Source organism: Thermobia domestica, chromosome 2, assembly GCF_964235325.1.
Source record: "Thermobia domestica chromosome 2, izTheDome1.hap1.1, whole genome shotgun sequence".
Taxonomy (NCBI): domain Eukaryota; kingdom Metazoa; phylum Arthropoda; class Insecta; order Zygentoma; family Lepismatidae; genus Thermobia; species Thermobia domestica.
The window spans coordinates 51,193,989-51,294,968 of record NC_137455.1 but is presented as its reverse complement, the minus strand read 5'-3'; the positions used below and the strand labels follow the sequence as shown (position 1 = coordinate 51,294,968).

Sequence of the window (100,980 nt, the reverse complement as noted above, 5' to 3'; positions counted from 1 at the left end):
GCTCTCTCGCTTAGCAACAGCTGAACCCTTATTGGCCCAACGCGTGGGTGTGTTGAGGGTGTGAGTTTAGTTCGCATTTTTGCCACGGCTCAAGACATTTTGGCAACACTATAGTGATTGATGGTGGAATTGATTCATCGTTTTTCTCCGTCGAGGCCAAACCATCACTGCGGGCCATTACAATGATGAACTACATGGAATACACTGCTAACTTTGCCCCAAGCTTGTAACAAATCCGAAACACATGGTTTCCTGAAAATGCACAACAATACATACACAAATGTTATTTAAAGGACGGTGCAGAATCAGCATGAACTGTAATATAGTATGCACCTTCCTCATCCACCATATTCTCCTGGCGTTTTCCCACCAACTACCATTTTCCGACATCTCGAGCATCTCTTGGGAGAGAAAATTTTCTCATGATTGGGCCATGCAACGAGCAGGTGAGGAATTCTTCGTATCACAGTCTTCTTCTCTCACGAAATTCAATCGTTGTGTTCGCAATGGTGGACTGTATAGTTGGAGATGGCGACTTCTCTTGGTCTTTGGACATTACGCACTTGGAGCGAACATTTCATTAGTATCTACCAACCTAATAAAACAGCTATTGTTTTCTGCTACTTCTCTGGATTTTTAGTGCTTCATTTGGTAACAAGGAGCGAATATATTTTTAGCAGTGGGCAATACGAGTGTCAAAAAAATGGAATTTACTTATTTTATTATTAATTATCTCGAAAATTTAAGTCTATTATTTCGAAAATTAATTATGTTGAAAAAATGTCTATAAACAGTCTGTATAACTTAGTGAGATACAGATCAATTATTTGATATATGTGCAGGGTCCACTGCTCCTAGCTGGAATACGTTTTAGAGCGTAATAAAATCTCGACTAATCAAATACAAAGAAGCAACACATTACAAGTTGGCCACGAGTCTTTGACCAACCAAAATTGTTTTGCAATTGGATTCTGCAAATCCTGAGTGAGACCTGTATACCGATTACTTCAAGTTTAAAAGTTCAGGGCTCGTCCGGGATTTGAACCCGGGACCTCTCGCACCCTAAGCGAGAATCATACCCCTAGACCAACGAGCCAGTTGCAAGAGCTTTTACAGTTTTCTGTTCTGAACGATGTAAATTGTGTCACGTACTACTACAATATCTTCATCTTGGATAACGCTGGTTATCTTTCACTCTGACAATGCCCTCTATTAGACGGTTCATGAACAACATTTTCATGCTTTGAACAAATCACCGGAGCGTTTATTTTCAGAATTTAATATGTAAATCCAGAAAATGACACAATATATAAGATTTACTCTTTTTGTTCTTTCTTTCAAGACTAGGTGATTATTTTTAAATTTCTTGATATCAAAATCTAGCATGAATTATGATCTCTGAGGTGACAGGTGAAGGAAAATGCCTCGAGATTTAAGAAGACAGGTCATATTGGATATACGACGAGATACTGAAAAGTTTGTAATACTGATATTAGGGAATAAGTTGAGGGTATTTTGATTTGGAAACATGTTCAACTAGTATAAGACATGGACGATCGAAGAAAATTTTCTAGGGGGCCTATCTCACTGGTTGCTATATTAAGTTTGGTATTTTTTATTTGTATACAGAAAATCTTAAGGAATTTATTACATTTTATTGAGCCAGGATGGGCCCGGCCCTCCCCCTTCCCCAAGGGCGTCCATGTTGTGGTTTCCAAGGGGGAGCAAGTATAAGCGACATTTCAAATATAGTTTCAAATTTTGCTGTAACTAATATAAAAATTCTATTGGGTTTTCGATATTCCGAAGTATAATTTCCTCTTAGGGGGGCGAGCGCCCCACCTTGCCCCCTGATGGGCGCCCTTGCCCTTCCCCCTCCTTCGGGCGCTCATGGTCTCAGAGGAAATATGTTGAGTAACAGTAATTTTTTTTCCTATACTTCTACTCTTTTTAATCAAAGCCAGGAACTTTTCAACATCACCTGGTATATTCAGTATACGCTGTCTTCTTAAATCTCGAGCCAGTTTACGTCACACATCTTACCTAGTTCAGAATAGAAAACTATAAGGACGCTAGCAATTGGCTCGTTGGTTTAGGGGTATGTTGGTTGCCTAGGGTGCGAAAAGTCCCGGGTTCAAATCCCTCATGAGCCCTGAAATTTAAAACTTGCAGTAATCGGTATACAGATGTCACTTAGTATTTGCAGAACCTAATTGGAAACAATTTTGGTTGGCCAAAAACTACAACCTGTAATATGTTGCTTCCTGGCCAACCTGTAATATGTTGCTTCTTTGTATTTTACTAGTCGTGAGTATACTACACTGTAGTGCGTGTTTCAGCTGGGAGCAGTCGGCCCTGCACATGTTTCAAATAACAATTGATCTCCGTCACACGAAAAAATTAAATGAAATGGAATCTTTGAGTTTTACGTCCCACGGTTATGTCGGCTAGGCTAAAGGAGACGGTGATTATGAGAAATGAATGAAATGGTGGAATGAAGAAAGTGGAAGGAAACGGAAAAACCCCGAGAAAACCCACGCACACGGTGTTCGTCCACCACAAAGTTCACTTGGCTGGGATCGAACCCGGAACCCCAAGCACCAGAGGTGAACGCTCTACCACTGAGCCACCGCGGCCCCCACCGTCACAGGAAGTTACAGAGACAGTTTATAGACATTTTTTCAACATAATTAATTTTCAATATAATAAACATCAATTTTCGAGATAATTAATGAGAAAATAAGTACCTTCCATTCTTTTTAGATTAGTATTGCCCACCCTTAAATTAAAACATATTCGCTCCTTGTTACCAAATGAAGCACCAAAACTCCAGAGAGGTAGAGGAAATAATGGTCGCTTTATTTGGTTGGTGCTAATGAAATGTCCGCTCCAAGTGCCCATTCAAAGCCCAAGAAAAATCGCCATCTCCAACTATACACTTCCGCCATCGCTTAGACGATTGGATTCCGTGGCTGAAGAAGCTTGTAATGTGAAGAAAAACTCAGCCGCGCATTGCATCGCCCTATCATGTAAAAGTCTTGTCTTCCAAGAGATGTTCGAAATGCCTGAAAAATGCAGAAATGCCATCTGTCTGTAACTGTCTGTTACTGAGAGAGATATCAGAAGAATATGGTGCATGAGGAAGTATCATACTACAACTCATGGAGGTTCTAAACCATTGATTAAACGATTTGCGCATCCATTGTCGTCCATTATGAGAACATCATGTGTTTTGAATATTTCAAGAACCTTGCGGCAAAGTAAGCAATGCATTCCATGGAGTTCAGCATTGTAATGACCCGCAGTGATGGTTTGGCCTCGACGGAGAAAGACGATAAAACAATCCCACTATCAATCACTAGCAACAACATTTAAGGAATTAGTAAACATTGTTAGACTTTGACCAAGATCGAACCAATGTTCTGACCATTAACAATTGTCGTATGAGATTCATTTTTATCAAATGTGACAATCTGATGCAATAAATTTTCCCTGTTTATTCCCTACACTCACAGAATTGCACTTCAGACAACAATTCTTGTTGGTCAGTTTCAACTTATGTTGCACTCATGACAATGGTATGGTATATTCCTCATTCGTTTGCAATGGCACGAACACTCTTCCGAGGATTCTCTTCCACCGTGTTCCTAAGGAGTTCATCCAAACATATCAATTTGTAATACTGTGTCACCGAAATGAAATTTGACGAACCAACGGGAAATTCGGTTTTCCTGCCGCAAATACATTGTTTGCTTTTTTGTGAATTGCTGTGCAAAATGTCCCAGTTTAACTTCATAAACACAAATCGCTCACAATTCTGTGTGTATTTCACTCGCAACATTCATACTACCCTATTCAGCAACACACTACCATCTGTCTGTCTGTAACTGTATACCCCAACCTGTTGCGTGTACAGTGTGACGTTAGATGCGTGACTTTAATCCATCTCTGTGTTGTGTTGCTAAGGTGAGTTTCCCAAGAGGCTAAATACTATGCATACAATGAGTATTTTACAAATTATTCGTCAACTGCTGTACTTCGTAAGGGAATTTAACTATATTTTTTTAAAATATTTTTCATGCAGAACATTGATAATTTGAAGAGAAAAAAATACATTGAAATTTTTCAGGCTGAATGGCCTTATTTTATTTAAACATATAGGGTGAAGTACTTATATTGAAACGCCTTTGCAACTTTTAAATTAATAGACAAAAATGCTTATATTTTGTACGATGTAAATATCGACAAGGGAAATCGTTTGACGTACTCTGGAAATCACCAGATTAATAGTGTTGCCAAACAAACTAAATTCAGTTTTTCAAATATTGTATTATGCATCAGATTATTACATATTCTAAACAGGGACGGCTTTAGGATTTTAATTTTGGGTAGCCTCGCTCCCTTGCTTACAGATAGGCCTATATATATACACATTTGATTGATTAATGAGAGTAGGAAATTACATTTACAGCAGTGGTTGATACTATTTGTTAAATAATTGTCTGCCATTTATGTAAATAGTTGAAATATATTTACGCTTTATTGTGTCTTTTAGAGTTTATATATTTGTCAAAATTTTTGAGTAGGCCCGTGCCTATCCAGCCTACTTGCTAAAGCCGACACTGATTTTAAATTTACATGTTTTATAAACCAGGACATTTTAATGTCGCAAACATTCAAATTTTGGAGGCCTTTTCAACCGTAATAACGCAACTGTGACCTACAAAGCTATAGGCCTACGTATTCAAAGTACTTTAGTGTTTGATACTATGATCATAGTGTGGCGTATTTCGAATAAATAGGAACAAAATGACAAGAGATTGAAAATTTGACTATTTCATAAGTCATTATTTCGCGAAAGTGCTTAAATAAGAATCATAGCCAATCACATTGATAGTGTTCAACAATCGAAAAGGTTGTAACCTTTTTTTCAGCAATATTATATCTCCAATCTTTCCAAAGATATGAAAGACTTAGATAGAAATGGACATACTGCTTAAAATGACGTACTTGTGAAAAATTTTTAAGGCGATTGTTGCTTTCTAACGTAGTAGAACTGAAACACGTGTTTGATTATTTTAAATAGTAAGTACGTTATCAAATTTCATATATCTAATCGTAAGGGATTAGAGATTTGCACATCTTAATGTAATAATTCAAACTCCTGTTTCAGTCCCTTCTTCATCGAATTTCTTTTCTTATGGTATCTTACACCACAAAATCCTAAATACTTTCCAAATTTCTAGCTTAAACAGCTTTGCCTACGCGCGGATAACCAGCTAATCAAGATTTCTGCTTTTATACGTAAAAGTTGTCCTACCCAGTATAAGTTACTGAAGGTTTTGGATCCCAACAGTTTAAGTATTAGTTCCGTTCTAAATACATAAAAAAAACTTGTTGTCAGTAGTGGGATTCGAACCCACGCCCTCATAAGAGGACCAGAATTCCTCACTACCATTAAACAGGCAAGTTTTCACTTGATTCTGGCGCCTTAGACCGCTCGGCCATCCTGACACACAATGACTCACCTATTCATTCTTTCATATTCAGTAGACCTAGGCCGTGTCCAAAAGATACAAGTGCACATTTGAAGTACGCTTATTTCCGGAAGTGACGTCACCTAGTGTGCGTCAAAAGGTCCAAGTTCACAAGTGTGCGAGTGCATAGTGCGTAGTGTGCGAGGATGTACACTACGTTAGTATACTTGTGTGCTTAATATGGCGATTTCTCGTAGAATGACCTAATAAAATTTTAATAGGCATATTCTTAATATTTTTGTTTAAGTAAATATATTTGTGGACTGATTTTATAATAATTTACTTGATAAACATACAAGTTAGTGATTTTACAAGTCGAATATAAAAATATTACGCAAATAACAAATGTATTTACGTTATGTTCTTTGAGTATGCAATAGAATTTAAAATAGTATAGGGAAAACAAACAAATAATTTCTTTATTAATGCTATAAAGACATTTGTGCTTAAATATTACATGGTTTATGTAGCTTAATTGAAATAGTTGCACTATCGGTAATGCGGCTATTTGCACGTAAATGACAAATTTTAATGGTGTATGAATATATTAAGTTCTAGCATAGTATACATAGATTATTCATTTCTCTATAGCTACAGCTACAGCCGCAGCCGCAAAGGTTAATTCATAGACACATAAGCCTAATTTTATAGTTTTGATTCTAAACGAATTCCTTTCAACGATACCATATTTCCTTGCACTTGAGAGAGACTGTAATATACCAATTACCATACATTGTGTATTTTTGACAGGTACCGAAAAGTGAAATACAGATCAAAAATTCCTTTCTCCACATTTATCAAAGATTTCACAAATTACTCCTGGTAAGTCTTTACTATGGCCATTTCATTTTTTTTATTCTTCGATTTAGCGATTTGATCTCTTGGTTCCGGTTTTAACAACTTGCCTCTTCACCCATATACTGTATATAAGATAGTAGGTAGGTTGGTTCCTTTTTGTACCAAAGTATAATATTTAATTCACATAATATTGACGAGCGAGTGTTAGCGAGTGAAGCCTGGTTGGAACCCCGCAGAGCACTTTCTTTTCCGTCTTCGTTACGAATCGGTTCATTGAACGATTCATTGAAAGAAATGTCCAAAGTAAAGACTCGCCTTCCTCTTAATTCATATAATCCCATTACTGTACCCAGTATTAAAAGATTATGAACAATAATTTCTTCCGTATAGTTGAACAATGAGAGCCATTACATTACATACTGTATTTTTTCATAAAACCGTCTCCTAATTTTCATAAAATTCTTATTATATTTTTAGTAGTTTATTTTACGTTTATATTTGGACGAGAGGATTTGTTTCGTTACTGAATAACCATTTTCGCAGTGGGAAGCATGTAGGAGAGTATATTTCAAGAGAGATGTAGGGCGCCGAAAGCGTAGTAAAATGCACGTAAATGTTGAAGTGTATACAATATACAGAACTCCATTCAAGCAGGCTTATAAGATAGTAATCTCACTTTTTTTTGTTGTTATTTTTACCATACTACTTTCATTAGGGTTATTCGCCTTGAGTATGCATTATCCTTATAAATTGGTATTTCATAGCGACATAATAGCTTTTTTTCTGTAATTTTGGTCCTCATGTTGTTCAACTTTACCATTTCTTTCCTTGTCATCCTTCTATGCGTTAACTTTTGCTGTAGATTAAGAATACGGAGACACAATTTCGATGATTTCCAGGTAAAATCAATAAATTCACAGTGAAAGAATAACATCTAAGGAACTTCAATATTAGCGCAATATGGTAGAAAGAGTTCAATCAGTATGCCTGAACTGAAAGAATACAGTAGAACTACAACAATTATACTGTCATTGTTGTGAAATCTACCGTACAGGAAGCAATTATAATCAGTATCAACCCTCTCCCAAAGTAGTTTTGTGCCACATTATTGTAAATACCGCTCCCCTCGGTGTCCTAACGCTCTTGCACGTTGCCTACTTTCAGTTGCAATAAAATTCCTAAACTAATTCGCAAAAGTGTCTTCAGCGCCCTAATCACCAGTGCTACTCTTCTTTCGGGAGATTATTAAATATTCCCTCCGCAAGCATGCCTAATAAAGTAGAATATCGCCAATAGTTTAGTGTTTTTTATGCTGTTACGAGTTTATTGTGCACATAAGACAACGCACACATATATTATATATGTATTGCATTTATGCTCCGCTCTTGTTAATCTGCGCGTGAAATACCCAAAATGACAAATATTTGCAGGCACGGCAAAGCTGAAGCTGTTGGCATACATGAAAAAAACTCTTAAATCATTTTATGGTTATCCCATATAGTCAATCTGTACGGTTTATTTATCTTTAATATAACTGGAAAGTCATTCTTCTGAAGAAAAAAAAAGCATGCTAATTTTTTCTAGTACGCGAAATTCTCCCTTCTTTTGTCATCAATGTTCCATATTCCACCACAACGAGGCGCTGTAAGCAAGTGCTGATCAAAAGCTAATTTTACGAAGTGTACACTATTTAGTGTGCACTCGATTTGTAGACTTCGAGTGTGCATCCTCGAAGTGTGCACTATGCACTTTTGGACACGGCCCTAGTTATCATTGAAGTAGATAGATAACCACTAGAGATGGAACCTGTTCTTTGAATCCTGAATCCATATCAGAAAGAGTTCCTCCCTATCTCTTGCAATTAGATTACTACTTAGAAACCAATATTTTTAAAAAAATTATTCGTTCGTTAAACGACATTGCAGCACAATTTGTTAAAGAAAATCTCACAATTGATGTTCATAGTTTACCTAAATGAGCATTAACAGTATAATATAGTCGTCCTTCATGGTAGAAAGGTTCTGTTTTGCTCACATACAGTATAATTGTAGTAAATTTCCCCTCGAAAACTTGGATAGAATTCACCACAAAGACACTGTTCATTTCGATATTTTATAACTTATAGAAATAAAGCGCCTCAATAGGCTTTCGAACTGCAAGGCCTCAGCTAACTGCTTAGATATCTAGCATAAGCACGGGACTTTAGCAGTAGACCTTTTTTTTTTTTTTTGACCTGATATTTAATGCTGTGGCGTAAAAGGTTCATACATACGTACACATGACACAAAGGAGCATAGTTATTTCATAGCATTGACCCAGAAAACATTCTTTCTGCTACCTCCTCAATGGCGAAAGAAAATTAGCGTCCAATTTACAACTTCTAAAAAGTAGAAAAGCGAGCTTGATTCGCGCATTACTTGGCTACAAAATTTAATAAATTACAGGGTGTGTAAAATTAAGTCAGAATAGCCGCGCGGTCTAGAGTCTAGGGCGCCAGACTCAAATAAAAACTTTCCTTCTTGAAGGTAGTGTTGTTACGAATTCCAGTCCTCTTTATGCGGGTGTAGATTTGAATCTCCCTCCTGATAAACAGTAATTCTTCTTTGTTGTATACAGAATGAATCAACATCTAAACTGTTGGAGATCAGAAACGTTCAATAATTTTGATCTTCAAATTGCATAGAGTAATTTTTTAAGAAATTCAACTATACTAATCTCTGTTGAAGTAAAAAATCTGTATATGATAATTTTCATGACGTTAATATTTGCAAGATCAAATTAAGTATGAGGGTGTTAAAAGTAATAAGTTCCATACGCATAGAAATGTGACTCTTGACTGCAGCACATTCATCATCACCATCCTCATAGGTATTCTACCCTTATTGACAGGTCAGTTGCCACCCCTGAGGGTTTCCATGCTCCACGGTCCTCCGGTAACATTTTAATCTTTACGTATGATCCTTCTATTTTTATATCATCCATTAATTGTAGTCTTCTGCCACCATACCCTCTAGCACATCCCTCATGATACAATTTCTTCTTAGGCAATGTCCCAACCAGTTTCTTTTCCTTTTCTCAATAATACCTAAAAGTGTTCTTTTTTCCTCCACCATTTCTAACATCCTCTCATTCGTTTTCCGCTCGACCCAACTAACTATCTATTATTTTCCACACCCACATTTCGAAGGCTTCCACTCGTTTTTCATCACTTTTATGTAATGTCCTTTTACGTAAAACAGTACATTAATTCTATTTAATTGAAAACCTTCCGTTGTTTGATAAACACCATTTTCTTTCAATCAGTTTAATAATTTGTCGAAACCGTTACACTGTAATTTAGTTTTTAATAAACAAGTGTGTATACTCTGGTCAGAAGTGTTTATTATTTCTTTAGTGAGTTCCAAAGTCGTGATGGATAGAATTAATAATTTTCTTTTAATGTTGAGAGTAACGAGTCTATTCCATTTCAGAAAATCAACACCGCCTTCCATGTAAAAAACTTCTGTCGACTTATCCCTAAAGGACCTTTTTGAAAACCGAAAACTAGTTAAATCGCACACCATAAAAATAATATTTTCATTCAATTTCTGGAAAATCATCAGGGCCTTCCCCCTCCCCAAAAATTAAAATACAGAATTCTGAAATAAACTTTTCTAAAGTAGAGGTCTAGAAAAATGTCAAAAACGCTTATTTTTATTTTTTTTTAACGAAAATCATCAATGCTTTCGTAAGGTAACTCGAGAATCAAACGTCTGAACTTTATGTTATACATCTATTATTGTTATGACTAGCTTTCGAGAAAATCGATGAAAAACTATTTATTTTGTAAAACTTTCTGCTGTGCTTTTCCGGCCGGGATTTTTCTCTAAATCTATATTAACTAAGAATACAATACACAAGAATAATAAACAAGGTAATAAATACAAATATTAATAGCAGCTCCCTAAGAGGGGACTGCAGTCGAGAACTCGTTCTGATACAATTCTCACCAACTCAATAGCATTTTTGATATCTTTTCCTCTCCGGAATTCAAATTAATCTTCCTCCAACGTATCTTCTATCTTACTTTCCAGCCGCCTGTTCAGTATGCGCACAATAATCTTTCCAGTGTGGGAAATAAGTCTATTAGTTCTGTGATCATTAGGGATGCGCTCGAGTCGAGACATGTCTCGAATCTCGACTCGACTCGACTCGAATTCGAGTCGAGACACACTTTGTAAAATTCGAGACGAGTCGAGACAAACGTATTTCTCGACTCGACTCGACTCGAATGTCTCGAAAATCTTTCTATAATTTTTAATATTATTTTGAAGAAAGTATTCACTCAGAAACAGCCTTGAAACCAATTCCAGCTTTTATTCCTTCAGAAAGGTACAGAACGCATAAAATTAATAGTTAATCTTTAAAGATCAAGATTTAATTTTCAGCTCAATTCAGTTAATTAGAACTAATAGTTAATGTCGTATTTGGCTGTACTGCAAATACAATGATAATAATAATAATAATAATTGATTATCTAGTTTGTATAAAACTATTATCCGTAGTCTAAATCTAGTTTGTATAAAACTATTGCGATAAAGTGAACTTCATAAATTCTCTGAATGAGCAGTTGGTAGTCTATAGTAATTTAGCATAGTTATAATTATTGTGTTTTCGTTCCCATGAACGCAATAGGGTTACGTAACTCCTGGATTATTCGCTTGCCCAACTATTCTGAGGCTTTAATATGTTGCAGCATATCACGAGCTACGGATAATATATAATGCCGAGACTATTTTACATAGTATATCTTATCTAATATAAATAAAATAAAGAGTTTGTTTGTGTGTTTGTCTGTCTGTTTGTGTGTGACCTGGGGACCAGACGAGTGGACCGAGAGTTCCCAAAATTTGGTCACGGGTACCTTAGTCCAGGCCCCAGATCAAGACGAAGCGTTTTTTTTTTAAATTTCGAACCAGGGGGGTCTCGGGGGGGGGGACGTTTACTGGGACCGACCTGGGGACCAGACAAGTTGACCGAGAGTTGCCAAATTTTGGTCACGGATACCTTGGTCCAGGTCCCAGTCTAAGGCGAAGCGTTTTTGTCAAAATTGGAACCAGGGGGTCTCAGGGTGGCGTTTAGGGAGACATGTAGTAAAAGTAATCCAAATTGATCGACATTAGTGTCAAATCCATAGTTTTCACGGTCGCTGAGATCAATGGTGACACTTACATCAGCGATGGCTTCCAAATTCAGCTACTACTGTATGCGGGCCGGGTGTCAGCGGGTGAGGAATACCGAGACATGTATAAATAGCCCATATTGATTGATACTAGTGTCAAATCCATAGTTTTCGCGGTCACTGAAATGAATGGTGATACTTCCACAGGTGTTGACTTCCAAATACAGCCCCCATGCGAAGAATGGGTATATTAAGCTAGTATTACAATAAATGGACTGCTTGGATGCCAAGAACTAGTACAGATAAGTACCATTCACTTCTATGAATAGGTATTTTTTAAAAGGATTTTTGTAAACACTAAGTTATAAAACAATGAACTACATACAGTAGTTATGGTTTTGGTTCCCAACATAAAAGAAATATGGATTGTTCATGAGATATTGAACTTCAACTTTCACTCCTGGAAAATTTCAATTTTGGAGTTAGGCCACTTGGCATCAAAGCAGTTCACTGTAAGATAAATACATTCCGCACATTAGTAACATAGTTGTTCAGGGGCCTTCGATTTCCATCCTCTCAAATGAAAGCTGAACGATTGCTTCATACATGCTGACTATATAGGAGAAATAGTGTATTAAGTTTTCGAGCTTTGGTGCGTATCCGTATTTACACTCTGATATAACTTTAAGTTCACACTCAAATCGAGCTAATTGTTTAATGCATTTCGAAAGCTTTTGTTTTTATGCAGCTCATTAAGGAAAATCTATTACATAATCGTAACATTTATGTATGATCTGTCAGGAAAGTAAATGTACACCTATTTTTCGAGTCTGGCATTCCTGCGCTCCATCCGTGGAGAGTATGAGAATTAAATCAATCAAATGTTTACTGAGGGGCAAAAAGAAAAGCTTAATCTGAATAAGACATTGCAGAGGGGCACAAGCTGTGAATACGAATAGTGCATTGTGTAAATAAAGGACGACACCGAAAGAGAAAGCCAGAAACAGCTGTTAAACTTACAAAAAAAGAGTAAAAATTGTCGAAGTGGGAACATAAAACACAAATACAACAAATACGCCGACAACTAAACGGTTACCATGCCATGATCCTGGTGTAGTGGTTAAGGTGCTGGCTTACAAATGCAAAGGACGCAAGTTCGAATCCTCGGCAAGGACATTTTTAAAAGTTTTTGTTAATAATACATACAACTCATGAGAGATGGTAAAAGAGGTCGTATTTAGTTTTTCGTAGCAATTATTATTGGTAATGTTTAGTACTGATAATACTTTTTGTCTTTGCGTATTGCTTTTATTCTTGTCTTCATTTCGAAAGAGAAGAATATCCGAACAAATGCCACCAAAATTCCTCATATTTTGAATGTAAACGCCATTTGCAATTAGTGAAGAATAAAAATTGAACGTTCCGATGTAGCTGCAAAAGGTAGAAACAAAAACATGGAAGTGGACCATACTCATGGTTATCAAAAATACAATTTCTACATGCCTTACACCTCCCGACCACGTTTCTACGTTAACAAGTAAGAGGTTTGTGTTTAGGTTAGGTTGGTCAATACGTTTTGCAAAGGGGCCCGGTTTAGCTCTGACGCACCACAGGTGCGAGAAGGGAGAAAAACACTTTTTCTCTCTCCCTCTGTGTATCTACTTATCTATCTATTTGTATATATATAACGCTATTTGTGAATGCCATAACCACCCTAATTTTCAGCGGATTGAGACGAAACTTGGCACAAATATTAATTGTTGAAATATCTTGATGAGTTCGTTAACCAGAATAATCAGATGAAAATGTTCAAAATGGTGGCCCTTCAAACTCTTAAAAAGTTCCAAGGGAACCAAATTTCGCCCATAAATAGGTATTCAGAAAGTTTGGACCCGATTAATCGCCTAAAGAAGGTTCACGCCCTTTCGCTACGGTCAGTTTTCTTTTCAGGAGGGGGTTATCTTCCTATTGGAACAAGATGATTGTTACTGATGATATGAAATTACACATTGAAAGTGAAGTAACTTGTATAACGTGTTATTTGAAAGAATAATATAATAAATGTGCATTCCTCTAACACAGAGAACTCATGTATTTCGAGTTCGGGAGCCTGAATGGCGAGGAGTGTTATTTGATTTGCTTTTTAGTAACACATTGCATTGCAAATAAAGGTAGGTTGTTTGTGGCAAGGTAATATCTTAATCAATTCTTCTTCAAACGTAATGATTGTAACGCCATATCTCCCTTACAAACAAAATATTAGCAATTTATATCGAGAGACTGAGAAACTGTAGAGCGATGGGAGCAACGTTGGACAGTATGCACTCATAGTACTCAGAAAAGTAAGCGATTTCAATGCAAAAGGAACGAAGAGTCATTGTCATGGGTAGTCATGGGGCCACGGCAGAGCCCTCTTTAGGCAAAGAGTCAATAACTTATATCGAGAGGTGATACTGGGATGGGACCAACTTTGGACACCGTGGACCCATAAAGCGCATCGAAAAAAATAGGGGGGGGCGCCAGCCAGCCTTACTTATTTCCACATAATAATATAAAATTATGTTGTCGAAATACACATACGAGTTAGCTACTAATATTTCATATTATTATTATTATTATTATCGACAGCGTCTTTTCATTACGTGTGCGTGTTTGACATGAAGCCAAAGAGAAGATCCATCATTCGTAGAAAGAATAATAGTCAGTTACTTTAACTGTGAACGACAGCGAAAAATACGAAAAGAGTGGACTACCTGAAGGCGTAAAGAAGCAATATTTTCTCTCAAATGGATAAAAAATCAAGCCGAGATTAATTCGAACTCGCATGGACGGCGCGAAAAGCCAGTGCTTTGTCCACTTTTTTTTTTAACTGACTCACTGAACGTGTTTCAGTAACTTACTTATTGCTAATTTTACTTGCTTCACTCGTTTAACTTGCTTTTTCTAATAACCTACAACGACAGAGACACGAACACAGAAACATCGAGAACAGTTAAAAATCTTAGATGCTCTCCCGCCGGGAATCGAACCCGGAACTCCATACACCAAAGGCGCACGTGCTAGCGACTAGACCAGCGGGAAGGGCACCGCTCTCTCCCTGTGTCGTTAGGGATTACGACCACTGTCTTGCCAGCTATCACTTCTGTGGGTTGTATACTATGATCACATGTTTCTTCTCTGCTGCAAGAGTAAAACCTAGATTATATGTAATACATGAGGTATTTAGACGTACATGCTCTTCATATAATGTAATAAAAGGGTCATGCTGGGAATAAGAAAAAGAACATTCCTTGGACAAAACGGAAACTATTGGCATCAGAAATATTTATCTACGAGCCATGCGCAGTAGTATATTTCAGAATAGTTACTGTTTTGTTCAGTAAACGAAGAAAGGGATATAAAAAAGCAAATATGTCGCGTCAACGAGATCGACCAGATTTGACAGGGGCGGAAGCAGATGTATAGTGATACAACAACTTCGCTCAGTTGATACGAGCCGAGCCGGTTGATATCACTACCCGAGTTGGTCTTCTGCTTGGGCTCAAGAATTCGACCGTGCAGGTCTCAGCCTTAATTTTAAGAACTACAGTATAGTTTTAAGTACTACAAGAAAAATACTTTTGACTCGACTCGGATTGAACTCGAGTCGAGTCGAATTTTGGCTCGACTCCTGCTCATCCCTATTCGTATTTGTATTTTGTTTCCACTTCAACAATTTCTACTCTTTTTTTTTCTTCGTTTACCCATTGTTTCTGGATTTCTCTGTCGGTGTCGTCCTTTATTAACACCATGCACTATTCTTATTCCCAGCTTGTGACCCGCTTCAATGTCTTATTCAGTTTAGGCTTTTCTCCTTACATTGACTTGACATGTGATTGATTTAATTCTCACTTTCCGCGCACGACCGATGAAAATGTTTTATTATTATTATTATTGCTATTATTATTATTATTATTATTATTATTATTATTATTATTATTATTATTATTATTATTATTATTATTATTATTATTATACTATTGAACTTGCACGGCGAAATTACTGTATAATACGATATCATTTCAGTAATTTTATTTCATTGTATGTTATTTAATTTATTAATGGGCACTAAATTGTCTCCAAATCAACGAATAAATTAACTACGGCATGCACTTTGGTGGAAATATCATTACATGAACATGTTTGGAACGAACCAATAATCTTATTGCAATGATATTTCCACCAAAGTGCATGCCGTAGTTAATTTATTCGTTGATTTGGAGACAATTTAGTGCCCATTAATAAACTAAATAACATACAATCGAGTAAAATTACAGAAATGATATCGTGTTATACAGTAATTTCGCCGTGCAAGTTCAATAGTATAATAATAATAATAATAATAATAATAATAATAATAATAATAATAATAATAATAATAATAATAATAATAATAATAATAATAATAATAAAACATTTTCATCTGTCGTGCGCGGAAAGTGAGAATTAAATCAATCTCATGTGAAGTCAATGTAAGAAGAAAAGCCTAAACTGAATAAGACATTGAAGCGGGTCACAAGCTGGGAATAAGAATAGTGCACGGTGTAAATAAAGGACGACACCGAAAGAGAAATCCAAAAACAGCAGGTAAAAGGAGAAAAAGAGTGGACATTGTTGAAGTGGAAACATAAAATACAAACACGAATAGGGATGAGCACAAGTCGAGCCAAAATTCAATTCAACTCGAGTACAATTTGAGTCGAGTCAAAGGTAATTTTCTTGAATTGAGTTCCGAGCCAAGTCGCTGTTTTCGAGGTCTAGTTTCGAGTTTAGTTGAGTTTGATAATGGCTCTCTCGCTCGTTCAGCTCGTTTTAACTCGTTTTGAAATATTGGCCTGATCAGACTGGAAAGCAAAAGCCATGAGAAATGTAAGCAGTAATGTGGAATACTTTTAGTGTTGCTCACGACAGAAGTGCGTCTCATCTCGTAATTTTAGTGCATCTCGTGGGGCAATTTTAGTGTATCTCGTCTCGTCTAGATAACGAGAAGACAAGAGTTTATTATCATTATTATTATTATTATTACGAGACAGCCTCAAATGTCGTAATCACCAATGTAAGTATATACTGTAGTTCTTAAAATCAAGGCTGAGGTCTGCACGGTCGAATTCTTGAGCCCAAGCAGAAGACCAACTCGGGTAGTGATATCAACCGGCTCGGCTCGTATCAACTGTGCAAACAGCTCGAGTCGGCTCGGTTGGGATGAGCTGATGACCCGAGCCGGCTTAGTTGGAACAAGCCATCGACTCAGCTCAATTGAGCCGATGGCTCGAGCTTTCTCGGTTGGGATGGGTCACCTACTCGGCTCATGTGAACCGGTTCGAGCCAGCTAAGTTGAAACTAGTTCATCAGCACGTTTCGACTCAGCTCAACTAAGCCGATGGCTCAAATCGGCTCGGTCGCGGTGTGGTGAGCTGTTGGCTCGGATCACTTCTCGATTCGATTCGATATTGAATGAGCTGTAAGCCGAGCCGCTCGAGCCGTTGAGGAGCCCAAACCCGGTCCCAGCTGTTTTGCATATGTTTGGATGAAGCCTATAACTTTTAACAATTTGTTGCTCGAGCCCGAATACTTGCCCCTTCGGAACTCAAACCCAGAACGTGACCGATGTCCTTGCCTTCTGAAGACTTCCAGACGACCGAGATCGACAGTCAATTAGCTTTTACTATTCAGATTCAAACCGTATATCTTTTAAAGATTATACATGGAGTTGATATAATAATAATAATAATAATAATAATAATAATAATAATAATAATAATAATAATAATAATAATAATAATAATAATAATAATAATAATAATAATAATAGTTTTAAACGTGCCCTGAAATTTGGCAAAACTTACTTAAAAGTAGAGATTTCGGGGAAAGGGTTCCGTACCTTCAAGACACACCTCTGCAACTACCAACATTTTAAACTAGAACCTTTTATTGAAGTTTCATGTAGAAAGTATGTTTTGAGGAAAATAACTGTAATAAATATAACTGAATATCAGGCGACAGTAAGGCATATAATAAACTAATTTTTAGAATATGCAGAGGTAAATATAAAAGCTTTGCTACAAAAATACCTACACAGAGCATAATTCAATGAGCTCTGAAACACAATGTAACGAAATAGCCTATGAGATTCAGTCTACAGAGCAATTGTTACTTAAAGAATGGACATACACTATTTCGAGAATCGAGACAAGACGGGAAATGTTTACGATACTTTTCGTCTCGTCTCGATTCTCATCTCCAAAGAGAGACGAAAATTTTGATTTAGCCCTGACCCGTCTCGAATGTAAAATGTTAATTCTCATGTTATTTTATTTGTTTTAGAAACGAGATGAGAAACTCCTCTTCTCGTGAGCAACATTAAACCAAACCGAAATATTCTTTCAAAATGTCACGTTTCTGCTTGTAATGGTATGACCTGAGCGATAATTTAGCTTCTAGCTTTTAATCTTCTACGAGATAATAATAATTATTATTATTACTATTATTATTCCTGAATATTTGATAGTTCAAGTATTGAAACATCCGAGTATTCAAATATCTGATTATAATAAAACGTATGTTATCGCTGATCAATCGCCATCAAAAATTCTAAAGTAAGAAAAAAAAAATTGCAACGTGCATTCGCAGAAGCACCTTGACCACTGAACCGCGATCGCTACGCGGTAAACGATCCGTCTTTAGTCTGGTTACGTTAGGTTTCTTTGTCTCCGCTTGCAAACTTGTATGTTATATTTTTCGATTCAAAATGTCTTTCGTATTTCTTTTATGAAGTCGGCAAAGTTTATATTAATAACTTGAGTTTTTCTTAAACCACTGGTTCACAAATTCGTTCTTTCTCCACACGAAACTACAAATATGACAGATTGAATTCTCATACTCCCCATTTCTTTCAAAGCAGTCGCCATTACCTGGTCAAAGACTTATTTCCGTCACGATTCATATTAACCAAAATAAATTCATTTTTCGGAAGCGGAACTTTCACTTTCCGGATTTCGCAAAATTATGGAATTCAGTTATACTCCGGAATTCAGAAGAATTTCGGAACTCGGAAAGAATCCGGAATTTAGAAAATTCCGGAATTGAGAAAAACTCCGACTTTCAAAAAAACCGGATTTTCCGAATTCCGGAATGTTAACGAAATCAGAAATTTCTAAATTACGGATTTTTCCGAATTCCGAAATTATTACAAAATTGGAATTTTCCGAATTCCGGAATTTGTCCGGCTTTACTTTCGGGAGTCCGAAAACTAATAATTCCGGAACGGGCTATCCCTAGTTTATACACAACCTTTCAGAACACTAAGCTAGTAGCTGTCTACAAACAAACAAGTAATGCAAAGCATGTTGTATACTGCAATACGTCATGTATTAAAATCCGACACCATGACCCTTTTATTACATTATATGAAGAGCATGTAGGTCTAAATACCTCATGTATTACATATAATGTAGGTTTTACTCTTCCAGCAAAGAAGAAACATGTGATCATAGTATACAACCCACAGAAGTGATAGCTGGCAATACAGTGGTAGTAATCCCTAACGACACAGGAAATGAGCGTTGCCATCGCCGCTGGTCTAGAGGCTAGCACGTGAGCCTTGGGTGTATGGAGTCTCGGGTTCGATTCTCGGCGGGAGAGCATCTATCATTTTTAACTGTTCTCGATGTTTCTGTGTTCGTGTTTCTTTCGTTGTAGGTTATTAGAAAAAGCAAGTTAAACGAGTGAAGCAAGTAAAATTAGCAATAAGTAAGTTACTGAAACGCGTTCGGTGAGTCAGTTAAAAAAATAGTGGACAAAGCACTGGCTTTTCGCGCCTTCCATGCGAGTTCGAATCAATCTCGGCTTGATATTTTATCCATTTGAAAGAAGGTATTGTTTCTTTTCGCTACAGGATGGATTTTCTCTTTGGTTTCATGTCAAACATGCTCACGTAATGAAAAGACGCTGTAGATGATAATAACAATAACAATAATAATAATAATAATAATAATAATAATAATAATAATAATAATAATAATAACATAATAATAATAATAATAATAATAATAATAATAATAATAATAATAATAATAATAATAATAATAATAATAATAATAATAATAATAATATGAAATATTAGTAGCTAACTCGTGTGTGTATTTCGACAATATAATTTTATATTATTATGTGGAAATAAGTAAGGCTGGCTGGCGCCCGCCTCCCTAATTTTTTCGATGCGCCTTTTGGGTCCACGGTGTTCAACGTTGGTCCCATCCCAGTATCACCTTTTGTTTTCTAGATATAAGCTATCGACATTTTGCGTAAAGAGGGCTCTGCCGTGGCCCCATGAGTACCCATGACAATGACTCTTCGTTCATTTTGCATTGAAATCGCTTACTTTTCTGAGTACTATGAGTGCATACTGTCCAACGTTGGTCCCATCGCTCTACAGTTTCCCGTTCTCTCGACATAAATTGCTAATATTTTGTTTGAAAGGGAGATATGGCGTTACAATCATTACGTTTGAAGAAGAATTGAGGAAGATATTGTTTTGCCACAAACAACACCTATTATTATTATTATTATTATTATTATTATTATTATTATTATTATTATTATTATTATTATTATTATTATTATTATTATTATTATTATTATACTTACCACAAATGGTGCCTACCTTTATTTGCAATGCAATGTGTTACTAAAAAGCAAATCAAATAACACTCCTCGCCATTCAGGCTCCCGAACTCGAAATACATGATTTACAGTTCTCTGTGTTAGAGGAATGCACATTTATTATATTATTCTTTCAAATAACACGTTACACAAGTTACTTCACTTTCAATGCGTAATTTCATATCATCAGTAACAATCATCTTGTTCCAATAGAAAGATAACCCCCTCCTGCAAAAAAAAAAAAAAAAACTGACCGTAGCGAAAGGGTGTGAACCTTCTTTAGGCGATTAATCGGGTCCAATATTTCAATAAGTTTCTGCACACAAATATTTCAGTAAAAGAGGAAAATTTATTCAAACTTTCTGAATACCTATTTATGGGCGAAATTTGGTTCCCTTGGAACTTTTTAAGAGTTTGAAGGGCCACCATTTTGAACATTTTCATCTGATTATTCTGGTTAACGAACTCATCAAGATATTTCAACAATTAATATTTGTGCCAAGTTTCGTCTCAATCCGCTGAAAATTAGGGTGGTTATGGCATTCACAAATAGCGTTATATATATACAAATAGATAGATAAGTAGACACACAGAGGGAGAGAGAAAAAGTGTTTTTCTCCTTTCTCGCACCTGTGGTGCGTCAGAGCTAAACCGGGCCCCTTTGCAAAACGTATTGACCAACCTAACCTAAACACAAACCTCTTACTTGCTAACGTAGAAACGTGGTCGGGAGGTGTAAGGCATGTAGAAATTGTATTTTTGATAACCATGAGTATGGTCCACTTCCATGTTTTTCTTTCTGCTTTTTGCAGCTACATGTGATCATAGTATACAACCCACAGAAGTGATAGCTGGCAAGACAGTGGTCGTAATCCCTAACGACACAGGGAGAGAGCGGTGCCCTTCCCGCTGGTCTAGTCGCTAGCACGTGCGCCTTTGGTGTATGGAGTTCCGGGTTCGATTCCCGGCGGGAGAGCATCTAAGATTTTTAACTGTTCTCGATGTTTCTGTGTTCGTGTCTCTGTCGTTGTAGGTTATTAGAAAAAGCAAGTTAAACGAGTGAAGCAAGTAAAATTAGCAATAAGTAAGTTACTGAAACACGTTCAGTGAGTCAGTTAAAAAAAAAAAAGTGGACAAAGCACTGGCTTTTCGCGCCGTCCATGCGAGTTCGAATTAATCTCGGCTTGATTTTTTATCCATTTGAGAGAAAATATTGCTTCTTTACGCCTTCAGGTAGTCCACTCTTTTCGTATTTTTCGCTGTCGTTCACAGTTAAAGTAACTGACTATTATTCTTTCTACGAATGATGGATCTTCTCTTTGGCTTCATGTCAAACACGCACACGTAATGAAAAGACGCTGTCGATAATAATAATAATAGTAATATGAAATATTAGTAGCTAACTCGTGTGTGTATTTCGACAACATAATTTTATATTATTATGTGGAAATAAGTAAGGCTGGCTGGCGCCCCCCCCTATTTTTTTCGATGCGCTTTATGGGTCCACGGTGTCCAAAGTTGGTCCCATCCCAGTATCACCTCTCGATATAAGTTATTGACTCTTTGCCTAAAGAGGGCTCTGCCGTGGCCCCATTACTACCCATGACAATGACTCTTCGTTCCTTTTGCATTGAAATCGCTTACTTTTCTGAGTACTATGAGTGCATACTGTCCAACGTTGCTCCCATCGCTCTACAGTTTCTCAGTCTCTCGATATAAATTGCTAATATTTTGTTTGTAAGGGAGATATGGCGTTACAATCATTAGGTTTGAAGAAGAATTGATTAAGATATTACCTTGCCACAAACAACCTACCTTTATTTGCAATGCAATGTGTTACTAAAAAGCAAATCAAATAACACTCCTCGCCATTCAGGCTCCCGAACTCGAAATACATGAGTTCTCTGTGTTAGAGGAATGCACATTTATTATATTATTCTTTCAAATAACACGTTACACAAGTTACTTCACTTTCAATGTGTAATTTCATATCATCAGTAACAATCATCTTGTTCCAATAGGAAGATAACCCCCTCCTGAAAAAAAAAAAAAACTGACCGTAGCGAAAGGGCGTGAACCTTCTTTAGGCGATTAATCGGGTCCAAACTTTCTGAATACCTATTTATGGGCGAAATTTGGTTCCCTTGGAACTTTTTAAGAGTTTGAAGGGCCACCATTTTGAACATTTTCATCTGATTATTCTGGTTAACGAACTCATCAAGATATTTCAACAATTAATATTTGTGCCAAGTTTCGTCTCAATCCGCTGAAAAGTAGGGTGGTTATGGCATTCACAAATAGCGTTATATATATACAAATAGATAGATAAGTAGACACACAGAGGGAGAGAGAAAAAGTGTTTTTCTCCCTTCTCGCACCTGTGGTGCGTCAGAGCTAAACCGGGCCCCTTTGCAAAACGTATTGACCAACCTAACCTAAACACAAACCTCTTACTTGCTAACGTAGAAACGTGGTCGGGAGGTGTAAGGCATGTAGAAATTGTATTTTTGATAACCATGAGTATGGTCCACTTCCATGTTTTTCTTTCTACTTTTTGCAGCTACATCGGAACGTTCAATTTTTATTCTTCACTAATTGCAAATGGCGTTTACATTCAAAATATGAGGAATTTTGGTGGCATGTGTTCGGATATTCTTCTCTTTCGAAATGAAGACAAGAATAAAAGCAATACGCAAAGACAAAAAGTATTATCAGTACTAAACATTACCAATAATAATTGCTACGAAAAACTAAATACGACCTCTTTTACCATCTCTCATGAGTTGTATGTATTATTAACAAAAACTTTTAAAAATGTCCTTGCCGAGGATTCGAACTTGCGTCCTTTGCATTTGTAAGCCAGCACCTTAACCACTACACCAAGATCATGGCATGGTGACCGTTTAGTTGTCGGCGTATTTGTTGTATTTGTGTTTTATGTTCCCACTTCGACAAATTTTACTCTTTTTTTGTAAGTTTAACAGCTGTTTCTGGCTTTCTCTTTCGGTGTCGTCATTTATTTACACAATGCACTATTCGTATTCACAGCTTGTGCCCCTCTGCAATGTCTTATTCAGATTAAGCTTTTCTTTTTGCCCCTCAGTAAACATTTGATTGATTTAATTCTCATACTCTCCACGGATGGAGCGCAGGAATGCCAGACTCGAAAAATAGGTGTACATTTACTTTCCTGACAGATCATACTAGGAAACTATCAACGTAAAGTGGACTCGACCTAGCCTCGTGGCCGCTGTGACTCAGTGGCACAGCTCTCACCCTTGGTGTGAGGACTCTGATTCTGTGTGTGTGTGTGTGTGAACTCCGCGGCTAGTGTACGCGTCTTTGCCGTGGAAGACTCGGTTTCAATTCCCGGCGCGAGCTCATGTAGTTCGGATTCCACGTTAATCAGTAGGTCTACATTTCATATATCCTCGCTGCTGAAAGAGACGGTAAAGTCAAAATCAACTCAACAATATATATGTGTGTGTGCTTATGTGAATTTCCTCGTGGCTGTATGGTTAACACATACGCCTTGATCGCGGGAGACTCTGGTTCGATTTACGGCGGAAGCTCATGAAGTTGTTACCGGTATCCCACTTTAAACTGTAGATCCATGCCTCATATAACCATAGATATGATATATATATATGCCTTTGATACACTTATTTTCCGACTTGGAAGCCATCGAAAATTTCCGGACACAGAGTCCCGTAGACCGAAAATGAGAAACATTGCTACAGATTAAAACAGTCATAGAAATTTAAGCTTTTTAGGCTAACTTAATCCTTACATATAATGCAACTAGCTTGGCCAAGTTATAATGGAGGAAATGCTATCATTGCAACACTCGTCAGGTATTACTATCCCCCCTCTCCTGCAGAATGAAAACCCTGACTAAAACTCAATATATATATATATATATATATATATATATATATATATATATATATATATATATATATATGTATATATATATATATATATATATATATATATATATATATATATATATATATATATAAAACTATTTTGTGTAATGTAACAAACAGTGGCGGATAGTATTCATGTTTCCTTGCAGAGGTCCTTACGAGGGTTCGCTTCCATCTTCCTCTCCCCAAGAACTAAAATAAATTAAAACATTGCTATTACTTGTTAATCTTGTACAAAGGACGCAATTAAAGTCCCAGTGTAACACCCCTTCACATTTAGATTTTTCCCCTGGAAGAAAACCAGTTATTATTGTTTCTTGATTTCTCAGTCTCACCTACATAAACATACGAATAGAATTACAGGATAGGACATGTTTAGAGTGCTTGCACGTGACATCTAACTATATTTCTCATCAAATGTGTCACAGATGAAAATTTCCGTTTGTACTGCCTCTATTTTCTGGTACATATGTTTCATTTGTGTTATGTTGCTAAAATTCGTTAGGAAACAAGTACAGACTCCGCCTGTGTGCCTGACAAAACGTAAATGTACTGGATAATTATTTCTTCTCTTTCTTCCAGAAAAAAAAGTAACCCATCTCATGTCGGCTAACAAAAGGATGTAGCGGACCAAAGATAGCCGTTGTTTATCTAAGGTCGTTACACAGCAGGGGTTTCATTCAGTCAGAGGGAAAAGAAAAAATAATTTAAGGTTTCTACATTTGTTTTGAAGTGCAATATACTTCTTCCTTTTATTTTAAGAACCATTTCCTTCTCATTTGTCTGCATCAGAAAAAAAATGCAAAAAAATCACTAGAATGTGCCTATTTACCCAAAGTACGTACTAGAGCACTAGTTCAATAGTAAAATCACTAAATCTAGTACGAAATCATAAATGTGGCATCCCTGGGTTGGAGCGAAAGTAATGGTTGGAGTAAAAACTAGTCCGTATTTCTACTGCGTTCTGTTGTTGAATTCACAGAAATGTTCAAAAATAAATTCAAGAAGTAAAACACGATCCTACAAAAGACTGTTTACTTGCTCCTGAAACTCAAGTGCGCAGTCATGTTGAATACTTCTGTCCCTTTCTACTTTACAACTTGAGGTGGGATGAGGGTCAGGATAGATCTAGTGATATACCGCTAAAGGAAGTGCTTCAGTACAGAGTCCGAAGCGGTATGTATTGTTTATACTACTTACAACGTTACCCCCCACATAAAATATAAATTCACCCTTTCTCCCTTTCCTTTTTCGAATATAATGAACCGACTCTTTTGCTGAAGAAAGATGCTAAAAGAAAATTGAAACATCTGTGTCTAAACTTTCTTTGAAGCGCAGTCTTTTGTATTTGTAAGGTTTTGCGAGTGTTTTCGAGATAGTCAAATCTTTTACCATGGACTGCTGCTGCGAACTGACCGTGAGTAAACACCCGATCTCGCTGTGCTCAATTTCTCTCGCACACGTGAAATGGGTTTGTTGTTTCCAAAACAAATAGGAAGTTACCTTTTGCTTTTGCATTTCTGCACGCACAGAGGTACCATTGTTGTTTTAATGATCAGAAGAAATATCAAAACCATCCGATATATATGATACAAAATAGCTAACAGAGGGAGGCAAAGATAAAAGTAGGCCTATACCAAGTTTTCCGCGTGGTACCATTATGGAGAATAAATATTTGATAAAGTCACGTAGATGCGCTTAAACCTATTCTATCTGTCCTTATAATTTTTCTGGTCTCATCAATTTCTCAGGAGAATACGTACAACATATGTCCAAATTCCATATATACTCTTTCTAAACTAATGAGTAAACTCATTAAGAACACTAAATGATATCAATAAACAGGAAAGAAAACAATACTTTATACTTCTATCATTTGGTACACATCTCTATGAAGCACAGCTTGTTTCTTTTCGAAATAGCTCCTTCGTGTCACAGCTGTGGTTAGTTTTGTTTTGTGTTAGGATGAAAGAGAGAAATGCAACATTTGCTTCGCGGTGAAGTTATATATATTATTAAGATGAGCGGTGATAAGCGAGGTTTAACAAAGAGTGCCTTTCGGATGCACAAATTAACGGGTAGTTGCAGTCCGTGTTGAGAATCGAACCAAAGCTATGTAAGACATGTTAATATTGAGCTCTTTTGTGGTAAAAGTGAACTTCAGAAACACACAAAAGACTTGAAACATCAAGCTAATGTAAAGCAATTGAAAAATAGCCTACCTATCGCTGCATCTTTTCTATGGCTAGGAACATGCAGTGTGTAGCAACAAGAATCGTGTTAAGGACTTTTTTTCGAACATAACATTCTCTTCCACACCATAAAAGACAATATAATGTTTGTTAAAAGAAAGTGCACATAATATTTTTAATATTGTTTGTGATCCTATCATGCATAATTATAAATAATGCCTTTCATACTACGAGAATGAGTTCAACTATACGTCATGGCCTCTCTAAAACGGTGTCGCGGTGGCTCAGTGGTAGATCGTTCACCTCTGGTGCTTGGGGACTCTGGTTCGATCCCAGCTCGCACCAAGTGAACTTTGTGGTGGACAAACACCGTGTGCGTGGGTTTCCTCGGGGTTCTTTCGTTCCTCCCACTTTCTTCATTCCATGATTTCACTAATTTCTCATCATCACTCCTCTCCTTTAGCCTAACCGGCATAATCGTGGGACGTAAAACTCAAAGATTTCACTTCATTTTTTCCCTCGAAAGCGATATCTTTCAAAATTATTTATTGTTAGATATTGTAAATTTACGGTATCTATTTTAGTGGACGGGAAATTTTGCATCTAATCGGATAATTTCATGGCTTCTAACAGGAATTCGCAGTTACGAAATTTGCATCACTGTCTTTTGAAAGGATGCCTAGAAAAAATACTACTAGAAAATAACTGAAAACACAAAATGGATTTGATAGCCAAATGCACGTCATCTTGGTGCGTCATCATTTTTCTTTAAATATTTGTATTTAGTATTAGATTAGAGTTTAGTGTCCCTTTCAGCATCAAGGCTATATGAGACGTGAACTTACAAATTAACGTGGCTTCAGAACCACAGGAGTTCCCATCGGAAATCGAACCTAGGTCTCCCGCACCAAAGACGCGTACGCTAATCATATGGACAAGGGTGTTCGATATTTAGTAATGTGTACATAAAGTTGTGAAATTGCGCTTGTATAATGGAATGCAATTCCTTCTACTGACATAAACCTTCACAATACTTAGCTGGACAAAGTATCTTTAAAAAGAAAATGTCACTCTTTATGTTTCAGTTCCTGGTTCGACTGAAGGATGGAACAAATTGCAATGAGCGTTTTTGGATCCTATTTTCTGTAGTTGATTCATCATAAACTTGGTATTTGATACGGTGGTAACTATTACACTTATTTGGTGTTTATTTCTAAATAATAAGTCCTAATACAACTTCATAAAGTTGTAATTCTTCTTTAGTTTGTATTACTTTACACAATGACAAATCCAAAAGGTATGTTGTATCGGTGCAGTATCAGTTTTTCACGTTTTTCAAAATGTTCCAAAACCCAAAGAATAATCTTTAATTTCTGATATTTTAGTCGTCACAAATTACAATTTTATAATGTAGTCAATGTTTATAATTACTGGGCAGTTGGGCGTTTAAACTAATGACATCATAATAAAGTCAAAACCATAATTTTGAGCTGAATTGATTCTGAGTTTAACGTCCCGTTCAGCAGCGAGGCTATGTGAGACGTGGACCTACTGATTAACGTGGAATCTGAACCACATGAACTCCCACCGGGAATCAAGCCCAGGTTTCCCACGCCAGAGGCAAGTATGCTAACCGTTAGCCACGAAGGAGCTCCACCATAATTTTAGTGGGCGATAAGAAATATCTCGCCAGTGCTTTTACAATAAATAAAATTTTATAAGTATTAAAGAATAGTGGTAAGAGATTTTATAATAGCTCATTTATTTATGAGATATGAGTATTTTGAAAAAAAAAAAACAACTAAAGAATAGGTTGGCGGAAGCACAAAAGACTCGTAAAATAAACTTTCTTATAAATACATACGCACCTTACTCACCTTTTATAATTGATATGCTTACGTTCTCCATAAAAACAGAAATTCTCTTTTAGTGATACTTTACACAAGATCATGAAGTGGGTTCAAATTTAATTAAAGGCAAAATACAATACAATAATCCTCAAATATTGCCTCAAGTGAGTTTAAAGATTTCTAAATACTAGTGCGAAACCGGGCTCTGCCGTTGCGATCGATTTACAGGTCTTGAGACGAAAGTAAGAAGGGTCTTACGCACACAGTAAGTAAAAACAATTAATATGCCTGTAACTTTCTCCCAAATGGGTGTATCTTAAAACTAACCTCACCATTATTTTTCTAATTAAATTCTAGCCCGAAATTATGTATCATATTACCCTATTCCCATTTTGAAAACTTGACCTTAATTCAAAATGGCGGATTTCAAGAAAGCTGCCATCAAGGTCATATCTACCATACGACTTCCCCCCAGGACTTATATGTATCCACATGGTTTTTCTTCACTTTTCTTCATTAACGCTCCGTTTACAAAGGGTAGTAAGGGACTTCTGTAGTAATCTCTAATAACCACATCACAACTCTTAAAAGTTATTTTAAAAAAATAGAAAACATGCACCATGGCAAAAATTTGTCATCACAAGTAATGATGCATACATGCCTTCTATCAGCAAAAAAAGTTTTATTGAAATTGGAGCCGGACATTTGAGTGATGTCCCTTGTGGGATGTGATTGAACGTGACGTCAGAACACATCGCCCCCCTTCCCGGAATTTACGGGAATTAGGTGAGCTGAGTGAGCACATGTGGTGCCAGCTCTCTCCAGCGACCTATCAATGATCATTGCGTGTATGCCAAGACGTGTCGCCGTTTATATCCATGCCAAAAGTCGACATACTGACAATTAGGTAGGTAGTCATGGTGGTCTGGCTGATGTGTGCGTATATTTTAACTCGTACATTTTGTCTCGACTCGAATTTCGAGACGTCTCGACTCGAATTCGAGTCGAGTCGAGACAGAGACTGTCGAGTCGAGACACGAGTCGAGACAGAAACATATTTTCGAGTCGAGACACGAGTCGAGACAACATTTTCTCGAGACGAGTCGAGACAGGCTTAAATCTCGACTCGACTCGACTCGAATGCATCCCTAGTGATCATTGATTTCTTTGCCTGCTTTTTCGTATGTGATGCAGCCATTGTAACATCAAGAAATTCCTTTGGTCATTTTCCACTCCAGGTAGATCTTCTTAATAAGTGAAGTCAGTACTTTCATTTGCAATGTATTTTAATCTCTTGAACAAATCAGCTGGTATGTCGTCGTCTGCAGTGACTTTCATCCTTCGCATGTCTTTGATGGCTTGTAGTTCTACTATTCGGATGAGGTTAGATTTACCTTGAAGTTGCATCACCTGAGCGTGACGTAATGTTAAGTGGTATTATAATAGGGGCAAAGGTGGCAAAAAAACGAGTCCTGCGGGGTTTCTAACTAACTCGTATTCAATTACATGAATACATTTCCGAGAATCTGCTTCCAGTGTATTCCTTAGGAACACATCCGATCATCTTGTTAGTTGGTTCTTATGGGACTAATTATTAGACGTTCTATTACCGGCATGATTTAACATAAATCAACTTGTATATATGAAGTGTTTATTCACCAGTTCCGGCACAAATGTTTGGTGATGTATTTTGTGGTAAGATGTGGAATTAGTGGAAAGAGTGGAAGATGTGCAAATAGTTTTAAATTTTAGTGGACACAGTGAAAATATGGTAGCCCTAGCTTTGGCATGCCTACAGTTTGAAAAAGATCCGCATATTTTATTGATGCATATTCTATAGGCAGTAATCCGATTATGGAATTCTTTCAGTGAGGAAGGTTTTGTTGGATATAAGTGGAGAATATGTAGGGCTATCTTATGTGAATTCTGAAAATAAATGTGACTGAGATCTGTCAAACAGAAATGAAAACTGAGTTCTTAAAACAACTAATAGAGGACACTGACATAGCAAAACATGACAATCATTATCAGGATAACGAAATGTACTGTACTGGAACACATGACACAATTTTTCTTCTTGCGGATAGAAAGTTCTTAGCAGATAAGTGAATAGCAAAGGAATGTAGGTAGCTGGCTCGTTGGTCTAGGGGTATGATTCTCGCTTTGGGTGCGAGAGGTCCCGGGTTCAAATCCCGGACGAGCCCTTCATTTTAAGCTTGCAGTCATATAAACTTCGAATCATGATGGTTCTCTATCATTAAGTTGTGTAATGTATTGTTTGCGAGTATATGTGTTCTGATAATCGGAAAATTCGTTTTGTTCCAAACGAATGTCCTGGGAACAGGGGCACATGCATGGGCGTTCTACCGGGCCGAAACCACTTCCAAATCGCAACATACATACATACATACATACATACATACATACATACATACATACATACATACATACATACATACATACATACATACATACATACATACATACATACATACATACATATATATATATATATATATATATATATATATATATTAGAAAAATTATTTCGTTTTATCAAATAAAATGGTTGAAATTGCAATATCAAGTTATTTTATTAAAAAGTTAATTTTGGGAAAGAACTTTCTTTTAAATACTAAAAGTTTGTCAGGAGTGGGATTCGAACCCACGCCCTCATAAGAGGACCAGAATTACTCAGGACCTTTAAACAGGCAAGTTTGCACTTGAGTCTGGCGCCTTAGACCGCTCGGCCATCCTGACGACGTCGCCAAAGCCTTGTTGCACTTCTATTCGCCACGCATGACGCCTTCAATGTCTCATGGAGAGCATAGAAAATATGTGTCAAAGTTCATTATTTTAGTTGAGAAACGGCGACTCTCTAGAGTTCGTAGAGATTCATGGGAAGCAATTATATTCGGGAGAAGGCATATAACTTATGTGTGTATCATTTCTTTGTGTAGCAATGTGCTAAACACATTGAAATTTGCAGAGCAATTGAGATATTTAGCATGGCATTTTTGGTAGCAAAAAGTAATAATTATGCTAATTCATCAAATGGAAGTCCAAACCAACTACACATGAAAGGTAGAGATTATATTATTACACACGTTGATAAAACTGAAATGAACTTCGTTTCACATTGGCAATCCATAGCAAACTTCCAAACTATGCGAATTTAATATGGAAGTAGTAAATTTTCGTTATAACTTTCGTTTGCAGTAGAGGAATAATATCAGAGATGGAATCTATTTCTAGAGTGCTGATGACTTCATATCAAAAACAATTTCTTTCAATTTTTTACAATAATTATTATATATGGAATCAATTGAAACCGGAATTGTTTTAGCTTCCATACTGGCAGTTTCAGTAGAAGAATATGGAGATGAGAGGGAATATATTTGAGTACGCTGTATCCACGTTAAAAAGCACTATTTTGTCTTCTATTATCGTTTCTTTTCTATGAGAATTAATGTTGGAATTGGAAAAGGTAGTTATTTGCATTGCTTTTGATAGCAAGAGAGGAGCAAAGTTCAGAAATAAAATTTATCCTTAGGGTTCAGAATCCATATAAAACTCCTCACTATCTATTATTTTTCACAATGACAAATTAATGGTGAAACCGTAAATCAAAGACTTTTACCACTTCCGGTTTGTTTTGGTAGAGTGATGAAGGTGAATATTACGCTAGATTATATAAGAAAAAAACATTTCTTTTGAATCTTAACCGTTTTTGCTTTTGGTGATCAACGTTAAAACTAGAAATGGTTTATTTCTATTACTTGCGGACCCCGATTTCAAACAACCACTTCTCGCTATCTCTTTATTGTTTTATTCTTGATATGTGTAGGTCGAGAAACGAATGGACATAGCCGTTCTTCAATATTTCCTATATTTGTGCATAACAAAGTTTGGAAGTCTAAAAGAAAAACTGAGAGTGACATTTGTCAAATACAGTAAAATCTGAGTTTTTAAAACAACTAGTATTAGGCACTGACCTAGTAAAATATAACAGCCATTATCAATATTACAAAACGGGTACTGTACTGTAACACGTAACACAATATTTCTTGTTCCAGTTAGAAAATTCTCAAGAGATAAAATAATAACCAACGGCTTCTATAAATGGCTCGTTGATCTAGGGGTATGGTTTCCGCTTAGGGGGCGAGAGGTCACAGGTTCAAATCCCGAACGAACTCCTTCGTTTTTAATACGTATTAATCATGTCGTATCGCAATGTTTCTGTATGGTCAAGATGTATAATATATCGTTTACAAGTACTGTATATATGTTCTTCGGATAATCAGTAAATTTGTTTTGTTCTAAATTAAATAACAAAATGTGCTGGGAACAACATAGAATCCGGTAGTTTGGAGTTTTTCTCCTCCCGGAACGAAAGCTTAGATCTTTCTGGATTTTTCAGGATCAATTAATATATTAGATTAATAATTTGTTGTCAGCATGTTATTACTACAAAGTTGTAATTATCCCGAAATGTTACAGAGGTAAAATTTGCACCCCGTTCTTTACACACATCCTTTCGAGGAAGAATTAAGAGATACAAACCTCTCAAGGCGAAAGTCAAACTTCTGCAAAGAATTATAAAACAGTTGGAGACATTTTTCTGTGATTAATTCGCCCCGTTATCTCAGGCGGGAAAACGAATGGGCATAAACTTTCGTAGACTGGCCAGACATAAATTTAAAAAATGAAAGTAAACAACTTCGCATTGCATTATAGAGGGGTCTTATACAAACTGTAGAACGGGTATTATAATATAGTAAGTTATGATAAGGGGTCGATTTTTTTCGCTTACCTGGTTTCGAAAACTTTTCCAAACGCTCCTGTTTCAACAGGGTCAAGAAGCTAAAGACACAAACACTCCAAACAAGAACATTAAAATGAAATGAATTTGTTATAATGTAGAAATATCAAATCTCGTGAATATTGGAACGTGAAAGCTGATTTCAAAAGTTGAACATAGCATCATAAAAAAAAAAAAAAAAATGACGCATACACACACACACAAACACCTGAAGTGAAACTACGTATAAGATTCCATATGTTTACGCCAACAGCTAATGTATTGAGTTAATAAACTCCCTTTTTGTATCGAAAATGTCAACTTCTATTTTCTTATCTAAAGCTTACCAGGAGTCTCTTCTTTCTGCACTTGGAGTAATTCTAAATTTACAGTGAAAGCCCGATGTAACGCGGTAGGAGACACACTACAACCTCCAGTATATAAGCTACAATTAAATCGTCACAATGGTTTTAAATCTACAAATTACCTGCATGCTAACACCATCTACCTAGCTATTGGCGTAAGACAGGCTGGCAAGCACGCTGCGGAGCGGTAACTGTTCACTACTAAGAATTAACGTTACTCAAAGTCTGAGATGCTTTCCTTTCATAATAAGGATTTCTTTAACTACTGAAGGCAGATCGATAAGGCTCCTCTTCGATTGTGTTATACTATTTTGTTTTTAAAACTAGAAGAATAAAGAGATCATACTTAATCTATATTGGGTACACTGGATCCAGTTAAAAAGCAGTTTGTCACCTTTTATTACCGTTTCTTTCTGCGGGAATTAATATTGAAGTTGGATACCGTAGTTATATATCCACTGCTTTCGGACCAAGAGAGGGATAATGTTCAGAGTTAGAACTTACCTTTAGAGTTCAGAAGCCAATAAAACTCCTCGCTATCTATTCTTGTAGCACATTGGCCAAGCAGTGTTGGAACCGAAAATCTTAGATTTTCACCACTTCCGGTTTGTTTGAGTAGAGGGATGAAGTTGGAAATGATTACATAACAAAGCCATTTCTTGTGGATCTTACCGTTTTTCGTTTTGGTGTTCATGATTCAAACCAAAAACGGTTTATTTCTATTACTTCCGGACCAATTTCAAACAACCATTTCTCGTTGTCCCTTACCATTTTTAACCTAATACTGGTCGATCCATAGGCTAACGGACATATCCGTTCTGCAAAGTTTCCTCTATTTATGCAGAGCATAGTTTGGAAGTCTAAAAAGAATTTTAAAAATGCATAGTTCTCACTTCTCAGCATTTGCATAGTAAATTCTGGAAATGAACTCTGTGATTGACATTTGTCAAATACAGTAAAAGCAAATTTCTTAAAGTAGCTAATAGAGGGTAATGACATAACAAAAGATGACAGCCATATTCAAGATGACGAAACGGGTACTGTACTGGAACACGTGACACAATATTTCTTGTTCCGGTTAGAAAGTTCTCAATAACTCTTGAACCACCTGATCGATCTCGATCAAATTTTCAACATAGATGACGTTCGGGCCTGGGATGATATTTATCTATTCATTTTGACAATAGAAGTTAGGGGAGGGGAAGGAAGGAGTAACAAATAAATAAAACTTCATAACTATTGAACCAAACGATCTATCTCAATCAAATTTTTAATATAGATGAGGTTCAGGCCTGAGATGTTTTCTTTTTATCATTTTACTTTGACGTTAGAATGCAGGGGAAGGGGAGATTATATAAAAAATAAATGAAACTTAATAACTCTTAAACCACCAGACCGATCTGGATCAAATTTTCAACCTACGTAAGTTCGAACCCGAGATGCTTTTTATCATATCACTTAGACGGTGTAACTTAATGGAGGGGAAAACACATTTAAAAATCATCGAAAATGGCAATATTAGTGTCGAATTTAGAGGTGTTGGGATCGCTGAGATAAACAGTGACAGTTCTGATGCCACTTAAATCCAAACACAGCTCCGCAACTTGGGTCAGGTAATAATAAAAAGAGACTAACTAACGGAATATATTACTATTTCTTTCTTAGTTTAACCCAGCGAAGCGGGTAATTGATGCTTGTATAAAGTAACAATAATATCTGTTAGGAGTAGAATTTTCTTCATTCGTCAGTTATTGAGAAATAATAATAAAAGGCAATACCCCTGGTGGGACTCGAACCCACAATCCCCGGTTTAGGAGACCGATGCCTTATCCATTAGGCCACAGGGGCTACGTGCAGATATCACTCACACGTGTACTTGCGAACCTCGCAGTCGCTGAAACTTTCGCTCTAAATTATCCTGAACTCGTGCTTCCCGTTTTTAGTCGAAGTTGAGCTCACGCAGTCAGTGCACTCACTGCCAGTGAAGACTTCAAAAATGCCAAGAGTAAAACCAGTGTTGCCGGTGGCATATAGGAAATTTTATTAAAGCTAAGCTCATCTTACGACAGCTTTATAAATTAAAAGGCTATTTGTCGCAAGAAACAAGACTATATCTTGTTAACACTCTCATTTTGCCTCTGTTCGATTACTGCGATTCAATATATGGTAGCTCTCTCTCCACTCAAAATACTAGGGCAATTCAGAAAATACAGAATTACTCTATACGCTTCTCTCTCAATTACAGAAAGTCTCAGCATATTCTGCCGGTAGTAGTGTAGTTGCACATCTCATACACCCTCAGTGTTGAAAAGGGACACTAAACTCTAATCCAACCAAAAATCAAGCGTTATTATTCTCATTATGCACTTAAGGCTAAGGGAGACGGTAATGATGAGACTGAATGAAATGGTGGAATGAAGAAAGTAGGAGAAAACAGAAAACCTTAAGAAAACCTGGTGTTTATCCAGGGCTGAGACCAATTCAGGGACGCAAAGCATTAGAGATGAGACGCAAAGCTCTACCACTGAACCACTGTTTATTAATTTCAGAGTATAGGATTATTATTCGCTGCCGAGTAATAATCAAAAAACTTAACAAAATGCGACTGAAATGCAATGCAATGTCCACCGTTCAAAAGACCATGTAATGACCATTCGAAAGAGATATAATTCGATATACACATTGGACATTCTCATTCGATATACATATTGCGCTATAAGATACTTCAGAACTAGCAGATTATAGAATACACTTTCGTTTGCTCCTACGTTGATTCTTGCAGTCGAAATTTGCGATTGAATTTCGACCTGTTCCTTGTTTGCTTAGAACAATGACCGCCATGTTTATACGTCATCTGTCGTTTCAGGGAAAACTAAGCGCCGCTCAGTAGGGAGATGGCTTAGCGAAAGATAGAGTGCATGGTTTTTAAGTGTGCGACGTTGCTAACGAAGCAAAGGATATCAATAAAGGTTACCTTTTTTTAAATATTATTGATATTAAGAAAAAAGGTAACAGAATTTAAACCTTCTTTAAAAAGTAATTGATTTGTCTATTTATTTATTACCAATTGTTTGAATATATGGCTACTTCAATATTTAAGAATAAAATTGTAGTGTATTGATATAAGATTATACAACAAAATATCTAGCATATGTTATTACTCACAGTAATAAAATCAATGCATTGAACTTACTAAAGCACTTATATATGTAACTAGTGTTACTTCCTTTAAGAGTACAGCACAATCAGTGCGTATGAACCATGTACTTATGCAAGTTTTTGCAGTGAATCGTAAAATTTGGTACTTAAACATATAAAAGGTCAACATTTCACATGACATCAATTACATGAGGGTAGCACATTCGGAAGGGGGCCGGTCCGAGAACTTATCAGCCGACCCTTGTATGTAGCCCTATTAATAAGTCAACTAGATCCTTTCCATTTCAAGTGTGCCCTCGGAAAATATGTGAAACATACTTTAACACCTCTCGGCCCTTTTACAGAGGAAACTTTCTCTTTGTTTTGGGGGAAAGAAGTGAATGACGTCTGCTGTGTTGCCAATTTGTCATTGTACCGTTTGGTCTTTGCAAGTAAAGATCGTAGGCTACTTAGAATGGTTAATAAGACAGCGCACAGCAAATCCGTGAATTAATTCAATGTGGCAGCCCTGTCTGCATCCAATTATTAAAAAATCTCGGCCTAAAATACGGCCTCGGTATTTTACACACACCGAACACAACGCCAGCAAGGGCACACTTGAAATAGAGAACCTCTAGTGGTTAACGATATTCCTAATCATATATCGTTTAATAATTATGGATATTAAAATATGTGAATATTTCCATGTTGAAATATTCCAGTGCGAAGAGTTTTTTTCTTCTTTTTCGCTTCTGTGTCCTTCTCTAGTTTGTTATGATTTTGCACCTTAAGTAAAACTCATACAATTTTTTAATAATTAGATTAAAATAACTCAAAAGTGCAAGTCAAAATTTGGAGAATATATCGAAAACTAGTAGGTTATAAAATATAATAAAAATGTGTTTTAACGTCACTTCCACATAAGGAACACGTGAATGTAATTTTATGACATCATGGAGACAACACATCTTGTTCTTCACCTGAATTAATAAATCCAGAACCCCTACCACAAGATTTCACTAAAGTTTCTATGTTCTAGGGAATACACTTTATTCTTTAATTTTCTAAACAGTTAAATATAACGAATTTTATTTCAAATAACTTAAATATATAACATTTGTTCATTTATTAGTTCGTTTTTAGTGTTCTATTAGCACACAATGTATATGTTGAAAATTACAGAGTATAAATATTAGATTGTTGCGATTGAAGGCTAACTCTGAAAAGTACCAATAACAATAATTTAATTTGACTTGATTTTCAGTTTATCGTTCATTTCATCAACGAGGCTATATGGGACGTGGACCTAAAGCTTAATGTGGGATCCGAACCACATGAGCTCCCGCCTGGAATCGAACCTGAATCTCCTACACCAAAAGCGCCTATAATAATAATAATAATAATAATAATAATAATAATAATAATAATAATAATAATAATAATAATAATAATAATAATAATAGCTCTAATTCGTAGTTAGTGAAAGTAGTCTTTAGACACACACACAGTTTTACTATCATACGGAGCAATTAGATCCAGTGATGAAAAAATGTCCGGAGTCAGCTTGTGCAAAGTCCTTAACCATATGTTGACTGTTCGGCTATTTTAGAAGCTCTTCCTGGCAAAGTGTGGTCGAGATGCTAAATGTGGTGGTAGTCCGTGAGAGTTACGAGGAGACTACAGTGATCGAGGAAAAATTTCATCCACTCATGGAGACTCTGCACCGTCCTTTGTGTGTCATGTGCGAATGCACTCTTGCAACATAAGGACACCATGTCTGTTGACAATTGCTGGAATCTTGTTGTGCATTTCATGTAGTTTAGTACTGTAATGATCCTCAATGATTATTCCGCCTCAATGGAGAAAAACATGATGAATCACCTCCACTATAGACAAGCATAACAGTAAATAACATCTTTTGTGTTTGGAGTGGTGGATTCGGGAACCGTCCATAGCGTTATGATTGTTTTAGTATATTCATTTATTAGAAATAATAATACAATGCAGGAAATATTCCTGGCTTCACCAGCATGAAATTTCATAAACTGAACGGCGTATGGTGCTTTAATTCACTATATCTAGCCCTAATGCACTGTCGATAGTTTTCGAGCCCAGACGTGCAGAATATTCCGGTTTGAACTAGTAAACAAAATCACTCATAATTGTGAGTGATGTACTGTAAATGAGCGTGCTCAATAACACACTGTCTCGTGACTAACTGGGAACTCCATTCTGTCTTCTAAACATACACGAAGTTTGTGAGTCGATGCATGATTTCGATCCATTCATTGCTTGTGTTACATAGGGTGGTTGCATTACACTTTGAACACATAAAATTTTCCGATAGTTTAAATCAGGTAGTCTTTCCGTTTTTCTGTTAAGCAGATTCGATTTAACACAGATGTACCACCACTCACGTAGAAAATTAAGCTTCCTTAGAGCGGTAAACACAAAGTAGACGCAATGACCTTGAAACATTTTTTTACCCAAATACGGCTTAAATGACACAACTCTTCAACATATTCTCCATACACTTCTAGTAGCGTGGGATCAACGTTTGTATTCCGATGTCGTAACAGTGAGTCACCTCAAATGGAGCCAGTGTATGACAGCCATCTTCAATTGTCTACCACGATGAAAATGCTTACCGGATGGGAATGACTTGAAGTGTAAGAAGACATAAAAGACTTTCGGAGTAAGATCCGGACTATGTGATGGGCGGTCATGTTGGTGAAACACTCTCCAGTAGAACGACTGCAGAACATCAGTTGCCACCCACCGTACAGCCCGGATCTTGCTCGGAGATGTTTGTATGTCTTCTTACATCTTAAGACATTTATGTTTGGCAAGCATATTGATAGTGATGAACGGCTGTCATATATGGTCTCAATCCCAGACGGCTGACTGTTATGATAGCGAAATACAAAAGTTGATTCCACGGTATTACAGGTGTCTGAATTGCTATGGCGAATATGTTGTAAAGGAGTGTTACTTACGTTGTATCTGTGGCAATAAACGTTTCCAGGTCACTATGTCTTGCTTGTGTTTACCGCAATAGGTAAATTTGCTTTCTGGGTGCGCCTCGTATGTGGAATTATACTTGAAACTTAATGAAACAGTATTGCTTCTGTTAAATGCCTGTCTACATATACCTCACATTTAGTTTCTTCAAGTTTCACTATATATATTCAATATACAAATTCAATATAGATTCAATTATTTCAATGACATTCATTTTACGGTGTACAATTTTCTTAGAATTTCTGCAATATGATAATACTATTTAAAGTGTATGACGATATTTAAATATTTAATTATTCTTCTGTAACTAATGCTGAACGCTAGTCAAAATCTAATTTATTGCGTTAACAGAAATTTTGGTCTAAAACTACAATTGATTTTATTAACCTTATAACGACTCTATAGAAAAGCGTCGTCAACCTGGTTCGTCTTGTAATATATAAGTTACGAAGCGATAATTACTTTTCTTTATGCAAGAATCAACTCAGATATTCAAAGATCATTAGTCTCACCTTTATTGCATGATATGTCTTAAATATTCCTTTTTAAAACCGTGAAATACATAAATTCACTTGACTAGGTCAACACATAACATGTACATAGCCACAACTATCCCATAATAATCTCTTACATATATTAAAAACATTCTTCTTTTCTGTTAATTTAAAATGAACATTCTACTAAGTATATTACATATTTATGAGCACTTTTTGCCCACGGTACAGGTAAATATTATACAAACTAAAGTATTTCGTTATAGAAAATGTCGCCCGACAAAGGGACTGAATATAAAAGTCATGAGTATGCTTGGCTTTTATATTCAAGAACCACTGGTCTGATTAGATTAATGTTCGTACATTACATATGTTCTTTATATTTCGATCACACCTCGTATATATCTTCCTTACTTTTTGGTTAACCCTCATATATATATAAAATATTAGTTATTATCATTCACATAAATACATTTACAATAAATCTTTGATTTCATTAATATTTCTCTTTTATTACATTATTATTTATTCTTTATCATTAAAAACATCGTCGCTTAGAAATATAATTAACGAGGGTGAAACACAAATTATCAAGATTACTAGTTTCGATCATTATTACAAACGATGATGTGACAAATAATATTTGTTCTTTTCGGGCGCATTGTATAACAAATAAGTTAGATGTTGCAATTGTAATCTATACATAGTAGCACTAAGATGTCCAAAATAAAGAAGAATTTCATTCAAGGTAGTTATTGAATAATTGATTTTATAGAATGGATCTTGTTCTTAACATAATCTTTGACAATTAAACACAAATCAATCTAATATAAATAATCTTTGCCTTTAACTAATTATAAATTGAATTATGATTCTTCACATTAATAAGAAAGAATAAAAATTAAACATAACCTACGTTTGAATAATCAAATGGAAGTAAATAAATTTATTTTACAGAAACAAAAGACACCTTTTTGTTATTAAATAAACACATTTTTCATTATTATTGTTATTTTTCATTCTTATTTATTTGACCAAGAATGTTGGGTGCTACTAACTCTTTAACTAGATGCATTTCAAATATTTATAACCATCGTTTTCATTATTAATATTAACACAAACTTTAAAACGAAAATTCACAAGAATCTATAATCAACATGGGTTTAACCTAATTTCGTTAACGGTAATCATGTTACATTCGCACTGGCATATGAATCTAATAAAGTGCATTGTACCGCACAATCGTGGTTAGGTTCTACATTAGGTTGTACATGTCTTTCATCGTGATTTGAATTTGGATACGAAGTACCATCTCGTGAACAATGATTATGTCTATACATAGGATTGGTAGCATCTCTAGGATTTCGACATGTATTTCTATTATTTTTGTGTCTACTTCGGTTGATTAGGTTAGGCGGATTCCCTACATAGCCTTGTCTATTTTGTTCATTTTGATTGCTAGAGTATACTCGTCTTAGGTTCGGTTCAGTATTATTCACACTTCGGATATTCAAATTCCGAACAGGGACCAAATGATCTGAATTATTCTTATTTTTACCCATTCCTGGTTGTGTTAGATTCATAGCATGATATTGAGTTTCGTAGCATTGTACAAGCATTAATAAATGACTGAAACTCATACACTGTGTGGAAAATAAGATCTGCTGTAATTTAAATGGAAGCAAATTGCGAATCGATGCAATTATTCTTGATTCCGATTGCAAGGGATTAACAACCTTTAATTCATTATAGACATTTACAACAAACTCTACAATAGATTTGTGCAATCGAGGATTGAAATGTTGATTTCTAAGAGTGGCATCTCTGTTTGCCAGCAAAAAGTCATTTTCGTAATTCGCGATCAATGCCGCTTTAAATTCCTCATACTGCTTGCTAGCTTCGTTGAATTTCAGTTCTATCTTCTGTTCCATAGTCTGGCTAACTTCGTTAAATTTCAGTTCTATCTTCTTTTCCATGGTCTGGTTAGATTCGTTTAACTTCTGTTCCATGGTCTGGTTAGATTCGTTTAACTTCTGTTCCATGGTCTTGTTAGCTTCGTTGAATTTCAATTCTATCTTCTGTTCCATGGCCTGGTTAGCTTCATAGAACTTCTGTTCCATGATCTGGTTATATTCGTTGAACTTCTGTTCTATGGTTTGTTTTATCTCAGTCGTCATTTGCATAATTTGTCGCTGCACCGCTAACAAAAGTCGATCCTCAAATGACAAACTTGGTGTTGCACTAATTTCACCTGGATTACTGGTATTAGATTCCTGTTGCACTATTTCACTATCCATTTTTCTTTTGATGACCTTACCGCTTCGTAATACGGTTAAGTTCGTATTCATAAATGGTAATATCCAAGTAAATTCAGCCCTACTTTCCTTCTTCGGGAACTGAATTTTCAAAAGTCCCGGGTTTGGTAAACCAAATTTTTATAACGACTCTATAGAAAAGCGTCGTCAACCTGGTTCGTCTTGTAATATATAAGTTACGAAGCGATAATTACTTTTCTTTATGCAAGAATCAACTCAGATATTCAAAGATCATTAGTCTCACCTTTATTGCATGATATGTCTTAAATATTCCTTTTTAAAACCGTGAAATACATAAATTCACTTGACTAGGTCAACACATAACATGTACATAGCCACAACTATCCCATAATAATCTCTTACATATATTAAAAACATTCTTCTTTTCTGTTAATTTAAAATGAACATTCTACTAAGTATATTACATATTTATGAGCACTTTTTGCCCACGGTACAGGTAAATATTATACAAACTAAAGTATTTCGTTATAACCTTTATACAGCTATGCTGCTATGTAAAGTCCTATTTATATTATGTTAAAAAAATAATAAAATAAATAAAAATCATTTTATGCTTGTAGTGAATTTATGTTAATTTGATCTACGAAATGTTTATGCATACGTTAACTGTATGTCCTTACTTCCTTCAACTTCTCAGGACATCCTGGAGCATTTGGTAACAGTAGACGAATATATCCTCGTTTAGCGATGGGTAATAATGGTTTATAAATAGGAATCAAATTCCTTTGGTTTTCCATTAAACAAGCCGAAAATTGGTTAAAGGACTCTTTTTATAAGCAATATATTTACGCTATGTAATTTTGTGATATATAATTATAAAGATTTGATATACATAATTACTACGTGTTTAAAATTCAGGGCTCGTCCGGGATTTGAACCCAGGACCTCTCGCACCCTAAGCGAGAATCATACCCCTAGACCAACGAGCCAATTGAAAGGTTGTTTTTATTCTTCTTTTTATTAAAAGCGAGTTTCCTATTTTTGAATGAGAGAAATTGTTTTCACGTTTTGCTACGGTATTTTCATATATTTAATAACGGTTGCCTTCTTTCATTCTGTTAATAACCTCTATTATTCGTTCCGAGGACTAGTTGGACAAATCATAGCCTTTACTTTCAGAGTTGATCATGTGAACACGGGAAACAATAGAAATTATGAATTTTATTTATCTTTATCACTTTTTGACTCTTCAAAGGATCGATAACAAGTTTTAAATTCCGTGATGCAACAAAATAGCATGAATTATCACTTCTGAGGTGGAAATTGAACGGGTGGTTACAGTGTTATTGCCACCGCCCGCTGGAGTCACTCCTCTCGCTCGCTCCTTATAGAGAGCGAGCGAGAGAAGAGTGACTCCAGCGGGCGGTGGTTATTGCAATACGAAGACAAGTGTTAGGAATGAAAGTAAATGTTACCTGTTATTGAAAAGTTTTAGGTCAAAGTATACAGTGTTTATCTTTAGACATGTTATAGAATGTGTCACATTACTCAAATTCTCCGTCCTCCATAGCCCTACACGAAGAAAGGAAATTTCAGGTTCTATGAGGATACTATAATGTTAGTCTTGGAAAGACCTTGAAGATGGGACAGACTGTAGGAAATAGAAAGTAGGGAGAGACAATCAATAAGAAAAAAAATAGAGGGTGAAAAAGACGGAATATATTTAAGAAGTTGATTATGAAGGTGGTGGTAGAAGCAGGAGAAAACAAAAATTGTTAAAGCGGAGGAAAGCAGATAATAGGAAATGCGTGGTTTGGTTTGTGTGAATTTTCGCCAAATGTTTTTAGGCTACTCAATCATCGTACACCTGGGCATCAGTAATTCCTGTTTGTCCGAAAACTATTTAAAATAACTTATATTCAGAAAGGAGGTTTTCTTTTTAATTGTCTCCATCAGTGGCGGATCTCGAAAATAAAAACAGGAAAGGGGGAGTAACCAGAACCCGACTATGATAGGTAAATTATTAATTTATTATAAACTTTTAAAAATATATTAATAATAGCTTAAATTATTTTTGTCATTCAGAAACTGAGGGACTTAAGCCCCCCATCCCCGGGCTAGATGTGCCCCTGGTCTCCATTTTTATAGGTTGATTTGTGTGATGAAGTCAATATTCAAAACAAAACATACTTTCTTGAATTTGAGAAATAGTTTCTCAATGGCCAGCGAGGCCATTTGTTTCCCCTTAGAAACGAGATTTAATAATTCATGAGAATAACAATAATAAAATGTCTCGTTCTGTTTTATGTAAATTCTCTCACTATCTTTCATATCTTAGGAAGGGAAATTTCAAACTCTCGTTTCTAAGAAACAGGTCCTTGATACACAGATAAGAAATAGTTTGTCAAAAGTTTGCTGAGCGTGAAGGAAAGCAATGCCAACCATTAGACAAAATACTTCACTTAGATGTTAAACAGAGAGTTGTGTTTCCTTTCGCACAAAATTTCTAAATTGAATGCCTAATTTTCAACTGTCACTTGTCATTAATTAATGGACATCTCATTAGTCATCACATTCTTAAGGTTCATTTTTACTTTTGCATTTCATTAAATATAATCATACGGTTTCAGCCTTCTTGTATATATAAGCGTAAAAAGTACATTGTGCTGGCTTTCGGTACACGACTTAAAGGCGGTCTAATTTTGAATCAGATTTTCGAAAACATGAACCCATATACTGAATTCATTCGATCGGGTTCGAATTTGGCATGGTGGTCAGAACCGTAGCTAGAGATTTCGGCGCCCGGAGCAAAATAGAATTCGGCACCCCCTACAGTCACTGTACCATGATTTTCTTTTTGTTGTTGTTTTTTTTACATATAAAAGAAGCAGCTTTTTTAGTTATGCTACGCTGAATGTTTTTTCTAGCTGCATGGACAGACCATTACAATAGCAAAAGCGATCATTATGTATTCTTTTACAAATAAGAGGTTTTTAAGAGTTATTGTGGACTTTTTGTTACCTTTGCTTGTATACAATTATTTAGAATGTTTCATGCTATCAATAAGAAATGGAGTTCTAATACATTAGAAAATAAGTGCTTTTAAAATGTTCAAAATGGGTGACAGCATTAATTTCCAGTAATAATTATAAATTTCTGCAATTTTGTTGTATATATGACCATACAAATAGCATTTTAATTTCGATTCTTTTACGGTAAACATATTTTGCGAAATGTAACGAAAGTTCAGAAAGAGTCATCTTTGGACATTTCACAAAGTCTTCATTCTCACCGTCATGATGAATCAGATTGGGTAAGAAAAGCGTGATTATCTAAGCAAATTTATGACTATCAAAACGCCAAACACGTATGATCAGTAACGATCAGTAACGATCAGTAACGATCAGCCAAACGATCAGTAACTTCGATCGTTACTGATTTTGAAAACGCTCTTGCGTAAACTATAAATCATTACTCGGTGCTTTGTATATCATATCGTCATTAACAAATCACATATAATCACTTTTTAAGGTAATAAAAAGGTAATCTATTTCTTTGCAAACCGACAACAATGTTGATTTAAACCTTCCCGTTACCGCCCACCACTACGTTGACAAAACAGCACGTCTTTTGATACCGTGCGCCATCATATTGGCGTAGTCTATAGTGTATGAAACAAAAAAGAGTATAGCATTACATCTATTGTGCATAGAGACATGAAGTAAAAAGTATTTTGTTGTCTAGGGTCTCTACTTTAATTTTTTTGGTATTCGCCAATTCGTTTTCGGGACGACGCGACGTTTAGTCATTTCTAACACTTTTTCTTTTTCTTGCTTGTTAAGCGCCCTCTTGCTATCAGCGCCCGGGGCGACCACCTCGCTCTTGCCCTCTAGCTACAGCTCTGATAGTGGTAGATTTTGAGCAGATTCCCAAATATTATGTTGTATAGGCTTCTAATTGGTAAGTTATGGACAATCAGAACTCTAAATCAATTTATTTGGTATAATTAAACTGTAATATATTCCGATATATAGATCTTCACTTCCCTATTCCAATCCAATTCCTGTAATTAAAAAAGTACACAAGACAACAAAATAAGATGAAAGTACTTCATATGTTAATTTATTACATAGCTATCTACAGTTGGAATAGCCAGAGATGTTAAGAAAACGGTTGCAACCGTATCATTTGATGTCATTCAGGCATTTCCTTAAGAAGAATGAAGGGATGAGCTGGTAAAAAAAAAAAAAATACTTGGACAGGACGACTGCAAGAAACGATATTTGAACGCGCGCGTTCCAAAAAAAAAAAAATTACTACACCATGCCACGCATTGCTAATTTGCATCTAAAGACAAACCATCTAGCCGGTGTAGTACTGTGTGAGATTATTACATACATCATCATATGAGAAACAGTGCAGGTAAGCATAACAGTCATGTCAGCTAAATCAAATCAGTTGTGGATCCTGAAAAGAGGCCATATCTCTTATAGAAATTGAAAAACTGTGTCATGCAAACTAAAAATAAAGAACAAAAAGAAAGAAATGAAAAGAAAGGGAAACAATGTTTCTGATACAACTATAAGAAAAGTATTCTCAACGTCTTAATATAGTATTATTATTAATATCAAAGGATCAAGAGTCTTGGTTTGTTGGCTGGTTGAGTTCACAGCCCCTTTTCAGCATTAAGGCTATTTGAGATGTAGATCTGGAATATAACTTAAAGTAAACGCATAACAAAGTAACAGTTTAAAATACGTTTAGTGATATACAGTTAAGAATTACGATTAACTGTAAGATTCTATTTATTTATTTATTTAAGTATAATCTTTCCGAAAGAAGCAGATGCCAATGGAAGAACATCTAAAACTGAACCAAAAAACATATGTGAGGGCCAGAGTTAATTATGTTTATTATAGGGTAACTTCCTGTAAGTAGTTTTCAATAAAATCAAGGAAAACGAAATTTTATGTCACTAAAAGAACAATATCTCGTTTTTTGCCAATAATAACTGTAACTTTATATTCTATTGGAACAGATCGTTTATTTGTCTCTGTGGTATTTATATGTAAGAATACAATTAAGTAGAAGATTGCGTATTATTAGTCTTTTGAAAGTGATACAATTCTGCTAAGAGTGACACAATAATGATCCGCATCCTCATACTTGTAATAGTGATCTGCATGCTCCTAGCACTGAATATCGTGTTCATGAGTTTTCTCGGGGTGCTCCATTTTCTTCCAACCTTTCATTCCTCCATTCTTTCATCATCATTCACATGCTTTAATCATCCGTCTCACTTAGAATAAACAGCATAATCGTGATACGTTAAACTGAAAGATTTAATCATTTTTCACATGCTCCTAACAGTGACAGAAATACTTCTAATAGTAATCCATATGGTCCTAAAAGTGACACAAATATTTCTAATAGTAATCCATATGCAACTAGCAGTGACAGAAATACTTTTAATAGTGATTCATATGCTTATAACAGTGACACAAATACTTCTCATAATGATCCATTTGCTCATAACAGTGACATAAATACTTCTAATAGTGATCTACATGCTCATAGTATAAACACAATTAGTTGTAATTGTAATCCACATGCTTCTATCAGTGACATACAGAATCCTAACTTTCATGGAAATGATACTTTTAAAAACGGCAAAGTTTAATACTAACCAGTCGACTGGGATTATGTGTGGTCAGCAAATTGGTTACTTTTAGCGTTAATTCTGATTTTCATGACTGGAGAGCACTACTTCTTACTTCATATAACTCCCGCATTGTCTTTATGACTCGCGACAAACACCAATTACATCTGGAAATCCGATTACTGATCAAATGAGGTGTTTTCGTCTTGGTGCTCTCAATATAGTGATAACTGTTCACGATTAATGATTTGTCAGTCGTTTATATACGCCATTCATTTAAATTCAATATAGAAAATAACATTATGAGCAAGATAACATTTATCATTCGTTCATTTTTGAGAAATAATAAAATATTAATACCCCTGGTGGGATTCGAACCCACAATCCCCGGTTTAGGAGACCGATGCCTTATCCATTAGGCCACAGGGGCTCCATTATTTAAAGACCTAATCATTCTATATATTCCACACTCTCGCTCACTAACCTCATAGGAAAAACTTGTCAAGATCAGGTATACGTCATGAATACATCATATCGTAATTCTGGGCTGAAATTAATAAACCCGGTAGTGCGAACCACAGTTTGAAATATACTGCTCTAGGAAATATATTATCCTTTGCTACTGTGAAGTGTTAAATATATGCAATTTTACTTCAAGTGGCATAAATATACAACTGTTGTTGATTTATTGTTTTGTCCTTAGTGTTTCGTTTGCACTAATTAGAAATATTTGTGACATTGTTAAAAGCATATGGAACAGTATTTGAAAGTATTTTTGTCACTATTAGGAGCATGCGGATGAATATTAGATGTATTTGTGTCACTGTTAGCAGTATTATGTCACCGTTAGGTAAAGACATGCTGAAGAGCCCTCGCGATAGAGGTCGTGGTTTAAGTCGCGGTCGCTACCTCGATACTAGCACAAACACAAGAATTCAAATGGGTAAGCGCATGCCGAAAATGTGTGCTACATCGATACGTAGAGGTCGACCGCGAGGGTGAATTAGTGGTCGCGATGATAAATAACCAAACGCAACTAAGTTTGTTTTTACATGATGTTCAATGGAAGCATCGCTGTGGCTCGTGTTCTCATTGGTTCTCCATGAAGTGATGCACGGAATAAAGTCTTCATTTGTTTAGAATTTCGTCAGCAGACGATTGTGCGTGTCTATGCTCGAGAGGTTCTGCTGCTCTGTAAAATTTGATTGTGAAAGACATTGGGATAGCAATATGGGATAGTAAACACAAACATCATAATAGGCACGTTTTAAATAGCGAATAGAAGAAAATAGCAACTGAAATGGGAATGTCAGGAAAGTTATTCACATTTATTTTGAGAATTATACTGTAGCTTATAATTATATAAGTCAGTGGCGGTTACAGAGAGGGGGCTTTCTGGTTGAAGTCCGTAAATTCTGGAATTTCTATAGAAAAACGGAAGCTAATGTTTATCACATCTATGCTTAAAAACTTCACGCCCCCTCCCCCAATTCCGAGATTAATAAAAAAAAGGGTATCTTCTAAATTCGTTACTGATATTAAGTAAAGAAATACCTGTAAAGAGAGGCACGTATCCATACGGAGGAAACGTCGAATAATGGAATTGCGGTGACGAAAATTCATTTGCTGAAGTTAATACTCCCTTCACATCGAAACCGGAGGACATTCATGTTTTTGTTTCTTTGATTGTTTGTTTTATGGAATTTTACTTGGAAATGATTTCTCGCCTGAGTGCTGAAACAGCCCATTTGTTCAAAGAGAATTAAAAAAAATGTAAAAGTCTTTGATTTATTGATAGATTTTTATGCACTGCTGAAATAATTTCACACGTGTCACAGTAAAGTTTGTCCTGAAACAGAACTTACAGCAAGGATGCGACCTCCTCGCTATGTGCGGCCTTCATCCTTCGCGATCTAGACATCGAGGTTGCGACCGAGACTTCGATCACGATATCTCTTCGGTATGTCTTTATCCTTAGAAGATCAATAATATAGTTATACATCTTCTAGTTAAATGTATTTTTGCATATGAACAGTACAGGAATAAATAAACGATCTGTTCTAACAGAATAAAAAGTAGCAGTTATTACTGGCAAAAACGAAATACTTTTAATGCTATATACATTTGTTTTCTCGAAAACTACTCACGGGAAGTTCTGGAAGATACAGGCTATTAAGATTGGGGTGGTGCGTTTAAAATAATTCGATTGACGTGTGCTACTATCAAAAGAAAGAGAAAACATCAAAATTACAATACAGTAGTCTCTATCTGCAATCACACACTTTTCTATCACTTTGCCGACGATTTGTATGTATAACGAAAGAAATTTGGAGACTGGGACTCGAAGAAGTCCTTAACCTCACATTACACCGCCCCGCCATCGAAGAAGTTCTTCCCTCGGAAGAAGTGATCGAGATGCCAGAGAAGATGGTAATCAAGGAAAGACATCACGGTGGGTGAGGAAGGGTTTCGTTGAGTGACATGTGGGCGTGCAACATCAGGATATCATATATAGACCGTATATTGACCATTGCTCGATGCTTGCAGACATGTTTGTGATGCATTTCATGAAGACCAGCACTGTAAATACCCGTAATGGTGGTTTAGCCTAGTTCGAGAAAGACATAATAGATTACCTCCACCATAAACCACAACACCTGCAATAACATCTGCAGATGGAGAAGTGGTTTTGGAATCCGTCCTGGACTTTGATAACGGTCAAATCACTCTGTGTAGAAGCAGATAAAGTTTTCGTCACAAATCATAATTCGATGCAGAAAATTCTCCCGGTTATTTGGTACACTCAGAAGTTTCACATTTATGTATAGCAATCCTTGTTGGATACCAAGTTATGTGGCTTACATGAGTCCATTTTTTTCCACGTTACTGACTTCGCGCAGCTGCCGAAGCAGGTTAGTATGATGTAAGCCTAACTCGTATTCAATTACATGAATACATTTCCGAGAGTCTGCTTCCACTGTATTCCTGAGAAACTCATCCGAACATCCTGTTAATTGGTGCTTGTTGGACTCGCTATTCGACGTTCTATTACCTGCTTGAATTAACATAAATCAACTTGTATATGAAATGTTCATTGCACAAATGTTTGCTGATGTTTTTCGCGGTAAGATTTGAAATTAGTGAAAACAGTGGAAGATGAGGAAACAGTTAAAATTTTTAGTGGACACAGTGAAAATATGGTTACCCTGGCTTAGCCATAGCCTTCAGTTTGAAAGAGGTCCGCATATTTTATTGATGGATATTCTTAGGTAGTAATCCGATTATGGTATTCTTTCACTGAGAAAGGTTTTGCTGGAGAGAAGTGGAGAATACGTAGGCCTATCCTATGTGGATTCTGAAAATAAATGTGACTGAAATCTGTCAAAAATAAACGTAGAGTTCCTAAAACAACTAATAGAGGGCATTGACATAGCAAAAAATGACAACCATTATCAGGATAACGAAATGTACTCTACTGGAACACATGACTCAATTATTCTTTTTGCGGTGAGAAAGTTCTTACTGGATAAAAGAATAGCAAAACTGTGTAGGTAGCTGGCTCGTTGGTCTAGGGGTATGATTCTCGCTTTGGGTGCGAGAGATCCCGGGTTCAAGTCCCGGACGAGCCCTTCATTTTAAGCATGCAGTGATATACACTTCGAATGATGTTAGTTCTTTATTAAGTTGTGTAAAATATATTGTTTATAAGTATATATGTTCTGATAATCGGAAAATTTTTGTTCCAAATAAACGTCCTGCGAACAAGGGCGCATCCATGGGTGTTCTATCGGGTCCGAACCCATATTCGTATCTCAACCTATATATTAGGAAAAAAATATTTTGTATTATCATATAAGATGGTTGCAATTGCAATATCAAGTAATGTTACTAAATAGTTTCTAATTTTGGAAAAGAATTTTCTTCTCAATACTAAAACCTTGTCAGGAGTGGGATTCGAACCCACGCCCTCATAAGAGGACAAGAATTACTCAGGACCTTTAAACAGGCAAGTTTGCACTTGAGTCTGGCGCCTTAGACCGCTCGGCCATCCTGACGACATCAACAATACCTTGTAATTGCATTCGCCACTCATGAGGCTAACAATGTCTCGTGGAGAGCATGGAAAATATGTGTCAAACAAGTTCATTATTTTAATGGAGAAACGGTGATTCTCTAGAGTTCGTAGAGATTCATGGGCAGCGACTATATTGGGGAGAAGGCATATGACTTATGTGGCATTTCTTTGTGTAGCAATGTGCTAAACACATTGAAATTTGCAAAGCAATTGAAATGTTTTGCATGGCAGTTTTGATAGCAAAAAATAATAATTGTGCTAATTCATCAAATGGAAGTCCAAACCAACAACACATGAAAGGTAGAGATTGTATTATTATATACGTTGGTAGAACTAAAATGAACTTCGTTTCACATTGGCAAACTTCCAAACTATGCTAATTTAATAGGTCTACTGGAAGTAGTAAATTTACGTTATAACTTTCGTTTACAGTAGAGGAATAATATCAGAGATGGGATCTATTTCTAGAGTGGTGATGACTTCATATCGAAAACAGTTTCTTTCCATCTTTTACAATAATTATTATATATGGAATCAATTGAAACCGGAATTATATTAGGTTCCATACTGGCAGTTTCAGTAGAAGAATATGGAGATGAGAGGGAAGATATTTTGAGTACTCTCTATCCACGTTAAAAATTATTTTGACGTCTTCTATTACCGTTTGTTTTCTATGAGAATTAATGTTGGATTTGGAAATGCTAGCTATTTCCATTGCTTTTGATAGCAAGAGATGAGTAAAGTTCAGAAATAGTAGTTATCTTTAGGGTTCATAATACATATAAAACTCCTCGCTATCTATTATTTTTCAGAATGACAAATTAATGGTGAAACCAGAAGTCATAGATTTTCACCACTTCCGGTTTGTTTGGGTAGGGTGAAGATTACGCTAGATCAGTGGTTGTCAAACTTTGCAATAACACAGACCCCTTGTGGATTTGGAAAATGACCCGCGGAACCCCTTGCAATGGTATCTGAAATTTCACATACATTAAAAACTATTCTGATTAGAATTACCACTAACAAAAAAAAAAAAGAAAGAAAAATATTGTAATAAGTAATTACTGAAGAAAATTTCAATTGAAAATACAGTAACTTTCAAGACTGAAAATCAATATACTTTTTTTTTTCTTTAAAGGAAATTCACTTGATAAACAATGTTCTCAAATGTGGGGTCACTAGCATAAGGAATAAAGTTCTTTCTGTTTTTCCATAAGTGCACTGAAATCCGGAATAAGTTTTGTCACCATCAATCTTAGATCCGATTCCACATTAAGACGATTTCGATTTCAGACTCTAATACTGCAAGGAGCAGAAAAGGTCTGTTCACTTAAGTAAGTGGTAGGGAAAGCCATCAAATGTTGCAATGCATTTATAAACAACTCTTCATAATCACAAGGCAGAAATTTAGTAAAGTAGCAAAACATTTAAATTTACAAACGTAAGTATAATTTCTAATTGCTTTCTTTTTAGTAACTGAAAAGAATGCTTTTTGCGTGATAGCTGTGAGTTCCATTTTATTATAACACATTTCAATTTTCAGGCGTCGCAGATCTCCTGGCTGCGTCCCACGGACCCCAGGGGTCCGCGTACCCCACTTTGAGAACCACTGCGCAAGATTGTATAAGAAAAAACATTTCTTTTGGATCTTAACCGTTTCTGTGTTTGGTGATCAACGTTAAAACCAGAAATGGTATATTTCTATCACTTGTGCATCCCCATTTCAAATAACCAATTCTCGGTAACTCTTACCCTTTTATTCTTGATATGTGTAGGTCGGCAGACGAATGGACATAGTCGTTCTGCAATATTTCCTATATTTATGCATAGCAAAGTTTGGAAGTCTAAAAAGAATTTTAAATATTCATAGTTCTCAGTATTTGTACTTTGAATATTAAAAATAAACACTGTGAGTGACATTTGTCAAATACAGTAAAATCAGAGTTTTTGAAACAACTAATAGAGGGTACTGGCCTAGTAAAAGATGACAGCCATTAAGAACATGACGAAACGGATACTGTAGTGTAACACGTGACACAATATTTCTTGTTCCAGTTAGAAAGTTCTAAAGAGATAAAAGAATAACCAGAGCTTTTTATAAATGGCTCGTTGGTCTAGAAGTATGATTTTCGCTTAGGTTGCGAGAGGTCCTGGGTTCGAATTCAGGACGAGCTCTTGATATTTAATACGTAGTAATTATGTCGTAACGCAATGTTTCTGTATCGTCAAGATGTATAATATATCGTTTACAAGTACTGTATATATATTCTTCGGATAACCGGAAAATTCGTTTTGTTCTAAACTAAATAACAAACTGTGCTGGGAACAGCAGACAATCCGGAAGTTAGAAGTTTGCCTCCTCCTGAAACGAAAGGTTAGATCTCTGTGGATTTTTTCAGCGATACAAGATAACATTTTTCAGGATCAATTAATATATTAAATCAATAATTTACTGTCAATATATTATTACTACGAACTTTGAAGAATCCCGTAATGTTACAGAGGTAATGCTTTGCACCCCTCTCTTTCCTTACATCCTTTCGAGGGGAATTAAGAGATACAAACCTCTCCAGGCAAAGAGTTATAAAATTTTTGGAGACATTTTTCTGTGATTAATTCGCCCCGTTATCTCAGGCGGGAAAGCGAAGGGACATAAACCTTCGTAGACTGGCCAGACATACTTTTAGAAAATGAAAATTAACAACTTCATATTGCATTATACAGAGGTCTTATACAAACTGTAGAACGGGTATTATAATATAGTAAGTTATGATAACGGGTCGATTTTTTCCACTTACCTGCTTTCAAAAACTTTTCTTAACGCTCCTGTTTCAACAGGGTCAAGTAGATACCTAAAACATACACACACTTTAAACAAGAACATTAAAATAAAATGAATTTGTTATAATGTAGAAATATCAAATCTCGTGAATATGGGAACGTGAAAGCTGATTTTAAAAGTTGAACTTAGCAGCATAAAAAGAAATATGACGCATACACACACACAAACACCTGGAGTGAAACTACGTATAAGATTCCATATGTTTACGCCAACAGCTAATAAAGGAAAAACTCTAAATATGCATTATACATGTATTGAGTTAATAAACTCCCTTTCTTTCGGAAATGCCTACTTCTATTTTCTTATCTAAAGCTTACCAGGAGTCTCTTTCTGCACTTTGCAGTATTTCTAAAGTTACAGTGAAAGCCAGATGTAACGCGGTTGGTGGGAGACCCACTACACCCTGCAGTATATAAGCTACAATTAAATTGTCACAATAGTTTTAAATCTACAAATTACCTGCATGCTAACACCATCTACCTAGGTACTGGCGTAAGACAGGCTGGCAAGCACGCTGCGGTGCAGCAACTGTTCATTATTAGGAATTAACGTTACTCAAAGTCTGAGGTACTTCCTTTCATAATAAGGATTTCTTTAACTACTGAAGGCAGATCGATAAGGCTCCTCTTCGATTGTTTAATACTATTTTCTTTTAAAGTAGAAGAATAAGGAGATCATACTTAATCTATATTGGGTACACTGGATCCAGTTAAAAAGCAGTTTGTAATCTTCTATTACCGTTCCTTTCTGCGGGAATTAATATTGAAGTTGGATACCGTAGTTATATATCCACTGCTTTCGGACCAAGAGAGAGACAATGTTCAGAGTTAGAACTTATCTTTAGAGTTCAGAAGCCAATAAAACTCCTCGCTATCTATTCTTGTAGCACATTGGCCAAGCAGTGTTGGAACCGAAAATCTTAGATTTTCACCACTTCCGGTTTGTTTGAGTAGAGGGATGAAGCTGGAAATAACGGTTGATTATATAAGAAAGCCATTTCTTGTGGATCTTACCGTTTTTGGTTTTGGTGTTCAAGATTCAAACCAAAAATGGTTTATTTCTATTTCTTTCGGACCAATTTCAAACAACCATTTCTCGTTGTCCCTTACCATTGTTACTCTAATACTCGTTGATCGATAGGCTAACGGACATAGCCGTTCTGCAAGATTTCCTATATTTATGCAGAGCATAGTTTGGAAGTCTAAAAAGAATTTTAAAAATACATAGTTCTCACTTCTCAGCATTTGCATATTAAATCCTGGAAATGAACTCCGTGATTGACATTTGTCAAATACAGTAAAAGTAGATTTCTTAAAGGAACTAATAGAGGGTAATGACATAACAAAATATGACAGCCATTTTCAAGATGACGAAACGGGTACTGTACTGGAACACGTGACATAATATTTCTTGTTCCGGTTAGAAAGTTCTCAATAACTCTTGAACCACCTGACCGATCTGGATCAAATTTTCAACATAGATGACGTTTTGGCCTGGGATGATATTTATCTATTCATTTTGACAATAGAACTTAGGGGAGAGGAAGGAAGGAGTTACAAATAAATGAAACTTCATAACTATTGAACCAAACGATCAATCTCAATCAAATTTTTAATATAGGCCTGAGATGTTTTATTTTTATCATTTTACTTTGACGGTAGAATACAGGGGAAGGGGAGATTATATAAAAAGTAAATGAAACTTAATAACTCTTAAACCAGCAGACAGATCTGAATAAAATTTTCAACCTACATAAGTTCGAACTCGAGATGCTTCTTATCATATCACTTTGACGGTGTAACTTAATGGAGGGGAAAACACATTTAAAAATCATCGAAAATGGCAATATTAGTGTCGAATCTATAGGTTTCGGGATTGCTGAGATGAACAGTGACACTTCTGATGCCACTTAAATCCAAATTCAACTCCGCAACTTGAGTCAGGGGGAGCGCTTCTTAAGTAATATTAAAAAGCGACTAACTAATGGAACATATTACTATTTTCTTTCTTAGTTTAACCCAGCGAAGCGGGTAACTGATGCTAGTATAAAGTAACAATAATATCTGTTAGAAGTAGAATTTTCTTCATTGGTCATTTATTGAGAAATAATAATAAAAGGCAATACCCCTGGTGGGACTCGAACCCACAATCCCCGGTTTAGAAGACCGATGCCTTATCCATTAGGCCACAGGGACTACGTATGCCTACGTACGGACATAAGTCATACGTATGCTTGCCAACCGCACTGAAGTTCGCAGTCGCTGGAACTCGCGCTCTAAATTATCCTGAACCCGTGCTTCCCTTTTTTAATCAAAGTTGAGCTCACGCAGTCAGTGCACTCATTGCCAGTGAAGACTTCAAAAATACCAAGAGTAAAACGAGTGTTGCCGGTGGCATATAGGAAAGTTTGTCAAGGAAATGAGTTCAAACTTCGAAGTTTCATATATTTTCAGTAGTTTTCGTGCATGTTGTTATATAGTAACTGTTTACTTTTGCATAATATCTTGCTTAAAGGGGATTAAAATTTCGAACTCTCCTCGTGTGTTACTCAATATTGGTAATTTATGATATTGCTTGATTTCCAGTGTCGACTACCCACGCTAATCACTATTTCTTCATAACGGATGTCATGCAACTGATTTATTAGCACAGGTTACTTACATCGATCACCAACATTCTAATCCATACTATTGATTACTAGTGTCAACTAACCGACACCTTTCACATTTTAAAATAAACTAACAGATACAAATGAATGGCATATAAAAAGGTACAAAATTTCAATGTCAGACGTAGACGCCAATCCAAAAAAGATGGCCGCCAGTATCTCTCATATACAAATTATGAGCTCCCCCTTCCCATACAGCCTTTGGCTTGACAAAGAAAGAGATTACATCAGGTCGTAAAATTTCAAAATCAATTCAGGATAATCAATTTTGAAGTCGATAGTTCATATACATGTTAAATACTATCTTACCTTAAGACTTCACGTTTTTCTCGTCTCGTCTCGTGCAAAGCATGTCTCGTCTCGTGTCTCGTCTCGAAAAAATGTGCTCGTCCCGTCTCGTGTCTCGTCTCGAGAGGTTCTGTCCCGTCTCGTCTCGTCTCGTCCCGTTTGTCTCGTTTTGTCTCGTAAAAAAGTAGCAGCATACCATGCGAACGAAAGTAAAATGTAGCAGGCTGCACCACGCTAATCAAGATACAACGAAGTTACAAGTATTACCCAGAACACACAAGACAAGAAATGTCACGGCAGCTACACCATGAAGCCTGCCATGTCACCTCTAGTGTATGTGGTAGTCGGTTCGATCTCGGTTAGTGCTATGTAAGCTTTGTGATGGACAAACATTGAATGTGTGTAGGGACCGCGGTGGCTCAGTGGTAGAGCGTTCACCTCTGGTGCTTGGGGTCTCGGGTTCGATCCCAGCCACGCCAAGTGAACTTTGTGGTGGACAAACACCGTGTGCGTGGGTTTTCTCGCGGTACTCCCGTTTCCTCCCATTTTCTTCATTCCATCATTTCACTCATTACTCATCATCACTGTCTCCTTTAGCCTAACCGGCATAACCGTTGGACGTAAAACTCAAAAATTTCATTTCATTTTTCGAATGTGTGTTTTCTCGAAGTTGTCTAGTATCCTACCAGTTTCTTCATTCCACTAATTTTCCCATCATCATCCATTCGGCCAAAGTTGCCTAAAGGTCTTAAAAATAAATTCAAATAACCTCACAAGGTAAGGACAAATAGTTTACAAGATAATATATCTCTGCTGTTAGTTGTCTGAGGCTTCTCGACCCTGGCTTTTTTTTTTTTTTTTTTTTTTTTTTTACATTCTGAAACATTGAAATTTGTTTCACCAGTTTCAATACATGATTATACAGCAAATTGCTCATAGGTATGTCGAAGATGAAGACATTAATGTCATATAATGTTTACACGACAAGCAGAGTTCGATGTAAAGGTGTCACCATCCCCGACACTATCATATACTATCAGTCCACTTGCTTTATAGTATATATATATATATATATATATATATATATATATATATATATATATATATATATATATATATATATATATATATATATATATATATATATATATATATATATATATATAGAGAGAGAGAGAGAGAGAGAGAGAGAGAGAGAGAGAGAGAGAGAGAGATGTAAAAATATATAGATAAATATAGAGATAGATACGTGTGTACACTTTGATTTCATATATTCCAGCCTTTAGGTTTCACAGTGTTAACCCATACCAATCCAAAAACTACTTTCCATTTTAGCATGTTTAGATTTGTTGTAATTATTATTATTATTTTAAAAAAAAGCTCGGAACCAAATAATTTTATTGAGTAATGGAAAGTATTTGATTGAAATGTTATATGTTACTGCACAGTAAGTTCTACTTAAAGTGCCATAGTAATGGGAGCTGAACGACACATCGGACAAAAGAATGCTTGGGGCCAGTCTTCACCTCCATGGTTCAAATCTGTTCCCATAACCGCGGGGTGTGTGCTACTATGTGGTGGTTGCCCCGTTTGTGTAACAAACTCATGACCGTACACACAGATTAGCTAGTGGCTAAAAAAAGTTGATTTTTGGGTGGCCATTTTGGATTAAAGTTTCCTATATTGTCGTGATCTATTCGCAATCATACAACGTACATCTTCATACCAAGCCGAGCGGTCTGCGGCGATAGACCATGGCTTTAAGGCCCCGGGTTGTGTCCCGGAAGGGTCATGTGTATGGATTTTAACAGCATTTGTTTTTTCGTATTGTGTCAGGGGGCGAAATCGTATGGGATAAAAGGATTTCAGTTTGAAAAAAATGGAGAGAATATCCTCCCCAGGATACTTTCATGGGAGTAAGGAATTAGTAAAAATATAGGATATACATTTTATAGCAGGTTTAAAAATATGGTTTGGGTATCCTATTTCTTTTCTGTTAATTATGTTCTCCAATGTTCAAATTTTGATCATTCTCATGATATTTTCTGCTTTCAACGGAGTTCCATGAATATTATACCAAATGTTCTTTAAACATATCAAGTTCGAGAGATTTTGTATGCCTGTAAGAAACAATTTCTGAAGATAATTGAGGTCCTAATGAATATTATTCACTAGGAAAGGGAAATATTCCCCTCCTCTCAACATGGAAGCAGAGGGCAATTTCACACTCTGGTCAGATCAAACATTTCCGCGTAACAAAACGAAGGTCCCCCTGTAAAACCTCTTCACCGAAAGTGTTATTGTTAGTATCATAAATTTGCTGAAAGCAAACAATTTGAAGGGTTCGTCGATAATATCTTTGCTTTCTTTGTCCTTCGCCCGCCTTACAAACGAAGAGGTGAATTTTACAACATGACTGCTGTATAATAAGCGAGCGATTGGTAAAATGTTAAAAGTATGTTTTTATGTGTATGAGTGTGTGTGTGTGTGTGTGTGAGAGAGAGAGAGAGAGAGAGAGAGGGAGAGAAAGAGAGAGACAGAGAGAGAAGACAAAATTTTAGTTGCAAGATGACATACTTCAATTGCCGTTTTTGGTTCATATAGCAAAAAGAATACCGCCACCAGAGAATAAAGACAAGTGTAATCTGTTCTGTTCTCTTCCGCCATCTCAGCCAGAACTTTCAACTACAGCCTGTAATGAGTGTAGAACTTACCCAGTTTTCAAATTGAATAGATGGTAGTGGTAGTTCGGTTTCTTGACCTTGCAAAAATCTTCCCTGTCTTTGATTTTGTTTGTCATCATTCCAGCCAGAAATAAAAAAATGAGAATTCCTCAGTTTACAGCAAGGGGAACTGGGGACAAGACATTAAGGATGATATTCCTGGAAGCTCGTGTATCACGATTGTTTCATTCAATAGACAGAGGACAGTTTTCTATGAAGGCTTTTCAACATGTTTTCTCACAAGGGGGATTTTCCTTTTGCAACTTATATAACCACTGACAATTTCAATCTTGGCCATTTCCGCCAGCGTTTTCATTTTCGAGACACGAGACGAGACGAGACATTTCATGAGACGTCCCATCTCGTCTCTTGTCTCGTCTCGTTTTCGAGACGAGATACGAGAAATGTCTCGTCTCGTGGCAACACTACTATCAAAATGCTTAACGGATGGGAATGACTTGTAGTGTAAGAAGACATAAAGATTTTCGGAGCAAGATCCGGACTATATGATGGGCGGACATACTGGTGAAACACTTTCGAGTAGAACGACTGCAGAACATCAGTTGCCACCCACCGTACAGCCCGGATCTTGCTCCGAGAGATCTTTACGTCCTCTTACACCTTAGGACATTCACGTTTGGTAAGCATATTGATAGTGATGAACGGCTGTCATATACTGGTCCCAATCCCAGACGACTGACTGTTATGATAGCGAAATACAAAAGTTGATTTCCACGGTATTATAGGTGACTGAATTGCTATGGCGAATATATTGTAAAGGAGTGTTACTTACGCTGTATCTGTGGCAATAAATGTTTCCAGGTCACTGTCTTGCTTGTGTTTACCGCAATAGGTAAATTTGCTTTATGGGTGTGCCTCGTATGTGGAATTATACTTGAAACTTAATGAAACAGTATTGCTTCTGTTAAATGCCTTTTCACATGTACCTCACATTTAGTTTTTCAAGTTTCACTGTATATATATTCAATATACAAATTCAATATAGATTCAATTATTTCAATGACATTCATTTTACGGTGTACAATTTTCTTAGAATTTCTGCAATATGATAATACTATTTAAAGTGTATGACGATATTTAAATATTTAATTTTTCTTCTGTAAGTAATGCTGAGCGCTAGTCAAAATCTAATTTATTGTGTTAACAGAAATTTTGGTCTAAAACTACATTTGATTTATTAACCTTTGTACTGCTAGTTTGCTGCTATGTAAAGTCCTATTTATATTATGTTAAAAAAATAAAATAAAAATCATTTTATGCTTGTAGTGAATTTATGTTAATTTATTCTACGAAATGTTTATGCATACGTTTACTGTATGTCGTTACTTCCTTCAACTTCTCAGGACATCCTGGAGCATTTGGTAACATTAGACGAATATATCCTCATTTAGCGGTGGGTAATAATGGTTTATAAATAGGAATCAAATTCATCTGATTTTCCATTAAACAAGCCGAAAATTGCTTAAAGAACTGTTTTTATAAGCAATATAGTTAGACTATGTAATTTTATGAAACATAATTATAAAGAATTGATATACATAGTTACGTGTTTAAAATTTAGGGCTCGCCCGGGATTTGAACCCAGGACCTCTCGCACCCTAAGCGAGAATCATACCCCTAGACCAACGAGCCAGTTGAGAGGTTGTTTTTATTATTCTTTTTATTAAAAGCGAGTTTCCTATTTTTGAACGAGATAAATTGTGTCACGTTTTGCTACGGTATTTTCATATATTTAATAACGGTTGCCTTCTTTCATTCTGTTAATGACCTCTATTATTCGTTTCGAGAACTAGTTGGAAAAATCATAGCCTTTACTTTCAGAGTTGATCATATGAACAGGGTGAAACAATAGAAATTATTAATAGGAAATGCGTGGTTTGGTTTGTGTGCCTTTTCGCCAAATGTTTTCAGGGTACTCAATCATCGTACACCTGGGCATCAGTAATTCCTGTTTGTCCGAAAACTATTTAAAGATAACTTATATTCAGAAAGGAGGTTTTCTTTTTAATTGTCTCCATCAGTGGCGGATCTCGAAAATAAAAACAGGGAAGGGGGAGTAACCCTAACCCGACTATGATAGGTAAATTATGAATTTATTATAAACTTTTAAAAATATATTAATAGTAGTTTAAATTATTTTTGTCATTCAGAAACTGAGGGACTTAAGCCCCCCAACCCCGGGCTAGATGTGCCCCTGGTCTCCATTTTTATAGGTTGATTTGTGTGATGAAGTCAATTTTCAAAACAAAAAATACTTTCTTGAATTTGAGAAATAGTTTCTCAATGGGCAGCGAGGCCATTTGTTTCCCCTTAGAAACGAGATTTAATGATTCATGAGAATAACAATAATAACATGTCTCGTTCTGTTTTATGTAAATTCTCTCACTATCTTTCATATCTTAGGAAGGGAAATTTCAAACTCTCGTTTCTAAGAAACAGGTCCTAGATACACAGATAAGAAATAGTTTCTGAAAAGTTTGTTGAGCGTGAAGGAAAGCAATGCCAACCATTAGACAAAATACTTCACTTAGATGTTAAACAGAGAGTTGTGTTTCCTTTCCCACAAAATTTATAAATTGAATGCCTAATTTTCAACTGTCACTTGTCATTAATTAATGGACATCTCACTAGTCAACACATTCTTAAGGTTAATTTTTACTTTTACATTTCATTAAATATAATCATACGGTTTCACTCTTCTTGTATATAGAAGCGTTAAAAGTACATTGTGCTGGCTTTCGGTACACGACTTAAAGGCGGTCTAATTTTGAATCAGATTTTCGAAAACATGAACCCATATACTGAATTCATCCGATCGGGTTCGAATTTGGCATGGTGGTCAGAACCGTAGCTAGAGATTTCGGCGCCCGGAGCAAAATAGAATTCGGCACCCCCTACAGTCACTGTACCATGATTTTCTTTTTGATGTTGTTTTTTTACATATAAAAGAAGCAGCTTTTGTAGTTATGCTACGCTGAATGTTTTTTCTAGCTGCATGGACAGACCATTACAATAGCAAAAGCGATCATTATGTATTCTTTTACAAATAAGAGGTTTTTAAGGGTTATTGTGGACTTTTTTGTTAAAATTCACAAAACTACCTTTGCTTGTATACAAATCCACTTGTAGAACAGTTATGGAAATTTACAATTATTTAGAATGTTTCATACTATCAATAAGAAATGGAGTTCTAATACATTAGAAAATAAGTGCTTTTAAAATGTTCAAAATGGGTGACAGCATTAATTTCCAGTAATAATTATAAATTTCTGCAATTTTGTTGTATATATGACCATATAAATAGCATTTTAATTTCGATTGTTTTACGGTAAACATATTTTGCGAAATGTAACGAAAGTTTAGAAAGAGTCATCTTTGGACATTTCACAAAGTCTTCATTCTCACCGTCATGATGAATCAGATTGGGTAAGAAAAGCGTGATTATCTAAGCAAATTTATGACTATCAAAACGCCAAACACGTATGATCAGTAACGATCAGTAACGATCAGTAACGATCAGCCAAACGATCAGTAACTTCGATCGTTACTGATTTTGAAAACGCTCTTGCGTAAACTATAAATCATTACTCGGTGCTTTGTATATTATATCGTCATTAACAAATCATATATAATCACTTTTTAAGGTAATAAATAAAAAATTGTTGTCTTATTGAAACGGTTGGGTTGCGAGCGGAGCGAGCAAGAAGTTTTTATAAAAAAACAAATCTGTTTCTTTGCAAACTGACAATAATGTTTATTTAAACATTTCTGTTACCGTCCGCCACTACGTTGACAAAATAGCACGTCTTTTGATACCGTACGCCATCATATTGGCGTAGTCTATAGTGTATGAAACAAAAGAGTATAGCATTACTGATATTGTTCATAGAGACATAAAGTAAAAAAGTATTTTGTTGTTTAGGGTCTCTACTTTAATTTTTTTGGTATTCGCCAATTCGTTTTCGGGACGACGCAACGTTTAGTAATTTCTAACACTTTTTCATTTTTCTTCCTTGTTAAGCGCCCTCTTGCTATCAGCGCCCGGGGCGACGGCCTCGCTCTCGCCCGTCTAGCTACAGCTCTGATAGTGGTAGAGTTTGAGCAGATTGACAAATATTATATTGATTAGTCTTCTAATTGGTAAGTTATGCACAATCAGAACTCTAAATCAATTTATTTGGTATAATTAAACTGTAATATATACCGATATATAGATATTCATTTCCCTATTCCAATCCAATTCCTGTAATTAAAAAAGTACACAAGACAACAAAATAAGATGAAAGTACTTCATATGTTAATTTATTATATAGCTATGTACAGTTGGAATAGCCAGAGATGTAAAGAAAACGGTTGCAACCGTATCATTGGATGTCATTCAGGCATTTCCTTAAGAAGAATGAAGGGATGAGCTGGTAAAAAAAATAAAATAAAAAATACTTGGACAGGACGACTGCAAGAAACGAAATTTGAACGCGCGCGTTCAAAAAAAAAAAAAAAAAATTACTACACCATGCCACGCATTGCTAATTTGCATCTAAAGACAAACCATCTAGCCGGTGTAGTACTGTGTGAGATAATTACATACATCATCATATGAGAAACAGTGCAGGTAAGCATAACAGTCATGTCAGCTAAATCAAATCAGTTGTGGATCCTGAAAAGAGGCCATATCTCTTATAGAAATTGAAAAACTGTGTCATGCAAACTAAAAATAAAGAACAAAAAGAAAGAAATAAAAAGAAAGGGAAACAAAGTTCCAGATACAACTATAACAAAATTATTCTCAACGTCGTAATATAGTATTATTATTAATTTCAAAGGATCAAGAGTCTTGGTTTGTTGGCTACTTGTGTTGAGAGTCCCTTTTCAACATCAAGGCTATTTGAGATGTAGACCTGGAATATACCTTAAAGTAAACGTATAACAGAGTAACAATATAAAATACGCTTAGTAATATATAGTCAAGAATTATGATTAACTGTAAGACTTTATTTATTTATTTAAGTGTAATATTTCCGAAAGAAAAGGCAGATGTCAATGGAAGAACATTTAAAACTGACCCAAAAAACATATTTGAGGGCCAGAGTTGATTATGTTCGTTAGAGGGTAACTTCCCGCAAGTAGTTTTCAATAAAATCGAGGAAAACGAATTTTTATGTCATTAAAAGAACAATATCTCGTTGTTTCCAATAATAACTGTTAGTTTTTATTCTATTGGAGCAGATCGTTTATTTGTCTTTGTGCTATTCATATGTAAGAATACAATTAACTAGAAGGTTGCGTATTATTAGTCTTTTGAAAGTGACACAATTCTCCTAAGAGTGACACAATAATGATCCGCATCCTCCTACTTGTAATAGTGATCTGCATGCTCCTAGCACTGAATATCGTGTTCATGAGTTTTCTCGGAGTGCTCCAGTTTCTTCCAACCTTTCATTCCTTCCATTCTTTCATCATCATTCGCTTACTTTATTCATCCGTCTCCCGTAGCATAAACAGCATAATCGTGATACGTTAAACTGAAAGATTTAATCATTTTTCACATGCTCCTAAGAGTGACACAAATACTTCTAATAGTGATCCATATGCTCCTAATAGTGACACAAATGCTTCTAAAGTGATTCATATGTTCATAACTGTGACACAAATACTTCTAATAGTGATTCATATGTTCATAAAAGTGATACAAATATTTCTAATAGTAATTCATATGGTTATAACGCTGACAAAAATACTTCTCATAGTGATCCATTTGCTCATAAGAGTGACACAAATACTTCTCATAGTGACCTACATGCTCATAGTAGTAACACAATTAGTTGTAATTGTGATAAACATGCTTCTAACAGTGACATACATAATTCTAACATTCATAGCAATGACTTTTAAAAACGGCAAAGTTTAATACTAACCAGTGGACTGGGATGATGTGTGGTGAGCAAATTGGTCACTTTTAGCGTTAATTCTGATTTTCATGACTGGAGAGCACTACCTCTTACTTCCTATAACTCCCGCATCGTCTTTATGACTCTCGACAAACACCAATTACATCTGTATGCTGATATCTGATTACTGACCAAATGAGGTGTTTTCGTCTTGGTGATATCACTACAGTGATAACTCTTAACGATTGATGAGTTGTCAGTCGCTTATATATGCCATTCATTTAAATTCAATATAGAAAATAACATTATGAGCAAGATAACATTGATCATTGGTTCATTTTTGAGAAATCATAAAATGTTAATACCCCTGGTGGGATTCGAACCCACAATCCCCGGTTTAGGAGACCGATGCCTTATCCATTGGGCCACAGGGGCTCCATCTTGTGAGATCTAATCATTCTACATAATCCGCACTCTCGCTCACTATTCTCACTAACCTGTAGATATCAGGTTATACGTCATGAATACATCATATCGTAATTCTGAATTGAAATTAATAAACGCGGTTCTGCGAAACACAGTTTGAAATATACTGTTCTAGGAAATATATTATCTTTTGCTACTGTGAAGTGTTAAATATATCCAATTTTACTTCAAGTGGCATAAATATACAACTGTTGTTCATTTATTGTTTTGTCCTTAGTGTTTCGATTGCACTAATTAGAAGTTTTTATGTCATTGTTAAAGGCATATGGATCAGTATTACAAAGTATTTTTGTCACTGTTAGGACCATGCGGATGAGTATTAGAAGTATTTGTGTCACTGTAAGCACTATTATGTGACCGTTAGGTAAAGACATGCAGAAGGGACCTCGCGATCGAGGTCGTGATTTAAGTCGGGGTCGCTTCCTCGATACTGCCACAAACACAAGAAAAAATGAAATGAAATCTTTGAGTTTTACGTCCCAGGATTATGCCGGTTAGGCTAAACGAGACGGTGATGACGAGTAATGAATGAAATGGTGGAATGAAGAAAGTGGGAGGAAACGGGAGAACCTCGAGAAATTCCACGCACACGATGTTTGTCCACCACAAGGTTCACTTGGTGGGGGCTGGGATCGAACCCAGGACCCCAAGCACCAGAGGTGAACGCTGTATCATTGAGCCACCGCGGCTCCGAACAAACACACGAATTCAAATGGGTAAGCGCATGCTGAAAATGTGTGCTACATCGAGACCTAGAGGTCGACCGCGAGTGTGGATTAGTGGTCGCGATGATAAACAACCAAATTAGTTTTTACATTGATGTTCAACGCAAGCATCGCCGTGGCTCGTGTTCTCATTCGTTCTCCCTGGAGTTCTGCACGGAATAAAGTCTTCATTTATTTAGAATTTCGTCTGCAGAGGATTGTGCGTGTCTACGCTCGAGAGGTTCTGCTGCACTGTAAAATTTGATTATGAAAGCCATTACTAGAACTATGAGGAATGTTCCAACAATTTTGGATAGTAAACACAAACAACATCATAATATGTAGGTTTTAAATAGCGAATAGAAGAAAATAGCAACTGAAATGGAATATCAGAAAAGTTATTCACATTTATTTTGAGAATTATACTGTAGCTTATTATTATATAAGTCAGTGGCGGTTACAGAGAGGGGCTTTCGGTGTTAATTCTGTAAATTGTGGAATTTCTATAGAAAACGGAAGCTAATGTTTATCATATCTATGCTTAAAAACTCCACGCCCCCACCCCAATTCCGAGATTAATAAAAAAAAGTTTCTTCTAAATTCGTTACTGATATAAAGTAAAGAAATACCTGTAATAAGAGGCACGTATCCATACGGAGGAAACGTCGAATAATGGAATTGCAGAGACGAAACTTTATTTGCTGAAGTTAATACTCCCTTCACATCGAAACCAGAGGTCTTGCCTTTTTTTTTTTTTTTTTTTTTTTTTGCAATTTTACTGGGAAATGATTTCTCGCTTGACTTCTGAAATTGCCCATTTGTTCAAAGAAAATTGAAAAAATGTTAAAGTTTTTGATTTATTGATAGATACGGACAAGAGATGAGACTCAAATATTTTGGGAAACAAGAGACGGGACTTTGGCATGTCTCATATCTTGTCTCACGTCCATCCCTATTTATAAATTGTTTGGTACTTTCAATTTCAAAATATGGTTTCGCAGTGATTTTTATGCACTGATGGAATAATTTCACACGCGTCACAGTAACGTTTCTCCTCAAACTGAGAAGTTACAACAAGGGCGCTTCCTTCATCCCTCGCGATCTAGACTTCGAGGTAGCTACAGAGACTTAAACCTCGACTTCGATCGCGATATCTCTTCGGTATGTCTTTATCCTTAGAAGATCAAGAATATAGGTATACATCTTCTAGTTAAATGTATTTTTGCATATGAACAGTACAGGAATAAATAAGCGATCTCTTCCAACAGAATAAAAAGTAGCAGTTATTATTTGCAAGAACGAAATAACTTTTAATGCCATATAAATTTGATTTCTCGAAAACTACTCACGGGAAGTTCTGGAAGATACAGGCTATTAAGATTGGTGTGGTGCGATTAAAATAATGCTGTTGGCGTGTGCTACTTCCAAAAGAAAGAGAAGACATCAAAATTACAAAACAGTAGTTTCCAGCTGCACACACTTTTCTATCGCTCTGCCGACGATTTGTATGTACGACAAAAGAAATTTGGAGCCTGGGACTCGAAGAAGTCCTTAAGCTCACATTACACCGCCCGGTCATCGAAGAAGTTCTTCCCTCGGAAGAAGTAATTGAGACACCAGAGGAGATGGTACTCAAGGAAAGACATCATTTGGGGTGAGGAAGGGATTCATTGAGCGACATGTGGGCGTGCAACATCAAGATATCATATATTGACCTATATTGACTATTGTTCAGTGCTTGCGAACATGCTTGTGATGCATTTCTTGGATATCAGCACTGTAAATACCCGCAATGGTGGTTTATCTTCGCTGGAGAAAGACATGATAGATTACTCCACCATAAACCACCACACCTGCAATAATACCTGCAGATGAAGAAGTGGTTTTGTAATCCGTCCTGGACTTTGATAACGATCAAATCACTCTGTGTAGAAGCAGATAAAGTTTTCGTCACAAATCATAATTCGATGCAGAAAATTCTCCCGGTTATTTGGTACACTCAGAAGTTTCACATTTATGTATAGCAATCCTTGTTGGATACCAAGTTATGTGGCTTACATGAGTCCATTTTTTTCCACGTTAGTGACTTCGCGCAGCTGCCGAAGCAGGTTAGTATGATGTAAGCCTAACTCGTATTCAATTACATTAATACATTTCCGATAGTCTGCTTCCACTGTATTCCTGAGAAACTCGTCCGAACATCTTGTTAGTTGGTGCTTGTGGGACTCATTATTCGACGTTCTATTACCGGTATGCTTTAATATAAATCAATTTGTATATATGAAGTGTTTATTCATCACTTCCGCCACAAATGTTTGGTGATGTTTTTCATAGTAAGATGTAGAATTAGTGGAAATAGTGGAAGACGTGGAAGTAGTTTTAAATTTTAGTGGACACAGTGAAAATATGGTAACCCTGGGTTTGGCAGTGCCTTCAGTTTGCAAAAGGTCCGCATCCTTTATTCATGCATATTCTATAGGTAGTAATCCGATTATGGAATTCTTTCACCGAGGATAGTTTTATTGCAGATAGAGGTAAGTGGAGAATATGTAGGGCTATCTTATGTGAATTCTGAAAATAAATGTGACTGAGATCTGTCAAACACAAATGAAAAAGGAGTTCTTAAAACAACTAATAGAGGACACTGACATAGCAAAACATGACAACTATTATCCGGATAACGAAATGTACTGTACTGGAACACATGGCACAATTTTTCTTCTTGCCGTTAGAAAGTTCTCAACAGATAAGTGAATAGCAAATGTATGTATGTAAGTGGCTCGTTGGTCTAGGGGTATGATTCTCGCTTTGGGTGCGAGAGGTCCTGGGTTCAAATCCCGGACGAGCCCTTAATTTTAAGCTTGCAGTCATATACACTTCGAATCATGATGGTTCTCTATCATTAAGTCGTGTAATGTATTGTTTGTAAGTATGTGTGTTCTGATAATCGGAAAATTCGTTTTGTTCCAAACGAATGTCATGGGAACAGGGGCTCATGCATGGGCGTTCAACTGGGCCGAAACCACTTCCAAATCTCAACATATATATATTAGAAAAATTATTTCGTTTTATCAAATAAAATGGTTGCAATTGCATTATCAAGTTATGTTATTAAAAAGTTAATTTTGGAAAAGAACTTTCTTTTAAATATTAAAAACTTGTCAGGAGTGGGATTCGGAAAAAAATTAAAAATACATAGTTTTCACTTCTCAGCATTTGCATATTAAATACTGGAAATGAACTCTGTGATTGACATTTGTCAAATACAGTAAAAGCAAATTTCTTAAAGGAACTAATAGAGGGTAATGACATAACAAAATATGACAGCAATTTTCAAGATGACGAAACGGGTAGTGTACTGGAACACGTGACACAATATTTCTTGTTCCGGTTAGAAAGTTCTCAATAACTCTTGAACCACCTGACCGATCTCGATCAAATTTTCAACATAGATGACGTTCGGGCCTGGAAAAAGTTCTGTCATTTAACTTTGACAAAGCAACGTACGGGGAGAGAAGGCATAGATATATGTTAAAAAAAAAATTAAAAAAAAAAAAGTATGACTGGCTTTGGGACTTTATCACTATTGAACCACCAGACCAACCTCGACCAAATTTTCAACATGGATGATGTTCGGGCCTGGGATGATATTTATCTATTCATTTTGACAATAGAACTTAGGAGAGAGGAAGGAAGGAGTTACAAATAAATGAAACTTCATAACTATTGAACCAAACGATCAATCTCAATCAACGGGCCACAGTGGCTCAGTGGTAGAGCGTTCACCTCTGGTGCTAGGGGTCCCGGGTTCGATCCCAGCCTCCGCCAAGTGAACTTTGTGGTGGACAAACACCGTGTGCGTGGGTTTTCTCGGGGTACTCGCGTTTCCGCCCACTTTCTTCATTCCACCATTTCATTCATTACTTATCATCACCGTCTCCTTTAGCCTAACCGGCATAATCCTGGGACGTAAAACTCAAAGATTTCATTTCATTTCAATCTCAATGAAATTTTTAATATAGATGAGGTTTAGGCTTGAGATGTTTTTTTTTAATCATTTTACTTAGACGGTAGAAAGCAGGGGAAGGGGAGATTATATAAAAATAAATGAAACTTAATAACTCTTAAACCACCAGACAGATCTGGATCAAATTTTCAAACTACATAAGTTCGAACCCGAGATACTTTTTATCATATCACTTTGACGGCGGAACTTAATGGAGGGGGAAAAAATTTAAAAATTACCGAAAATGACAATATTAGTGTCGAATTTATAGGTTTTGGGATCGCTAACAAGTAAGGGACCATATGTTTGTCGCGCAAATCAGATGCAGACATACGCCATCTGATTGAGCATGAAAAGATATGGAGAACACAGAAATTTAAGGTGCTAAGGGCCATCGGGAGCGGAGTGAGGGAAGAGGAAACAGTGAATGTCGGCAAAATTGAAGAAAGTCAGGAATGACGGGAAAAGTTAATTTCTTGCAAACAGGGAAAGAAAGTCAACCAAAAGAAAGAAACTAAACATAACAAGGGCATCAAGGACGAAGAAAGATCATAATCACGGTTGCCATCCGGACCACAGTGTTGCCAGCGTTGCATAACATTGATATGGAAAATATAGCACAGTATAGCAATTCATGCATTAGGAAAAATATTAGTAACACAAAAGATAATTGAAAAGACTCTGTACACGTGCGTAAAAAGGTTTAACGATAGTCGTGAGTGAATAATGTACATGAGGGAGAACAAATATAGATATGAAAGTGAAGGGGGTACACATGATAACACAGAAACGAAAGTGTTTGGGAGCATCGTTCCATGATGATGATGATGATCGTTCATCACAGATACATTAGTGTTCCCCAGTATTAATGTGTGGCAACGTGAGAACTTTCTCCGCCATCAGTCATTTGTTCATTGCCAGTTTTCCTCTAGGCGATTAAAAAAGATGATACGCTTTGCGTTTTTCAAATGTGGCTACTCCAATGAACATCCTGGACAGTTTGAAACACCTTCCGCATATTGCTTTGAAAAATGACTCACAGAGGAATGCTGCAGAGACGCGTGTGATCAGCTGTGCTCACTGCGAGAAATGTTTGTGTGTCGACCACGCATTCATTCGTGATCTTCACGTCAACTGCAATTAAACTACAAATGGTGCGTACTGTTCTCTATTTTCCTTCATTTGTATTCACGCGGGTGTAATATTCACTCACGACTGCGTTAAAGCTTTTTACGCACGTGTACAGAGTCTTTTCAATTGTCTTTTGTGTTACTAATATTTTTCCTAATGCATGAATTGCTATATTGTGCTATATTTTCCATATCAATGTTATGCAACGCTGGCAACACTGTGGTTCGGATGGCAACCGTGATTATGATCTTTCTTCGTCCTTGATGCCCTTGTTATGTTTAGTTTCTTTCTTTTGGTTGACTTTCTTTCCCTGTTTGCAAGAAATTAACTTTTCCCGTCATTCCTGACTTTCTTCAATTTTGCCGACATTCAATGTTTCCTCCTTCCTCGCTCCGCTCCCTATGGCCCTTAGCACCTTAAATTTCTGTGTTCTCCATATCTTTTCATGCTCAATCAGATGGCGTATGTCTGCATCTGATTTGCGCGACAACCATATGGTCCCTTACTTGTGAGATAAACAGTGACACTTCTGATGCCACTTAAATCCAAACACAGCTCCGCAACTTGGGTCAGGGGGAGCGCTTCTTAAGTAATATTAAAAAGCGACTAACTAACGGAACATATTACTATTTCTTTCTTTGTTTAACCCAGCGAAGCGGGTAATTGATGCTAGTATAAAGTAACAATAATATCTTTTAGGAGTAGAATTTTCTTCATTGGTCAATTATTGAGAAATAATAATAAAAATTATTACCCCTGGTGGGACTCGAACCCACAATCCCCGGTTTAGGAGACCGATGCCTTATTCACTTTTTTTTTTTTATAACATCTTTATTTCCCAAGGTCACTTACATACCTGAAAGAAATTGGTCGTTTAGACATAAGACATATACGGTAAATACAAGTAGAAAGTTGGAATATATGCAGTGCTATAAGAACAATACAAATCACATCATCATATTACATTTTTTTTGTGCTTATCAAGGTAGACAAGAACTTGTAAAATATTGACAGTATTATAAGAAATTTAGAGGTACTACAAATATGATCTTACAGATATTACATTAGTCGTATCATGTTAAAATGAGGCAGTCAAAAAGTTTGCGAAATTCTTGTGGAAAGGTACCATACCAAAAGTTTTCCATCTGGTGCGTTTTAAGAATTCATGATAATCCGTGACACTTATGTTACTGCGACTGGAATCAATATAGTATAAGGTGTGTCCTATTAGCCAAGTAACAGCATTATTGCGGGTTGGAGGGAACCAATGGTAATCGGGTAAGGTAATAATATCAGGTGTAAAATGGTGGGGAGATGTCCGACATACGATAGCAAGGAGAGCACATAGTTTTAACCACACAGACATTACTAGCTGGCAAGAGGTGTATCTGTGGATAATGGTGTCGGGGTGTCCACAATGGGAACACGCATTATGTGGTAGGCGATGAATGTCGAACAAACGTTGATTAGTAGCATGAATATCATGCACAACACTATACCATAAACTACGCACACAAGTCGGAAGAAACTTTCTATGAATATTAAACCATATGCGATTCCAGTTACAACTATTATTGTTCTGCTGTACTCGTATCGTAGTTGGAGTAAAGGTCATTTTTAAAAAATACAGATAAAAATCACGAGAACAGATTTCTCTTATCTCATCATGTTTAGACAGATAACTCCAGGCTAGGACGAATTTATATACATATAAGGGTGCGTGTTGAAGGAAAGGAACATTGGGTGGATTTGGAGCAGGTAAGGTGGGCGTCCAACATTGTAGCCATTGTTGTGTATGACTATGGTCCAAATGATACAATTTATAGCTACGTAATAAAAATAATATTTTACACTTGAGTCGTACATTGATTAAAGCAAGGCCACCATTGTCTACTGGTAACACCATTACTACCTGTGGAACTCGGAAGAAAAAGCCGCACCAAATAAACCAGCCAATGATCGATTGCACTTTTTTGGCACAGATGTCCGGAAGTGGCCATACCTGTGCTGTATACCATAATTGAGAACATATATAAGTATTCACATACCAGACTCTCTGGATTAAATTCAGCTGTCGATGACGATTTTGGAGAACAACTGTCCTGATTTTATTGATTATTGGCGTCCAGACTGTCTCAGAGTCTGGATCAAGATTACTCGTAAAATTAACACCTAAAATTTTTAATTTCGTCACAATTTCTGAATGACAGATAGTTAACCCTTTATTGACCGTTGCCCAGTTATTAAAATTTAAACTCTTCGTTTTATTGACATTAATACTTGCTCCACTAGCATTACAATAACTATTTAAGCACTGGTGCACATAGTTTACCTGAGCAACAGTGGTACAACTGATTGAGACATCATCAGCGAAAGCAAAACAAACAATATTTTGAAAATCATGTAAATGTGAGACTGGAAAACAGGACAAATTTTGCAATAAAGGTTCAAGAACTAAGCCAAATAACAACATTGACAAAGGACATCCTTGGCGGATACCTCGCTTGATAGATATGGGTGAGCTAAAGTAACCATTGATGTGAAGCTGGGATTTTGCATTGTGATATAAATTTTTAATATTAGCAATAAAACGTGAATCAAAACCAAATGCTTGTAGTACAGCATAAAGATAGTTATGCTCGACAAAATCAAAAGCATGTTTGAAATCTATAGAAGTGACACAGGCAGGGAGCTGTTGCACTTGAAAATATCCCATGATGTCTCGTAGGCTACACAGGGCATAGTAAATATTACGTTCTTTTGATAGCGCTGCCTGCTTACCACTTAAAAGTTTCTCGATAACTTTTTCCATGCGTACTTTATATACCTTAGACAATAATTTGACATCAGTATTTAACAGCGTAATGGGTCTAAAATTAGAAATATGAGCTTGGGCTCCTTTTTTCGGAACTAAAATAATGATACCATCATTTTGCATAACATTTCCAGATTGAAACATATCATTAAGTACAGCAGTGAAAGTATCTCCTACCACATCCCAAAACTGTGTATAGAAGAGAAAAATGAGTCCATCCTTGCCAGGACTGCTACAATGCTTTGTAGTATTTAACACATCATAAATCTCTTGTTTAGTAATCGGGGCTAACAACTGTGCATTGTCAGCCGCTGTTAATTTACAAGATATATTGGAAAAGAAAGTGGGCCATATCTGAGTAGCAACTGGATGCGATTCAAATAGTTGTTCATAATGCTGTGTTAAACTGGACATAATATCAGGTAATGCAGTAACAACTTGGCCATTTTCTAATACAAGATGTTCCATAAAATTAGTTCTCCTTCTATTATGTTGCCGCATGATGTGGAAAAATGTAACTCGTTCACTAGACAACAATAATTTGGAATCGAATGATTTAGTGATAGTCTGTAAAGAGTCGTTTTCTAATCGAATTAATTTTGCTCTGATTTTATTAATATGCATATACGTGTGCGCAGAGGGAGGCTGTTGCCACAACTCATGTAACACTTTGTAAAGGTAGTCAATGGTATTTTTGCTGTTCTGACGGTATTCAGAATGCATCCATTGGAAAAAAGATTTAATTTTATGCTTAGCATAATGAACCCACCACAAATTTAAACTGCCAAAATATCTCTGTTGTCGACACCAGTAAGCCCATTTCTCTCGAAACAGTTCTTTAATATCATCAGATTTCAGAAGCTGTGGATTAAGTTTCCAGTTAGAGGGACCGAACGTTGGGCTCAAACCAAGGAGAGGGGGAGGAAATTTGAGTAACATACACACAGCACTATGATCACTAAACGGAGCCATAAGAACATTAATGTCACACACACGAGGTACGAGATCGAAGGAGGTATAGATCCTGTCTATGCGTGACTTCACTGATGGAGTGACATGCGTATAAATGATATCAGTTCGTTTGGACCGCCAGGTATCAACTAATCGGAATCCGTGGACCAGTCTTTCTAATGCTAAGCATTTATTAAAATAGCCAGTAGAATCGTCACAAAACAAAATGGAATTGAAATCTCCAGCAAGGATAATACTCGTATGCGGAATAGAAAACAGAGGCACGATATCAGCATTAAAAAAATTTTCACGGTCAGTTTTGTGTAGAAAACCTGACATGCAATACACATTTACATATAGAATGTTATCGCATACAAGGCTGAGCCCATTGCCAGACGGTAAACGAGTAACGTGTTGCACATGGATTCCTTTCTTCACTAATATTGCAGTACCTCTACCACTATATCCAAGATTAACAAAACAATTATACCGATCTATGAAACTTAAATCGGCAATTTTGAGTTCTTGCAAATTGAGTATATCAAAGTCATGTAATCGTATAAAGTTATGTAACAAGCGTTGTTTCGTAGGACTAGTTATACCATTTAAATTTAAAGTACCCACTTTACGAACAGTGACAATAGGGTAAGACATACACAGCGGATAGAAAGTAAATAAAATTATTAGAGCTGCAAAATAAACAAACTGCATGCTGAGACCTGACAAACAGGAAAAAGAAAAAAACAACACTATTCAGGTTGATTCTTTACACTGTCTGTTTGTAGCGAATCGTCAAGGACAGTCGAGAAGCTAGGTTGCGATGATGTAATCGAAGCACCAACAACAGGTTCACGTGAGTCACGTGTCACGACAGCCTTCCCTTTCCCTGTGTTTGTTTTGATTTTCTTGTGTGTTGACAAGGCAATCTTACCTGCTTTTTCACTTATATAAACCGTTCTCACAGTTTTGCTGCTTTCCGCATCAACTGAGTCAGATAAAGGAGGCGGAAGGTCGTGAAGTACCTTAGTAGGCGGTATCTGCGAAGCACTGGTGTTGGAAGCCTCGTCCATTGCCGACACACTTATTAACGAACACTGGTCATTGACATCAGGCACCATGGGCGGATCTCCTATATCTTCGGGGGGCGCACTAGTTATTGAATCCTGTATCCCGGTATCCGTGGGTCGATCCAGGGAAGTAGGCACAGTCAGCACTGGAAACTCATTGAGGTCCTGTAGCGATGGAGCACTGTGGGCACTGGGTAATGAGTCAGATAAGGTCGTTGTTAACGTACTGTTACCAGGTTGAAAGCTCTGATCGGTTGAGTAACGAGGAGTTTGAGGAAGAGTTTTTCCAGATAACTGGGACATATTGAGCGTCAGAGGAGCTGTACTCAAATGTTTGGCGCGCTGTAGGCGTCGGGGACAAGAACTAAAAGTGTGATCGACCTGGTGGCACGCGAAGCAAGTTGGGGGTTGTCCAGAGTATATAACGCTTGTTCGATAACCTTGGATGAGTAATTTCGAAGGAATATGCTTCTTGAGTTCCATATACGCTATACGTACACCATTAAACACAGGAAAGCGGTACTTCTGGGACCACTGCTCATTTTCTATCTTTTTCACACTTCCGTAATTACTGAGGGCAGAATTGAGAAAACTAACATCTAGTTCAAGGGGGAGATCTGTGATACGTACACGTGTAAGAGTATCTGAAGCATTTTGCACTGAAACAAGGCTCCGCGAGCCATCTTGATGCAAAAAGGGAAGTTCACTAGGTGTATTGACGAGAAATTGTTCAAATTTTTCCGGAGAACTAAATTTCAAAAACACGCAATATTCCTCACTGTTTAATTGAATACCATCAATCTGATCCAAATTCACATGTACCTGTTCATCCAGCCAAATATGGATATCCAAAGCAGTTGGGCGTATATGTCGTGTACTTTTATCGAATGCAAGTTTCACTGTGTTCTGACGTAAACCACGAAACATGATGATCACCAATTCAAACAAAAAACAACAAATACTTTTCAAACAATAACTATATACTCGAAAAGTATCAAAGCTGTTCACTATACCAAGATAGCACTAATCACAGTCACTTGAAATAACACTTAGCTAGCCGCACTTAACTGGCTATTCGGTAGTCACAACGAGCAGGAGCAAACGTCCGCACTCTTTCACGTCTACCGGTGAACTCTATTCACTAGGCCACAGGGACTACGTCACACGTCACACGTATCCTTGCCAACCTCACTGAAGTCCGCAGTCTCTGGAACTCTCGCTCTAAATTATCCTGAACTTGTGCTTCCCGTTTTTAGTCAAAGATGAGCTCACACAGTCAGTGCACTCACTGCCAGTGAAGACTTCAAAAATACCAAGAGTAAAACGAGTGTTGCCGGTGGCATATAGGAAAGTTTGTCAAGGGAATGAGTTCAAACTTCGAAGTTTCATATATTTTCAGTAGTTTTCGTGCATGTTGTTATATAGTAACTGTTTACTTTTGCATGATATCTTGCTTAAAGGGGATTAAAATTTCGAACTCTCCTTGTGTGTTACTCAATGTTGGTAATTTATGATACTGTCTGGTTTCCAGTGTCGACTACCCACGCTAATCACTATTTCTTCATAACGGATGTCATGCAACTGATTTATTAGCGCACGCTACTTACATCAATCACCAATATTCTAATCCATACTGTTGATTACTGGTGTCAACTAACCGATACCTTTCACATTTTTAAAAATAAACTAACAGATACAAATGAATGGCATATAAAAAGGTACAAAATTTCAATGTCAGACGTAGACGCCAATCCAAAAATAATGGCGGCCAGTATCTCTCATATACAAATTATGAGCTCCCCCCTTCCCATACAGCCTTTGGCTTGACAAAGAAAGAGATTACATCAGGTCGTAAAATTTCAAAACTAGACAATTAGATTCAGGATAATCTATTTTGAATTGGATAGTTCATATACATGTTAAAAACTATCTTACCTTAAGACTTCACGTTTGTGTAACGTCTCTCTCTGCATGGAAGTAGCAATTGTTAATTATAGTTTTCGAAAAAGAAAAGTCCTCAAGTGAAGGGTCATGAATGGAAATTGTTAGCAAATCATCCAGTGTGTTAGTCTTCAATGAATTCCTGTAGGCAGTATGTTAACTTCGTTGAGACTGCTGAAGTCTCTCTTATATGAAGCAGTGTTTACAGATAAAACTGTCAAAATTGTGACAATTGGAAACACTTTTGGGAATCTCGTAATGAAGTTTTCACTGTAAGTCTGTTTCATATTCCGTGTTTTCTCTCTCAGTGACAATTATTTTTGTGCGAAACAGAAACTGCGCAGCGCTGTGGGTTATGCAAAAACCAGTCGTACTGAACACTGGTCGCCAGCTCTAAATTTCTAGTCGCCAGTGGTGACCGGAAATTATGCGCACTGGCCTATATACACCGCTCACTATTTCTTGATAAATTGACACTAACGAAGTTCAAAGTAGTACTTAAAAACAAGTAGAAGAAATAACTGAAAGTTCATTATTTTTGCGTTTACTAACTGAAGAAACTTTTAAATATCTTTAAACTTGATACAAAAGTCGAAACCGAGCTATATCGCATTTGGAAACAATAGACAAATCACATGTCTTGTTTAGTCTAAGATGCAAGATAAAAATTACAACAATGTATTGACACGCTCTCATGTCTGGTCTGATGGCTAGCGTACGGGGTTCCGGGTTCGATTGGCGATGGAATAGCCTCGAAATTTGAACGTATTACGATATTCAAATTCCTCCTTACAATGTGGGTGCACGTCTCATACACCCTCAATGCTGAAAAGAGGCACTAAACTCTAATCCAACCAAAAAAATCAAACATGCGTTATTATTTTTATTATGCACCTAAGGTTAAGGGAGACGGTGATGATGAGACTGAATGAAATGGTGGAATAAAGAAAGTGCGGGAAAACAGGAAACCTTAAGAAAACCTGGTGTTTTCCACCACAAAGTCCAGGTGGTGTGGGCTGAGATCAAGGCAGGGACGCAAGGCATTAGAGATGAGACTCAAGGCTCTACCACTGAACCACTGTTTATTAATTTCAGAGTATAGGATTATTGATCGTTGGCAAGTAATAACCAAAAACTGAACAAAATGCGACTGAAATGCAATGGAATGTCCATCGTTCAAAAAGATCATGTAATGACAATTCGAAAGAGATATAATTCGATATATTCACAATGGACTTTCCCATTGATTTTTGTTATTGCGTCATAAGATACTTCAGAGCTAGCAGATTATGGAAAACACTTGTTTTTGCTCTTACGTTGATTCTAACCAGTCGAGACTTACGATTGAATTTCGGTCTGTTACTGGTTTGCTTAGAACAATGACCGCCATTTTTATGTCATTTGCCGGTGCACACTTTTTTAATAATTACATTAAAATAACTCAAAAGTGCAAGTCAAAATTTGGAGAATATACCGAAAACTAGTAGGTTATAAAACAGAATGAAAAGGTCATTTAACGTCACTTCCCTATAAGGAACACGTGATTATAATTTTAAGACATCATGTGGACAACACATCTTGTGTTTCAGCTGAACTAATAAATCCAGAACTCCTACCACAAGATTTCACTAAAGTTTCTATGTTCTAGGGAATACACTATATTCTTTAATTTTCTAAACAGTTAAATATAACGAATTTTATTTCAAATAACTTAAATATATAACATTTGTTCATTTATTAGTTCGTTTTTAGTGTTCTATTAGCACACAATGTATATGTTCAAAATTACAGAGTATAAATATTAGATTGTTGCGATTGAAGGCTAACTCTGAAAAGTACCAATAACAATAATTTAATTTGACTTGATTTTCAGTTTATCGTTCATTTCAGCAACGAGGCTATATGGGACGTGGACCTAAAGCTTAATGTGGGATCCGAACCACATGAGCTCCCGCCAGGAATCGAACCTGAATCTCCTACAGCAAAAGCGCCTATAATAATAATAATAATAATAATAATAATAATAATAATAATAATAATAATAATAATAATAATAATAATAATAATAATAATAATAACTTTATTTTCAGTGCCGTGAACAGCTCATTGGCAAAAATACAGCACTATGTTAAGACTATTATACAATCATTTAAAACAGACCAGAAAATTTGTGATATAGAATGAATATTAGTAGGTTAAGACCCTTGTCAGAAGTTTAATATATTCACATTACAAGATTAAAGCTGATTATAAAATAAGATTAAAATAGATACAGTTAATATTATAAAATTAAAGTTTCATTTAACTATCGTTAAAATAATGAGTTAACTTTGCTTAAAATTTCATATCTTCTATGTAAAAGATCCTGGTTACCTATTGTCACATTTCCACATAAAATATTGGTTCTTTGAATAAAATGTTATAAAAAAGATATTCTGAAGATATATAATAATAATAAAATGAAGGCCCTTGTCGTGAAGTTAAAACAGATTAATCTTTGGAAAAAATATAATTAAATAAAATAATTGCTCTATTGTTTCTCCCAACATATGTTCATTTTAAACTGTTATAAGAACTTGTCACTCTTTTCAATATTTCGCGTTTTGAATTTAGTGCTACCAATGTTGACTGACTTCTTACACTATAACACGGCACTCTTATTCCTATATTTTCCAAGCAGTAATCGCTACTATATTTATTATCCAATACCATTTGAATAAAGTATTTATCCATAAAATTTCTTCTTTCTGCTAGAGATTGAAGTCCCCAAAAAGTTAACCAATATTCATACTCGTGTGATTAGTAGTCCTTTTTCATTTTATAACATAGTAATCGTATAAAACATTTCTGTACTGCTTCAAGTTTGTTAATAAGTATATTAGACAAGCTGTTCCAAACGACAGAACCAAATTCAAGTTTGGATCTAACAAGTGTCTTATATAAGTACACATAAGAACTACCATTTAAAAAATCAGGCCATTGATTAAAGATAAAACCTATGGTTTTTCTCGTTGCTTGTACTAAATCATTTATGTGATTACTAAATTTCAATTGTCTGTCATAAATAATACTAAGATCTTTAATTTGTTCTACTTTGTTTATTCTTACTCCATGAATTTTATATTTACTGACAAAGTATTGTGTTTTATTAGTAAATGTCATATATCTAGTTTTTCCAGAGTTAATAGTTAATAAATTATTCTCGCACCAATGGTTTACTGCATCTAAGTCTTTCTGCAGGAGATAATTATCATACTCATTATTAACTATTCTAAAGAGCTTTATGTCGTCTGCGTATAATAGTATTTTTGAATACCTTACTTTTGCTGGTAGGTCATTGATGAATAGAGAAAAAAGAAGCGGACCCAGGGGAGACCCTTGAGGTATTCCCTTCCCTATTTGACCTTGAGAAGATGTTACCTTGCCAATTTTTACCTTAAATGTTCTATTTGATAAGTAACTTTCAAACCATTTAATATAAGACGGTGATAGGCCAATGTTTGATAATTTATTCAGAAGTAATTTATGATCAATAGAGTCAAAGGCCTTTGACATATCAATATATATAACATCAACCTGTAAATTACTTTTTAGTGCAAAGTACGTAAAATCTGTAAAATGAATGAGATTCGTTGCAATCGATCTACCTTTATAAAAACCATGTTGCGTATCACTTAAAATATTCTTTACATTAAAATATAAATGTTGGTGTACGATTAATTCAAAAATCTTAGAGAATGCACTTACCAAACTAATAGGCCTATAATTTTTAACATCATATCTATCACCAGATTTGTATATTGGCACAACATATATTTGCTTCCATTTTGAAGGAAATACTCCAGTCTTTAACGATGTGTTACATATAATAGCTAAATTTGACGCTATTTCATTACTACAGGCTTTAATGATATAATATGGAATGTTATCAGGCCCAGGTGTAGTACTTCCCTTAATTTTACTGATTGCTTCAATTATTTCTTTTTGCGTGAAAGATGGAGTACAAATGGGTACATAATTATCATTATTTTCTGTCAGTTTCAGAACCTTACATTTTTTATTTTGGTTGGAGTCAGAATTAAAAGAATTATGAAATACAACTTTAAAACATTCTGCTATATCTAAAATTTCTGACACTGATGTATTATTATATTTTATCTGTTTTGGCATTTGTTTGTTATGTGATTGTTTGAATGTTCTCCAGAAATATAAACTGTCATTACAAATACTGTTCTCCAACGTTAAAAAGTAAAATTTTCTAGCCTCTAGATATTTCTTTTTGACCAACTTTCTTAAATCGGAGTACCTCTGATACCATATTTTATTATTTGATTGTTTGGCCTTTATAAAATATTTTGTTTTCTTATTTATTAATGATTTAAGGTCTCTATTCATCCACGGGTCCTTATATGTCATATTATTATTATACACTTTCTTTGGTACATGGGAATCGAAAACTTCATATATTTTGTCATACAAATTTTCAGACATTTTATCTACATTGTTGGTAGGATCATTAATTTCATTTATTTTCTTTATTCCATAGTAAACCTGCAAGAAATCAGCTTTTTTGAAGTCATAATTACTGGTCTGTTGGTGGGTGGAAACGATCGATTTTAGTTAATGGTTCAACATTAAAATTAATTGTACTATTTTCTATATTCGTCAGCAACAAGTCAAGTACTCTATCTTTATTTACGGCATCATAGGACTTACTTAGCTGGTTTAATTGGAGAAGGTTGCTTAATTCTATTACCTTTTCAGCCTTTTTCTTAGCATAAAAATTGCTAGCAGTTACAGTCCCTGTTTTCCAGTCAATTCCTCCAGCATTAAAATCACCTAATATTATAAAATTACTTTTTATTGTCAATAAGTAGGAACACAACCAATCACAGTAGTCTATAAAATTCTTTAACGGTAAGTAGCTTGTTAGATAAAAGTAAAGCAAGGTCATAATTATGTATTCATAACACGTAGCAAGCTGCTTTACTTTTCTGCATGTTAAAATCAAACTTGACATTGATGAATAGCTTTGAATTACATATTCCGTGAAGATGTTGTACATAATAATTGTTTTTACGGGCGGTCTTTTTTATAGTATGACAGTTTGAAGAATGGATACACCTTTTTTTCCGGTGAAAAGAAATGTTAATTGGACAAGCAGAATACAGAAAAAACCTTTCGGAAATAAAATATGCAGATCACACACGTAAAACAAGGTAATTCATTAATATGCAGCACATGTAACGCGGCAGCTGCTGTTGGAGAATATTGTAGAAATTTGATCGTCGGAATGAGTGAAAGAAAGCACTAGAAGCTTCCAGATCTTTTTTCTAAGCTTATTATTATTGTTGGAATAGGGGAAAGAACACACTCGAAACTTCTGGAAAGATTGAAGGGTATAAAAAATACTGATGCATTTGCATGATGTGTATATTTAGAAAGAATACAGCAGGAACATCAAGTGTTAAGTTTGCGAAGAAGATATTTTACTACTAGGAGAGATTGGAAGATTGGTAAGTACTAACGTTGTAGTTTTCTTGTATTATACTTGTTTACTTTTATATGGGAAAGGGACATATTGTAATTGTTTGGAGTATAAGGGAACGGAACAGTTTGGTTTTATCGGAAATTGATTGCGGATTTCCGGCATTGAAAAATGATATGACTCGGTGTACTTTTATGGAATTATAACGTGACTAAGATATAGTATAATGTAATATGGAGGGTAGATGGAATCATCATTAATGATTGCACCGGGACTCGAATTACTATTCTCCCACGTGGAGAACCGTACGACAATCATTTTGCTTGCAGTGCGAACTTGTTACTTATATATAGTTATGAATTGTGTAAGACATAACAGGTATATATAAATTATATTGTACAGGAAGTTAGCAGAATGCGCCCCCGGGAATCGAATGAGTATTCTCCCAGGTGGAGAACCGTACGCTAAATTTTATGCTTGAAGTGTGAACTTATTACTTATATGTAGCTATGAATTGTGTATGACATAACAGGTATATATAAATTATATTGTATAGAAAGTTAGCAGAATGCGCCCCCGGGAATCGAACCAGAGCTTTTCCACGTGAAAAGCCGTACGACAAACATTTTGCTTAGCAGATGTTGTTACTTATATGTACCTATGAATTGTGTAAGACGTATAACTGGTATTTAGAAAGTATATGGTAAGAATTATTATTATTATTGTTGTAAACTGTTGTGTTTTGTTTCATAAACGCTAGTGTAACAATGAGGTTATATGGCGACAGAACGTTTAACGTTACCGCAGATTGAACTTAAGGGTTTTTCATGTTGAAAGCTAAGGCAATAAAAAGAGACCCGAGATTGTTTGAACATATTACCCAAGATGAAATGTAGTAGTGAAGTTAAAAGGGAAACTTTATACTTATATTTTGTAATTGGAAATCGTAATACAGCAAATAATTAATTTTTAATTCTTTATTGTTTTTAGGTGGTGAAGGAAATAAAAAATTTTAATAGAAACACTGGAGAACAAACCTTATTTTCCTGAATTGTTTGTTGCGGAGGTTGTTAACGTAAAGGAGTTATAGATTGGTTTTAAAATATGGATTTACTGAAACCGTTGGATCTTAGTTGTATGAAATATCGAAAATATTGGATAATGTGTGATATGAATATTGAATACTGAAATATTGACATAAAAGTTATTATAAGTTTTTACATCCAACGAATATACTCTCTAGACTAAATGAGACGGTGATGATGAGTAATGAATGAATATGGTGGAATGAAGAAAGTGGGAAGAAGCAGGAGAACCACGACAAAAACCCATGCACATAGTGTTTGTGCACCAAAAGCTAACTGGAAACAAGCTGGGATCGAACCAAGGACCCCATGCACCAGAGGTGAACACTGTATTGCGTACCCACCATAGCTTTTTCTATGTATTATATTTGGATGAATAAAAGTACGCATGTATAAGTTGGTGGAACGAGAATGTAGGTGGAAACGGGAAAACTTCACACACAATGTTTAAACTAGAAAATACACTTTGATTGAGGGAAAGCATTTTGTTTTAGAAGTGACTTTTTTATGATCAGCGCTATTTATTGTTTATGAACGAGGAAAAAAACTTACTGTAGCAGTTATTGGAGAATTATACTTTTGAAACTCTTTATACAAAATTATGTGTTTATATAACTTCATACATACTAGTAAAGAAGATATATGATGTACATTAAGGACGATTTTGACATTATTTAAACAGTGTAGGTAACGACTCTTAAGGCAATACAAGAGACGGACAATTATTTGACAGCGCAGATTAGTTTTATATGCAGATGGAAACAATTGCTTTAAATAAGAGATAGCACTTTGAACGTATAGTTTGGTTAAAATTGCTTTACTTTAGAACTGATAACATTAAGTACAAGGTAACCAACACCATTGGCGATAACTATTAGCAGGACTGTGACCGATGGGAATTAGCGTGTTGGAGAGACAGATACATTTTGCATACATAATAATAATGAGTATGAATATTTGACTTTGGCACCTAGAAGATTTATGCAACCGACAAGTTAAAAATGTTTTGAGGATTGCATATAATATTTACAGACAGTCTGATACGATTTTGTATTTTATTTGAAGTGTGATGAATGTTTGTTGAACTAAAAAGGGTATTTTTATTTATAGGTCTTGTTTGTAAGTTAGAAAAACAAGAAAATATTCTTGTAATGGTGTTATGACCACCAGAAACGAAATAATAGCTAACATGTTCTTTTTACAGTTGAAATAGATTTCTGTCAATTTAAACTTTAATAAAAACTAGTCTGAATTTCGACAATTTTAAACTTTATTGTAATTGTTACAAAATGCATAAGAAAATAGTATTTTAATGTTTTAGTTGTCTGCATATACAGTGCAGATATATTTGTGAGTGAATACATGACATATAGTTATAACATATCAGAAGTGTTGTACTCCCGAAATTAGATTTTTCTAAACGTTAAAGAGATTATATTGTGCAGTTTTCACTTATTGAGTTAAATTTGGTAATTTAAGACGAACTGTGGTTTTGCTTTTTACCCACTGCAGTTGTATTGGATTGAAATACTGAACTTACTATATCTGGATTTTTAGTTACTGTTTTACTGGTTCTGTATGGTTGCGAAACATGGTCACTTACTCTGAGGGAAGAACATAGACTGAAAGTATTTGAGAACAGGATCCTGAGAAGAATATTCGGACCCAAGAGGAACGGGAATGAGGAATTGCGGGAACTTTATAACGAGGAACTACATAGTTTATACGGTTTACCCAACATTGTTAGAGTCGTCAAGTTTAGGAGGCTTAGGGGGCAGGTCATGTAGCTAGAATGGAAGAAAGTAGAAAACGCTTTCAAAGTCTTGACTGGAAGACCCATAGGAAAACGACCATTAGGAAGACGTAGGCGCAGATGGGAGGATAATATTAAGATGGATCTCGCAGAGATAGGAATACAAAGTAGAAACTGGATGCACTTAGCTAAGGATAGAAGTCAGTGGAGAGCTTTTGTGAACGCGGCACTGAACCTGCGGGTTCCATAGGCGATAGAGTTAGTTAGTTTACTGGTTTTATGAATGATTTGGGAGGGCAGTTGTTTAAACTGGAATTTGAACCATTACTAATGCTTGTAACGAGAAACTATATATATCTATTGGGAAGTGTGGACTTTCTTTTACGCAGATGAGAAGTAGCCTGTGTGTAAGACAGCAATACGAAAACGAGTATTTGCACAACGAATTGAATTACTATTGCTTACAACAAGATTTATTTTAACTGTACCTGGGACTTTTGATTGATAAGTAAATTAGTAAATTATATTTTAAGCGGTGTTGAGATTTATTTGTATTAGGTTATCGACTACTGTTTGGATTATTTTTAATTTATGTTTTATATAACAACAAGGTTATAAAGAACAATATAACAGTAATATGGGTTTTCGAACCACAATAGGGATAACTTTAATGCAGTTGCTGTGTACATGAACTGTTATGGAACATTAATCACTTAGTATATAGCATTTTTATATTATTGTAACTGCAAGAGAACTGTATTATAAGACTACCTAACACATGTAAATAATAGTTAGAGCTAAAATACTGAGTTACTGGCAACTGAATTGTCAGTGAAAGTAATGTATTTTTAAAGAAATAAACTGATATTAGAAAAAATAATCTTAGTTGTTTGTATGCTATATGAAGAAACTAGTGTTTAAGAAACAGTGCATTAAAAGAAAAAAGAACTGTTTTTCGAAGAATATGGCAGGAAACTGAAAATATTTAATACTTTGTTTTAGATTTTTAGAGACATTACCAACGTAAGTAAATGATGAACTATTGTCGATTGAACGGGAATCACTGAGGTTGATACCTTGTGTTTAGTTTATGATATGAAGACTTTAACATTCTTGTTTACAGTTACTTTTAAATGAAAACAACATATAATCTTGTATGCAGAATGGATTGAATTAAGGGCATACCTACGCGAGGGATTCATTGGATGCGGACCACATTTAAAACTCTATAACCCAACAAACATTTCAACACTTTCTTAAGAGAATTATGCTTGCAGTAGGAGAGAAATGTGTGATATACTGTAGAAAACTCGATGTTACAATACCCTTGTACTCTTTATGTCTTATAAAAAGAAGTTAGTGTACTCTTTTGCTGAGAATATAGATGACAATATTGTAAAATTACGTGTCGTTTTATTGCAACTAGAATAATGTTACTTCAATAATGCTTAAACGCAGTCACTGTTAGTGCAGAATCCACCCTCCAACAATTTTCAGGATGTGTAGACCCTTACTTGGTATATGATTTAAAAAGAATAAACATTGTACGGTAACCTCTTGAAACTTGTAGACCCACAGTGAAGTATAGTCGGATATGGGGGAGGGCACGGTGACTCAGTGGTAGAAGAGATTTTCATGTTTGTGATTTAAACCGACCAACTGAACTTTGTGGTGGACAACATCTCTTTTCTCCTGGTACTTCCATTTCCTACATTTATTTATTGGCTTAAATAGCTTATCCGATCTTTCTCTCTTGTAATAGAATCATTGCAAGGCTATGATCATATCTTATAATTATTATTAAATAATCCTTATTGAAGGTTTAATTTACTTCATGATTTCTTTGGAACAATAAAAATTTTTGCTTGAGATGGATTGTTTTCTCAGGGAGGAAATGCTAGAATCATGAGAACTTGCTTACATGCTGTGTGCCAAACATAATAAGCCCTTGGCGGGCTAAGATCGAACCATGGATCCATTACGCGCCAGAGGTGAACGATTTGAAGGCGATGAAGAATATTTTATAATCCCACAGTAGTATTAATAATTGTTTGAGATTCTTAGTATACTATGTGATACACAGGTTACACGAATTTTATTTTGTTCTTTTTGAACTAATGTTTAAGAGGACCAGAAGGATAGATTTCAAGAACCACCTATGGTTCAAGGATTACAGTTTTAATTTTACAGCTTTATACACATGCATTCAAAATTATATGGCCATTAGATGGTTGTATAAGATTCTTGTTGGACTTGATTTGATTTGAGTTTAACGTCTCTTTTCATCAGCGAAGCTATATGAGACGTAGACCTACTGATTAACGTGGAATCCGAACCACATGAGCTCCCGCCGGGAATCGAACCTGGGTAGACTTTTGTTGGAATAAATGTTTTCGCTGGAACCTTTTTTAAAATTTAATGTAAAACTTTAAACATAATGAAGAAAATAAGAACATACTGAGGTGAAATAAACTTGAAAACTCCCACCGTGCAAAAGAATTAAGGAAAACAGCCTCTGTTTTCAAGCTGAGACTATCCATGGTTGAGATTGACCACCAAATATAACAATTATTTTTCTCAGATGATGAGTTTGTATGCTTATGCCAGTAGCTAAAACTGGAAAAGTGAACCAGGTAGTGTTTGCAAAATGTATCTCCTCACGTCCAAGTCTATCAATTCGCTGACGACACAGCATTTCTAACAACGGCTCGTACTATCCAACGTATCAACAGACTAATGCAGCCAGCCATCAACACATTTGTCCACTGGTGTGACTTAATCTCAGAACATGTGCAATTGTGATGGACAAAAATTCCATGGGTAGTGGGGCTGGTGGACAACAACAACTTCACGAAACATCTGTTGGTATTAAAATTAACGATACATGAACTTTCAAAAGACGAAATGTTTCTTTATCTGGACTGTTAATACTTTTTTGAAATTTCATCGGTACAAGCATTCAACTTAAACTATAATAAACGAACGAACTATCTAGTTGCATTATAGGAGGGCGATACAGGTGTGGATGAAAAGTTTATGTATTGATTTTTGAATACGAGTTGTGTGCGAGTAATTCAATTTTATTTAACTTTTAATATTAGAGATTATTTTATACGACCATTTAATATTTTATTATTTCTTATACATATTCGCTTTCATCATTGTCCATTGTAATGTTAGTAGAAAAAAATGTTTTATTTAACAACATGAGCACGAAAACCTACAAGAAAAATATTAGACAACATTCATAATTATCACTGTACGGAATACTTCTTTAAATGGATCAAACTGTTTCCATTTAAAGAAGTATTCCGTACAGTGATAATTATGAATGTTGTCTAATATTTTTCTTGTAGGTTTTCGTGCTCATGTTGTTAAATAAAACATTTTTTTCTACTAACATTACAATGGACAATGATGAAAGCGAATATGTATAAGAAATAATAAAATATTAAATGGTCGTATAAAATAATCTCTAATATTAAAAGTTAAATAAAATTGAATTACTCGCACACAACTCGTATTCAAAAATCAATACATAAACTTTTCATCCACACCTGTATCGCCCTCCTATAATGCAACTAGATAGTTCGTTCGTTTATTATAGTTTAAGTTGAATGCTTGTACCGATGAAATTTCAAAAAAGTATTAACAGTCCAGATAAAGAAACATTTCGTCTTTTGAAAGTTCATGTATCGTTAATTTTAATACCAACAGATGTTTCGTGAAGTTGTTGTTGTCCACCAGCCCCACTACCCATGGAATTTTTGTCCATCACAATTGCACATGTTCTGAGATTAAGTCACACCAGTGGACAAATGTGTTGATGGCTGGCTGCATTAGTCTGTTGATACGTTGGATAGTACGAGCCGTTGTTAGAAATGCTGTGTCGTCAGCGAATTGATAGACTTGGACGTGAGGAGATACATTTTGCAAACACTACCTGGTTCACTTTTCCAGTTTTAGCTACTGGCATAAGCATACAAACTCATCATCTGAGAAAAATAATTGTTATATTTGGTGGTCAATCTCAACCATGGATAGTCTCAGCTTGAAAACAGAGGCTGTTTTCCTTAATTCTTTTGCACGGTGGGAGTTTTCAAGTTTATTTCACCTCAGTATGTTCTTATTTTCTTCATTATGTTTAAAGTTTTACATTAAATTTTAAAAAAAGGTTCCAGCGAAAACATTTATTCCAACAAAAGTCTACCCAGGTTCGATTCCCGGCGGGAGCTCATGTGGTTCGGATTCCACGTTAATCAGTAGGTCTACGTCTCATATAGCTTCGCTGATGAAAAGAGACGTTAAACTCAAATCAAATCAAGTCCAACAAGAATCTTATACAACCATCTAATGGCCATATAATTTTGAATGCATGTGTATAAAGCTGTAAAATTAAAACTGTAATCCTTGAACCATAGGTGGTTCTTGAAATCTATCCTTCTGGTCCTCTTAAACATTAGTTCAAAAAGAACAAAATAAAATTCGTGTAACCTGTGTATCACATAGTATACTAAGAATCTCAAACAATTATTAATACTACTGTGGGATTATAAAATATTCTTCATCGCCTTCAAATCGTTCACCTCTGGCGCGTAATGGATCCATGGTTCGATCTTAGCCCGCCAAGGGCTTATTATGTTTGGCACACAGCATGTAAGCAAGTTCTCATGATTCTAGCATTTCCTCCCTGAGAAAACAATCCATCTCAAGCAAAAATTTTTATTGTTCCAAAGAAATCATGAAGTAAATTAAACCTTCAATAAGGATTATTTAATAATAATTATAAGATATGATCATAGCCTTGCAATGATTCTATTACAAGAGAGAAAGATCGGATAAGCTATTTAAGCCAATAAATAAATGTAGGAAATGGAAGTACCAGGAGAAAAGAGATGTTGTCCACCACAAAGTTCAGTTGGTCGGTTTAAATCACAAACATGAAAATCTCTTCTACCACTGAGTCACCGTGCCCTCCCCCATATCCGACTATACTTCACTGTGGGTCTACAAGTTTCAAGAGGTTACCGTACAATGTTTATTCTTTTTAAATCATATACCAAGTAAGGGTCTACACATCCTGAAAATTGTTGGAGGGTGGATTCTGCACTAACAGTGACTGCGTTTAAGCATTATTGAAGTAACATTATTCTAGTTGCAATAAAACGACACGTAATTTTACAATATTGTCATCTATATTCTCAGCAAAAGAGTACACTAACTTCTTTTTATAAGACATAAAGAGTACAAGGGTATTGTAACATCGAGTTTTCTACAGTATATCACACATTTCTCTCCTACTGCAAGCATAATTCTCTTAAGAAAGTGTTGAAATGTTTGTTGGGTTATAGAGTTTTAAATGTGGTCCGCATCCAATGAATCCCTCGCGTAGGTATGCCCTTAATTCAATCCATTCTGCATACAAGATTATATGTTGTTTTCATTTAAAAGTAACTGTAAACAAGAATGTTAAAGTCTTCATATCATAAACTAAACACAAGGTATCAACCTCAGTGATTCCCGTTCAATCGACAATAGTTCATCATTTACTTACGTTGGTAATGTCTCTAAAAATCTAAAACAAAATATTAAATATTTTCAGTTTCCTGCCATATTCTTCGAAAAACAGTTCTTTTTTCTTTTAATGCACTGTTTCTTAAACACTAGTTTCTTCATATAGCATACAAACAACTAAGATTATTTTTTCTAATATCAGTTTATTTCTTTAAAAATACATTACTTTCACTGACAATTCAGTTGCCAGTAACTCAGTATTTTAGCTCTAACTATTATTTACATGTGTTAGGTAGTCTTATAATACAGTTCTCTTGCAGTTACAATAATATAAAAATGCTATATACTAAGTGATTAATGTTCCATAACAGTTCATGTACACAGCAACTGCATTAAAGTTATCCCTATTGTGGTTCGAAAACCCATATTACTGTTATATTGTTCTTTATAACCTTGTTGTTATATAAAACATAAATTAAAAATAATCCAAACAGTAGTCGATAACCTAATACAAATAAATCTCAACACCGCTTAAAATATAATTTACTAATTTACTTATCAATCAAAAGTCCCAGGTACAGTTAAAATAAATCTTGTTGTAAGCAATAGTAATTCAATTCGTTGTGCAAATACTCGTTTTCGTATTGCTGTCTTACACACAGGCTACTTCTCATCTGCGTAAAAGAAAGTCCACACTTCCCAATAGATATATATAGTTTCTCGTTACAAGCATTAGTAATGGTTCAAATTCCAGTTTAAACAACTGCCCTCCCAAATCATTCATAAAACCAGTAAACTAACTAACTCTATCGCCTATGGAACCCGCAGGTTCAGTGCCGCGTTCACAAAAGCTCTCCACTGACTTCTATCCTTAGCTAAGTGCATCCAGTTTCTACTTTGTATTCCTATCTCTGCGAGATCCATCTTAATATTATCCTCCCATCTGCGCCTACGTCTTCCTAATGGTCGTTTTCCTATGGGTCTTCCAGTCAAGACTTTGAAAGCGTTTTCTACTTTCTTCCATTCTAGCTACATGACCTGCCCCCTAAGCCTCCTAAACTTGACGACTCTAACAATGTTGGGTAAACCGTATAAACTATGTAGTTCCTCGTTATAAAGTTCCCGCAATTCCTCATTCCCGTTCCTCTTGGGTCCGAATATTCTTCTCAGGATCCTGTTCTCAAATACTTTCAGTCTATGTTCTTCCCTCAGAGTAAGTGACCATGTTTCGCAACCATACAGAACCAGTAAAACAGTAACTAAAAATCCAGATATAGTAAGTTCAGTATTTCAATCCAATACAACTGCAGTGGGTAAAAAGCAAAACCACAGTTCGTCTTAAATTACCAAATTTAACTCAATAAGTGAAAACTGCACAATATAATCTCTTTAACGTTTAGAAAAATCTAATTTCGGGAGTACAACACTTCTGATATGTTATAACTATATGTCATGTATTCACTCACAAATATATCTGCACTGTATATGCAGACAACTAAAACATTAAAATACTATTTTCTTATGCATTTTGTAACAATTACAATAAAGTTTAAAATTGTCGAAATTCAGACTAGTTTTTATTAAAGTTTAAATTGACAGAAATCTATTTCAACTGTAAAAAGAACATGTTAGCTATTATTTCGTTTCTGGTGGTCATAACACCATTACAAGAATATTTTCTTGTTTTTCTAACTTACAAACAAGACCTATAAATAAAAATACCCTTTTTAGTTCAACAAACATTCATCACACTTCAAATAAAATACAAAATCGTATCAGACTGTCTGTAAATATTATATGCAATCCTCAAAACATTTTTAACTTGTCGGTTGCATAAATCTTCTAGGTGCCAAAGTCAAATATTCATACTCATTATTATTATGTATGCAAAATGTATCTGTCTCTCCAACACGCTAATTCCCATCGGTCACAGTCCTGCTAATAGTTATCGCCAATGGTGTTGGTTACCTTGTACTTAATGTTATCAGTTCTAAAGTAAAGCAATTTTAACCAAACTATACGTTCAAAGTGCTATCTCTTATTTAAAGCAATTGTTTCCATCTGCATATAAAACTAATCTGCGCTGTCAAATAATTGTCTGTCTCTTGTATTGCCTTAAGAGTCGTTACCTACACTGTTTAAATAATGTCAAAATCGTCCTTAATGTACATCATATATCTTCTTTACTAGTATGTATGAAGTTATATAAACACATAATTTTGTATAAAGAGTTTCAAAAGTATAATTCTCCAATAACTGCTACAGTAAGTTTTTTTCCTCGTTCATAAACAATAAATAGCGCTGATCATAAAAAAGTCACTTCTAAAACAAAATGCTTTCCCTCAATCAAAGTGTATTTTCTAGTTTAAACATTGTGTGTGAAGTTTTCCCGTTTCCACCTACATTCTCGTTCCACCAACTTATACATGCGTACTTTTATTCATCCAAATATAATACATAGAAAAAGCTATGGTGGGTACGCAATACAGTGTTCACCTCTGGTGCATGGGGTCCTTGGTTCGATCCCAGCTTGTTTCCAGTTAGCTTTTGGTGCACAAACACTATGTGCGTGGGTTTTTGTCGTGGTTCTCCTGCTTCTTCCCACTTTCTTCATTCCACCATATTCATTCATTACTCATCATCACCGTCTCATTTAGTCTAGAGAGTATATTCGTTGGATGTAAAAACTTATAATAACTTTTATGTCAATATTTCAGTATTCAATATTCATATCACACATTATCCAATATTTTCGATATTTCATACAACTAAGATCCAACGGTTTCAGTAAATCCATATTTTAAAACCAATCTATAACTCCTTTACGTTAACAACCTCCGCAACAAACAATTCAGGAAAATAAGGTTTGTTCTCCAGTGTTTCTATTAAAATTTTTTATTTCCTTCACCACCTAAAAACAATAAAGAATTAAAAATTAATTATTTGCTGTATTACGATTTCCAATTACAAAATATAAGTATAAAGTTTCCCTTTTAACTTCACTACTACATTTCATCTTGGGTAATATGTTCAAACAATCTCGGGTCTCTTTTTATTGCCTTAGCTTTCAACATGAAAAACCCTTAAGTTCAATCTGCGGTAACGTTAAACGTTCTGTCGCCATATAACCTCATTGTTACACTAGCGTTTATGAAACAAAACACAACAGTTTACAACAATAATAATAATAATTCTTACCATATACTTTCTAAATACCAGTTATACGTCTTACACAATTCATAGGTACATATAAGTAACAACATCTGCTAAGCAAAATGTTTGTCGTACGGCTTTTCACGTGGAAAAGCTCTGGTTCGATTCCCGGGGGCGCATTCTGCTAACTTTCTATACAATATAATTTATATATACCTGTTATGTCATACACAATTCATAGCTACATATAAGTAATAAGTTCACACTTCAAGCATAAAATTTAGCGTACGGTTCTCCACCTGGGAGAATACTCATTCGATTCCCGGGGGCGCATTCTGCTAACTTCCTGTACAATATAATTTGTATATACCTGTTATGTCTTACACAATTCATAACTATATATAAGTAACAAGTTCGCACTGCAAGCAAAATGATTGTCGTACGGTTCTCCACGTGGGAGAATAGTAATTCGAGTCCCGGTGCAATCATTAATGATGATTCCATCTACCCTCCATATTACATTATACTATATCTTAGTCACGTTATAATTCCATAAAAGTACACCGAGTCATATCATTTTTCAATGCCGGAAATCCGCAATCAATTTCCGATAAAACCAAACTGTTCCGTTCCCTTATACTCCAAACAATTACAATATGTCCCTTTCCCATATAAAAGTAAACAAGTATAATACAAGAAAACTACAACGTTAGTACTTACCAATCTTCCAATCTCTCCTAGTAGTAAAATATCTTCTTCGCAAACTTAACACTTGATGTTCCTGCTGTATTCTTTCTAAATATACACATCATGCAAATGCATCAGTATTTTTTATACCCTTCAATCTTTCCAGAAGTTTCGAGTGTGTTCTTTCCCCTATTCCAACAATAATAATAAGCTTAGAAAAAAGATCTGGAAGCTTCTAGTGCTTTCTTTCACTCATTCCGACGATCAAATTTCTACAATATTCTCCAACAGCAGCTGCCGCGTTACATGTGCTGCATATTAATGAATTACCTTGTTCTACGTGTGTGATCTGCATATTTTATTTCCGAAAGGTTTTTTCTGTATTCTGCTTGTCCAATTAACATTTCTTTTCACCGGAAAAAAAGGCGTATCCATTCTTCAAACTGTCATACTATAAAAAAGACCGCCCGTAAAAACAATTATTATGTACAACATCTTCACGGAATATGTAATTCAAAGCTATTCATCAATGTCAAGTTTGATTTTAACATGCAGAAAAGTAAAGCAGCTTGCTACGTGTTATGAAGACATAATTATGACCTTGCTTTACTTTTATCTAACAAGCTACTACGGTAGTGTAGGTGGAAAATAGTGCAAACATAGTAAAAGTGGTTTATTGTCAGGGATTAAAATATTTAATATTATTACGTCCAACCTATCGTCAGGAACTTGTATCATTGTATACGAGTATTTATTGTTTATTAAAATCATACACCCACCTCCCTTAGATTTGTTTTCTAGTGTCAGGTTCCTATCTTTCCTAATGATATTGTACTTATTTGATAATTGTACGAAATGTACATTTGTTTCCGTTAGCCATGTTTCTGTAATACAATAAATATCGTAATCTTCACAATTTACTTCGTCCGTGAAAGACCGTTCTTTTGTATTTATACCATTTACATTTTGATAAAATAAGTGCAAGGTACTCATATTTGGTTTAAGATACAAAGAAAGACAATTTTATTTACCTGATTTTTCTTCCTTTTCACTCAATTCATTTTCAGTTTCTTCTACAACTATTTCACTTTTTAGACGACCCATAAACGTAGTAAACAATACACCATCTGGCCACACATTAGTATTACATACAGTATCAAACTCATTTTCTTGTACACTTACATAAAATGAAGAGTAACTATTGTGTTTGGTTTTTAATTTTACGCACTTTCCAACTTCAATATTTACAATTTCTTTCACGAACTCACTAACATCATTACAAGAAACAGTTGGGTCAAGCCGTGTAACGAATAAAGCAGCCACACGAGAGGGTTTCTTATTGACCTTCAGCTTATCAGTGTTCATTCTTCCTTTCATTAAATTGGAACGATTTCTGTTAGGTAGACCTGACTCATGCATTTGCTTTGTTTCTGTCTGTCTTGCTTGGATATTACGCTTCGAGCGTTTTGTAACAACCTGCCACTCACTATCACCCACACTCCTGTCTTCTTGTGATGTGCTGCAAGCTGATTCATTGACCTTCCTGGTTGTATTTATATTTTCACTTTGTACACCGTTTTGTTTGTTTGGCGATGGACTATTCACTACCTCAGCAAATGTTTTGATTTTATTTCCACTCAATATTAATTCAGTCAATTTTATATTTTCTTGTTTAACTGATATTATTTCAGCTTTCAATGAATCATATTTTTCATTCATGTCCTTTAATATTGATAACACTTGACAAAGTCTATTTTTCACTGTGTCACAACACGTGGAACAATTTACATTATTTCTATTTAAGACTGTACCTGCATTTTCATCATCTTCATAATCACTTATTTCAGAGTCTGAATTCTTGCTCTGGCTGCTAATTTGTGTCCTAGTATTCTTCGTCAGTATGGGGGTGACCATTGTGCTGTCGTCCCTGTTCCTTATACAATTTTGACATTTGTACGTTGATACACCTTTTTCTGAGTACATATCGTACTCTATACGTCCAAATTTTAGACAATTTTTTACGTGAAACCTTTTTGCACATAAACTACATGCTAGTACTAATTGTTTGCCAAAAAATGGCTTGTCACACAATCCACATGCGTCTTCAGACGGCGCCATCTTGAATAATAATAATAATAATAATAATAATAATAATAATAATAATAATAATAATAATAATAATAGCTCTAATTCGTAGTTAGTGAAAGTAATCTCTAGATACACACACAGTTTTACTATCATACGGAGCAATTAGATCCAGTAATGAAAAAAAGTCAGAAGTCTGCTTGTGCAAAGTCCTTAACCATATGTTGACTGTCCGACTATTGAAGAAGCTCTTCCTGGCAAAGTGTGGTCGAGATGCTAAATGAGGTGGTAGTCGGTGAGAGTTACGAGGATACTACAGTGATAGAGGAAAACTTTCATACACTCATGGAGACTCTGCACCGTCCTTTGTGTGGCATGTGCGAATGCATTCTTGCAACATGACGACACCATGTCTGTTGACAATTGCTGGAATCTTGTGCACTTCATGTAGTTTAGTACTGTAACGATTCTCAGTGATAATTCCGCGTCAATAGAGAAAAACATGATGAATCACCTCCACTATAGACAGCCATAACATTAAATAACATCTTATGTGTGTGGAGTGGTGGATTCGGGAACTTTCCATGACGTTGATCACGATCCAACCATTGTCCTAACCGCTTATGATTGTTTTAGTAGATTCATTTATTAGAAATAATAATACAATGCAGGAAATCTTCCTGGTTTTATCGTACACCCACATACACACATGTAGACGGTGATACATATTCATCCGTGTCACCTCATATAGTAGCCAAGAGTCTTACTTTCTCACTTACCGATTGCGCAGATTCGCAGAACGACGAAGCTTGCATAGTGTATGCGTAGCTTGTCTGCAATTGTATATACGATCAGTTTTCCTGCTTACCAGTTCCACGATGGTCCTGAGGACCACATTACAGGTAGTACATGCTGTTGGTTGATGGCTAGATGGTTAATTTTCGTGGTTGTGTCATCAGCACGAAATTTCACAAACTGAACGGCGTATGATGCTTTAATTCACTATTTCTAGCCCAAATGCACTGTCGATAGTTTTCGAGCGTAGACGTGCAGAATATTCCAGTTTGAACTAGTAAAGAAAATCACTCCTAATTGTGAGTGATGTACTGTAAATGAGCATGCTCAACAGCACACTGTTTCGTGACTGACTGGGAACCCCAGTCTGTCTTCTAAACATACACGAAGTTTGTGAATTGACGCATGATTTGGATTCATTCATTGCGTGTGTTACATAGAGTGGTTACATTACATTTTGAACACATAAAATTTTCCGATATTTTAAGTCAGGAGGTCTTTCCGTTTTTCTGTTAAGCGGATTCGATTTAACACAGATGTATTACCACTCACGTAGAAAATTAAGCTTCCTTAGAGCGGCAAACATAAAGTAGACGCAATGAAGTTGATAGATTTTTTTTGCCCAAATACGGTACAAACGATACAACTCTTTAACATATTCTCCAGACACTTCTATTATCGTGGGGTCAACGTTTCTATTCCGATGTCGTAACAGTGAGTCACCTCAAATGGAGCCAGTGTACGACAGCCATCTGCAAATGACTAACACTATCAAAATGCTTAACGGATGGGAATGACTTGTAGTGTAAGAAGACATAAAGATTTTCGGAGCAAGATCCGGACTATATGATGGGCGGTCATACTGGTGAAACACTTTCGAGTAGAACGACTGC

General features: G+C 35.6%; 13 non-coding genes across 13 annotated transcripts; 3 read left to right on the top strand and 10 right to left on the bottom strand.

Moving 5' to 3' along the window:
• Nucleotides 1-1,024: 1,024 nt before the first annotated feature.
• Nucleotides 1,025-1,096, bottom strand: TRNAP-AGG (transfer RNA proline (anticodon AGG)). Its single transcript has one exon. It is a non-coding gene; the product is annotated as a tRNA-Pro (tRNA).
• A 4,302-nt stretch (nt 1,097-5,398) lies between these two features.
• On the bottom strand, nt 5,399-5,514 carry TRNAL-CAA (transfer RNA leucine (anticodon CAA)). The gene is made up of 2 exons: nt 5,477-5,514; nt 5,399-5,444 (listed from the first exon to the last, which is right to left on the bottom strand). It is a non-coding gene; the product is annotated as a tRNA-Leu (tRNA).
• A 24,785-nt stretch (nt 5,515-30,299) lies between these two features.
• On the top strand, nt 30,300-30,371 carry TRNAP-UGG (transfer RNA proline (anticodon UGG)). Its single transcript has one exon. It is a non-coding gene; the product is annotated as a tRNA-Pro (tRNA).
• Nucleotides 30,372-30,811: 440 nt separating this feature from the next.
• TRNAL-CAA (transfer RNA leucine (anticodon CAA)) lies at nt 30,812-30,927 on the bottom strand. Its single transcript has 2 exons — nt 30,890-30,927; nt 30,812-30,857 (listed from the first exon to the last, which is right to left on the bottom strand). It is a non-coding gene; the product is annotated as a tRNA-Leu (tRNA).
• Nucleotides 30,928-35,108: 4,181 nt separating this feature from the next.
• Nucleotides 35,109-35,181, bottom strand: TRNAR-CCU (transfer RNA arginine (anticodon CCU)). The gene has a single exon. It is a non-coding gene; the product is annotated as a tRNA-Arg (tRNA).
• A 7,998-nt stretch (nt 35,182-43,179) lies between these two features.
• TRNAP-AGG (transfer RNA proline (anticodon AGG)) lies at nt 43,180-43,251 on the bottom strand. The gene has a single exon. It is a non-coding gene; the product is annotated as a tRNA-Pro (tRNA).
• Nucleotides 43,252-48,278: 5,027 nt separating this feature from the next.
• Nucleotides 48,279-48,351, bottom strand: TRNAR-CCU (transfer RNA arginine (anticodon CCU)). Its single transcript has one exon. It is a non-coding gene; the product is annotated as a tRNA-Arg (tRNA).
• A 3,127-nt stretch (nt 48,352-51,478) lies between these two features.
• Nucleotides 51,479-51,550, top strand: TRNAP-UGG (transfer RNA proline (anticodon UGG)). The gene has a single exon. It is a non-coding gene; the product is annotated as a tRNA-Pro (tRNA).
• Nucleotides 51,551-51,860: 310 nt separating this feature from the next.
• Nucleotides 51,861-51,976, bottom strand: TRNAL-CAA (transfer RNA leucine (anticodon CAA)). The gene is made up of 2 exons: nt 51,939-51,976; nt 51,861-51,906 (listed from the first exon to the last, which is right to left on the bottom strand). It is a non-coding gene; the product is annotated as a tRNA-Leu (tRNA).
• Nucleotides 51,977-56,960: 4,984 nt separating this feature from the next.
• On the bottom strand, nt 56,961-57,033 carry TRNAR-UCU (transfer RNA arginine (anticodon UCU)). The gene has a single exon. It is a non-coding gene; the product is annotated as a tRNA-Arg (tRNA).
• Nucleotides 57,034-62,098: 5,065 nt separating this feature from the next.
• Nucleotides 62,099-62,170, bottom strand: TRNAP-AGG (transfer RNA proline (anticodon AGG)). The gene has a single exon. It is a non-coding gene; the product is annotated as a tRNA-Pro (tRNA).
• Nucleotides 62,171-66,788: 4,618 nt separating this feature from the next.
• Nucleotides 66,789-66,861, bottom strand: TRNAR-CCU (transfer RNA arginine (anticodon CCU)). Its single transcript has one exon. It is a non-coding gene; the product is annotated as a tRNA-Arg (tRNA).
• Nucleotides 66,862-70,393: 3,532 nt separating this feature from the next.
• TRNAP-UGG (transfer RNA proline (anticodon UGG)) lies at nt 70,394-70,465 on the top strand. Its single transcript has one exon. It is a non-coding gene; the product is annotated as a tRNA-Pro (tRNA).
• Nucleotides 70,466-100,980: the final 30,515 nt, after the last annotated feature.